Source organism: Toxotes jaculatrix, chromosome 3 (assembly GCF_017976425.1).
Source record: "Toxotes jaculatrix isolate fToxJac2 chromosome 3, fToxJac2.pri, whole genome shotgun sequence".
NCBI lineage: Eukaryota > Metazoa > Chordata > Actinopteri > Toxotidae > Toxotes > Toxotes jaculatrix.
In genome coordinates this window covers 7,370,419-7,496,843 of record NC_054396.1, presented here as the reverse complement: position 1 = coordinate 7,496,843, position 126,425 = coordinate 7,370,419, and the positions used below count along the sequence as shown (strand labels likewise).

The 126,425-nt window shown below is 41.7% G+C and overlaps 5 protein-coding genes across 19 annotated transcripts; 2 read left to right on the top strand and 3 right to left on the bottom strand.

Annotated features, from left to right (window-relative positions):
* Positions 1 to 43,592: 43,592 nt before the first annotated feature.
* Positions 43,593 to 46,448, bottom strand: LOC121179542 (potassium channel subfamily K member 15-like). The gene is made up of 3 exons (XM_041034442.1): positions 46,166 to 46,448; positions 44,076 to 44,569; positions 43,593 to 44,030 (listed from the first exon to the last, which is right to left on the bottom strand). Exons 1-3 carry the CDS (start codon positions 46,446 to 46,448, stop codon positions 43,593 to 43,595), a joined length of 1,215 nt encoding a protein of 404 aa, XP_040890376.1.
* Positions 46,449 to 50,754: 4,306 nt separating this feature from the next.
* Positions 50,755 to 54,348, top strand: LOC121178764 (opioid growth factor receptor-like). Its single transcript, XM_041033085.1, has 8 exons — positions 50,755 to 51,150; positions 51,432 to 51,494; positions 52,050 to 52,091; positions 52,214 to 52,268; positions 52,429 to 52,507; positions 52,596 to 52,662; positions 52,745 to 52,893; positions 53,000 to 54,348. Exons 1-8 carry the CDS (start codon positions 50,785 to 50,787, stop codon positions 53,295 to 53,297), a joined length of 1,119 nt encoding a protein of 372 aa, XP_040889019.1. The 5' UTR covers positions 50,755 to 50,784; the 3' UTR covers positions 53,298 to 54,348.
* Positions 54,349 to 54,593: 245 nt separating this feature from the next.
* Positions 54,594 to 74,581, bottom strand: LOC121178762 (death-inducer obliterator 1-like). 4 transcript variants are annotated; one of them, XM_041033081.1, is made up of 17 exons: positions 74,493 to 74,576; positions 72,867 to 72,960; positions 71,708 to 71,826; positions 70,328 to 71,396; positions 69,680 to 70,064; positions 68,633 to 69,004; positions 66,245 to 66,464; positions 62,863 to 63,424; positions 62,585 to 62,744; positions 62,303 to 62,419; positions 61,996 to 62,154; positions 61,539 to 61,698; positions 60,964 to 61,450; positions 60,614 to 60,761; positions 60,412 to 60,501; positions 60,102 to 60,297; positions 54,594 to 58,788 (listed from the first exon to the last, which is right to left on the bottom strand). In XM_041033081.1, the coding sequence occupies exons 3-17, from the start codon at positions 71,787 to 71,789 to the stop codon at positions 55,178 to 55,180; spliced, it is 7,818 nt and encodes a 2,605-aa protein (XP_040889015.1). In that variant the 5' UTR covers positions 71,790 to 71,826; positions 72,867 to 72,960; positions 74,493 to 74,576; the 3' UTR covers positions 54,594 to 55,177. The 4 variants fall into 4 exon arrangements, with proteins under 4 accessions (XP_040889015.1, XP_040889016.1, XP_040889018.1 ...); XM_041033082.1 differs by having other exon boundaries at positions 62,041 to 62,154; XM_041033084.1 differs by lacking the exon at positions 71,708 to 71,826.
* An 830-nt stretch (positions 74,582 to 75,411) lies between these two features.
* zmynd8 (zinc finger, MYND-type containing 8) lies at positions 75,412 to 89,949 on the bottom strand. Of its 10 annotated transcripts, XM_041034193.1 has the most exons (22): positions 89,858 to 89,949; positions 85,401 to 85,465; positions 85,082 to 85,233; positions 82,277 to 82,498; positions 81,954 to 82,067; positions 81,450 to 81,515; positions 81,149 to 81,241; positions 80,964 to 81,051; positions 80,568 to 80,623; positions 80,395 to 80,472; positions 80,183 to 80,298; positions 79,592 to 80,091; positions 79,368 to 79,502; positions 79,075 to 79,230; positions 78,323 to 78,856; positions 77,645 to 78,175; positions 77,248 to 77,444; positions 76,865 to 76,945; positions 76,675 to 76,753; positions 76,251 to 76,565; positions 75,918 to 76,116; positions 75,412 to 75,811 (listed from the first exon to the last, which is right to left on the bottom strand). In XM_041034193.1, the coding sequence occupies exons 1-21, from the start codon at positions 89,869 to 89,871 to the stop codon at positions 75,941 to 75,943; spliced, it is 3,768 nt and encodes a 1,255-aa protein (XP_040890127.1). In that variant the 5' UTR covers positions 89,872 to 89,949; the 3' UTR covers positions 75,412 to 75,811; positions 75,918 to 75,940. The 10 variants fall into 10 exon arrangements, with proteins under 10 accessions (XP_040890127.1, XP_040890126.1, XP_040890131.1 ...); XM_041034192.1 differs by having other exon boundaries at positions 75,412 to 76,116; XM_041034197.1 differs by having other exon boundaries at positions 75,412 to 76,116; positions 76,326 to 76,565.
* Positions 89,950 to 96,045: 6,096 nt separating this feature from the next.
* Positions 96,046 to 126,224, top strand: ncoa3 (nuclear receptor coactivator 3). Of its 3 annotated transcripts, none has more exons than XM_041033637.1 (23): positions 96,046 to 96,121; positions 111,677 to 111,744; positions 113,923 to 114,027; positions 114,321 to 114,481; positions 115,809 to 115,909; positions 116,069 to 116,243; positions 116,411 to 116,602; positions 116,921 to 117,007; positions 117,404 to 117,547; positions 118,354 to 118,501; positions 118,620 to 119,188; positions 119,324 to 120,294; positions 120,391 to 120,514; positions 120,665 to 120,904; positions 121,129 to 121,341; positions 121,477 to 121,594; positions 121,747 to 121,918; positions 122,492 to 122,860; positions 123,090 to 123,248; positions 123,355 to 123,571; positions 123,680 to 123,872; positions 124,017 to 124,215; positions 124,335 to 126,224. In XM_041033637.1, exons 3-23 carry the CDS (start codon positions 113,942 to 113,944, stop codon positions 124,344 to 124,346), a joined length of 4,650 nt encoding a protein of 1,549 aa, XP_040889571.1. In that variant the 5' UTR covers positions 96,046 to 96,121; positions 111,677 to 111,744; positions 113,923 to 113,941; the 3' UTR covers positions 124,347 to 126,224. The 3 variants fall into 3 exon arrangements, with proteins under 3 accessions (XP_040889571.1, XP_040889569.1, XP_040889570.1); XM_041033635.1 differs by having other exon boundaries at positions 123,355 to 123,580; XM_041033636.1 differs by lacking the exon at positions 111,677 to 111,744 and having other exon boundaries at positions 123,355 to 123,580.
* Positions 126,225 to 126,425: the final 201 nt, after the last annotated feature.

Below are 126,425 nucleotides of genomic sequence, written 5' to 3'. Positions count from 1 at the left end.
TGAGACAGAGGACACAAGTTATATTCATCACCTCCTTGTTTGCAATGCCTATTCAAACAATTGAATAAGCATTCACCCTTAAAGCTGCTGTAATCAATACTTTTTGATTAACAATGGATCAAATGACCACATATAAAATGATAATGACCTTTTAGTGTCTTTCTTATTGTTTTAGTTTTATGGCACACAGCCTCTTTGGTTTGCTCAGCACTCCCATCAACTCCTTTTCCAGATGCAGGCAGCAGTTTTTAATAAAAAAAACAAAACACCAAAATAAGACAGAATGGTGACTAGCTGTTGAAAGCAGAGGAGCATTTAGCCAGATATTTCCCTCAAATCAGGTGACCAAGAACAAAACTGATTGGTAATGTTGCTCTGTATTTGCTGAGTGTGTTCAACATGAGCTTTATAAAGTGATAATATGTAAGTTTACTAGTTTACTAGTCTCTACAGCCTACAAGTGGTTAACACGTCATTAATGCAGGTTTAAATAAGTAGAGGTTGGATATTTCAGTAGTTCATGAGACGTCTGACTATTATTATAACTTATATGTTGTAATCAGAGTGTAATTACCCCATCATGACAAAGATCCAGAATAGTCTTCCCTAAATTCACCCTGTCACGCTGTGCTTCATGCCACCTCCACACGTTAGTGAAGGCAGCAGCTGCCTAACCATATGCCTTTGCCTTTCCTCCCAAATGGAAATGAAGCAGAATTACTCTCCAGTCGACTGTGATGTAGTGTGTACTTAGGGGGCTTTTGTAATCTGAAAGTGAAGCTGTTTCAGCCTCTTCTCCACTCTGTCCTCTTCTACATCACCTGTCTAAAGTGCACATTCCTCCTCATGCTCCTCGTATTCCATCCATTTAAAGCTGTTCTTAAGGTTGTCTACCTTTGAAGGTTTTTTTTTTCCATTCCAACCTGAGCAAAGCTTGATAGTGTTTTTTTATGTGCTATTTCTGAATGTTTTATTTCTCCATTTGAGGTGCACTCATTCTACGATAGGCCGCATAGTATTGAACTTCCAACATGCAACAAAATGCATGTGTATGTAGCCTACTGAGGAGTATGTTTTGATCTCAGGTTTTCAAAGTGGGAGCATCAGTATCCCTGCTTCCTCCCCTTCCTTCCAAAACCACAAGGTCCCTCTACACTGCTGCAACTTACACTTTCCTCAGGATCAAGTGACAGTGATAAAAGCTTTCACAAAAGTCGTGGGGATGTGTGGTCTGAGAGACCTGAGTACAGATGGAGAGCATGAGTTGATGCACTGATAATGTATATTCAGATGTTTGAACGCACTACGAGGAAGAACATTCCTAAGTCGGCCCTCAAGGTTATCATATCTTAAAAACAAGCTCCTAGTGTGCACTGAGATATGACACCTATAAAAAAAAAAACTTCTGTACATACATTATTTCAGTTGTTGGTCGATATGTGACTATATGACTAGAGCTAATCTTGAAAACTAAAATGAGTAATGAGAGAGAGTTATTATGAGAGTTATGTCATGTCATCATCTGCCGCTAATCTGTGTCCAGGCCCGAGTCCTACAGCACCTCCCACGGGTGGTGCTCTACCAACTGAGCTAACCGAGTTATTAACATCATTATTATAACTGATAAAACACAACGAACATTTGTTTGATTTTTTTAGGGAGGGGATTAACCTTCAAACTGTAACGACCTGTTTGAATTAAAATGAAATTTACAGTCTATAAAGCACAACAGACAAAATGGAGGCTGTTTCGGGTTCTACACAGTAGACGGCGAGGTAACTGACAAAGGTAAGGTTGCTTGTCGACTTTGAGCAAAGCACTTGTCTTACACTACAACAACAACAAATCTGAGGACTCACCTGTAGCTCATTCAAATGAATTCGAACTAATTGTGCATCATTTCAAAATCGTTCAAACTGGATTTGGGGAAAAAGTGACAGCCCTAGTCTGAAGTGTGTTGAGGTGAAATGATTCATGTAGTGTATTTTTCAGCTTTTGTGAGCTGGTTTGCTCCTTCACACCCTGCTTCACTGTGATCATCTCCCATCGCAAGATACTTTCATACTCCATAATACTCATTACTAATTTATCCCAATTAATTCCCAATGACCTCGACAACCTGTGCAGTAGAGCAGGGTGACTTGCCGTGTTAAGCACAGTAATGTAATTACATTTTATGTGTTTTTCATGTTTTAGCCACAAGGGACCTTTTAATAGCAGCAGCTCCCTTCATTGATTTTTCATTTTTTCTTCTTTTACACAGTATAATCTAACATTATAGGGTAAGATAGTGCTGGAAGTAGACAGCAGACATTTCTGTGTGTGTGTGCGTGTGTGTGTGTGTGTGTGTGTGTGTGTGTGTGTGTGTGTGTGTGTGTGTGTGTGTGTGTGTGCATTTGTGAGTGCATGTGTGAAGCCAAGTGTAATTATCAGAGGCTTCTCATGTATCAGTTGCTTACCTCAGTTAATTGATGATACAAAATACAATCAAACAGAAAGCCCTTGATACATAAGGGTATCCTGTATCCAGCCAAAAAAAAAATATGACCACAAGCAGCAGTAGAATCTTTTTTTTTTTTAAACTCTCTATTTTTCTTCTTCCTCTGTGTCTTCCTCTCTTGGTTCCTAATAAGGGTGATCAGAGCTGAATGGCCTAACAGCCTGACCCCTCATTATAACCAAAAGTAATAAGGATAAGACACCAGTGAACCAGGCCTCATTAGGCCTATAGCTGGAATATTGGTTGGGGGTCATCACCCTGGATGTCTTGCACTGCTGACGACTCTTCTGCTTTCACACTGTCTCACAGCTACCCAGAAACCTTTGTTCTCCAGCCAACAGCATCTAAATTAAATGAACTGCATTACTAGGACCTCTTCCATTTGTGTTACTCGTTGTTCTTCACTGCTGTTAATATGCTATTTTTCTTCTAATCTACCTGAGCAGGAAAGAGACTGTGGACCACGTAAGGTGTTAAAAATATGTCATGCACTGCTGATGTTTTGCAACTATTTTCTGTCATGCATTGTTTACTAGGCAGGTGTGAATCCATTGATTTTAATTGTACTGTCCATGAGCGATGACAAGCAGACATGCCTGTCTGTTCGTCAGGTGATGTTCTCTGCTTCACTGTCACACATTCAATAAGACGTACCATTCTGCTGCGCTGTCAAATCACTATCAATCACTTTCAGTTCTGACCATGTGTATATATTTCTATTGTCCTATTGATCCCATTTAAATAAAGACTGAAAGCCTTGTTTCTGTTTTGCAGGTCAGAGACAAGGAGAGCACCACTATAAAAACTCTATTTATGCACACGCAGCAGCTGCAGAACTGATAGAAGAAATTTAGCTTTTCTTTATTTATGATTTTCCAAATGAAATAATTTTCCTCAAGCACTCACTACTCAAGCAAATAGCTGCCATTCAGATATTGTGTTTTGCAGCAAAAGCCAATTCATTTAATTGGTGTAACATAATTCGACAACAAAATGACCTTGAATACTGAAAAAACAAGAAAATGTCCCATGAATCTAATTACAGAGTTCTCTGTAGACACATTTGTCTGACTGAGAGCAGAAAGGTATTTTAATAAACAAGGCTGTACAGGGAGTGTGAGCCAGCATTATCCTGAGCAGAGTAGCTCTTAACTTGAGCATAATGATGTTGAATGTTACCACAAGACTATATCCTTGAAATAATAACACAGCCTATTAAAGTTCGGGCCGTATGATCACAGGTCAGAGAAGACCCGAGGGGCAGTAGTTGTAAACCCATTACACCACATTATGACAGGACGCACATTGCTCCAGCATCCACATGGCGTCTTAATGTACAGGACAAGAAAATCCCCATAGGTCATTACGATTACACATAATATACGGCTGCAACAAACAATGAAAAACAACAGTGAAAAATCACTCTATCACAGTCTCCTGGACACCATGGTGATCTCATCAAATGTCTCATTTAATCCAACCAACAGTCCGAAACCCAAAGGATATGCCGGTGTAAGACAAGGAAAAGCAGCAAAAGCTTCACTGAAATCATCACTTGATTGTCAAAATAGTTGGCGGTTAATTTTCTGCCTGATGAAACTGATTAATCAACTAATCGTGGCTGATATGATATAATACTATTTGCATGTACATTTGCTAATACTGGCTTGTATGAGCCAAAACGAACAATGTTTTTACTGAGCAGAGAATGATAGGGAAAAAAAACTGACAGGTCATGAAGATAAAGGTCAGTCAAAGTTTTATTAAATCTGTGGTAATAAAAGGGACATTTTGCTTCCTTTGAATAATTTGTTTTAACAAGAATTGAAAGCTGTTTAATTTTTACCAAAAGGCATTAAGGTAAGGTTATGGTATTTCTGTATTTGTTATAATATTTCTGTAGAGTTATGAATGTCATCAGCCTACAAAAGGCTGAAGCCCAGAGTTCAGGGTCGGCCCATGGTTGTAAAGCCTGAAGACCAGCCTGCAGCATCCTGGTCTTCAGCTGCATCACAGTTCCTTCAGCTTTCTGCTTAGCACAAACTGAGTGAGGCTGTATGGTACTGAAGCTGTTGGCTGGCTGCCTGACGGCAGGTTCACGGGGGTCCCTAATTAAAATCTTGCCATGAAAATTAATAAATGAATAAAACTGTAAAAGTCAAGTGTGTTTTTTTTCACATTTTTACCTGATAAAGGTTTAAGGACAGAAACATTGTTCATAAAGTGGATACAGGTGATTGACAGGGTACAGGATTGTCTGGTGCCTTCGCTGTCATAGAGGCATTCAGCCCACATAAATTCTTCTTGAACCGTCATGTTGGCAAGATGTGCGCTTCGCTGGGTAAGTTAAATAATCGACCAAGTGGATCTCAACAAACTCCCAGAGGACCAAAGTCAATCCTGATGTGACAGAAGTCGATGCAGGTGCTCAGTGTTGACATGCACTGCCCAATCAACAGCATTCTTCCAACAGTATCTTTAAAGACACACACACACACACACAAATGTCACTCTATGATTGTGTGGCCTCTTTATTGATTTCCTTCCCATGCCTAACATGGTTAACCTTAACCCTTACCTTAAACCAATTTCTAACTATAACCCTGGACCAGGCATTAGCCTCAGATTAAAGGACAGGTTCACATTTTTCAAGACACCTGATAGACCTATGAAATTTTATTGGCATGTACAGGCACATTGGTCATAATTATCAATGTTTTGTTTTACAATCAACCCTTAAATTATATCTCTTATGCCTATATGAAAAAAAGCTTTATAGATGGCAGTCTATTCATTCTTATCCCTGCGATCAAAGCCATCAAGCGAATGTCTTGGGGCCTCAGTTGCTCCCCATTATTTTTATATCTTTTTAATTTATTTTCTTTCATTTATCTAATCTAATATCCAAAATGGTATTCATGTCCACTCCAATAATAAGTCCAAAACCAGATAGTGTGACTCGAGTTGCTGAGGGTTAATTACATATGTCCAGGTATATAAACCATGGCCTGTGAACCCAGTGCCTGAACACACATGCAGCACGCTCTCATGCACGCCCCAAACAAGAGGTACACAGAGAGGGTCAGTAAAAATGCGCCAGCCCACAGATGCGGCGGATTTGTCCCATAATGCCCAATGACCAGGGCGCCACTGAGCCACTCTCTTCATCTCTGCCACGATGTGAACTGAGAATACAGAGCTAGGTTTGTGGTGTGTAGTGTAGTGCCATAAAGCGTTGCAGACTGCTTGTTGGGAATCACACCCACTCAACCCAGGTTAAAAAGTACAAGAACAGCCATTCGAGGCACAGAGTTGGAATCAAAGAGGCACCATTCTCCCCTGACAAGTCAGTGTACCATCAAAATGATTTTGAAGCTGTGATTTTAAGGTAAATTAGCTGCATAAAGTTGCCTTAATTGATGTTTGAGAGATTTAAATCACCAGCAAAAAAGGCAAGAAAGCTATTACTGCTACTATTTTTGTTACTAGTTAGATAAACCAGTTAGATAAAGTGTAAAATCAACTTCAATTCTTTTGTAAGGATACGGTATCTGAGCTGCTGTGTATTCAAAGACATGCTTAAAATTTACGGCCACAAAATGCTTGCTGGGATATATATACATTTTGCATCGATATACAGTTCACAGATTTTATGTTACTGTTGCCAGATGGCCCTCTTCTCTATAATAGCCCCCCTCCCATCTGCAAAGCTGCTGTCCCACAAAATTACTCTTGTACCTGCCATTGTTTCCTTGATTGCTTCCTGTACCTCTGAGTTTGGCCTTAAGGATAACATCGATTAGGAAAGGACCACACTCGATTTATTATTATTCAGTTTTTTTCCCCAGCCATTCTCTGTTCCTGGAATTATTCCTGAACCACTGGAGCCAATTAATATCCAAACAGATGTGCAGCGCCACGGGCTGAGCTTTGCTGCAGGGTCAAGCAGCCTGAATCTAATCTCCTCAACAGAATTACATTTCCGCCATCATGGCCTTATACCTGCTGACCTGCCCGGACAGCTTTTGCGTAATCACAGGTTGTCACTGCAGTGGAATAACTCTATACAACCCTAGATGACCACTGTGTGGGTTAGCGGTAACATTGTCACTCGACTGGACTGATGGCTGTGCAGACGAGGCTAGCAAAAAATGGAAAGCCTGCAACATTTTCATGACGAGAAGTGTCTCAGTTCCACTTGATCCCCAATGTGTCATATGATCTTTGATGTGCTATTCTGTGTTTTTCCTCTCTACATTTTATTCTGATTTGTGTTTGCAGAGAATGGAGAGAAAGATACAAACACAGAGAAATGAAATACCTGAGGCAAAAGTGGGACTTTACACTTGAAAGTGGAAAGCATTACTTATGCATTAGGTATGTCTTTGAAGAACCCAAAACATGCATATTTCCCTATTCCTTCCCCCCAAATAATACAGATAAAATCAATTATTCATTTGTAAATGTTTATTTCACTTCAAAAACAAGTATGACATGGGCCTTGATGCTGGAAAAACTGTTCCTGCAGGAACCTCACCATGATAGAACTGTCCTAGAGCAGGAATTAAATAAACACTGATTACCAACAAATGCATACGATCAGTCCATGTTTTTACCAATGTTAATGTTAACAACCAACATTTTATTGTGGGCAAAATGCCTCCTAGAAACAGGAAAAACAGGCGATCTTTTAAAGATGTTTTGTAACAATAGCCCAACCAAATTTAGAATTTTATGGGGAAAATCCTGATGAAAATACAAACTAGATCCTGGACAAACTCAACGCTACAGAATTACTTCAGCATTAAATTCTTTGAACTAATTAAATCCCAAACCTTCTAATTGTTCATTTCAAAAGCCAAACGCAATAATCATCAAGCAAACTTTTGAAATTATGGAATTATTGTGCTAATTTATTTAACAACAACATCATGCAATATGAGCTGCTGATGAGATCCTGCGCAGATAAATGAAAATATCTGTGGTAGAAAATGGGGCTGAAAGCCCTGATGGTGTCTGCAGTTACATTTTCATTACTTTGGATGCTCTTGGCACTGCACAGCCTCCTGATTAGTGAGCTTTTAACTTGTAATTTTCTGCACTAAGGGAAGGGAAGAGAGGGGAATTCTACAGCTGAAGCTCATAATTAAGCCTGATCCCTACCCCTACCACAGTGGATGTATCACACACACGCACAAGATTAAGGTTAGCTTCTTATAAGTTGAATAACCACTACAGCAATACATGTGGCAACCTTTGTGGTAATAATACAAACAGGATTTGCCTCATAACAGACTCTACAGGTTTGCTCACTTCACCCTCCATTTAGTTGCCCAGATAATCATTTTGAGCATAGACTCTTCCACCTATACACAGGTGGCAACACTTGTATACTGTTATGGCCATCTTGACCCAATTCAGCATCCTCCAGTGGCAGTCTTAAAATAATCATCTGTCACCAAAGTCAGCACAGGGACCGTCAGCTGATCACCACTGATCACCCAGGGATCTACCTGATCCAACTGGGTTGCAACCATAATCTCTGCAAACCCTGCCCCTTGTATGTGGGGGGCTTGAACCTGCAGCCCACTTCCATGTGTGAAATACAAGCAAAGGTTACACTTTGTGACCCTAGCTCTATAAACACAAAGGGAACTGTGTGGGGAAAAAATGATCATCACAACTTCCAAAAGAGCCCAAAGTATTCCAATTACAATAATATAAAACAAAAAACGACATCTAATCTACACATTTAAGAAGAAGGATTAATAAATCAAAATTTACGGTAATTAATGTTCTGTTGATTGACTAATCACTTGTTCTGCAAATAGTTACAGCTCTAAATCCATGGATGCTTTGCTGAATCATAAAATCCATTTATATATGCAAACATACAACAGAATTGTGTAGTACAATGTATGTAAATGAAAGTGGACAAAATGTCAAAAACTCTGCTCAATATCATGCAGTTCGATACAACATACTGGAACAATGTAATATTATAAAGGCTCCTCAAAGATAAGATGCATTAAAGCGATGTTGTATTAGACTGAAACACAGGCAGGGACTGGCTCTGCTCACTGCATTTACATTCAGTCACCATAAACATACTTCAGAGTGCTGCCAGGAGCAAAAGGCCACTGTTGTGTTATTTTGAATTAGACACACCAAAAGTATCTTGCGGGTCATTGTAGGGCCAGTACAATAGGAAAATTCTGGGCTCATTCTGGAACTACATGCATAAAACAGCTGTAGAGCCAACTTCAATGTACAATGTTTCTACTTAATTAACTATATTAGTTACATATTGGCATTAGTATTACAGGGCAAGGCACCTGGTCTGGTATTCCACACATCCAGCTCACTTCTTTCATCAGCAACTGTCCTATCTATTATTTATTATTATTTAAATCACAGGCAGGGTGTAAGAGGGAATAGCACCTAAATACCAGTGATGGAAGTTAGCAGATAAAGTGACACAGATGGCCATAACAAGGCTATTTCAGTCGGCAGGACAGTTCATTTTCTCTGTAAATGTTTCATTCCACAATTCATCTCTGACACATAAATTGTATTTGAGCCGGATCTTCCAAGGGCTAAAGTGAAGTCCCTCCTCTGCAATGTTAAATGACCTCTGGAACAATTTGATTATGATGTCTTGCTGACGGACAGATTTATCACGGGAGTGGAGCCGTGTAATGGATATGAGCACAGCTCTGGTGACAGGAGAGAGATGGTGGGAGTGAGGGATGAGGAATAGAGAAGCAGAAGAAGGAGAGAATGGACTCTAAAGGCCAGCTAAGTAATCCATTTACATGTGTGTCATATGATAAATAAATGACAAATGACTCTTCTTTCCGAAGCCCCCAGAAAGCGTGAATTATGGTTTGAAGTACCAGCAGCATGTTAACTTCACTCAGAGAAAATGGATCCTGGAGGAGCAGTTTTACCACAAAACTGCAAACAATGATTACATTTATCATCCCGTTTGAAGCCACAGCGCTAGACATCAGTTGTGGAAAGTTCCTTACTTATATTACCGATTATATTCCCTCTCGGCAGGTCTAATGAAGCTGGATGTGCTCTCTTTAGCTCCTACCTCTAAGCCTGACACATTGTTAACAGTGCTGACATCTCTGCAGACACAGCACAGGGGTCCTAAAGGCAGAGATGAGCCACGACGCAACGCTGTGGGCCAACAACAAAACAAGCATTTTCAAAATGTCACCACTGAGGCTTAACTCCTCTATATTCACTGCATCTTCCTTTCTTCACCAACTGTCTGTCAGCACTTGGCTGAACTCCCTAACACTGTGCACAATGGAAATACGAGGTAGACTGACTCCTGTGACATTTGTTTGGAGACCTGCGTGATGTCTGGAGTCTTTCTGCGATGGATGGAGGACCTGTGTTAACTGTGCCACTGATGGAGACCTCTGCCAGGCAACAAGTGCTGACATTATTCTTCTGCCTGCACTTTTCTATCAATCATGTTTTCTGAGTGTTTCCACCGAGACTGGGGAGGACAGAGGTGAGCTGAGGAGGGGTAGTGTGTAAAGACAGCTTATCTGTCAGAAAGTGCATCAGGACAGGAGAAATAATTTGACTGGCCCTGACAGACCTTTCACTTTGCCTTTCTCTGACATAGGCTGCTGTCAAAATGACAGTGCAGCAGATTTGTTTCCTTGTGGCGGTCCAGGGAAAGTCACTGTCAGACCACTAGCATACATAATGGAAACAGGAACAGATATCAAGACAAAACTGCTATGAATATTTGATGCAAATTCTCTGATGTAAATTCTCTTTTATATGTACAAAGGCCAGTATAAGGTGTAGTTCATTTAAGACAGCAAACACAATTGTGTTGTTTCCATATGAACATAGAGGTACATGTCAAAGACGAGATAAAAACCACCACTGTTTACTCTAAAATCCAGGGTGGTGGCCCAAATGAGACTTTCTTTGCCAAATAAATGAGCAAATTGTCTATTTATTTATTTTCATATTACTGTATTTGCACATGACTCTTTCTCTTCTCATTGGCTGAACGATGTCAGAGTGTATTAGAGGGTCCATGGTGATGTGGTGGTGAGGAAGGCCAGCTCTGTGGTGGGGATGGAGCTGGAGCAGAGCGGAGGATCAGATGGAAACTGAAAGCTATCATGGACAGCCCCTCTCATCCTCTCTACGAGGAGCTGAGGTGGCTCGGGAGCGCGTTCAGACACAGACTCATCCAGCCACATGCCTCAGAGGGAGCGCTTTCATTCCATCAGCCGTCAGACTCCACAACGCCACTGCACCCAGAGCCTCCTAACTCTGCCAGCTGAGACTCACAACCATTCACCACTCACAGCTAAACTGTCACCACCATGGACATTACACAATACCAGAACACTGCACATGTATAGTATACATATCTAATGTGCTGTCCTATTTTATCTTAGTTTTAACTTGGTTCTAATGTACAGGTATTTATTGAAATTTCTTTCTTTGATGTAACTTGTGCTACTGTGTCAAACTGAATTTCCCCTATGGGGGATCAATGAAGGTACATATCATATGTATGAAATAACAGAATTCATCTGAGATAGTTCATCCTGTGTCTATTTAGTCTGGGCTGGCTCCCATCTCTAGCTGAAGCCTGAAAATTCACCTGCAAATTTATATTCAGTAAATGCCTATATTGACAACTGATTTAATTGTCAGTTATGTACTGCAGAACTAGTTTTGGTGTGTGTACTCAGAGTAAGAGAGATGGAGATGGAGAGACACATTTAAATGTGAGCAAGCTCTTGCTGCAGACACACATCATATTTTTATGATCACTATGTTGTCAGATAAAATGAACTAAAATACAGGGAAATGACAGCAGCTGTGCTGTCAAACTGGCTATACTGACATTTAAAATGTGTGATCTCACACATTACACACAAGTCTTATCAAAGATGTCAGTAGAAACACTTGTAAAAGTAAAAAAAAAATCCAAGGCACTTTTAGTTCTGAGTGTGATAAAAAGGCCTAATTTTTTCATTTAAATATATTTTGTCATGTTAAAATTGTAATCCATAAGAGAACACTTATTTAGTTTCAGATTTAAACACTGGATTCAAACTCATTTGCTGGATGATTTGAAGACTGTATAGTTCTGTCCAGTGTCCAAATGTATCAGTTAATCATCATTTTTTGTCAGGACCTAATTTGTCCCATTCAAAATAAATAAAAGCAAGATTCTCTCTTAATTGTTGAAATTCCCATTCACACATTTTTACTGCATTGTGAATAGGCTGAGAACTACTTTGGCTACAGTATTTTGATTAGATGTAAGGCTCAGAGTTTCCGAAACCGGGAAATGTTTTGTATAATCCTCTAGCTTGAATGCACTGTCATGAATGCAGCATCACTGAGTGGGAGTACTTACATATGTTCATAATAACTTGTAAAAGTGAAAGATGTTTTATATAAAATGTCAGATATAATCTGAGGTGACCAACAACAGCAGAACTATTTTTCCCTGATTCTCCAGGATTCATTAAGGTAAGATGTCTTGGTAGCAAGCAAAGTGAAACAAGACAAAACAGCTCTAATTGGAGACCTGCTGAACCCTGTCTGAGCTTTACCAGACCCATGTTTACTGTCAAGAACATTATGACAATTTCAGCACCTTCCTGATGGAGCATTTTACAAAGCACAAGTTGTTAAATTATTTTTGTTCCACACCTTCAGCTGAGGCGCACTCTTCTGGTGCTAACATGAATTATCTTGAAATGGTCAGCTTCTACTGCAGCATATCGTACTAAGGCTGTCAGTTTTTATTCGATATTCGAACATAGGTTCGAACGAGGGGTGAAAAGTTCGTATTCGAACTGTAATTTCCCATTCGACTGTAGGCTGTCATCTCCCTCAACCCGTCAGACCATTTGAAGTAGTTTTCATTGTATTCCAGCAGAGGGCGCTACTATATTATTGACCTATCATTGGGCCCCTCTTGACCTGCAGCCTCTCAGCGGTAAAGGTTAGGAACATTAAGCCAACTTGATATTTGCTAAATGGATCGTAACGAGGAAAGCGTGACGCCAACACACATGAGAAGCGGCGTGTGGAGGTATTTTGGTTTTTACACAATGGATGGTAAAGTCACGGACAAAAATACGGCTGTTTGTCGGCTGTGCAAAAAGAAGCTATCGTACCATTCAGCAACAACAAATTTACGGGCTCACCTGCTAGCTCACCATCCCACCGAGGCAGCGGAGGCAGACACGCCAAAGACAAGCAAAGCAGCGATAAATGTACAGCCTCGATTGACAACATATTATTCTCACGGTGATAGGCAAGGAATAAGTTCATAAAAATGTTTTTGAAAAATACTGATTATATGCATTTAGTTGCCGTGTGAATGTTTTACAGGCTTTGCAAGGAATAAAACACATGAACAAAAGCAATTACTGTTGTAGTGTATTGAGGTGAGGTTTGAGTGTGTATGTGGCGTGGTGTTGGCGGGGGGGAGATTCGATTATGTTCGAACAATGACGGATTTTTTTAGATTCGTTCGAACACAATTTCTTTTTAAAGTGACAGCACTATATCGTACTGGCATAAACTCTGCTACAAATTGAGTGTTGCATAAAAGTAAAACAGAGAAACAAAATACAGTCATCATACAAACTACCACAAGGCTAAGTAGACAAGAGTGGTTAATAAGTCTCCCCTGATACAACCTGTAAGAAGCCACCTTTCAGTCTCTGTGGAGAAGGAAGAAATACTAAGCAACATTTCACTGTCTTTTAGGTCTAGCTAACTTACAGCAACACGCACCCTCATGTTATAGCGTTGGTAATGCTACAAAGTCAGCAGTCCCTCTTAAGACAAAGTTACAGAACTTAGCTGAGCTTGTGTCTGTTTGTGTTTGAGGTTAGAGCCGTTGGGAACAGTGCAGTAACATTTGCCACTGCACTGCACTTTGCCATCATTGTTTTGTCCAATTGCAGCTTGTGGGTCGCAGAGATCGTGCCATGCAGTGACCAGGTTAATTAGCTGCCCGCAGATGCCAACTTCAACACACACATGGGCCCCTCCATCCCTTCTGTATGTAGTTCTATGTTTAGCACTCACACTGTGCCAAACATGAGCAGTCTGATTCCTGCTGCTGCTGTGCAGACCACAAACACCCGCCAACCAGTCTACATGTCCAGGCCATGTCCACTGATGATAACATTTAAAGCAGCTGTGATTAATATTTAATTAACAATGGAAAATGGCAATGTGTACAGTGAACAACATTGGTCATAGTGAGAAATATAAACCAACCCTGCATCTCCCCCCAACTCTATGGGGAGCTGCACACACAGCACAACAACTAAGCTACCTGTAAATAGTTAGCAACTAGCCAGTGAACACAGTGAAGCATTTAGCAGCTGTCGAGCAGTTGGTGGAGACCAAAAAGAGTGCTAAAATGAGATTAAATATTGGAGTTACATGAGCCAGGTTGACAGAAACACAAATCCAAATAAATGCTTAAATTGCACGTCAATACTGTCTTTAGATTGCTTTGCTATCGCAAATGGGTAGCAGCTAGATAAACTTACTGCAGGTTTTCACAAAAAAAAAACCATAACACCAGAGCAATTAACCAACATCAATGACATTTCTAAGAGCTAGTGGTAAGAGCACAAAACAAACATTGATTTTCCTGTACCTAAAAGATAAGCATGAGGAACTACATGAAAGCAATCAAAGATTTTACAGTGTGGCTATTCTTATTTTCCATGTTCATTTGAAAGTTCACTCTATAACTGACTGTTAAGTATGTGTATTTAAACAGCTCACAACAGCATGTGATATCCACTCAGTCAGTCCTGCATCATGGCACTATTCAGCTCTTTCATGTGACCACGCTCAGTACAAACGTGATCATCTTTCCTGATGAGTTTTGACAAATGCCACTGAAGTAAATCAAGAAAATGAGTGGATAAATAAGAAATATAAAGATGAAGATTATATGGACACCATTTTTTCTGAATCAGTGTTATTTCATGTCTGTGATAGCTGATAATCTGAATACTTGAAGTAATCAGCCACATATTCATGTGTTAGTACTTCCTACAGCATGAAGATGGAGGTTTACCCACCCAGCATTCTAGAGAAATGCCTCTAGTTTATGCTCTGCATGTCATTACATTTTAATGTTAATGAAATATTAAATTTTAAGTTGGAAATTTTCTAACATGGGTTCCTGTTGTTACCTTAATAAATCATCATCATTAATCTTCTATTGAGGAAGACTGCAGACTGCTTTTCAGCTAACATCTCCAGAGATGATGGTAATGACTTTAACTGAGAAAAATGTTGCTGTCATCAATACATGCACCCATGGGGAGTAAACACACACACATTTGCAAACACACACAAACGTGACTGATGGATTTTTTTTTTCTTCAAACAACTTTCATATCGTCAGTCTTTTTATGTATATTGAGGATGTATTTCTGCTGTTTATTTACTCTTTGAACCACATCACTCAAACATTAAAACAGCTTCTTATGAACACACAACTCTGCAAAATTAATGACTGGTATGATGCAAGTGTTTTGCCTCTTTTGCACAGAATTTTCACACATTTCTTGCATTGACAGTTTTGTGGGCCTTCAGATAAATTTGATTAAATGCCTTAACCACTCGAGTGAAACTTATAGTTGATATACTGCAGTCACTGTTAATAACTGCAGGTTTGGTAAATGGCTTTAGTGGCATTTCGGCATGTCACAGTGTGCCATGATGTGAGCCTTCACCTGCATCACTCATCAATGACCACACACCTACACTATGCTGACTACTTTCTTTTACAATTACTTGATGAGCGCAGATCAGTTAATCACCTCACAAACCTAATTAATGTACACTCTGAAGTCTACAACCCAGTGATGAAAATGTCCCTTGAAGACGCCACATTTGCACCTCGAGCTATACAAGTAAGTTAAAACAACCATTTAAAGTCAAATTCCCGTTGATGTTTCCCTTATTGTTTCATGGTTGTATTCCCTCTGTGTTTTTCCTTCTAAGAGCCAACAGAGAGACTGCTGACAAGGCAGCTGGCCCAGATTTGGCCTCCACATGCAGCAGTATGATCAATAGATTGAGATTCATGAGGACCAGTGAACAGCAGTGTGAAACTGTACCCACTTCACCCTCCCCGAATTGGCCGTCTTGGGAAAATCAGTCAATTAAGTTCAAAAGAAAATGTACAAGAGATTGATTAAGCAGGCAGAAACAGGCCTTTCAGCACTAACGCAGGTCACACCACCGGACTCCAAACACTGGAGTCAATGCAGCAGAGTGGGGGCCACAACACTCAATATTCTTAGAGGCAGGCTACTTCTTAGAGGAAATGTGTAACCAACAGCATGGTCCACGCAAAATATGTGGCGTGTCCACAAAAGGAAGAACTGCTGTTGACTAAAGGGCTGAGAGCAAATTCCAGCACGCTGACTGTAATTCAGTCAATGAAGCTTGTGAGATGCTGTGTTCACTGACCAGTTTGTACTTCCTCTTCTGACTAACTGGACTTCATGTTGTCAGGTTCATCTTCTGATATTTCCATTCAGAGTTCACTCAGCGTTTCTCTCAAGAACTGCATGCAGAGTAAGGACATTATATTGCTGTCCACAGGCTTGAGAAACTGCCTACATCAGCACTCAGGTTATCTATCTATTTCACTGATTACTGGTTATCATATGTTCATCCCAGGCCCACACAATAATATACTGTCCCCTTCAGCCATACATGTTCTCATCAACAATAAACATAAACAGTGAGCTGGGGCAATTATTTCTGGTTCACGGGGCACTATACTGCAATGTAGGAGTGTATCTTTAACGTGCCTTTCTGTGTAAGACGCTTCGGAAGCTCAATTTGTCTCCAGCATCAACACAAAATAGAAACTAAAACACAGTCACAGTTTTAGATGCAACTGCTGCTCATTATTGCATTTTTAGCCTTAACTATTGCACTACTACCACTGCTTCAGTCAAAACAAAAAGCTACATCCGAGGTGATGCAAAAAAAAAAATTAGAATAGAGCTTGCAACTTCGAGTGCAGTTTGTTTCTGCCCAGGCGGCGGAACAAGATTCTGGTAGTCAGTTCACTGTGATGACTACTGTCATCACTGAAGAAAATTTTGCAGTGAAACCAGATATCAGACATAATCTGCCCAGGTCCTGAGTCTGTGTCTTGTCCAGCTTAGCTTTACCTCTGCGAGTGTGTGCTTCAGCCGCTGCTTAGGCAGATGGCAAAGTGGGAGTAGTGGCTATATCTAATTAAGAGACTGTATCATTAATAGGCAGTCTCTTTGGCAGTACCCTCCTGATTTATGTGCCTAATGCAAACAGAGCCTTATGCCAATGATATGTGACTGTAACAAAGCAGCTGCAAAGCAAGATAATACCAGAGGAAGAAAATGTTATAAATATGAACAGTTAATTATGTATGTGTTGTGCTGTTCTTAGTTACACTGGTGGCATGGCTCCAATGATGGCAATATGAGTCAGTCAGTCCACCACTTTGTTTCAGACTGAAATATCCCAACAACTGGACACACTGTCATGACATTCATGATCCCCAGAGGACAAATCCCACTTTGATGACCCTCTGACTTTTCATCTGGTGCCATCATCAAGTCAAAATATTGTCTGGTGCTTTGTTTTTTTGACTCAGTACCTGTAAAATTATTGATATAGCCATTTTTCCTCTGTTTTCTTTTGTGTTTAGTGCTAATTAATAAAAACAAGAATGGTGAATATAATAAACATTAATTCCTACTTTAGCATTTAGCTAAAAGTGCTGCTGTGTCTAAGTGCACTAGCATGACTGTGGAACAGTGGTAGAGCCGTGGGCCCTTTTATAGCTCATATCAAAACTGTTACAGGATTTTAAACTAAGCTAATAAAGATAGTGATACAAATACGGTTCGCAAGTAAAACCCAATAAACATGAGCATGTAACATCTGCCACTTCCCCCAAATGAAGAGATGCATGCAAACTACTGTGAACTGGCTGTTTGAATAGCACACGGGCCTGGAATGAAACTTGCAAAGTTATGTTCATGCTGTTGTTTGACAAATGAAGCACTACAACAGTTTTTGTGTGTATTGTTTGTTTGTTTGCTTTGTTGGTGTCTTGAAAGCCTTAATGAACTAAGGCCTCAATAAATTACATCAAGTCGCCTGCTCATACACATGACTATTACCAGACAGCAACCTGTCCTGTCCAATGACATCTACTCTGTAAACTTCACTGAAGTTTTGCTAAAGCAAGTAAAGGATGTTGTCTCAGGTACTGGTAAGACATTGAAATAGGATCTAGGAATATTTATCCGATTCCAAAATACTGCACAATGGACAATACTAGACAGTATTTTACAGCTCTGCTAAGATATCACAGCAAAAAAAAAAAAAAAACATTTACCCTCCATCTTGATGACTGCATGGTAAACAGTAGCATTATGGCATTCATGTTACAGAGTAAGGTGCCAAGTGGAAATATATGCTTGCGCATATTTGACTGGCAAACAAAGAGAACTGCCCGATGATGTTGCATTCCAGCAAAAGTTGAGTCAGGTTCAGCGGTTAGAGGAACTGCCTCCCAACCAAAAGTTTAGTGTTCTAATTCTGCATTTTCAACCTGCAAGCGCCTCAGGCGTCTCTGACAAGCCTCAGACACAATGGCTGACGCAGGCAGCTCAGAGGGATTCACTCTCTTATCTCTGCTTTAAGGAAATGATGCAGGGTAGGTGATGCCTTTCGGGTTGTTTTTGCTGGCATGTTGGGAGAATTCATAGAATTATTCAGAGGCTTCAAATTCACATTATCTGACATACGGTACATAAATATGTCCCATATATCATTAAAGCATGATGTACATAACAAAAACTATTTGTAATGTACTCTAAGACACAGCTCCAGAAACAACACATGGAAAAGCCACTGTCATGTGCCTTGATTTCATAACAAAACTCAAAACCATGTCTGCGCAAGCATGTGTCCTCCCCACCCCAAAGCCCGGCTCAGACACCGGCTCAAAGGGAGCTCACTCGGGGACTTGTAGTGTGTAAAGCCCCTTGTGAGCCAGAACTCGGGGGTTTGAGATGAAAGGTCAGCAGATTGCAGGAGGTTGCAACATGAAAGGAAGCGTTCAAGACAGTTCAGTCCCATCATAACACCCACAAATAAACTTCCACCATCCACCACAGACCAGTGCACTGGGATAGACAATCTAGACTATGCTATGAACTTTTGCCTGATGATGCTGTCAAAAACAATTTCTAAATCCACTTATTTTTAGTGTCTGCAGACACAACACAGCTGAAGTCAACAATGACATCTTCAGTGAGTCACGCTTCTTCCTCAAGATAGTACTTCACCTTTTTTATAATGGCCTCACGGCAGCAGATCATATTGGATATTGTCCTGTGTGCCCAGGCAGGCCACAGGCAAAGATTCTATTTTCTGTTTGTTATGAATGTGAAGTGATATTAAACAGAAAGAAAACACGCACACTCTTAAATATCTTATGTTGGTTAAGTTTGGACTAAAATAAACTTTGCTTTTGCCTTTTCCCAGGAATACAAGTCAGTGCCACAGGCTTGTTATATAATCAGTAGAAACAGAGATAGTAAAACAAATCACAGATTTTCATGATAGCTGCTGAGCAGAGGTTTGCAGCGCAAAATGTATAAATTATATATTTGTAAAACTTGGTTTATAAATTAAATAATGGAACTAATGTATTAATATACTAATCAGTTAAAAACTATTTGAATTCTTTGATAATAGAATAAAAACTTAAATTATTTCCACATGAATTTTCTCTGAATGTCTATATTTTGAAGAATGGCCATGTACTTGACTCTCAGTATGTCTGTTTAAGAACTGCTGTCAATCAAGGACATTTTAGTCATTTTACATATTTGGTAGATAGACTAAAATAAAGTAAATATCATCAAGGGCATAATCATGATACAGACATGGGGGGGGGGGTCCAAACGAGAGCTCTCCCCCAAGATGTTATTTGAGTATCTTTCCCACAATTCTATGATATTTCATATATTGTAGTTGAACAAATTACAGATTATCCCTTTAACAAAAAATGTGCTATGGACAAAGTAAATCCAACTTCATTTGTATTTTGTTGATTTGTTTCAAAACAAAAGTCTGAAAATTCAGACATACAAAACTTTGATTATAAACCACTGCTCTCTCTGTCTAGTTCTGCTTCTATATGATTGTTAGTCTCCTGAAATAAACTTAACATGTAGTATTGTAATAATTGCATCTTTTCACCAAAGTACACAATACTCTGACCTTAATCAGATAAGCACACAGGGGCGGACAACATCTGTTTTTCTCTAAACATAAAACTGAAAACAAGCTAAATGTTGACACATTCTCTCCTTAACCTGGTTTTGAATGGAGTATTGCTCTTCGTGTAATCACAGTCATTCATACACAAGATGCAGTTACCTGTAACCCATTACTAAGATACTTGCACCTACTGTCTATGTCTATGTGCTCTGCTAAATTCTATTATTGTTCACATTCCACTCTCTTACCTGATCATCTCTGTCTCTGGAGCATGTCCTTCTTTGGCCACTGCTTTCAGCATCTCTCTCCCTCTTCCTGTCTCTCTGTGTTGCCTGCATTGTGACCAGATATGATTATTTTACCAGAGAAACAATGGCTGACCTTGATGATCATTTTGATTTGATTGTTCTGCTTGTACTACTAGTTTTATTTACTGTTGACATCATGCTGTTTAGCTAGCTATACAGTAAGGGTATGAATAATTACTGCATTACAAGTAAAATTACTGCATGAAAAATCACATAAGTATTAGCAGCTAAATGCAGTTGAAGTATTAAAGTAAATGTATTGGTTTGGTCCCCTCTGACTAAATTATATATGACATGATTAGATAATAAACACTAAAGCATCAGCATGTTACTGTTGTAGCTGCTGGAGATGGAGCTATTTTGAACAACTTTATTTCCAGTTTTATTAACAGTGACCCTAGATAAATCTGATAAATAGGAGAGGAAGAAAGGGAAGAAAAAATAAAATTTTGATTCACTTATCTGGTTTCACCTTTTGGACTTTTCCTCTTTGGTGATATGCTAGACAATTTGAACAATTATTGACATTAAGACGTGTGAGAGGTCTGGAGGGAAAAATCACTGTTTGGTGGGGCTGATAGTCTCATAGACATATAAAATTTGACCCCAACTACATACTGCTGTTTGTAAGAAGACAAAAAGGGTGGAAAACGCGTATTTAATGATAAACAATGTGTTGCATTTTAAAAGCTTGTTATATTATCCATTGTATAAAATATTTTCGTCTTACAGGTAGCTAGTAACTAAAGCTATTAAATAAATGTAGTGGAGTAGAAGTATAAAGAAGCATAAAATGGAAATACTCAAGTAAAGTGCAAGTACTTCAAATTTTTTACTTAAGTACAGTACTTGACTAAAGGTACTTGGTTACTTTCCACCACTGACAGCAGCAGCAACGGTTACCTGAGACGTTAGCTAGACGTTAACTGCCTTATTTACAAAGCTAATGTTACCTGTTCATGTATCTAGCCACATACTGCCTGCCGGTTCTTCATTCTCTGTTATTCAGCCGTTACTTTCTCCTTTTGTTTACTTCCGCTGACTGGACGAAGTTAAAGACGCCTCAAATTAACACCACAGAACACAACTGTGGTTGTGAGAAACAGCAACTGTTGTAAGAATGTGCTAGCTAACCACGCTAGCTAAGCACGGGCGCAACCACGTGTACAATGGGGCGGGGGGCGGGGGGGGGGGGGGGGGGGTGACGCAAACGTAAACCAGCTGAAAATTGAGAAAGACTAATTGACTGGGTGCATAAAAGCAGGACATACTTAATATAGATTCTACTGTATATTGTGGAGGACAGATTGCCATTTTCTCAGTATGAAATTAATTGTATAGCATTCACTTGGCAAAGGTACCTACATTTTTTTTCAAACCCACATTACACCCACACCTTTTCATTTATTGTGCCTGGTTAGACGTCTTCAGGTGGGTATGTACAGACTGAGCAAAGACATTTTGACATTTCACAGTAGGAAAATCGCAAGAGTAAAAATTATGGCTGAACTCCATTTAGCCTCTTCAGTTTCAGGGTTGTGCTATTGTGCCTGCAGGCTCACTGTCACACTGTCATGAATTACTAGGGCCACTTGAATAGAACAGAGCCATCTTTAATGTTATTACTTAAACCTGAAATTTCTTTACAATCACAAGTCAAAATGTCTGCTGTGAAAAAGGCCTATGACCTCAGTCTCCTCTTGAACCATTAAAGCTTTACGCCTTTGTCATTGGTAAACTGAATCAGTTGACCTCATATAACTCCCAGAATAACTCTATTATCAAACTTTTTTTTAACCATGACCATTAACCATAACTAAACCTTTAGTTTATATGAAAACAAAAAAAAAACCTTTTTTTTGTTTGTTAGCTTTGGAAGACAGTGACATGGTTTCATCCTGCCAAGAGGGAAGATCAGGAAATGCTTATATTTGTTCATTTAATTATGTAAAAGTAAATATTGTTTGGTGTGTAGATATACTCGTTATTGGCCACTTGCAGTCCTGCCTCCACAGTCATGGCTGTTACAGTGTTGTTGTGTGCTGACTTCATATCTCACTGATGACCAGTTAGCATGTGGGACCATTTTGTGTGTCTCTGGTGATCAGAAGGTTGTGGCAGTATGTTAAAGAACTCAGTTTAAGATATGTAACTTTATTTTGTGTCTTAGAATAGATAGTACAGCTGTAAGTGTGCCAAGACTGTGTGCTTGCTGTTTGATTTGTGTCTGTTTTCATTTGCAATGTAAAGTTTTGACTGTGCAAAGAACGAATACATTTTTGTCCACTTTTGTGCCTTGAACGTTATCATTTGTTTGTTCTATTTTCTCTAGTAAATATTATTTGGGTTATAGGGATGTCTTTTGTCTAAAGTGGGAAAAACAATAGATTCATACAAATCAATATACATACAGGATAGTCGCTGCCGTGTGTTTCCCTTCTGCATCGTCTCTACGCCGAATCACAGGCCCTCAGAGAGTTCAACTGCTTTCAATTCCTACAAAGCCTCCAGTCAGGCTTTTGCTTTCCATTTTCTGTCAGTTCTCCCTTGCGCTCTCAGTTGCCTCATCTTTCTGTGTGAGTAAATGAATTCCCCCCTGATGGTAGGGGATGTGATGTGAGAGCAGCGATCGGGGCACTTTAATCTCAGAGATCCATCCTAGAGGTTTGTGCCCTGCCTCGGCACTCTCTGTTCAAACACTGAACTTCCCTACCAAGACGACAAGGATTACAGCACAACCATTCACCCCCCTTCTTCTCGTCTCACTCCATCTCCCACCCTTTCATGCTCTCGCTCCGTCTCTCCCCCTCTCCATCTCCTTCATATCACTACATTTTTTTAAAGGCAAGCACACAAGAGCATGAAATTTTATGTGAATGTCTCACTCAGACACAAAGACCAGTAATGTAAGTCTTCACACAGAAAGGCCTCTTTCCTGATCTGATGATGAACAATATGCTGCTCTCTCTCTCTCTCACACACACACACGCACACACACACATCCACACACACACCCAAAACTAACAATGATGATTTGCACATTTCCCTGTCTGAGAAAAAAAAAAAAAAAAAAAAACCAACTGGAGATCTGATTATTAGTTAGGAGCACAAAATGCTGTTTTGATGTCATTTTGAAAAATGAAATCAGTGAGAACCATGACAAACGAGGTTACACAAGAGCAGCACTCAAATAAAACCCCATGAGCTGTGAAATTATGTTTTCAGACATCTGCACCTTCTAAATGAGACAGACAGAGAAAACTGTTTATGAAAAAGTTCCCACAATTCATGTAAAAACTCCTGCTTGGATTTGCGTGTCCTTGCATCAGTGTGTTGAACTTATGGTATGTTAAGCATGAATATGAATATTCACAGATGATTTGAGATGTGTACACTGAGATATACAGATAAAAATTCAAATTCATACTGGTGAAACCATGTATAAACATTGTTTAAACAAACCCTTTCTTATGAATGTTAGTAAGCACGCTGCAGTTTAATATTTCTAGTGTTAGACTGCTCCTTTTCTCCCCCACACAATCTCATAGAAGTGGTGAAAATATACTGCTGATTTTCATCTGTGAGATGTGAAACATAACATCAACCCAAATGAACTCACTACACTCAGATTTGATATTTAATGGCATTTTATGATAATAACTAATGGGATTTTAGAGTCATTATCAGTAGGTATCAGTAGTTTATAATAAATTTTTATAATAAAATTAAGCAAGTTAATATTTTTGTGCCAGGATTAAATTCCTGGAAGGATTTAAAATCAGAAAATCAGAAAACATACTGCTGGATTTAAACTACTCACATTTAAAACAAACATAAAAATATATGTAAATTACAAAATTATACTGTTATACAAAAACATATACACATTTAATAAGTGTATTTACAGACTGTTTTCTCCCCACAACTGGGGTGAGCTGTGCTGGGGGTGAATACAGACACTTGAAATTACATTAAAACAGCTCTTCAGGTGCTGAGGGGTAGTGGGAGTGAGCAGATAGTGTGATTAATGCTGTGGTGAGAGGAGACAGGAAGGGGAAATTTCTATTTTCAAAACAGTTTCAATAACTCATTGACAAGCGGTGAAATCAGTCGTGAGTTGTGCATCATCCGGCTCATGCGGAGCTTCAAATCTCTTTGTCCTCCCCTCATCCTCCTCTTAGTCACGTAGTGGTGTCCTCGCTGTGACAGCAACACCTGATTAATGTGTGGCTGAAATTAACAGCTCTCTTAGTCACAAGGCTAATAATATGAATCATCAAACCTACATGTGAAGATATTATATTTTTTGCTTGAGGGCAAGTATGTTATTAATGCAGAACCCATCAATATACTGTCCGTGTATACTGGGGGACAACATTTAATGCTTGACATAATGTAGTTTCAATTACTGAGCACATGTAATTTATTTCATTCTTTACTGTGCAACATATTTACACTAACTCAAACTCTACATTCAATTAGATAAATCAGCCACTATGAAAGCAAGTGAACAACATTTCGGCACCTTTCAGAGGTAGAGAGAGAAGCATTAATTAAGATACACTTAATTATGTTGGTCATATCCGCGCTTTAACTGCTGCCATGAGTAATGCACAGAGATAATGAATAAACCCCTAAAAGCACTTCAGCCCTCAGAGCACCTATTATCAGAAAATGAGGCCCAGATCTGTGCATGGCAACCTGTTGACATGGTCTTGTCATGGCAGATGATGGAGTCATTTGGTTTCACCTTGTATGCGCCATTAGAGGGTGAAACCTGTGTGAAATCCAACTGTGTGAAATAGGGGAAATAGCAGGAGACAGACCTCTTCCCTTCAAAAGGCACAGGGTTAAACCTGGCACCTAGCAAAATTCGCTCAGGTGCCAGTGGTGCTGTGGCTGCCTGTGATAAATCTGAAGAGCAGTGCTGCAGAAAGAAGAGGCAATGTCAGAACATAGGACCTTTTGGCTGCACAAACATCTGTTGTTTAAGTGGTAATCAGTGGAGACCACTAGCTATAATCAGTCCCAGTGCAAGATTTTTTTTATGGCAGGACATAAGATTGCAAACAAGCACAGGTGCACTTGCTACAAGCCTCAGTCACGAGTTGCCTGTGAACAGAGGACGCGTCCTGTTTTATACAGCACAAAGCAGACGTGAGATGTTTAGTTGTTCCCAGTTTTTATTAAATGGATTCATCTCATCTTCTCTTTCATTTGAACCTCCATTTTCTATGCCCACAATAATCTGTCTTGTGACAAATTTGACAATTCACGCATGAGGGCTTCACATATTAAACTGAAGAGATAGTTCATAACTTACAGCTTCTGGAAATACAAATCTGTTTTTCAGTTTAACAGTATTAGCTAACTTACCAAATATTGCTTTAAGTGTTCATGTCTCTTACAACTCACATGCAGTTAATGCTGCTTTAAGCAACTCCTAAAAGTTACTATTTCAGTAGTTTTAATACTATTATTAAGCCTGTGTTAATGTCCATGTTAACCCATCTACTTATCTCTGGGTACATAAACACATTCACAAAATATTAACAATAGCACATACATTATATAAGCAACCTTTGTCCATTTGAACTCACAAAACTGTCACCACAACCCATTTTAAAGTGTTATAGTGCACTGACCTGAATGAGCAAGCATGAATATCAAAATAACTTCACACTAATCATGAAAGTCACTCACTCAGGCACACTTTTCCTGGTTTTATTTCACACAAACCTTTGCAAAAAAGCTAGGATTCAGCACAGATATCATGGAGCAAGCCACAGACACTTAAGACCATCATTTTGTCTCACATCAGAACTAGCAAGGCTTCAAGTTTCCAACCTGCCCAAATATGCATTTCCTACCTCAAACATCATCAAATAAACATAAGGGACGCTTTTAAAGTATTCTGGAATAACTTGTGATGAGATAACACACACTACTAACTTGTTTCATGAAGGAAAAGTAGAGACAGGAGAGTAACTGAGTTTGCACACTGCTACTACACACCCCTGCTTTGGTGGGACTGAGGAGCTACACCAGCTTAAATCCACAGAAGAAATACTTAAATATATTACTAAAATATATATTTTTTAAAACAGAAAATACATAAGATAACAATTCCAGCTTAGCAATACTGACTATACATTTATAGGTGTCACATATTTAAAGCCTTCCTCAGCGTGAGTGGTGATCCACCATGCTAATTCTTGAGAACATGCTTCAGGGTTGGGTTTATTGCTCCTATCGTTCTTCGGAGGAAAGCTGTTACTCTCATACTCCTGGTCCCCAAGACATTATCAAAGAGTTGATGGTAAAGTACTTTTTCTGTTTTACATGGGCAAAATGCTCTCGAATGAGAGCCTAAGAACTAAAGTACTGCCTGGAGGACTGAACGTTTCTTCGTCTCATCATCAGAGCAGGAGATATCCCCTGGTTGTCCATCACACTGTGATTACTGAAGAAATAGAGAGAATTTAGCCCTGATATAGAGCACAATGGGCTCAAGCTGATTAAACAGCATATACGGTAGATGCAAATTTTCAGCGGAGATAAGTGAAGCCTAAAGAGCCCCATTAGAGGGGAATCTCAGTGTGAAATAGAACAGTAAAGTGTCTTATTATCCCAATACATATGAAGTATTGAACATCTTTATCATTTACACATTAATTCCAGGCTAAATCTCCTCCACACGCAGCATGGCTGAGTTACATTATAGCAGTCATGACAGCTATATGCAATGATCACCAGGCCCACAACTCATTTAAAAATGAAATCTATACCATAGTTCAATGGGAAAAAATAGTGTTACATCATCTGCATGGTGGAGCTTTGTTAGGTGTTAAACAATTTTGGAAATTCATTTATCCAAGTACCATCACCTCTATATCTCACGCATTAACATGAGTGTGTTTAATCCACACAAAAACTGATGTGGAAAAACAAGATGTTATGGGTTTAAGGGTTGTTATGTGCTGAACTGTTTGTTGGCAGATAAATTCTGTTGCCTTTGGACAGAACCAGACTAGATGTTTTTCTCTATTGTTGGTCTTTGTGTTACACTAAGCCAACTGGCTACTGCTGGTTGATTGTGCTGCCTCATATCTACCATATAGACATGTGCATAGTATCAACATCAAACTCTCTGCAAGAAAATTAATCAATATATTTCCAAAAATATGAATCTATTCCTTTAAGATTGGCACATTTACCATGACTGAACTTGCTGTCATTTCATTAATCAGTGTAGCAGCTCACTATTTTTCTGGCTGACAGTGCCAATAAAGTTGTTTTAAATTACAGTTGTCTGCAGGTAGTGGACGAAGTAGTACAACTTTTTGTTGAAATTTGTTAAGAAGTCCCTGCACAGTGGAAACAACCAACACTTATAGTATACTTAGTACTTGGTTATTATGCCACCCCAATATTAAATGTTCAAACTGATAAACTTTATTGTTGTTTTTTTTATAAATATACACTATTCTGAATTTGATGTTTGCAACAGGTTCCATGGAAGTTGGGACATGGGCATGTTAGCGCTGTGTTACACTGGTAAACAAGGTGTTAACCTTCAGTTTTAACAACACTCAGTAAGTGTTTGAAATTTTTTGCCACTCTTACTTAACATACAACTGCAGTTGCACAACAGTCCAGGGTCTCCATTGTTGTGTCTTCAATTTCATAGTGCGCCACATCGGAGACACATCTGGACTGCAGACTGGCCAGTCTAGTACCCACGCTACTAAGAAGTCATTCTGTTGTAACACTTGCAGAATGAGGGTTGCCATTGTTTGCTGGAATAAGCAGGGACATCTGGATGGCAGTATATGTTGCTCCAAAACCTGTATGTGCCTTTCAGCATCAGTGGTTCTTTCACAGATGTGCAACTTACCCATGCCATGGGCACTAACACATCCCCATACCATCACAGATGCTGGCTTTTCAGCTTTGCGCTGGTAACAATCTGGATGGTCCCTTTCCAATTTAGCCCGGAGGACATGACGTCCATGATTTCCAGAACCAATTTGAAATGTGTACTCGTCAGGCCAAAGCACACTTTGCAACAATCCATCTCAAATGAACTTGGGCACAGAGAGGTCTGCAACATTTCTGGATGTTTTGATATATGACTTTTGTTTTGCATGAGAGTCTTAACTTGCATTTGTAGATGCAACAACTATGTTTACCGATAACGGTTTTCAGAAGGGTTCCTGAGTCCATGTATTAATATCCTTTAAACAATCAGGGTGGTTCTCAATGAAACGTCACCTGAGGAACCCAAGGTCACCAGCATTCAGTGTTGGTCCAGATTTCTCTGGATTCTCTGAATCTTGATGTATTACAGATTATAGATGGTGATTTTTTTCTCACTAAAATGTCATTTGTTTATTAATGTTGGTCATTTGTTTTGTATTTGGGTGGTTTGTTTCGTAGTTTGCTGTGTAATTACTGCAAAATGTTGATTTATTTTATGGTTTGGTAATTTGATTTACATTATTTTTTATTTGTTTCATGAACTACAAGGCACATCCACGGAGGCTGTAATGCTGTGTCAACAACTCTCAACCAAAATTTGAAGCAGAAGAAATATACTTTACAAGGCCTCTACCGATATGAAGCAGGGGGCAAAAAAAAGGAAATTTTCTGTTTCCACAGAACATCTTTTCATCCAAACTCAATTCTTCTCAATAATGACCAAGTTCATATTATCATGACAGCGGTATCATATTCATCAAATGAGCATCACTCAGCCAGTTCATCGTTGTGGTGAGATGAACAGAGGAGGGGGAGAAAAACAATAATGTTCCTGAGCTCTAAATTGTGTTTGCTGATAGTGCTACTGCTTGGCTGGCTGTTGATGGATATTACTTTCCATGCCGTTCCCCAGGCCGTTGTGCGAAGCAGTGCCTTTTGAAATGAGCGATTGTGTGATGCTCCTCTTAAACTAGTTCAGCATGGCGTCATTCATCATCTGCAGCACTGCCAGCGGGGAGCAGCAGCGTCCCCATGTCTGCCAGTCACAATGGGGTTAGAGGGAGAATCGCTGTCTGCAACCTCACAATGCTGCGCTTTGCACTGGGCCACAGAGATAGCACTACCTTCACATTTTACATGCATCTAAAACAGCCGAGCCACAGTGGTTGCTATTTCAGAAGCTATTTTAAGAGTAATGCCACCCTGCATCTATCCCGTATTAACACCAAAACACTTGCCAGAGAAGTTTCTCCTGAGGGCGGAGAACAGTGCAACAGCAATGTATCATCCACACAAAAACTGGGACTATAGAACATCTTTAACAGCATCTCCCTGTTTTTAAATATACTTACTGTTATTTCACAGTTACACGAATACACTGTATAGCCTACTGAAGGTTATCCAAGTCTATACAATCAAATGTCAGCTTAGCAAACTGGCTTAATAAAGGTTTTCCTCATTAAAACCTGCTGTGTTTGTGTTTGTGTGTGTGTGTGTGTGTGTGTGTGTGTGTGTGTGTGTGTGTGTGTAGGAGCTTGTTTGCATAGGGAGAAAACATATTGTTAGCAGTTCATTTAAGGCTGACTTTGGATCAGCTACCATTTGAATGCATTACCGACAGTGTAAAAGGGCAAAGCTGACCTCAGCGTTTCCCCCCGCTCATCTGAATTCCGATTTCCAAAAACATTTTCAAGTGACTTTTCAGCACAACATTATTGCCACTGAATTTAATGGACTCAACTTGAAGTGCCTCCAAAGTGCAGCTGCCGCACTCACCAAAGTCTCTACCTGCTGTATACATGGAGCTGCAGCTTTGTTGGTGGCTGGAAGGCTGTTGTTGGCCACGAGAGACTGGCAAAAAGCTAAATAAAACCGTGCTGCCCCTTAAATGTACTGCAGTTTCAAAGTGGTGAAAAGGAACATGCACCACTCTTTTGTAATATTACAAAAGAGTTAAGGCTTGGCCACACCAGCAGTGAAATTTCACTTCAGTGGAACTGCCATGGCCAGTAAACTGACTTCACAGAGCTGACCTTTGTGGGAACAGCCTGACAGTGCAGGAGAAGCTATTGTATCTCATTGGCTCCACAAAAGAGAAATGGTTTACAGACTGTTATGAGACAGGGGTCACTGGTACAAATACTGCTCTTGAATTAAATGTGTTATTGTCCTGTTAGCATCTGAGTTAATAGCTTGCTTGCTGAGAGTTAGCAAGCTATCTAGCTATCTGGTTTGCACATTAGTGATTAGCTTGCCAGCCTCAGGAGTCACCACATCACTAGACCTTTATAACCACATACTTCACAAAGATGCATTTCGCTGTAACGATATCTGGTGCAACCGAGCTTTTTTCAAGCCTAAATTTTTAACTGAGTTGAAAAAGAAATTTGGTTTTGTTCTGTACTCGCGCACATACATTTGAACATTATCATTTAAATTGTCCTCTGCCAGCAACTAAAGTGCTGTTGTTCCCAAAGGTGAAAAACAACTGAGACCTGGGTAATTTCCTGTTTAAAATAACTGGTATTTCATTTATGATTGTGTCTGTTCTGAACCACTGGCAAATAATCTTGTATTAAAAAAAAAAAAGGAAGGAAAAAAATGTTTGATTGCAGTTGCAGTTTTATTTCATTCTTTTTGTTTGTTCCAAGAAAAAAGACAAGTGTTTGGCACAGTCTTGTCAAAGCTTGATTATGTTGTCTTCAGCTCAGTGTCTTTAGTCATTAGACACAGTTTATCACAATGTTTTAAGGTTAAATTGTAATTAATTTCTGAATCACCCCTGTGCCTTGTGTGAGATGAATCTCCATCACTGGCTGGTAAAATGAGATGAAGGAAGGAGAAAAATATCTGTATGATACTTATATTTTTCTTACAAATATTAATCATAATGTTCCGTTAAACTCTATAAGGAAACTGTCTCCTTTTGTCAGATGTGAAGTAAAAACTATATTTGTCTGATGAAAAATGGAGCAATGGCATCAGAACCTGCCAGTAGAAGCGGTGAGACCTGTCTAATTTTCAGAATGTGATTAATTCTGGATAGACTACAATACTCTGGTTCTTTTACCACATCCGAAATAAATGTACTCTGCATTTTTACTTGCTGTAGATGTAGTGTGTGTTTTGTCCAAGACACCACAAAACAAGCATTATGATTCTTGTGAGCAGAGGCACTATCATATAGCTCCAGTCCTCAAAGGTCATTTACAGCTGTTCTGTATAATTTGCCAGCTATTGTGTGAGAGTAAAATGTAATTGAAATTACTGTTCTTTTCTCCTTTACTCTGGGAACATTGCCCCTTAAAAATGTGTACGCAAACACGAGTTATTAGGGGTTGTGTGTTTTAACAGTTTTTGTGTCTGACAAACCATATTGCAGATGCAGATAAAACTTTTATAACATATTTAAAGTGGTTTTATTTCATATTCCATTTCACTTTACTGAAACTCCAAATTTGATTACATCAAGTCTTAAGTTCAATTACTTGGAAGTGCAACCAATTCACAGCTGTCTGATCTGACTGTGCCTCTCAAACAACAAATAGAAGAAGTTCTAGGAAAAAAAAAACAAATCTCTTGATAGTGTGATTATGGGAAAGACTGGTGACCAAAAACTCATTACTTTAATCACTGTCAACACCTCTTTGAAACATCAGACCCAAGGAAGTGAGCATAGATTAGTTTGATAGCACCTTTCAAGAGTAGATGTCACAAAGCGATATAAAGTGCATATTAAGTAGTAGGACAATGAGATGTCAAGATAGCACACCGCTGAACTGATTTCTGAATTTGATGGAGAGGCAGTGAGAGAACATCAGTTGTGGGATTGCAAATCTATCTGTCACATGATGTGACACATGACACTGTCACCATTTGTGAGCTGCATTTAAGAGGTGCTAGTACCAGGCCTTGCAGTAGCCCTACCACAAACAATGAAGAGATGACTTGCTGAGTCAAGTTAAGTGAGCCGCAAAAGCTTAAGCAGGATGAAATACAAAGATCTTCCTCTCCACTGGAGGAATAATGAGCTTAGTGATCTCAGGTGGTCAAAACAGAAGCAAATGCCCTATAGTTGTTCTGTGCTGCTGGTGATAAACATGATGTTTAAATGTAGACTGGGAGCCACTATGCAGGACGTGTGGCTGATATTAAACAGTGCAGCGACATACGTATTCTGCAGGACTCCAACAGAGAGAGAGACCTCTGGCTCTCAACTCTTTGTTTAATCACCTCTCCAAGGGACACACAGCTTCACTGAGCCAGGTTAGCTGCAGGCACATCCACACACACACACACGCGCGCGCGCTTTCACCTGTTTTAGTTAATGGCAAGTGTGTAGGATTTAGGTTTCACAGTGAATATTTTGCATCATGATCCAGTTTATCAGGTATTTGTGTCTCCTGTTGTTGTTGTGAGAATGTGTCTTTTCTCTACCCATTTCAGGCTGCAGTAAGATGTGCCAAACATCTGTTGATGTCACATTACTTCACTGCCAGATGTTGATGAAAGTCAGAAATGAAATGCCTGTTATGCTCATAATGTGCCCTGCATTCCTCTTCTACATGATATGAACCACAGTAGCATATTGCTTGCATGAGCACTACAGATCCTGCAGCAGTAAGCAGGATTAATTGTACAGCAAAAGAAATCTGGTACGTTAGTGCTGCTGATTGCTGTTGCTACCCGAGTGTTCAGCTGCTGTCAAGACTGCTGCCTTGACAAATAATGAAACGTGAACCAAGTGAGACTATGGAGAACATAAATGAAGCAAAGCAAAGCAAGGTAGTTCAGGCAATCAGCTTGAATCCAGTGCTGTACTCACATGATACAGTCTTTTCAATATACTGCATATACCAACACATAATTTTCATCAGGGCCGTGTAGTTAAGACATTCTCTCTCGCTCTTCTCTTTTGTTGCCATGCCTCCTGCCACAATGCTCACCTATTGGCTGTATTGTCGTTTGCTCCTGTCACTTCTGCTTCTGTTCATATTGCATTTCAAAAAAACCCCACTTCCATCCCAGCATCCACCTGTAGGCTCTGACTGTTCCTTCCCCGCTCCCCGCTGTGCTGAACTTGGTGTTTCCTTGTGGGAAATGATGAGGTTAGAGCCTAGATGCCAGATATCAACCCTGTATTCTACATTCCCATAATAGCATATTCCATGTGAGCTGGCTGACTGTGGCTGTTGTAAACTTTACTCTGTCAGCTTTCTTTTTTTTTTTCGTGCTGTAAACACACAGACATGGGTGTTGGGGGGAGACCCACACACTGTCTCAGCTGTCCTGTGATTGTCTGTAACTAAACTGGAGAAACAAACGTAACAGCTACAAGCAGCCCAGTTCTTGCATCCTCTCAGTATGTGAAAACTGGCAACTTCATCTGATCATCTGTGTGAAATTGTAACAGATTAACACAAGGGATTGAATGTGACATGTCAGTATTTCAGGGGATATTCTGTTAATTATACATCCAGCCATGTTCACTGTGGGATTTTGGTATAAAATAACATAGTTCTGTAGATTATTGGGTGTTTATTGTTGAATAGGTGTGGGCTACCATGTCAAATATTTCCCACAGGAAATGTGACAGCACGACGACAAGGCAACAGGACCACTACTGATGCACAGAAGTGTCTGGCCATCTTGTGTTCGGTAATATTCATTCATGTTTCCATATTTTGGTTTTATCCCTATAATTCAGGAAATAAATCAGCAGTGGTGTCTTGGTTTAGATGATGTTAATCGCTCTTTTACGCAGCACAGTAAACCAGACAGCTTCTAAACAAAGAGACAAAACCAAAAACCAAGGTCTGCTCGAACCTGAAACCTTGAAATCTTGCACCTGGTGGACAACCATGCCTGTGTTTGAATAGCAATTATGCAGAATGTCAAAGGAGTTGTTATATAATAGGGATTTTCCCATTACAATCAAGGTCTTGCTATTGTTTTCACCTGACACGTTCACACATTCATTCACACTTGTTACAATAGCTACGCACTGGCCTCAGTGTCGAAGCGTTAAATTCAAGTACCATTATGCAAAACATAAGAAAATTCTATCACCTTCCCACACAATTAAAAACACAAAGTCAGCACCCTCAGCCTAAACTACCAGAAACTCGGCTTCCTTGTGCGTCTCGTGTGCTCATCAGTATTCTTGTTAGAAAGGGAGGGAGAGTGAGCTAGAGAATCTCTGCAGGTGGCAAAGCTGTTTGGGGACGATGAGCGATGGTATGTCTTAAACCCATCTTTAATTCAGATGTCTCATGCTTCTGTGGTGCAGAGAAAACAAGAGACTTAAGATACAAGATTGATGCTGAAGTGGGAGGCATGCACAGCCTGCGTCACACAGCTGGGGCATCATGCAACAAAAACAAGCGGTAGATTTGCAGTTCATATGTCATGCCACATCTATCGACTGGGCTGTCTGGTTTTGTTGGTTTATTCATAAATCACATCAGATGTTGTCTTTACATGTGTTCTGCTGCACTGAATTATTGCTGAAATTATTACTGAAAATGCAGCTGACATGAATATTTGAGAATTTGTGTGAAAGTCGCTTTCAGTATCAAAACATAACTGGATAAACCCACAAGAGGCCCCCGGGGGCAAAAAAGAGCTGATGGGCCCCGGTCGACGCCCCCCCCTCCATGCACTGTGTCACCTTCAAGGACCCATCAAGTAAACTACACTCAAACACAAAGCAGCTTAATCTGGAGCCCCAGACACTAACACATGCTCCTGCACTGCGGCAGTATGATGGATTTGCTGTTGTACTTTGTTTTGACTTAGGACGAAATGATTTAGGAACGCGAGCAAAATGTGAAAAAAAATAAGCACATAAATAAAAAATGATAATGGTAATGATAATGGGTGATAATACAACAACCCACCACCCCCCACCAATGTCTTTATCCTTTCATTTATAATGAGCTGTAGTGCTACACATTCAAACATAATTAGACAAGACTAAAGACATGAACATTAAGAACATAAACATAAAGTTTCATTATCACCTACTAAAGGTTGCAGAGTCATTTACACACCACATTTGAAGGTGTTGGACAAAACAAACAAGCTACTGACAGCTGTTCAAAGCCTGATGATGAAAGATGAAAAAATAATAATAATAACTGATATTTTTGAATTCATAAATTAGTAACCTCTGCTCTTCAATTACTAAATTCATGCTTATTTATTAACAATTTTGTACAAGATTTAACATAACATCATGTTGAATAATACTGTTGAAATGTTATATTTACGTCAAAGATTACACGTTTTTTTTATACAGAGTATCTCTGTATCTGTGTCGAAAACAAAACTGTGTTAAATCCAGGCAGCTCATTTTTAATAGATTCATAGACTGTCCACAGCCTTTCACCATTTATTTTGCATTTCATTAAAATTCTGGTAAATTTGCAGGTACATATTAGAATACATTTATTTGTCATGTTCACCTTAATGATGGCAGCTAAAACTGTCCAAAACTGCTGAAACAACTACAACTGAGGCATTAACACTGTATTAAAACGAGAGTAATGAGTGCTCTAATCTAAGAACATTCATATTAAGGGATTAATTAAATATTTGTCAATAACCCAGTACCAAAATACAGATGTTAGCCTGCTGATCCAGATATCGTTCAAAACATCCACAAGAAGTGGTAACACCATTTCTTGCCTTTACAGTAATTTAAAAGCACCAAGTCTAATTCTTGCATTTAAAAACCACTGATACCTGCCTGGTTCTGTATGATTACCAGTAGCAGGGTTATAAAACTGAAATGTATCCTGGGGGTGGTGCATGGAGAAAGGTCAAGGAGTAATTTAAATCAAAAGATTTTTCATCCCTCAGAAAGACAAATGCGCTCGTTAAATTTAATGGCAATCTGCTCGTTTGACTGGGGGGTCAACAAAACCAACCAGGAATCATCCTTTGGGGACTTTGAACATTCATGTACAATTATCATTCTTAGACGGATAAATAAACAAATCTGAAAGATAAGATTTTTTAAATTAAATTTTCATGCCAAAAGCAAAACTTCTGGAGTTTATAGACATTTAGTGTCTTGCTCAAGGACAGATTGTGGACACTTACCAACAATATGTCATGGTGTCTGACATTCAGGTGTTGTGGCTGGAGGTGTGGCCATCATCCAGCACCCTGTGACCTCAAACAACATCCCTCGGAGGATGGAGGGAATTTGTAAGAAGTCGTATAAATGGAGAGAGACTACAGGTGCTTGTATTAATTGTACGCACGGCAGTTCCCCGTGTTCCTCCAGAGACAGCACAGCTCAAACAATCAAAGGCAAAGGAAGCACCTAAGAAACACACATCAGAACAAAAGGATGTGTCTTATCCTAAACTGATGTCTGCCATAGTGTCAGATGTGGAAATCACACATACTCATATTTCTGTCTTATATGCTATTTAAATTCAGTTTTTTTTTCCAAGTGCACTTTCAAAAATATTGTAAAAATGGATTGAAGCAATGCTAAAAGAAGGAGTCTACTTATTTTTAATCCTGAAAAACCTCTGAAGTCACCATAAAGTTGTATTTCTTTTACTGGTGTATCACAGTACCAGGTAATGCCTTTTGCCTTTATTTTGATAAAGTTAAAGATTTTCTTTTCTCTTTTTTTGTGCTTGTTTTTTCTTTGTTCCATGTCTGTGCTGATACTAATGACTCAGTTCTTCTCTTTCGTTTGACGTAAACCACAGTTACCTCTGTTGTTCAGTCAAGGATCAGAGAGTTCATAAACTGGATACACGCCGCATATCAAGCTGTGATATTTTTATGGAAACATATATTATTTTTTTTTATTTTATAAAAGACAGTTATATGTGTTATTGTGTATCTGTATGAGTTTTAGACCTTTAATGAAGACACTGTGCATACCTGATGGTTACAGGTACGGTTAGAGAACAACCATAAAGTGAAGTGTCTTCCAAATTAAAGAAATACCTTGTGTTGTGCTGTGTTGTGTTGTGTTGTGTTGTGTTGTGTTGTGTTGTGCTGTGTTGTGCTGTGTTGTGTTGTGCTGTGTTGTGTTGTGTTGTGTATATGTCTGCGTGTGTGTATCCACCTGTTTTGCTAAGTTAAACTCTCACTTCTCAGTTCGCTCCCCAATCACATCCCATACATTCGGATCGGATGTAAAGGACAACAGTTCTTGCTCCTTATTTGGCTCTTGTCATCACAATCCAACTTTCACTGCCAAGCTAATTTACTCCTGCCGCCAGCACTTTTCATAGTTGCCTTGGAAACAAAACTTGTGGTAGCTTTTCTGTTTAGTGAAAGTGAAGTAATTGATGCATTATATGCTAATCAGAAATAACAGTGTGGGTAGGATGATGTGGATGTTCACCCAGTTGGCATACCAAGCAGATGCAGATGAGTGTAAAGCTGTCTGTTTCCTGGGCAGACCTTTGATGATGAATGCCAGGCGCAGCTCTGCTGATGGAAACGTCTGCTTCCTGCTCAGCAGACCAGCAAAGACACAGTCAATGGAATATTAAAACTATTATATCTGAGAGAGAGAGAGAGAAAAAAAAAGAGAGCTGGAGGCAGGAAATGGTCCTGCGATAAACAGCTGCGATTGTTCAAAAGAAAACCATTTCGCCAGGTTGGAAATTCTCAGATGCTGCTGTGGTCATCACTGAAATTCCCAGGGGCAGATAAAATGTCTCCATTTACGGTGGACAATGAAACGTTCCACAGGACAAGATGATTACTTTAATTGGCTGTGAGACTCAATAAGGTCATAATAGAGGAACATATGCACATACTGGAAGTGCTATCACAGTAAAAATGTGTCACTTTTATGTCACCATGTGGATGATGGCTTAAATGGCTAAATAAATGTTCCCATTTTTTTGTTGCTTCTACTTGCTGTTATTACCTATTCCCAAAAGGCCTTTCCTAACGAGCATGGCTCTGTATGAGAAAAATACAGCAGCGCCTGTTGATAGGCCTACAGTAGAAATGATTTGAGCTCCTGACAGTTGAAAGGGGGAAAAAAAAGATTAAAATGGAATAAAACTGAAGTGCGGTGTACTGAATTATTCAGTGCAGCGGCCGTAGCAAAGATCTGACTACTTGCTCATTTAGGAAGATTAACAGATGTGGCAAATCACTCCGTTGTCAATCTTTCACAGTTCTGGGTCCCCCATAAATCGGGTTTCATATCTCCAGTGGGAACTGTTCTTTATGAGGGTCCTCTTTTCTTCTCTTCCCTGCACAGTACATCTAAAAATAGATTTTAAAAAAGGGATGCATTTGTTATCCAGAGGCCATTGTGTTGCATTTTTCTCTGTGGCCTTATCTCACTCATTCAAATTCTGCCCCGACAGCAACTTCTGAATCAGTCTTACTTACAGGAGGAAACACATTTGTACAAGTTCTATGTAGAGCTGCACATAATAAGAAAAATACGCCGCTGCCGGACAGGAGATAAGTGTGACCTGTGCTACACTGAGAGGCTACCAGCCATAGATTTTGTAGACGAGACAAATATCCTCATCTCACAATGATGTATCTTTTTAAAACTCTGCTTCGATTTGGTCCTACATTGCTGAGACTTTCGTATGTCAGTACTTTCATGATAAGCTTTTGACTTCACTTCTTACCGTTCACTCTTTTACAACTTGTCCTCCAACAGAGGAGCATTCAGACCCAATGAAGACACTTTCACACAGACATTAATCTGCCACTGGCCACAGCCTTGCTTAGGATATATTGTCCATGGAGGATAAGAACTTCCCCGCTGATCCTCTCCCCCCTCTCTTTTTCTCCTATCTCCTCCATCTCTGAGCCACTGTTTAGACAGGAAGCTGTGTTCTCAGAGAAGCTGTTGTCTTGTTAAATGGTACAACTGAGGAGGAAATGGATAACGGCCAACCTTGATAATTTTACATCCTCTGCCTCAGACAATAGATGAAATCACTGGGAATGATTTGCTTCAAAGGCGAGTCTGCTTTTATGCTGCTTTATTAGTCAGTGCTGCCATGTCTTAAATAGTTTTACTGTTGATGTCAGAAACAAGACTAAGACTTTACAGCCACGTTAGCATCTGTGGGAGGCTTTACTTTCTAAATACAGGCATCAGAGTTCTATCATGTTCACAGTGACAATACTAACATGCTGATGTTGAGCAGGTATAAATTCACCATGTTCACTATGTCAGTTTAGCCTGACATGTAGCATGTAACATTTACTAATTAGCTCTAAACACAGTTGAGGCTGAGGGAAACTATATGTGGAAAGGTCATTAGTTCTGCATGTATTTTGATCATAAACTAAAGTACTGGACAAATTAAAACTGACAATGGTACTGCATGTGCATGAAAAGTTAAGGGATCAGTAAAGTTATTAGAATTTGAATATGTGTAGTGTAGTTCACGGCAATCCATCCAGTAGTTGTCAAGTTCACTCTGAACCAAAGCGGCCGACTGACCACAGACATTGCTATCTCTGTAGCCAAGCAGCAAGCGTGCGCATTTTAAAATTAAAAAAAAAAAGAGACAATGTTGAAAGCCAATAAAGGTCAAACACACAAAGCACATTAACATAGACACACTTGAAGGTTGAGGTGACACAGGCCTTAGGAGCAAACACAGAGAAGGGTATTATTCACTTCACTTGATTGCCAGTTTGTGATTTCTGTCGTCAAATTTGGGTGTCATTATGGCAGACTTGTTGGCCCGTTGATTATGGGGTGATTCACATTCTCCTTTAAGACTTAATCTAAACTGCAATTAATCAAGCAGGGTGATCTCTTTGACACAAAATGTCAAAGAGGCACAGTGTGTCAAACGCGGCATCTGATTGGAGAAGACAACCACCGAGTAAAAACATTCTTTTCACACTGTTCGACACAAGCAGCAAATTGGCTGGAAATTAAAACTAATGAGCAATTACACCACCAATGAACTTCTATTAATGTCTGTTTTCTCAGTGCTCTCTAACTGAATCCTCATTTCTTCTTATTTAATCAATCTGAATAAATATGACACTTGTTTTTAGTTCCTTAATCTTTCATTGTGTTCACTGTGAGCCACAGAGAATGTGCTTTTACATTCTGACTCGCATCCAAGAAAATAACTCATAATCTCCCAGCTCCTCCTGAAAGACTGTAGTGTACACAGACAAACACATTTCTCCATAGCCAAAACATGGCAACCGTTATTGGTTCAGTTTATTTGTACATTCATAAATTCTTTATTTGCATGCGACTCGTGTTGCGAACCCCCCGACCATATTTCTGCCATATTAAAGCTATTTACCCTTTAGAAAAAGTGGTGTTGCACTCTGCTTGAACCGGCGGCTTGTTTCCGATTTAATCTCGCACACCCTGCCATGTGACTGCACATGAAAGACCCTTCAGCGGGGCACAGTAATGACTTAACAGGGTGTGTCCACAAAGAGAAATATCAACAATATAATCAATTATTCACCAAACTCTCTCAGCCCCAAACAACTACAGTACAGCAGAGGAAAAACGTGTGCATTCCTTTGATAATAGATTTCAACACTGTCATCACTGAACTCTGAGGTAGATGGAAGGTTTCTATTTTATAATGAACCATGATGTTTGTTGTGTGGATATTAACATTGTGAATTATAAGTTTATAGATCTACAACACCACCCTTAATCCTAAAATGAGTGGACTTCCCATAGGACTGCGTTCTCCTAAATGTGAACAGATGTGAATGTGAGTGAGCGTGAGCTTGGGTTTGTGCATGGACACTGGACTCACCTGGAGTGTTCTGCATTCAGAAAAACGAATGTTTTTAAAAAAGACCGCTACCACCACCTGCAGCTCACTACCTGCAACATAACACACATTCATGAATACAACTCCACCTTTCTCAGCATCTTCACAGGAAACAGCTAAACAGATTGTCACTCACTGAGCCACACAAGACGCTTGAAAACACGCGGAACGTGGGTGCTGCTGTTGGCCACAGCCGTGCATGAGGTAACTTAACAGCAGAAAATCATCAGACAAAGGTCCCAGTGAAGTGACTGAGTACAGCTACTCATTCTGCATGTCTAATTCATTTCATGCCATCGTTTGCCTTTTTTGTGCAGTAGTATTTGATCAGTGGTCTGCTTCGATAGTTTTCAACACTTTTAGGCTCAGAGTGTTGGAGCGGTGACAGTCACAGATATGAGGACGCATCACAAAAGAATAAAGTGAAGCACCATCAGCAATATTAATGGGGTAATTATGCAAATTAGATAGCAGCTTTCATCACTCACAATATAGTGATCTTTATGCCACACAGACATGAGGCTCATTGTTAAGACATCTCCTTTCTGCTGGTTCACAAATATCATCCTAAATCAGAGCTGATAATGCTGGAGGCTGATCCATGTCTGCACGCTCGGCTGAAAAGCTTGTGCTCACTTATCAACTCCCCGAACATCTATTCCCACAGAGGTAATCTGTGTCATAGTTCATGCTGTCAGAGGAAAACTAATTCCCACTGTCATGCTTTAATTCCACATTCAACACTGACGGCACGCAGGAGTACAGCCCTGGAAGTGTTGTTTCCTGTGCTGTGAGTGGTTTAACACACACAAACACACACACAATATGAGTCTATAAGCCATCTTTACATTAATCAGCCATTGTTGAAGTTCCAGAAATAAAAAAAAAAAAACCAAAACTTTACCATGCTAACTAACTGCTCGTGTTGCAGACCTTGTAGAAGCTCAGTGTGTTTTATGTGGACCAATGCTGCTCCCTAGTGTGAGAAATGAGAACAAGGAGGAATTAAATTTAAAGTCAGTGCTTGTCACCACAGGAGGTTTCTGTTAATAATATAATGCAATGCAAAACTTGAGCAATCTGCATGTTGACCCTCCACAGGGAGGTCAGAGTGCAGGTCGACAATAGATTACTGAAATATTAAGAGGAGGGGATAAAAAATTAAATTCAAATAAAGTCATCTTGGGAAACTGGCAGTGGAGGACTCCTGGAGCCTCAGTGTTTTTTCTCAGCGGTGTTTGGCAGGGCAGACAGAGTCTCTAAACCCCTGATCTTCTTCCAGTTTTTCAAGTACACCATCAAGTGTAAGGTATAAATTGTCCCTGATTTGCGTACTGGAATAAAAAATTAGCTGGGTTCTTTTAATTGAGGTCAAGAATTTGAAAACTCTCAAACCTACCACTCACCCTGCTGAGTACAAGAAGAAACAGAAGAAGAAGAAGGAGAAGAAAAACGTGTGAGGCTGCACATGAAGATGGCTGGACAACAAGGAGCATAAGAGACAAATATGTTTGCAACATCACAGAGTCCAAACTATGAGTGAACTAAAAGTATCAAGTATATTTACTCCCTAAATAATTAGTACTGAATTTCCATAAATTTGGGGGTTACTTACTAAGGTCAAAAGTGAAGCAACATAGTTTTAGTCACTAGCATGGGTCAAACTCCAAAATGACTGGATCCTGCATTTTCCATAATGCAGCCAGATAGCATAATTCAGTCTGACGCTCCCTTTTCAACCTCCACATCCTCAGTTTGTAATGCAGGTTGTTTGTTATAGAAATTCTAATCTCAAACCCAGGCCGAGGCAGCCAGCGTCATCTGGGTTATTTTTACAGACTTTAGAAAGCCTCCTGCTGCTCAGGTAATATTATTATTATTATTAAATATGTATGTTTATATAATTGTTGGACTACCACTTAAAGTTATTTTTTTCACTATATCGCACATGTTCTATTTGAAACAAACACATTTTTATTTTAAATATTTAAAAAATGGGATAAAAGGCATTTTTTTCTTGCCTCAGTGGTTTGCATTAAAAATCTAATTTGAATAAGAGAAATGTGTGAGTCAAGCACACATCTAAGAAGGCAATTAAACACTCATTTGGAAGCATTTCTAATTTACCACCATTTTAGTGCAACTGCTCATATTCCATTCTTTGTTGACACACTCATTAATCATAGGGGACGCAGTCTGGAATTCACAGTTTTAACTGGATGCTGCCTTCACTGCATGTGGCTGTCTCCAGTTTTCCACTGCGCTAAGCAATGGGGATGGAAACGTTACCTAGGGAACCAGCCAGAGCGACAGAGTGTATGTTCATATTGGAGGACAGCTATGATTACTGACTGGAAATAAGTGAAGGTCACAGGTGACAACACTGAAGAAAGTCTGACACCTGAAATATTCACACATCTTCCAGTAGCTGATCACACACTTCCCACAGATAACTTTTACATAACACACCCTGGGACAGTAAGAATGAAAAACATGGATTAATATATATATATATATATATATATATATACATCATTTACTTTAATTTGTTTGTTTTGTTTTTACACATTTCAGTTTAGCAGTAATCTTTGATAAAAATACATTACAAAAAAAAAAAAATCCAAAACAAAGGCCGCTGAGACTTTAACTCCAGAGTTCACAGTGTCAGAGTGACTTCCTCCTGCTGTGAGGATTGTTCTTGCCCAGGCAGAGTGCTATGCTGGTGGGGGAGTCCTGTGACGACACGGTGCAGGAGCTGCATGAGGCCTGGTCCACCCTGTAGGAGATGGAGTTGTAGAAGACGGGGTTGCTGTGGCCGCGCTCCTGCTCATGGTGAGATGGAGGGTGGCTGTCGTAAATGTCCAGGCCACAGCAGATGCAGGAGAACAAGGCTCTGAGTCTGCTGGGTTCAGGGAGCTTAGAGTGCTCTCTCTGTTCGGATATAATAAGCCTGCGATCCTCTGCAGGTGAAGGGAGGAGGTTCGTACAGCTAGTGCCCCCCTCCATGGGCAGGCTCAGGTTGCACTGGCTGCTGTGTCCATCTTCTCTGTCTTTATATGCCACTTCAGCAGCTTCTGCTTCAGCGTGTGACACCTCCCCATCCTCCTGTGTGTCTTTAGGCTGTGGTCTCTGCCCCTCACTCCCTGCCTCAAGCCTCACGTCGGGCTCATCTGAGCTTACAGTGAGGAACCTCAGGACCACCAGGTTAAGAAAAGCCCCAATCACTGTCAGCCCGACCAAAATGTACATAAAGCTGAAGGCCACATAGGGGGGTCGCTTCTGGAGAGCATCTTTCTTCTGCAGGGCTACAAAATCCCCAAAGCCGATGGTGGTGAGTGTGATGAAGCAGTAGTAGTAGGCGTTGAAGAAGGTCCAGTCCTCAAAATGGGAGAAGGCTGCAGCTCCGATGCACAGAGTGCTCATGCAAGACAGCAGACCCACCAGGACCATATTCCCCATGGACACCTCCGTCTTCTGAAAGCCCAGGCCCTGCTTGGCTCTTCGCAGCAGGTAGCGGACAGAAGTGTTGATCCTCTCGCCCAGGCTCTGGAACATGACCAGCGTCAAAGGAATCCCCAAGACTGCGTAAAACATACAGAAGGCCTTGCCAGCATCAGTTCGAGGAGCAACGTGGCCATAACCTATGAAGTCACAGGCATATTGCAGGTCACATAATGTGAAGTACTACTGTTTAATGCATATGAACAACAACTGCATGGGTTACTTAGCTGTTTATATGGTTAAATGTGCATGAATCGATATTGTGATTCATGCAGGTTTGATGTGAAACTGCTCATTGTGACAAAATCACAAAGAATTATCACCAAACTCTGCAGCTCTACAGAGCTGTTTAACTCAAAATACAAAAATACATTAATGCAGCTTAAAAGGAAATGATAAGGTGAGCAGAATGAATGAAAGGTGTCACCTCTCACACCCTAAAGCCACGGTCACATTACACTACAGTCCTGCGATTATTTGCTTGTTTGCTTGATTCGTCCACCATGGAGGAGGGAAAAAAGGTAAACATAGACTTTTCCTTTTAAGCTTCCAGTTTAATTTTCTGTTCTGGTTCACAGGTAAAAGTTGTCCTGTAGTCCTGATTCTGTCATTCTCCCTTGGCTCTCCGTAAATATCTAAATACTGTCAGCAATAACCTACAGTAGGTGACCTATCTGGAAGAACATGACTGCACATGTATTTATGTAACTGAGATATTTAGAAGTTTTGATCTGTTGTCGACAGTTTCCATTTAAGTGTTTTGTTGGGTCCATTTTTAGCAACTCAGCTGCTGTTGTGTCATGATGCTGCTGTTTGAGGTTGAATTTACAGGTAGATGCATTGTACAAAACCTGAATATGAACATCTAAAGTGATACCACGTTTGGGTTTCAAACACTTGCCTCTTGTAGAGTTGAAAGAAGACTGTACAAAGATTGTAGTTGGAGAACAGAGACTGTCGTCAGCTTGAATTACACTTAGCCACTGTAAGTGTAATAATATTAGAGGCCAGTTTTCACAGTGGAAAAATATCTAAAAGGTCATAAAAATGTCTACGTCTGCCTGCACCACTGCAGTGTGACACTCTGCTCTCCATCCCTGTGCCCAAAATGTTCCCATGATATTTTACCAAAATATCACTAAAAAAAGAAATACTGCTTCCATCTTTATTCTCACACCAGGCCCACAAGCTCCTAGAGTTATATATCAACAATGTGACATGTCTGCTCATGAGTTTGGATCAAGTTGTAAATGAGGATTAACATGGCAGTTTATTTTGCTATATTTTAGAAAATGAATAAATCTGATATGCATATAGGTTTAAATGTAGAGCAAAGATGTGGTTTGTACTGGATGAGAAGTTTTAGGAAGGTTGGAGAAGTTTCCTTTGTTCTGTTTTTTTTTTTTATGTCACTGTTTGGATCCTTTTTATCTTCTGTGAATCCGTGGTGACCCCAGGCTTTGTTTTCTGTTTTTTTGGTTTATTGCCCACATGTTGTCATTCAGTGATAAATCATGATCACAAACTTAAGTCCACATCCTGCAAACACACTCGCAATGTTGTGTACTCACAACACACTCTGTGTAAAGTTTTTCCTGATTCTCTTCAATGTGGCCCCACTAACTTGGGGCCCCATGCCAGCCCCCCCACACACACACACATAAAACGCAGTACTGTGTTTGTCTTGTTTTATGAAAACCAGCACGCATGTGAAGATACTGTAGTGTTGTACTTGCCAATCGTGGTGATCACAGTGATGGCAAAATAAAACGAGCCGGTGAACTTCCACTGCCTGCCGGCTCGGTGCGGCTCCGACAGAAGGACCACTCTCTCAATCTCCCTGTAGTCATCCTCGGTGAAGCCGTACTTTTTCTTCAGCTCGTTCAGCCTCTGCTCCAGCGTCTTTTTCCTCGAAGTTTCACTTTCGGACTCCAGTGCGTCGAAGACGGCGGCTCCTATGAGCAGGTAGAAAATAATGGAGAGGATGAGAGACAGGGTCCTGATGTTCTGCGTCTTCATCCTCAACTCCGGAGTGCGCGCGGAGTGGAGGGAGGGAGGGAGGGAGGGGAGGCTGCTGCTGCTGCTGCTGCTCAGAGGACACAGGAGCGTCCTCCGCGGACTCGATTCATGTTCTTTGGCCTGCTAGGATTACCGCAGAAAACAGGATGCGTGATGAAACCGTAGCCTGCTCTCTCAGCGTGTGATCAGGTGAAATGGCTCCAAACCCCGCATGTCTCCACAAGTCACCTGAGCTCAGCAGCTGGAAGCACCTTGACCTTCCACGGGACGTTAGTGCAGCCTACTTAAAGGTGCTCACGTGCCCTTATTTACTGTACCATATAAGCACCTGTAAAGGTTTTCTCAGGTGTACTCACTCACACCTGCACTCACTCTTTATACTGAAGACGACTCTATATAGCCCTCCCCTCTCAAAGTGAGTTTTTCTTGTTGTTACCTGATCTGGATGTTTGACCTTCACTGTGCAGCTATGTTTGTGCAGGGTTTGAGATTTGAAGGCTGATTTTCCTGACATGTTCATACAACATCATCAAACCTTCAGTGCATGTACTCTGAAAATCCACTTTTCCCTGAAGCAGACATCTTGTGTCCCACACTTTTGGGATGAAAGCGATTTGCATATTTAGAATAGGGAGAAGGACTAGGTGAAATTTTAAGACTTTAAGTTTGTAATGTAACTTTTTTTTGTAGAAAGACAACGGACAGTAAGACATAAATTATTATTCAAAGCAAGATCTTTAAACTGTATCACCATGAATGCTGAATAAGGAGTAGGGCACTTTATAGATGCATATACACAGAGTTTATCTTTATGAAAATAAGAAATGCAGAGAACTGTAAATGAATTTCAGTAAGGGAAACTTAAAAAAAAAAATCAAAAGGCTGCCAAGCAATAAAAAAGTTTGTTCTCTCATCTCTCTCTGTCCCTCTTTTTAAAAAAAAAAAACAAAAAACAAACTTTTGCCATTTTCTGAAGTATTTATGCTGCAAACTTTCTCAGAGTGACCATCTCAGCTGCTGATCACTGATCCTGTGTTCGGAGAGCTTTGGGATACACAAGTGTCAGAGTGTGTGTTGTGTCTGCGGCTGCCACAGAGGAGCACAGCAGAAACAGCTGGCCTTTCCAGACTCTACTCTCTTGATTATTTTGCCCCGTGAAGCGTTCATGTGTGGAGCATTCACAATACGCTCGGCTAAAGTATTACTCTGAGCGATGAAGCATTAGCTGGTGACAGGACTGACCTTTATCAAGCACACTTAGTCGCTGAGTGATCCGCCGAGCCGTCGTCATTAACTAAGTCCAGCACAGGGACTGAGTGAGGGAGACAGCAGAGATGATTTGCGGGTATGTTTCAGTTCAGCTACACAAGGGCCCGGTTCGAGGAGCTGCATTGAGGTTTTCAGGGACGCCTGCTGGGTTTGGTTTGGTTTGTTTTTTTTTTTTTTTTGTGTGTGTGTTTTTTGCTCAGTGTCATGCTAATTGGGTTCGAAGCAGAGCAACCAGAAAATAGTCTGACTGCTGTAGCTCCACGCTCCAAGTTATTTCAGTTTCATATCCTGCGTGAAGTTCCCATCTATTTCTAATTTGTGGGGCCTATTCATGCACTAAACCAGGCCATAAAGAGCCTGAGATCTGTCATTAAAATCCACATTTATTGCCTCCGCTCCCCCCCTGCAGAACATATGGCTATCTCCACGCTGTGTTTTTATCTTCCGGAGACAGTACAGGACCTTATCCCGCTTTAGTAAGCACAAATGAATCTATTGCCGAGCAGATGTTAACAGTGCAGCATGCAGACAAGTCTTGATTTTTCTCCACTGGCGGTAAGAGCAATTATCTCCTTTTGAAAGGAGTCCCTGAGAGATAATAACCCCGCCAGGGTCCACTCAATAAGAGCACACGGCGCTTACATCGGTATTATTCAAGATCAATCCCTTATGCAAATTTCCCATTGTGTGTAGGAAACAAATAATGAACAAAAGGGTGTTACGGTCCTGAAGAGAAACACCAGTTCAGCAGTATACTGCGTTAGCACTGCGGAGGACAAGTGACTTTTTTTTTTTTTTTTTTTTTAATAACAGCTCCGTGGTTTAAAAACTCTCTCTCTCTCTTTCTCCGTGAAGTAACGATGCTGGATTATCAGATGTGCTCATCTCGTTTCTCCCTGCTCTACAGGACGGTTCATACGTTCCCTTTATCTCCCACAGGAAGACATTAAGAGCAGGATGTCCACTGACTGGAGTCAAGACTCTCATCTGTCCAAGTGCCGTCCCCATAGAAAACGAGGCGGGGAAAATATACTGCAAACACGATGCTGTCTCTGCACTGATAACAGCAGGTGACGGCAGATAAAGACAGTCGTTAAGATGATGGTATAGTACAGAGACGCAATGTTTTTTTTTGTTTGTTATAAAAATACCTTTTTAAAAAGAACATTTAATAAAATAAATATATAAATAAAAACTTTACTTCCAGACAAATGTCTCTGGTGTCACAGAGAGAAAGAGGCTTGAACTTTACAGCTAGTGTGAACAGTCCTTTGAGTCTTATTAGTCAAAAGGGCAGAGACGTGGTCTTTAATTCCTCTGCCTCACCTTCAGGGACAGGTGTGCTGCTGCGAGCAACAGGAAATGTACTGGTTTTGTTTGTTTGTTTGTTTGTTATATAACTTTGGTATTTGCCATGGTAAGCTAAAATGTATTATTTTGATGTCATTAATGATCTTGGATTGATGGGGTCCTGTGTGACATGGAAACCTGCGGATGGAAAAATGGATGAATGGATAATGTAACAGGACAGTTTCACACTGAAACATTAGCCCAAATGGAAAGGACGTCATGTTCTTCTGAGGCCTTGTACTTTTTTTCTGTTCATGTTTAAATGACTGATAAGAACTAACAAAAGTGGAGAAGGGCCAGTTATAAAAAGTGTTTAGACTATAATGGCACTCAGATACAATTAGAGTCATTTAGGTCATAAACACCCAGAGGAGAATGGTTGCATGCTCACAAAACATCAATGAGAATAGTTAAAAGTCTGTATTTGAATAACATTCAATTAGCTCAGATGAGATTTTCCTGACAATGAGTCGCATGTAGTCATGAGCTTGGTCTGTGATACAAATTGAAACAACAATGCTCTTAGTTTATCCCTGAAAACACAATGAACACCTTTATCTAGATGCTGTCTGCCAGAGATCCCTTAATATATCAATTTGAAAAGGTGGGAAAAGAAAAATAGTTTAAAGGCTAATGAACAAAGTTTTGGAGGTCTGGACTTTGGTCACTGACGGTCTGAGATGATTTCAGTATTCAGGTATTTAAAAGGTTAAATCCATATTTGGGCAGGGGGGCGGGGGATTTGGGGATAATTACATTATAATATTATAGATAGATATATAATTTAGCCTATGAAGGTATTTTCAATAGATTCTCTGCACAGTTTAAGGGGTTAAAGCCCCTCCCTGATCCTTCATTTGAAAAATTAACTCCTTTTTCAGTTCCAGTTGAAGGAAGGGTTTTGGTCAGAGCCTTAAATCGTGCAGATAATTCATTAAAATATCTTAATATATAACAACCCGTTAATTGTCCATCAATTAACCACGGTCTCCATAAGAGCATTAATATTACACGATGATTCATGTGTGAACTAATGGGTTTTTAAGGTAAGTTTCATAAGGACAGAGAGAAAAGGTCTGAGCTGCTCTTGTTTCTCAGTCCCTTACTGATGTCATCTCTAGTTTAGACCGAGTGACGAAGGGTGAAAGTGGAACCATTATTACTTGATGTAATCTTAGTTACATAAATGAACACAACATGAAACAACAGCTGGTAAATAAGATGGTAGGACAATAATTAACCGACCAGGAACGTCAATCAAACCAGCCACGCCCCCAAACACACCGTTCTTTGAGGCCTAATGTTTAATTAATTAGGGAATTATTTTCACGACGGTGTACAGCTAGCTATTGATCCCATAGTGACGGGGGGTTTACTGAAATCAGTGATTTTTGAATTGGAGTCTATGGAGCCAGAGTTTTTCTCTGTTTTTTTTTTTTTTTTTTTTATCTGGCCCTGGTCCCATGTAGTCTAGATTTGGAAATAAAAAGCCGTGAAATCTCTCCAACTTTCCCCTTAACTCCTTAATCCAAAGATAAACCGAGGCCCTCAGAGACCTGTTTCTGTTTGAGTCACCTCAGGCTCAGCAGCAGCTGTTCACACCGCTCTGCTCTATGGGCGTTGACATGAGAGCGGTCAACTAAGTTTCTCTGTAAGAAGAAACCGAAGTAAAAGTGAAAGTGAAAGAGCAAACTAAGACACAGCGCGTTACCCAGACATGAATCGGCTGTCGGGGCTGTGTCGCCTCTGTAGACAGGTTGTGTTTGCGATGGCCTGGTCTGGCTATAACCGACTTTATGCTGTCATTGAGTGGCTGTGGAGCAGACGGGGTTTCTTAATACGCTGTGTGACCAGAGTTTTCGCTCCGGTGTCGAAACGTGTGCGGCATTTCCTCGGTTGGAAGGAGGATAACGGAAGCCAAGACGAGCCTGAAAACCAAATTCCAGCAGCAGCAGCAGCAGCAGATTACCCCGAGAAGGCCGAGGAGGATGACCTGCACTGTGCCTACGATTCAACGTGGGAGACTGAGGGGGGTCAGGAGATCACGGTCATGAGGGCCAGGCGTCCAGCACAGTCCAGGAATGTGAGTAAACCAAACGTATTAGTTAGGTTCTGCTGTGCAGCGCTGAGAGAGATGGTTTCATGAAGGCCTGCACTGGAATCAGAGCCTGTATTTACCCTTTAGGTGTCTTTTGGTGACCTTGGCGATCTTATTATAACATATCAGTGTAATATCATGTGAGGAAGTGAGGGGATGTGATTGTAAGACAGTACTGCAGTGTTATTATTATTATTGTTAGCCCTCATGTGATCCCTGAGTGTAGTGAATTATAAACTAATCCTCAGTTTTTGTCCGTGTGGCAGTACAAGTTCAGCAGATTTGAACATGCCGCAAGGGACATGCAGAACTACAGACATGACTACCCTGTAAGTCTCACACACACACACGCACACACACACACACACACACACACACACACACACACACACACACATATATATATATATATATATATATATATATATATATATATATATATATATATATAAATATCCAGTCAAAAGAGAACGGACAGATGCATGTACAGTTTGGGGTGAACTGATGGACAGTAGTATCTCAGTGTACATTCAGGACTTCACCCCACATTTGTGGTTAATTACATTATAACAGAATAGACTGTAATTTAGCCTATTAAGGTGTGTTCAATAGATTCTCTGCACAGTGTAAGGGGTTAAAGCCCCTCCCTGATCCTTCATTTGAAAAATTAACTCCTTTTTCAGTTCCAGTTGAAGGGTTTTGCAGCCGTAAACCTTAAATTTAAAACTTAAATTACTCAGTCCCTTACTGATGTCAACTCTATTTTAGACCAAGTGACCAAGGCGCACACACACACACACACACACACACACACACACATACATATATACATATATATAAAATAAGTCATGCCCCCATATTTTTTATTTTATATTTCCCCACAGAACCAGATCAGGCTGCATCGCTGGAACCAGAACAGGCCCTCTGTCAGTACACCTCACACACGTCGACTGTTTTCCTGTTTGACTTATTACTTCATTTGAAATCAAAGTAAAATATCTATGTGCCGTTGTAATATTCATTTCGTTTTCGTCTCTTTGTTGAGCAGGATGACATGCCTAATTTGTTATTCTACCTCGGAACAAGGCCCTCTGTACCTGACGGTAGGCCTACAACTACTGGTGCAGTGCAGTGATACATTATGCATGGCAATTTGTTTTGAAGTATAAACCTGCATCTGTCGAGTAATAGGATTATGTGTAACAAGCTTGATATACAGTATATTCAAATTCATATACTTATCTCTGCATTTCTACCCATCAGGTGCCTTCATACATGATTTCCACCATACATGGAAGGGTGATTATGACAGACTGGAGATTGTACACAGCTATATTCAGTGGTAAGTTACTCTGTAACCACAGGTGTGATCTAACAGATTCAGTTTGTGTTTCTAAAATGTATGATCAATTTTTTTTTTCCTCTCAAAGGTTGTTCCCACTGCAAGAACCTGGGATGAACCCTGAGGCCAGCACGCTGACAAAAGAAGAAATAGAGGTAAAATTACTAAAAGCTGCCAAGTTCAAGTTTCTAAAGATAGATATCTCATATCCTGACAGAAGTTCTGCCTTTCCCGTAGGCTTTTCGTAACAACATCACTGCAAAGGAAAATCTGCTGAAGTCATACCAGCTCATGTTGGACTTCTACGGTATCATGTTGTGTGATGAGGAGACAGGAGAAGTCAACAGAGCCCCAAACTGGAGGGGCAGATTCCACAACCTGAACAAGTGATTTATTTATCTCTGACCTTTAATAAAACATATAGTTCTCTGGAAGTTAAAAAAAAAACTCTCTAACCCTTCATTTGCCTTTTTCACTGTTTGTCATTTTCAGTCACACTCACAACAACCTGCGCATCACCCGCATCCTGAAGTGCCTGGGAACCCTGGGGTATCCCCACTTCCAAGCCCCTCTGGTCCAGTTCTTCCTGATGGAGACACTGGTCAACGGACATCTTCCAAATATCAAAGACAGCGTCCTCAACTACTTTGTGTTTGCTGTCCTCGATAAGAAGCAACGCAGGAACCTCATTAAGTTTGCTTATTTGAACTATGAACCAAAAGATGCGTTTGTGTGGTGCCCAAGAAAAATACAGAGGATGTGGTCAGAGCAGTCAGCGTCCGAGACATAGAAGGGAACACAAGGTAAAAAAAGATGTTTGTAAGCTTGACCTGAGTCCTGGGAATCTGAGTCTGGACAACAAAGAAGAAGTAAATGATGCAGTCAGAGTAGAACGTGTTTTAAATCTAATAACAGTGTTGACAACCTTTCACTAGACTCTGAAAATGTGATGAGTTTATGGCAACACCTGTAGAGCAGCAGTTACAACAGAGTCGCCTTCACAGCAGCTGGTGGACAAGGTGGCCACGAAACAGGAAGGACTTATGCAAGTCAAATTAATGAGGATGAAATGTCCAGCTTCAGGGTCAAAGCAGGAAGAGACAGGGTCAGTTACGATCACCCATTGATGCACATGCACATGATCCTGATATTATTAAAATCTTCTCAGTAGTTCACACACTGGTTTATCGTGCTTTTCATAACAAACCAAACAGTGTAGTTACTTATGGAAATTTGTTTAATATTCAGTTTGATTTCTGGAGTTTTACTCATATTTTTCTTTCACTTTCACAAACAAAAATGTGCAGGGCTGTTCAGTGGATGAATGTTTTATACAAAAGGTGCAACAGTAATAGAAATGCTTGTGTCATGTTGAGAAGAAGTGGGACAAATTAAGAATTTAAAGAGTGATTAATAACACTGAAATGACTGCTCCCAAATTCTAATTCTCTAAAACCTTTGTTCAGTTTTTCTTGTTCACTATGTTCACATTGTTATCTTATGTCTAACTGTCTTATGTGATCACAGATTTTTCCCTGTTGCTTTTTTTCCTAATCATAACGTCTAAGCAAAGATTAAAGCCAAAAATGTGAAACAGTGGGTCTGTACTGGTAGTGCTGCATTTAAGTCTATTGTTAAGTTCTGTGCTTGAGTTGTGGTGCTGCCTAACTGCCTGAGTGACCTAATGGTGAAGGAGCAGGGAGATAAAGTGTTTTTTGAGGTTGTGAAACATGAATGTTGATCATGTTATAAAAGGTTCAGATGTTTGTTTTTTTCTGACACAGAACTTTTATCATGCAGATAGTTTTTGATTATTTTGAGAAAATAAAAATACACCACTACATACCTCTACTGGGGTTTCATTTAAGACTTAGTACGTAGCATAATTAGGTCTGTTAAGTGACTCCACTTAAGTATGAGCTGTAACTCTTTAAAGCAGTTAAATATTTTGGTAATCAAGAACTACACAACAGCCTAAGACACAGGTATGTCTGTCTTCCTACTGTACAACTGAACCACAAATACATTTCACAGTTTTTTGGAACCGAGCCTTAATTCATAACATTTTAACACGAGACGAGACAAATGTTGTCAAACTGGTTTAATTGGTTGAGCTGAAACAAACTGGGGACATTTCATTGACAGCCACTGATGGGGTGTATACTGTAGATAGTTGAAGCCTTTTAGTTCCAAGCTGCTCGACATATAAACACACATTTGTGTATCAACAGTGTTGCCTTTACTTTCACATTATCCTTCTCAGATATATGGCTTTTATTTTCTCTACTTAGAAAAGTATGATTAAAAACATCAGTATATACACAGATATTTTCATATTTACAGATTTCAAATGGTGTGTTAATCAGATGCATTATTTTCTTAAAAAAAATGCTTTGACAGGAGGATGGTACGAGTGATAGGACTCCTACTTAATACGTCTTGTACATAACCCACTCAGATGGCCTTCAGTTCTTTTTTGTTTTTCAAATGTGGTAAAACAAACTTAGAAACTTTTACGCAACAAAGAGAATACAAACATTGTCCAACATTTTCTCATAGTAGGAACACAAGTCTGGAAATTTAACGAAATACTGCATTTACAGTGATGATTTCTACTGGTGAAAGATTTAAGAGTCTCAAAACTGTAATGTAATGTCCACGAAACGGAGACTAGGACGTGTTTTTCTCACTTTCTGCAGTTTTATCACCCTCCTTGGGTGTATCATGTTTACTGTCCTTTCTCTCCTCTCTCTTTTCTCGGCTTCTGCTCCTGTCCCGACGATCTCTGTCTTTGTCCCGGTCTTTGTCCCGGTCTCTGTCCCGGTCTCTGTCCCTTTCTCTGTCCCTGTCCTTGTCCCTGTCCCTGTCCTTCTCCCTGTCCCTGTCCTTCTCCCTGTCCTTCTCCCTGTCCTTGTCCCTGTCCTTGTCCTTGTCCCTGTCCCTGTCCCTATCCCTGTCTCTGTCCCTGCCCCGGTCTTTTCCACGGTCGCGGTCTCGGTCACGGTCTCTGCTTCTGGATCTGTCCCGTCTCCTGTCTCGCTCTCGATCACGGTCACGCTCTCGGTCACGGTTTCTCGCTCTGTCGCGGTCATAGTCCCTCCTGTCAGAATCTCTGTCCCTGGTCCTGTCCCTTTCCCTGTCTCTCTCCCTGTCTCTCCTCTTGTCTGTCTCTTGATCCCTGTGTCGCTCTCCCTCTGTCTCCCTGTGCCTCTCACCCTCCCTCCCTCTGCTGCGGTCTCTTTCTCGGCTTCGCTCTCCATCCCGGTCCCTCTCTCTGCCTCTGTCCCACTCTCGCTCTCGGCTCCACCGCTTTCCCTGCCCCCTGTCCCACGAGGGCCTGCCGACGTGGGGGATCTCCCGCTCTCTTTCCCTCCTGCGATCCTCGGACATCTCCCTCTGTCTCTCTTCAGACAGTTGTGAGGGACCAGGGGCAGTTTCTCTGTGCACTCCTTCGAAGCGACTGAAGCGATCTCCACTGCGAGGTTCTGAGTCCTCTTGGGTGGTGCTGCTCCTCCTCCTTATTTCAGGAGAGTGGCGGCGCCAGTGGTCGTCCCTGTGCAGGTCTGGACTGTGGGCTCCTATGCGACTCGGAGGACCTAATGGAGCCTCCGGGGGAGTTGGCAGTAGTGGCCCACTGTGGCGAACAGGTCTAGCCTCGTCTGAGAGCCTATCAAAACGGTACCGCTCTGATCCACCAAAGGGCTGAGAAGGATGGGGTCTGTTCTCTGGAGGTGGAGGACCTCTGAGCTCGTCAAAAGATCCTCGGTGTGGTGGTGAGGAGTGTGGTCTGGAGCTTCCATACTGGTTATGATGATTGAAATGTCCACTCATTTCCCCACTGGGAGGTGGCCCTCTTCTATCCTCATACTGGTTAGGTGGAGGACCTCGGTATGCTGGACCTGGCAGGGGGCCCCGACTGTCTTTAAAAATATGCAGAGAGCTTGGATTCTGATCCACATTTAGCTTGAAAGAGTTAGTGTCTTTGTTATACTGTTCCACAGGCCCTCGAGGTTGGTCCACCATTGGGGGTTGGGCCCCGAAGTCACCGTACTGAGATGGTGGGGGTCCTCTAGGTCCTGGGAAATGGGACGGAGGAGGAAGCCTGTTATCAAAATGACTAGGAGGTGGACCCGTGAAAGGTGGAGGGGGACCTCTGTTTGCAGAGAAATTGAAAGGTGGCGGTGGACCTGTGAATCTTGGAGGAGGTAAGCTGTTCTGTCCATCAAATGTAGGCGGCAGGGGGAGGCCTGGAAGGGGGCCTTGCTGTCCAATGTGTTGAGGGGGAATGGAGGGATCAAATATTTGAGGAGGAGGACCTCTCTGGGCCACTGGAGGGAATGGTGGTGGTGGTCCTCTGGGTGGCATGATATTCTGCGGAGGTGGTCCAGGAAGAGGCTGCTGCTGCTGCTGTGGCTGCTGCTGTGGCTGCTGCTGTGGCGGCTGCGTGCCTGGCCACTGGTTCTGATAGGGAGGGTATGCAGCTGGAGGCGGGCCATACTGCTGAGTGCTGTCACCTTGCATGGGAGGAGGGGGACGCACGGGGGGAGGAACATGGATGGGCAGCGGGGGCCCCTGCATAGGAGGGGGCCCTGAAATCGGAGGAAGTCCTTGCATGGGTGGTGGAACAGACATTGGTGGAGGCCTCATCACCACGTTTTGCCCTTGCATCAGATGGGGTGGGGGGAAGTTCGACGGTGGGGGAATGTCAGCTGGAGGTCTGTACTCGCTGTCGAAGCCCGGCACTGACATGTGATGGGACTGAGTCTCAACCATTGTTGTGTTCTGGGTGAGAACTGGGATTGTCGAAGTTACTGTGGACATGTTTTCAGGCTCCTTGTAATAGCTTGTGGTTGGTGTGTCCTGGCTATTCTCCTCATACTCTTCGCCAGCCTTTAAAACACTGGCAGCGTTTGGCCAAATACTGTACTTGTCCATCTCCGTTTCAGTCTTGACAGGTTCAGCTTCCTCAGTTGTCCCTTCTTTCTCATCCATGTAGTTGACGTCCATATCAGGTTCCACTTCCTCTCCTAATAAAGGAATTGACACCTCCATCTTGTCTGACTCCATGAAGGGCAGCGTCTCATCGTTCACTTCTTCTTGATGCGGTGATGTCTCTACACCTTGTGAGGACTCTTGGAGTTCAGGAGCACTGGGCAGCTGTGGCTCCGAAGGAAGTGTAGAATCTGCCAACAAGGATGTCTCTTCTATGTCTTCGGGTTCATCAGACGGTTTCCTGCCGGTTGAAGCCTGGCGAGGATCCCTGCTTTGTCGGGGATCTCTTTTCTGGTTGATCAGGGGAGGAACCGATGAGGACTTTACTAGTTCCTCTACCTTTTTGCCAAGCTGCAGTAGCTGACTATTGGCCAAGAGGGATTTGGTCGGCTGAGTTATGAGTGTGTCTGGCAGTGTCAGTGAGGCAGCAGGTGTCCCTGCGGATGGCGTTTGCTGATCTCCCTGTGTCTGATCCCCAATCTGTTTAAGGCTCTCCAGGATGGTTTGTGGATCAGTTATACATTCACTTGCAGCCTTAGCTTGACCTGGGACTAAAGTGACCTCTTCAAAAATGGAGTCATCCTCTGGGTCATATGCCACATCATCAGCATCACTCACATCCACCTCAGGCTGCTTGGACACTTCAGGTTTGCTTACTATTTCAACAGTCTTCTTAGGCAAACTGTAGCCCCTACCTGGGTCATACTCTTCTTCTGGGTCATACGGTCGGTCATCTTCATCCTCCTCTACCGCTTGCTCTTTAGAAATCTGTGCAAACTGCTGCACAATGGGGTCTAGCATTGTAGATGGGGGGACGGAGAGTTCTCCACCCTGATCAGATGGAGAGTTAGAAACTTCTGAGTCATGCTTTTTCTTCCCAAAGAGAGTGTTGAGGATGGTCTGAAGAGGAGTGGCAGTCGCTGCAGAGGAAGCTACAGAGCTGGAAGAGGATGGGGAGTCCTTGCCAGTGGTAGTGGATGTAGCTGGAGCTTTGACAGAGGACAAGAAGGAAAGGACTGAGGAAGCTGCCGCAGCGCTGCTTGAAGTTTCAGAGGAACTGGAAGGAGGTGATCCAGGAGGAGTTGTGCTGAAGGGGATTTCTAGACTCTGCCGTGAGCTTCTTTCTGCTCTGACCGAGGAAGAAAGCTTTGGAAGGCTGGTGTCGTCAGCGTCTTTGGTTTGAGTCTTGGACCGTTTCTCCTCACTTTCCAACAGAACACCAGCGCGCTTCCTGTCCTTCTGGCAGATCAACAGCCCCAGGAGGAGGTTCGGACGGGCTGGTTCAAGGCCTGCAAGATGGACAACACAAGAAATCTTCTTGAAAATACAGATACAATTTCACAAAAACTGCTACAACAAAAGGTGTGATTGAAGTGCGAGTATTTCTGACTCATGCAACAAAAACACATAGAAACCAGGTAAAATGAGAGCTTCTAAATATTTCCTACATCACATACAGAAAGAACACGTAGCACATTAGGTTTTATTAAACAGAAAACCAAAGTTCTTACAACTCCAAAGACCCTACTTGTATACAACAAATAACAATGGTAGTAAGTGTGTTTACACTTTAGCGATAAGTCAGCAGCTGTTAGACCTGTCTGTGAATTGAATTCATTTTTTTTCCCAAATTCTAAAAGTAAAAAACATGCTGACATTAGTAAATGAGCACCAGCTGCAGAGAAACATTTGTTGACAGTAGGTCTGTGCTGGTTACTGAAGTGATTTGTAGATATAACCACAATACAACACAATTCATCCTCTGGCTGCTCCCATAAATTGACTGCAACAGCCACTGGAACAGATGGTAAATTATAATACTGTTCAGGTTGATCCAGAGTCAGGTACATAAATGAATTCCTATTGAAATTTGATTTGGGATCATTACCAGCCTGTTCAAATGAACAAATGGCAAATTCCGAGATGTGTAATTTCATTTTTCTGAAGTCTCTCAATCAATTAAAAAGGAAAACCCTACAGCATCTAATGTGATGAGGCTACTGATGTTTGAGCCCCTCTGAGAGACAACGTTTTGCTTACTACAGCTGTAACTGCCATGTGGTGCTGTCGAGAGTGTCGTACTATCTGGCTGCAAAGTTCAGATCAAGCGTTGATTCTTCATTTTGGAGGACACTTAAAAAACACTGGTTTATTCCAGCAGTGCAGCTTGTTACCACATGAACAGCAGCATCGTATTTGCATGTGACTGAACTCATAGCAATTTACTGATTACACATGTATTTGATTTGATTTATATCGAGCCAAGTCTTAAGAAACAACAGGCTGAGACTGGACTCAAATGACACCAACCTGCGATGCAAACTTCCTTTATTGCATATGTGTGTGATACAAAGTCAGATACACAGCAGCTGTTTATATGCACAGAGGTGTTTTCCAGCGGAGACTCAACAAAGAGTGTGAGTGCCCCCTACAGTACAAACCTGTGAATCAAACAAGCTCTCATTTCAACCAGAGTCGAAAACAAAGATGACACTAAATATACTCACCACATGTTACGAAGACAAAGAAACAACACAAATGAACATTTAAACAAATACAGCCACATACAGAGGTATATCTGTGTGTCCCTGTAACTGCTTACCTGGCCCATCAAACGGTAATAGTTTGGTGGGTAAAGGATCCTTTGAGCCCAATGGGATGAGATAGAGGTCTTTGATGCGCCGGTTGTTGTTAGCCACCACACCAAATCGTTTTCTGCTGCTAAAATAAGAGAAGAGAGAAACATACGCCACCTCCTCTTCCTCTGTTGCTGGGTGGAAACGGATCAGACACAGCTCCTGTGAGCACAGGTTTAAAAGAAAGAAGAAAAAAAACAGTATGTGAGTAACGTAAAGTCTTAAAAACTAAAATACTGAACACTTTTCTACAAGCCAACCTTTGCACAAACAAACCTTGGAGAGTGAGGTTTTCAGCTTCCCAACATAGTCCCACACCGTGTTTGGAGATATTCGTCCTCCAATGTGAATGGTGTCTGGCAAATCCTGCACAAAGTTGACAAAACTGTGAATAGTGCTTTTGCTTTTAGTGTATGCCCGAGAGTTTTGTATTCATGAATGAATAATGTCTGATATGATGAATGCAGACATAACTAACCTCCTTCAGGTGTTCAAAGGATCCAGAGACCAGGTAAGCCTTGGTCACAAACTTAGCCACTGACTGCATGTTGATAAATCCTTTCCAAATCTTCTCTTGGCCATGGAGGAAAATAGCTGTCTCGCCCTCGGGAGGAGGCTCAGATGTACTGTAAAACCAAAACCATGTTCCTTTTAGAGAAAGGTCAAAGGCCAGATCTCAAGTCTGTGCACATTATCATTTACAGGACCTTTCCCCATCTTACTCTACTGTAGCATCACTAATCATATTTAAAAATAGAATTTCACATACATATTCACAATTTTATCACAGTATACAAAATATCTTGCCAATACATAAATATTAAGCACCTTATTTTAGCTGACTTAGAGACAGCCACTGAAGATGGTGACGCCGGAGGCATCGGCAGTGGCGCCTTGGGTCCAACCTCCACTGGAGCGCTAACCGGAGCAGGGACTGGTTCTGCTGAGTTGTTTGTGGGCTTTTCCGGAGCACTGTAGGTGACAGTCACACCAGAGCTGTGCCTGGCCATGCGTGGGTCTCTGCGAGTGATGCTGACAGAGGAAACAGTGGGGGCAACAGGTGCAGGGGCCTGGGCTGGAGGTACCAGTATACTGTGGTCTTCCTGGTACAGCTGCTGCTGTGATTCAGGGACATCTACATTGGACTGGTACGATGGAGGGACCAGGTGCTGGTAGGCTGTGGGGACCTGTGGCTGGCCCACAGAAGAGACATCCTCTGGCCTGGACGAATGCTGGTCTTGTCTCAGCGGTTTAGTTTCAGGCTTCTTGCTCAGTTTGGGTTTCTTAGCTGATGGCTCATCTTCTGATCTCTGACCTAGAGGGCAGGATAAAAAAAACAGTTATGTTTTATATTTAAAAAAAGATGTTTAATTCACTGATGAACATGTCCACCTGTCACTTACCTGTGCATATTTTACAGTTGAGGTCAAACAGATGAGTCCTGTGTTCTGAAGTGGTGTCTTTGAGCATGCTACTGAAAACGTCCGGCATGCTGCTGCCACTGCTCCCGTCAGCAGAGGACTGAGCTGGAGCTGAAGGAGTGGGGCCATACTCGTCCTGGTCCTGAGGACACAGAAAAGAGGAGCTTGGTCAAATATTAGATGAAGTGAAACAGATGATAACTATTAACATAACACCTGTAATTCTTGATTACTATGCTGTTCATTATTGTATTTTGTACAAGGTAGATGCAGGTAGGTTTAGTGCCAACCGGTGATTCAGACAGATAAAGCTTCAGAAAGAGAGAAAGGAGCTGAGTTGAAGAATGAAACCAACCTGTGGTATGTATTATGTAGATTCGCATGCAAAGGAGAAAAGACAAGTGTTAAAGCAAGAGAAGAACAGTGCGCCGCCACTTACTGCAGCAGAAGCCATGCGAGTTGAAGAGGTGGCAGAGATACATACATCTGCATCGGATGTTGGTGGAGCGTCCTCCATATCCATGCTATGAGAGCTAGAGTCATGCCTGTTGCCCTGTCTGGACTGCCCTGAATGGGCTCTTGAGCTAGGAGACTGTACCTACAGGAGACAACCACACAACATGTTCCAATTTTATTCACTCAGACTTTTTTAGTCCCCAAATGGCCAACATGGAGCTCTTTGAACCTCATGACTCCACGTGTTGCTGAATTGTGCCTGGTATTTAATTTAAGGAAGTAAAGTTTACCTCAGGAAAGTCAGGCTTCCTCCATTCAGATATTTCTTTGGAAAGCAACTCTTCAGCACTCAGTCTCACCAATCTGAAGGGACTCACGTCACCACCCACCACCCTGTAGAACAGACCCTGAGACAAACAAACCAGAGTTCCTTAACATGTCAACATGATGGAAAACAAGTAAAATCTGAAAAACTGCAGACATCTCCTCCGCATACACAAAACTCTAAAAACAACACTGAAATGTACACTTTTATGTGAATATACACCCCATGCATGTGTATGTTGACTCACTTTGTTTTTAGGATCTTTCAGGTTGAACATGAGGGACCTGTATTTGTTCTTGTACTTGCTGTCAGTGCTATGACAGAGGTTGAACATTTCCTTCTCAATGGCAACTGACAGCCTTGCCACCTCAACCTCAGTCATTTTCAGATCGTCACTGTCGCTCACCCTGGTGATAAGGAAAACAACAAAAAATGGTGCTTGAATGTGTTTAGCCAAGGATTTGTAGTATTTCAGAAGTATTTCAGGAACAGCAAAGGTATCCTAAACAGTGGTGGGACACTCACCTCTTGTACAGGATGTCTGTGAGCGAGCGGCGGATGTTCTTTCTCATCTGGTTGTTGGGTGGAGGCCGCATGTGGGACACAGGAGGCCCTGAAGCAGCTGAATGTGAGAATCTGGAGGACGACGAGCGGCTGGAAGGAGCTGAAGACACTGGAGATGACGGGACTTTAGAGGATGAAGAGGACTGACTGTGGGATAGAGAGTCCTTTTGTTGCGGCTGCTTTTTAGGAATGGTGAAGTTAGACTTGGTGACTCTCAGGGCTCCTGTGACGTGGATGGGCCCTTGAGGGAAGGGAGACGGGGCGTGGGCGGGTGGTGCGCCTGGTTTCTTGGACTTCGCTGAAGTTTTACTTGGGGGTGTTGCATGTTTCTTGGAGGACTTTGAGCTGGTAGCTTGAAGGGAAGGCTTCTTACCCTTCGGGGAAACCTTGGCTGCTTTAGTAGACAGGGACTTCTTGTTTCCTTTGACTGGTGTTGCAGACGCTGGGGAAGGTTTCTCTGGAGCCGGAGCCAGTTCCTTGTCTTTCTGTTCCTTCTCACTCTGTTTTTCTTCTTTGGGAGGAGCTGAAAATTAAGAACAAGATCCCACGTTTTAAAATATGCCATAATTCACGATATCAGCAGATACGATGTAGCGTGCCAGTAGTTTACCAACACCGAAGAGAATCACTTTGCATGTATAATTCAGAAACTACAACTGCTATGACTCAAAAAGCTTCAGATTATTTTCAGGTGGCAATCATCAGTTTTACATCAGATAAAACTCAAATCACAAAACTTGAAACAATAACATTTATAACCAAACCCTGCCTCAGCAAAACTAACTGACAGTCACATAGTAAGTTGCATGTGCACACACTGGGCAATCAGCATTCTGAAATAAACACCAAGTTGACAAATGAGCACATGAATAGTCCCTCTTTATTTTGTAGCAGTAACAGCAGATACTCTGTGCTGTTTATGCAGGTCCATTTGAGGGGGAAAAAAAAAAAAAAGCTTTCTTCCCAAAAATCATTTGATGGCCATGAACTTCAAGAAGTGTACTTGAGTGCCGCCTCAGAAGCCAGCTTCAGTTCTCGGTTCTCGTGGATCCATACAGGAAAGAGGAAACTACTGCACTGGAGTCTCGTGAAAACTCTTACTGTAAAGATTCTATCAGAAGTTACCGAGAAAGGACGACAAGGTCCTCACTTGAATGTGAGACGGGCAGCATCAACCGCTAAACTGTAGTTTTCCCCTCCGGCGTCACTGTCTACTAAAGCAGAAAGGGTCTATAACACGACTCGCACAGACTGAATCAGAATAAAAAAAAAATCAAAATATAATTTGGAAATAATTAAGCTGATGATCAACAACTCACCCTAAAACTATAAATCTAAAATTGTATCACAAGCTCAGCTACAACCACTTCCACCAGCTGATAAAGGGATGAACTCCGACCCCAAAAGCAAGTCTTGTTAATGGTCCAGTATATGAAGGACACATTTAACCATCAATAATTTCACATAAAATATATCATGGAAAGTAATAGGTCAACCAGTTTGAACCATCACTAATATAGCAATATATTCACTACTTGTCAATGCTATAATTCTTCATCTGTTGTGTCCCAGATGTCCATGTTAAAGCTGCAATGGTTTAGGCATTAAACGCCACTCTCACACACAAAGCTCTATACACACTAAAATCTGTAAACCACAATGAGTTTGTCCAGAGCATCAGTAGCCAAAGCAACCACAGTCAACCATTTCCTGAGGATCAGAGGTTGTCACATCAATCACATCAGCAGTCACCAAAATATGGGCTAAGAATGAGGAAACCAGAGGGCCATCATTTCCTCAACCACAATCACTGGTCATACTGCCTCCTGACCTGACAGCATACATATACATTAGCAATCAGCTTCCTTACACTGCCTTCAGTGAGCCCTTATAAAGAGAGGCGAAAGAAACTGGAAATGTCCACATTTCATTGCAATAAACGTCCCCACCAATATATATCAAATCTCATCAGGTGCAAACTGTGTGTGAAAAACACTGTTGATGGGTCTGCGTCTTCTGAATCTGTGTGCTCGGCCTGGGTCTTCAGGGTCCTTTTTCCTGCTGTGGCCTTCCTGAACTACACTGCATTATCTCCAGGTGGTCTGGTCTGTCACTGCATCGTGGATATACAGGCCTGGCAGAGGATCTTTCTTTTTCAGCTGTTCACCATCTGGGGGCTCTTGAGGGCCACGTCTCCGTAGTGTGTGCGGGTTAATCAGTCGTACATGCTTGTTTGAGCTCAACTGGTCAGGATATCCTACAGCAAGCCAACACTGCTCACATAATCAATTGAGGCATCCAAAAATCTGTTATATCACCTTTTATTTTAAAGCCAGTTTCGCACGAGAAGGGATGCATCATATTCAATATGAATCAAAAACTTTGAAAAAAGTCAGTTACCCACAAAATTATGGGTATGAAAAAAACACAAGGTCGTGCTTAACCGCTGATATTATCAGCTCAATATGAGCTACGTTAGCCTCGTTGGTCCACATTAACATTGGGGGAATTCTTAATCACCTACCTGCTGGAGAAAGGGAAGGACCTTTGGGTTTTTTTGGGACCAACAGCTGAGGTGATGAACCAGGAAGTGGAGAGACTTGTACGGGCAAGTAAAGCAGGTAATTTGAATTCACGGTCCAAACATAGAAACACACACACAAGCATCAATCCATTCATCACATCCATACACAAGGCATCAGTCTGCTGAGAGCTCAGATTATTTCCCTGCTTTTATCTCTACCACATGCAGCTTTTCATCTACAGTCCTGCCTTTAACTATGAGGTGTTCAAAAGGCAACAATGTAGTACTGCACTTCCAAAAAGTTGAGGGACTCACAGGAATCCTACTAAAGCAGCAGAGGCCATGGTCAGGGTCAAGATCCAAAAAGGCTGGATCCTACAAATTCCCACAATACATACCTGGTAAATGCCCATATCTTTCAAACTAATGCTTCTAGTTGGTAACGCAGGCTATTTAACATCTCCCAGCCAAAGCTGAGATGACCCTGATGACATGATTTTGATGTGTGAGATATATCAAGCACCCCTTTCAAAAATAAAATGAGTTTTGGATTATTGAATACTTACCCAAAGCTACGAATGACACTTACCTTTTCCACAGCTGCCAACATTTCATTGAGTAACAAAACCTTTACATTGATTAAACTCACAAAACCTTGGCAAAGCAGTCGAAAGTCTAGTGTACAGATGAGTTCATGTTCTCCCCCAAATGTACGGATTTCATTTCTAAATTATGTTAGCACGACAGGAACCACATTTATGATGGAAAAACAACAATGTGGTTTCACCAACAGCTCAAGACCTTCAAAGAGATACATACACTTTTTGTTTAACACTGTTGGTGATATGGGTGTAGTCTTTTCTGGTGTTACTGCAATGTAATTATGGTCGCTGGACCAGGATGCAGTGGCCGGCGGGGGTGGGTGTTCCTCAGCATGCTCATCTTCGTCATCCTCGTCTGGATCAGGACTGCTGTCTTCCTCACTGTCTGACTCCTCCCGGGCCTTCTTCTGCGTCTTCTTCCCCCCAGCGGCACTCCTCTGGGTGGACGGAAGAAAAACACATTCAGGTCTTTTAGTATCAGCACTCCGTGAGAATTACAGTCAAAACACAGAAATGTTTGGATTGAGCTATGCTGGCTTCTAAAAACTGTCAAGCTCCAGGGTTTTGTCGGTAAACTAAATCACTAACTCCTACAGTCCTTGCACTGCCTGCTCTCTGTGTTGTCCTTTCTAATCACTGAGCACAGTGTGCTTGGTACAACTAATGGCAGCTAAATTAAAGGCTCCAGGCCCCGGACTGGCAGCCTCTTACACTGCTCTGCATGTAGCATCTGAACTTCCGTAAAGCTGGACATGTTTCTATGAAATATATACACCGTGTACTAAATTATTCTTGGCTGGTACATTTTACTGGTCTGGGCTGGTGAGTCAAAAAGTTAACTTCAGACACCGTCTACAGGACCGTGCATTATAAAGCACAGTCAACACTGTCAGTCTGTCTTCACTTAGTAGTTTTTTTTTTAAGTTTAAACCCTATGAAGACTGTTTCACTGACCATTCATGCCTCTCCATATGATGAAAGATCTCAATTCATTTAGGATAAAATGTTTCTTCTGTGCACATCCTTGTTTACTTACTCCCCCAGCCCTTCAAAGTTCAAGTTCACAGTCCGCTAGAGTTTTCAGAGTAATGAGACAACCAGATTTTTTTAGTCCAGCTATAAATGCACACTGAAGAAGATAGGTTTACAACAAATCGCCAATAATGTCTGAATGAAATAAACAAAGATTACAGTATTTAGACTAGGACTACTGACTCATAGGCAATCTCCACTGGAAGCAAAAATAAAAGATACACAACCTGAGTAGAAACTGTAACGGCTGGAATACTGTGCAGGTGTCATACATGTCACTATATACTGTTTATATTTTCAAGCCTATAGTTAGGAGTCTTTACCCACTGTAGATTAAAATGCATAATGACAGTCTATAACCAAACTGTTATGCAGCTTTAGTAGTAAAAGTCACTCAAAAGACATTTCTGGAGAAATTATTCACTTGCAAAAGCCGTGGCACTGACAATCCTCCCTTCATCACATCGTCATCACATTCACTATCAGTAGCCTTACTGGACTAAACAGACTGTTTTTTGTCATTGATATAATAAATTAGCTTGCAAAGCTCAGTAATTCTCCACACTTTTAAATACTCGTAGGTTTAATCTGCGTGCAGTGCTTTTGTCCACATCATGATCCAGTGGGAATGATGACTCCATTCTTCCAGTGAGCTGACTGGTCAACAGCTGAGCCATTTACTAAATTCTGATCCAAAGCCCTGAAATGTGAAATGAATGGCCTTCCAGTGTGGTTAACAATGGAGCATGGGTTACTTGGATTTCATGGGTTAAATGTGAGTCAGTTTGGTTTTACAAAACAAGCCAAATTTAGGTTGCTAAGCTACTAAATTTGCTTCTCCAGACACTTACAAACAGCTTTTCTTTTTTTTTTTAAAGAGTAGGAGCGTTTACTCTACTCCAAACCATTTTAATGTGGTCAAAAGTTGACTTCTTGTGACATTATTAAAATGCAGAGAGGGAGCCACAGCAAGGAAACCTGACACTGCCAATACCAATCTTTAAATGGGATTTTTAAATAAGCCCAAATATGACTGTAATATCACTTGCACAAGTTCATTTTAGGTAATTACTCTTGCACACAAATGCTAATGCTAACTAACAATGAAACAAAATTCTCATCCAAGTCACACAGGTGCATCTATTTGTGCATGTACAGAGGGTTTCAAAAGACTGAGACCACTTTGCCATTCACTTGAATGAATGACAAAGTGGTCTCAGTCTTTCGTGCCACACTGTTTATATAAAAAACCTGTAAATTATTATATGATAAGATTCAATGATTCAAGTCACCCAGAGGCAGGATAGCACAGAACTCATCTTCATGAGTCACACCACACTGAAGTATTTGATGTGAATAGTGCTAAGCCTCACCAATAACAAACCAAACACTGAGGAAACAATAAAAAGCACTTCAGGAAATTACTTCTCAAATGTGGCCAAGACACGAGTTCACAAGTCTAGTATCTACAGGACTACAAGACAGACTGTCAGGCAGTCACACACAACATCTAAGAAAGAGATTTCTGCTTTAAGGACAGGGAAAGGACATCATCTCAGGTGGTCCAAGTTACCTTTGATGTAGACTTGATTTTCTGAGGCTTGGCCTTGTCCTTCTGCTTGGGCTCTTTGACATCAGTGATGGACTTCATGGCGGCAGCCGCGTGTCTCAGGATGCAGTCATTTCCACAGTACACAGAGTCTGGTTGGGCGTTGTTCTCACAGCCAGGCCCGATACATTTAGGAAGGGAAGACTCCTCCTCCGCCGTCTGTCCGGTCTTCTCCTCTGGCCCCTCTGCTGATGGTGTTGTTTTCACCTCCACGTTTGATGCCACTTTCTGCTCTGTGTCTGCTACTGCTTTCTGCTCTGCTGTGGGTGCTGCCCTCTTCTCCGCCACTGGTGTCGCCTTCTGGTCTGCTTTTGGTTCGGCTGTCTGCTGTATTGCCTGCTCCAGTTCAGTACACAATAAAATAAACAGCTAATGACGAGTAATGTCATTTTGCATTGGGTTGTCACAATACCAGAATTCTGAATTTAATGCTCATTTTATTGATAGCAACAGTGAGTTGTGAAAATGTGTACACCATTTTTAAGTGATGTTTTCAGTTTTGTGTTAAGCTGCTGTGTGCTAAGACCATGCCTTCAACCATGTGTTTGCTTACACAGAAATGTTTGTGATTATGTCAACAACAGAGCAGATCTGGAGCTGGTGGCCTCTGCTTTTTTGGGTCCTAATCTGCATTCTCACAAAATAAGAACCCCACCCATGCAGACTCAAAACACAGTAACGGTTGGAGTAATGGGGCAATGTACTCTAATCACAAGCTGGAGGGGGTAAATTAATACAGATCACATTTCACCCACACATTTAAGCCCTCTGACAGTGGTGAAATGGAAGTCAACTTGGTTCAAGTATGAACTGTTTATAGCATAAAATATGGAATTAAATCGTTCGCCATGGCATCACAGTAATTTAAAATAAAATTTTGGTAATCAGCATAACACTTGACATTCACAATGAAGTACTGTATGACAGAACAACATGTCCACCAACTCAGACAACAATTTAATGACACCAGTATTTAGCGTGCCTATGTTGAGATCAGTTGCAAGGACCTACCGGCTGAAAGATCTTTATCTTCTTTTTCCCAGTTGGATTAGTAGCTTTCTCTATCCTGCCTTTGATGCCCAGGTCCTCTGCTGCCTTCTCTTCAGTTCCAGGGAACGAAGGTGTTGCCACAGCCTGGACACCTGCCAGACTGGTGTCTGCTCCACTCGTGTTAGCTTTCACAGCAGAAGCTGGAGGTGCAGCTTTGGACTTCCCGACCTCTGTACTTGCAGACAGGGCAGATGTGGCAGGCCTGACCACCTGGTTTTTCTTCGCAGTGCAGTTGGGGCAGATGTAGTCCTCCCCATTTCTCTCCATCAGGCGCCCACGGGCCTCAGTGATGCCCACACAGTCGCCATGGAACCACTCCTCGCAGCGGTCACAGCAGATCATGAACCTGGTGAGCACAAGAAGTTTGTAGTACCACTGTGCCAAAGCATAATCCTCAACACAAACTTACCTCTCTCACAACTTCAGATTTAAGAATAAAAGAGAAAAACTAAATTGAAGCAGTGTTTGTAAACAGTGGTTGTAGCAACTAGCTGACAAAAAGGAGAAATTACACTTAAGATCTCTCATGCTTACACATTATCATCAACAACTTTTAAGTGGTCATTATTAAAAATACCTAACTACATTAGCAAAAAAATTAAAAAATACCTTTTGTTGTGTCTCTGGCGACAGATGCAGTAAAGCGCATTGGGATCATAGCCTCCATCGTCAGACTCAATGGAAGATGAAGACGAAGATGTCGAAGAGTCATTCTCATCATCATTTTCCTCTTGCGCCTGGGGCTTGCGAATCTTGTTGGCAGCTTGGGTCGCTTTAGGCTTCGTGTCCCTCTTGACAGGAGTGGTGCCCTTGCTGGCAGGAGGAGGGGCTTTAACAGGGGTAGTGTTCTTATTGGCTGCCCTCTTTTTATTGACGTAAGTTCTCAATGGTCCACGTTTTACCACCATTCCTGCAGACTTGCCTGTGCTGTCCTCGTCAGTCTCTTTCTCCATTTCCGCCTTGTCATTTTTATCTCCTTGTTCGTCTTTCTCTTCAGCAACCTCTTTCTTCTCAGAGACCAGCTCTAGCTGGGGCTGTGCTGTATTGGTACTCCCTACATCTTCTGGACCAGGATCACTCATGTCATCTTTTTTCTCCTCACTATTTTCCTGTAACTGGTCTTTTTTGGTATCATCTCCGATGTCCTCCTCATTCTCAGAGCTGCCTTCATCATTGACCGACGCACCACCACCTCCTCTGGTCTGCCTGCCACTTCTGGTTTTCCGTTGAGTCTGCTTCCTCGCACCACTTCTCGTCCTCCTCTCTGGGGACTCCACCTTGTCCTCTACAGCCTTAGTGTCTGCATTACCATCAAAGCTGGCCTCTGAGGCAGTCTCTGCATCAGTCGGTGTTTGGGAAGGAGGATCTCCGCTTTCCACACTGGGAGGGGCGCTCTTTCTTGACCCTCTTTTGGCAGTCAAGAGGAATTCCTCCAGTTTGTCCGTACGCTTCGACTGCCTACCACTACGGCGTACAGGACCGCGGTTTTCAGAGCTGTTGGTTGCTGCCTCCACTGGCATTTCTCTCTTTGCGACAGTGGACCGACGGAAACCCCAAGTCTTCTTTACCTCACTGTTGGCCTTGGAAGATTTATCTGGCTCCTCTAGTGTCTCTTTAGCCACATTCTCGCTTTCAGTTTGAAACAGTTCCTTCTGCTCGCTATGCCCTTCTGCAACACCTGCAGAAAGACAATCAAAGACAACTGTGAGCAAACCATCATAGCATGCAATCACCACACCAACACTGTCAAGAAACTACTGATTGCTTTGTGATCAAGCATATATATATAGATATCTATATCTATATAGATAGATAATAAAACAAATTATAAAATGATTGCTTGACTTGGATCTTTCCCGTACTTACTCATTTTCACCTAAATTTAGAAATCACTGAAAGACTATGGAATCTGACACCACTATTGTCCCCAGCATTACCACAACATTCCCACACCTTACTCATGAAGGAAAAGAAGCTCATCCAAGGTACCTTGAGAGCAGCTTTCCATACGGTCCTGGCTCTGCTCTGGCTCAGGAGCTAGAGAGAGCTCAGGGCTCGCATTCTCCTCCATAGATGATGGAGTCAATCACTACTTTGAAACTGAATGTCTACAGTTAAGAGAAGAGCACAAGACACCAGCTATGAATCACTCTTTTCAGTACACAATATGACAAATACTGAGGGCTGCCATGTTTTTATTCATTAGCCAGTGCTGGGATTGCTCCATGTGCTTCTATTACATTCTCGCTCCAAAACCGTGTTTCAAATATAGCACTAAAAGTTTATTTGCACTCTACAGTACTAGTTTAACAATTTTTTTTTTGTAGCAGCCCCATTGAGGGTATGCAGTGAAGTCACTTTTTCACACAACACCAAACACCATCACTGAGTAACTCAACAACTGTGTTTTAGCAGATATGAATAGAGAGAAGCAACACTGAGGAACACAAACAACTATCTTGAAAATGTGAAAGGCCATCAGTGCTGTCCACAACAGCACGTACAATGTCCTCTCCAGTCTGTGAAGTTAGAAATTTCAGCTTTATTACATTTCTGAATGAAAATGTAATAAAGCTGTGTAAATGGTCTTTAAACATTGGACACTCCCTAAGAGAGCGTCACATCATCTTGCTTCCCTTCAGCTTATCTTCTTGTAAAACCTGCCCCTGGATTTTGTTCTCTCTGAATGTGGGTAGTAGACTGCACAACAGCACTTTGTTATTGTAGCAGTAGTTTCCATGCAGAAGCATGATGGCATGATGGTAGCATGATTCTCACTCAGAGAACCTGTGTGTATAGTCACATCATGTGCATACCCTCTGTTGTCTAATGTTGCAATTTTGAGTTGTATAATATTGAAAAGAAAAAAAACACAGCTGCAAAATAATGTATACAGAATTTTCATAACATAAGGAAGGATTAACTCCATTACTACCATGGTTAACAATCAAGCAATGTCAGGCATTCACATGTCTAAATGCAAAACTACTGGGGCCTAACACAATTCAGAAATTGTTCACATTGCTCATGATTGGTGAGTCTTTCTTACTCTTACTGCACATGAGAATTAACTTTATTTAGGGCTCCAGGGCCAAACTCGCTATTCTTTCATTCAAGAGCACATTATGAAAATTGCCCATGTCAGTACCTGCAGTTCAGCAGTGATGGAAAGAAGAGAGCTTCTTCAAACTAAACAAACTCTTTGCAGCAGTAATCATCAGTCTTGGTAAAGGTTAAAAGATCTGCCAGAAAGAGGAAAGTCCAAGTTAAGAACAAAGTACACCATGCTTCACGGAAAGACTAAGATGCAACAGTATAGATTTGGTTAAGATAATCATAATATATATTTTATTTTAAATGTTATTTTATGTTTTATTTTATGCTTGATTTGTAAAGGTGTTTACTAATTGGGACATTGACCAATTCCCCAAGAACTCAATTAAAGTGTGAACATTACATAAAATTAAAAAAAATACATAAGTGAATTTTAACTCAATGACTTTGAAATGCTATTAGTAATATAATTAGTTATATTAAGCGCAACTGGATAAAAGAAACAGATATGGCGTTCTACTGTGCAAAGCTTTTTTTTTTTTTTAACAATTTAAGGTAAGTTATCTAATACGTGTAATCATGTGTATACAATTATGTCCATAACAATCATATATGATTTTATAATCTATTGAATCGATGTATTGATAAGCCTTGCACACTGCACCGTCAACACTGGGGGGGGGGAGAATCCACCCTAAGACTGAAGGTGATTAACCAAGATTCCTCGTATGGTGTACCAGTGGTCACGACACCATGCCACGTGAACGGGAGCAAAACTGCTGCCAAGATTGGATAGGAGGGGCCGGAGACGAAAATCGCATTCAATACTAACGTGTGTTAACACATTTAACCGAAGCGATATAATAAAGTTTCTGACATGTACGGACCCAGCGGTATAGCATGTTAACAGTGGCTCTGTGTTTCTTACAGACGTATTGAGATTTAATGGTTGACGCTCGACGCCGAGAGAGAGACGCTACACACGGCCGTGGGGTGCATGATAAAACTATTAATTCCTCATCACAACCACGAGTCAATATCAAATGTATATTGTCAAAAGTAACCATCACAAGCCAGACTGTATTAGAAGGATGGAACAATAAATTACGACAACAGACTATTCACCCCGCACATACACCATCGCCAATGATGGCCGCAAAGCCTTCACTCACCAAACAACTAGCTTATCTACTGTTAGCTAACATAGACCACACGCATAAATTGTGCTGAGTTATTCGCCTGAGCACATTTAACAACTCTTTGTATAACGTTAAGCACACATTTCTGCTCTTCCTCGTTTATCCTTTCCTTTCAAAACGAGGCACCGAGCGTTGCAAAACGTGCTCGCGATATAAGCCGCCACGAGCATGGGCATGCTAACGGCACGGTATACCTGTAGCTATTAGCCTTTTAAATAATCACAGACAATAAAACGAGAACAACTCGAAACACAACCATAAGAGAAGTTCAGTCAGTTGCAAGAACCACATATACCTAACCAATATCTAACTAACCAATGTGATTAGTTAGAGTCACAAGGAACAGAGTAGTTTGTACACAGGCTAAGGCTAAAGCTAACTTCAGACGCATCATGTTCGACCTCGCCTCGGATACCTGGAGCAGGGCACTCCGAGCAGGAGGACAAAAACAGAGACACGAATAAATCCCACAAAAAACACCGTGATACCTCTAAAATATTAAACTGTTGCTTTCTACCCACCTACACGCTAGAAATACCGATGATATGACCTCGCTTTTTCTCCAGTCAGTCCTCCATTTTCCATTCCCGCTGGAGCTAACTGACTGCAGCAGATGGCTGACGGTTTACAGAACACGCTCAGCGCTTCTACAGCGCCCCCACTGCCCGGGAGGAAAACTGAGCGGGCGCAGGAAACAATGTTTGGTTTGTTTGGCTCAGTATTGGCTCAAAGGGCGAGACATATCGCATCAGGTTTATAAAAACGTTTTTCATTTAAAATCAAGCTACAGAGACACTTTAGATATATACATATCACGATTTACAAATTGAAAAGAGAGCTTCTTCATACATTTAGCTTACTTCTTTTTTTTTTTTTTTTTGCCTTTTTAATACTTTTCATTATACTGTGGGTGGGGTGACTATTTTAAAAATGTGTCTGCCAGATAAGCTTTCACTCTTATGAGTAAGAGCTTGCAGTTGTAGGCAAAATATAGAATTCTTGACTTTTATTTGTGAAATGTTCTGACATTTGATACAGAAGTGCAGAATTCTGTACAAAAGTCTGTATTTAGCCTAATTCCCTGATAAACCTCTTCTTCAGAACTTGACATGCAGAGTCCATACACATTACAATGTGCTATAGTGTTGTGGCTGCAGACATTGCCAAGTACACAAAGTTGTAAGTGCAACACTGTGTGTTGCAGTTTACGTATTTACATATACCAAAACCAATGCACTGCATAGAAGAGTTTCTCTGAGACAACTATAAAACTTAAGATGATACTGTCTGTGAGCAATACAGTTTTACAAGACTGTATTATCTGAAGTTAAGTTTCATAAGTTAGGTTCTTTGAGTAAACCCTACAGCTGAACCTATGTTAAATGATTGCAGACTGCTTCATAACTAATTTGACCACAGTATATCCATAGAAACAGCTCATTTAAAATGTTTGTATTTGTTATTTTCTTTGCAGTATACAGCAGGCAACATTAGAATAACAAATAAATTAACATAGAATACAAAATAAGTAATTTACAGACATTTCTGTCAACAGTTCTCTAATCTAAAACTGAGGTGGTCCATTAACTGGGTTACATTTTTGCAGTTTTAAACTGTTATTCTGTTGTTGTTTACACTATGTGTATGGTTTGTGACACTCATGCATGCTCTTAAGATCTTTAGACTGACAGCTCTCTATAGACTGCAAGGAAGTGCATGAAATGCAGTATTCATTTTTTAAACTGCACCCTCTAGTGGTTACTAACTATCTGCTGGCAGTCTTGTTTGTACATTTAAAACATTTCAAAGACCACTGTACTCTGGAGGCAGTATGTGAGCCCTGAAAGGCAAACAAAAATATAAAAAAAAAATTGGAATTCTCCCTTGAACAGAACAACATACATGTACATATTCTTGTAGTAAAAAAAAAATGTATATACATTTACATGTTCAAGTATGGTAACTTGGGTTATGACAAAGTGACAGCAACACTGTCAGCACTCTTCTCCATGTCAGAGTCTTTGTCTGATGGTGCAGAGACTGGGGTATCTCTGAGAGAGTTTGGGCCACTGTTAGTCTGCCCTAACCCTTTGTTTGGGGGGTCTGCTGTCGACTCAGCCTCAGGTTCTTGCTGTGGGGCTGTGGCTACAAATAGAACGTAAGAGAAAAGTGAAAAAATGCATTACATCTATGAAAATGTCTGTATTAATGTCACTAGTAATATGGATGGTGATTATGCAGGCAAGCAAAAGAGACATCCAGACAGAGTTATGACCTACCATAAGAAAAAACACAATAGTCCTTGTTTGTGTGAATGTCATCAAGAGCATTTTGAAGCTGGCACATGATGTTACCTGACTGAGTGCAGGACTTCATGTGTTCCGGCCAGTGGGCTTGCTGACAGGGGTAATCACAATAGCTGGTGTTCCAGCAGCAGTAGAAGATTGCCTCTTTCCTGCAGTTAGCACACCACTGTTTCTTCTTTGTCTCATCCACTGCTTGTTGCTTCTCCAGCTCCATCTGTTTCTTCACCTCAGTCACCAACCTCTCCCTCTCCTGCTCCAGACTTTGCCTCATCTCTGCCATTGTCAGCTCTAAAGTGAAATACAGAAACGTGATCAAACAAAAGCAGAACTCATTACACTGTTTTGGGAAAATAGGTCTAGATGCAAAGCCTTTTTCAAATTCCCAAGATTGTCTCACCAAGATTGTGCTTCATTTCTGACAACTCTTGTTGATGTAACCACTGTAATTTTTCTATTTCAATTCTCAGTCGTCTTATCTTTAGGAAAAATCACATGGGCATGTTAGGGTAAGTAAAGGGTCATATGCAAAGCCACTGTTATGATCTGAATTGCAGTCAGTGTCTGAAGGAGCCAGAGTAAACTCCTACCTCTGCTATTGTATTCCCTGAAGTGCTCTTAGAAAGGTCATTGTAGAGTTCAGTCATTGTACCTTTAATTGCATCCATTATCTGAAAAAAAGAAGACCATGATATTATATGAATGGCCAAAATTAATATATGAACCAACAGTTTCTTACCTTGTTTTCCTTAAATTCATTCAATGTAGCAGTCAAAAAGATAAAGAAAGGGTTTCTAACTTAATAATTAATCTGAATGGACGTAGATAACTATGTATATTTTACACAGCACAATATAGTATTATTATATTAATATATTTTGGAGTTAATCAGACCCTACAACATCAAAAGGCAACACAACCCAGCAGGTGACCACTGGGGATGGCACCTTACTGGGCAAAAACTTGTACTAACTTTATTTGTGTACTTGGCAATGTCTGCAGCCACATCCGCTGAGGCAGTGGGGATATACTGGTCTGTTGCCACTGGTGAAGATGAAGCTGCTGTGCCTAAACTTGATGCTGCCATCATGGCAACAGAAGCTGGACTACTAGATACCAGCGTGACAGCAGATGTGGATGTGCTGAGTGGAGTGTCTTTTTGTTGAACAGCTAGAAAAAAAAACCCAAAAAACAATTTATCAACAAAATCATTATGGACAAACTGATGAAACATTTAACATGCACTGATGATTTATTTAACATACAAATACAGTGTCTCTCAAACATTTGTACACCTCCCACATTACTGACCCCTACTTCAAGTCGTACTTGAATTCTGTTAAACTTGAGTCTGAAACCATGTTATCTACCTTTGACAGCCTGTCTGGTCTGATAGCGTGTGCTTTGTGAAGACTGCTGTGGTGAAGATGAGGTCACTGCTGTTGAGATGTTCCCAGCCTGAGTCTGGGTCAGCGCTTGAGCCTGGCCTTGCCTTGGTGACGACGTCTGAATTTGGGTGGTTGCCACAGGTTGCTGGTTCTGTTGCTGACGCTGCACCTTCTGCATGTGCCACTTTTGCGAGGAAGTCTGAAACTTGGCAGTGGGATTCCACACCACAGCTCTCTGCACCACTGGCACCGTCTCTCTGGGCAGCAGAGGGCGCTGTTTCTTCAAAGCTGGAGTGGAGGAGGCTGAGGTGGAGGAGGAGGAGGACGACGAAGAAGAAGGGGGTGTTGCTGTGGCACTGGACACGGTGGCAAGGTTTATGGTTGCAGGAGAGGGAGTAGTGAAGGAAACCATGGTGACAGGAATGGCCATTGGGGACTGTGTGGAAACACTGGCGGGTGTGGAAAGAGCTGCACTGTTTTGTGACGGGACAGTTGATGGGGTCAGCGCTTTACCTACAAGAAAAAGCACATGATTTATTTATTAGTTCTGTCTGTACAAAGGCACTGTAATGTTTCTACTTTACAAATTCTAAAAACTGACCTTACATTCAGTGTTTGATTATTTCTCCTGGGATCAGCAGAGAAAATTACAACTCTCACCTTCTGGTTTACCAGCAGGTGACTCTTTAACGGTGGTGGCGTCCTTCCTGCTCCTCTTCCTGTCTTTGCCTCCCTGTTCCTCTCCAAGATCAATAACCAGCTCCCTCTCTGAGTCAGAGTCCTCCACTGGCACAGGCTGCTTTGCCTCCTCCTTTACCGGAGCCTTCTCTCTGGGACCAGGTGATGGTGAAGGTGCTTTGGTCTTCTCTGGGCTCTCTTTTTCTGCATCAGTGCTTATTTTCTCTTTAGTTGGAGCATTTGATGCTGCTGCAGTGGCGTCGCCTGCTGCAGACTCAGGTGCCTCATGTGTATCTGCTTTACCCTCCTTGTCTTGGCTTGGGGAAGACTGGTCTTTGAATTTACTTTTGGTAGGGTCCTTCTGGGCTTCATCACTGGGTGCTGAGTCCTGGCCATCTTTGGTTTTTTGCTCGTCATCACTCGCATACTCACTGTCACTCGAGTCAGATTTATCAGAGTCTTCTGAGTCACTGTGTTCAACACCTTTATACACATCCACAGAGATCTCATCGATACCTGCGAAGCAAAGCAAGAGAGAGGCTATTACACTGCAATTCAACGTGTTTTAGAATTAGAGGTATGCTCAAAATAATATAATAGAAAATATCATATTAAATGCCAAAATGTGTTTCATTAGGCTGCCTTTTAATGAAGACATTGTTATTGCTGAATATCAAAAACTAAGAAAGCAATACATAAAAAAAAGTCTATTTTTTAATTTCTTCTGTACTGACCCAGCTGTGCCTTGCAGCTCTCAATAGTTTTGTCCAGGTTCAGCTGGAAACGGCTCTTAATCTGTCTTTTTGGAGACGTGAGGACTGGTGCGGTTCCTTGCTTCTGCTGAACTGTTTCGCTAAGCTCTTTTAGGTCCATTTCCGCTTTGCTCCGATCTGGAATAATGCAACACCAAATAATTCCAAACAGCTATATGTGTTTGTTATATTTATAATTTCTACGAGAATCACATCCAGTGGTGACCTGTATTTGACCTTTCAGGCATATTACATATTTGGCATAAAAGATTCACCTAGATTGAGGTTCAGAATGCTTCCTGTCTGTGGTGTCTTCTCCTGCTTAGGGACGCCAAGAGCCTGAGAGTGGAATGGTTTAGGGCTGTCCAATGAACTGCCTGCAGGACCAGGTCGAGGATGGGCAGGTGATGCTGTTCAGACATACTTACTGTTAAATGAAGTCTCCTCCCATTACAGACAACATACTTGTTACTATACTAAAATGTATCTGGTTGAATACCTGTGCAGTCCATGGACTCTTCTCCTGCACTGTACTGGCTGTTTGGGGCTTTTGCCTGCGACTTGTCTGCTGTCTCCTGTTCCCCGTCTGAACCAGTATGAGCAGAGGAGTTGGTGCTCATGGGTGAGCGAGGCATGTCACTGAGAGGAAGCCGCCGTCCAACTGCGCCCCCTCCCACCCCAGGCCCAGACAGCATGGGCCTGGCCAAAGGGATCTTGGGTGATGCTGTCATATCAAAGCTCAACTTGATCTTCTCCTGTTTCTCAGATTTGACTGGAGTGGACGAAGGGTTGGAGGGATCCAGCAGCATCTGGAAGTTGTTGTCAGGGGTGTAGGGTGTCCTGAAGGGGGCATAGTTAAACACTCCAAACTTCTTCTTCATGTTCTCCACATAGACCTCCATCTCTTGCATGGCACTGTTGAAGATGCTTTTGGTCTTCTTCACAGAGAATGGAATTTCTTTGGACATGAGGTAGCAGTTGTTTAAAGGAACCCATGCCCTGAAGGATAAAAATTTACACAATTCTGTGTTACAATAAAAACTGAAATGTGCCTCTGAGCCCAAGTAACTGAAGCACAAAGGGCTGATACCTGTCATGCTGACCAAAGAAACGAGCGTCCACTTGTCCATCTTTGTCCCGCAGAGCTTTAGCAGGCCAGAATGGAAATCCTTTCAGTTTGGCCCACACTAGAGGGTGTGGATTACTCTGCAGACATACAGTAAAACACTGGAACTAAGTGGATATATTCCAGTGATCTGTGTTTGAATGGGTAAGAAACTTGATGTTACTCTACTAGCTTACACAAGGCTCACAAAACCAGTTGTCTCTCTTTTGGCAAGCAGACAGATAACACTCAGGACAAACTTCAATCTCGTTCATCTGCAAAAAAACAAAAAAAAAGATCAAAAAGGTATCTGAAATAAGTTTCAGTTCTCATATATCGCATGTCTAATGTCTTAAAACAAAATACTCACCTCATGTTCACAGATTTTTACAATCACTTTAGCTGTAGCTGTGAGTTTGTGATTGCCTGAAACGAGGAAAAACAATTGTGTTGAATTATTTATATACAGACTAGGCAGGGTGATGATTCAACATTATTGCTAATTGTCTTTCAGTGGAATTGTACTGTGACAATCACATCATGTCATTCAAATGAATGAATCAGAGAAAAATAAGTTATTGACATCAATGTATAGTAGTAAACTGCATTGAACATAAAGTTGTATTATCTTATTTGATTTTGAATATACCTATTTGACATTTCATGATATATACAAACAAATGTTCTTATTAATATTCATATATTCATTCATATCACCCGCCCTCACAAGATTATTTTCATATAGTGCCCAGATTATGCAAAATACCTCCATTGTATATAATACAGTTGTGCAAAATCCATTTTGCATCTGCCAAGAAGGCCTCAGTGCAGCCATACATTTTCTTTTTGATATTCTGCAGTGCAAAAAGAAAAGATAGCGCTCATCTGTCATACTGTTCATTTTCTCTACATTTATGGTTTCAAATAAATGTGTGACAGTTTGTGTTTTACCTTCTCAAGAGTGCAAAGATCCATAGGATGAAAAATGTACTCTGCATAATCTGGATGCTGTTCAAGAGAGACAGGTTTCTGGAAGGGTTCAGTCTATAAAATTAAGAAGAGAGATAAAAAAAGAATAAAGGTAAACAAACTCTCGGGGTAAAACTAAGTACACAACCTTCCCCTCTACCGCACATCAACATGCTACCACTATGCTACTACTTAAAACTCTAAAAGCCGCTTCAAACAAAAGGAGGAAAACCAGTGGAGGAGAAAATCATGACGGGGTCTTGTTAGTGGTGTAATTGATTACCCAATTAAAAGTCTTTCTCTGCGTGGAAGCTGCATGGGGGGAGCGAGATGACAAGCGGGGATGATCCTGAAAGAGAGTGAGAGGGGCAGCTGTATCCTCACCACCAGCTAGTATGTTTACCTTCATGGTTTCCAGCCATGACAGGGCCATTATAGCACAATGACTGTGACTGTTAGTTCTGTTATTAGACATCGTTTGCACATGCAAATCAATAATATATCATGCTGGAGAGATACGTGGAAAGGTTATAGTTCAGGGTGCAGATCTTAACATCTAGCACAACCGATGGGAATTCAATGATCAGTAAAAAAGCGTGTTTTTTGGTTGCTGGCCAGAAAAGAACACATGCCAGTATCCAAGCCATATTAGAATTAAGAAATTTAAATGAGAATAAGCACGGTAACCCATCTGTGATAAAGATTCATGCCCCAATACTCTATAATCAGTCTGGCAATTTCATAATTTCATAATTTCATATAAAGACAGAGGGCCCAGAATACTTACACCTGGTTGTTTCATCTTCTGAAGGGCAAACTTTAGTAGGTAAGAGAGCTGGTCTATAGTTAGCATCATCATGGCTTTGCTCTGAGTCTCTATGCACTCGGCAACTGTTATTTTCTAAAAGACATCAAAAGGAAAAGAGTTGAAAACTTTATTTATATCCCATTATTGCAAAGAATGTATGTAGTCTCAGCATGTGTTGTGACTTAGGTCCGGGCTTAATGAGAGGTCCTCCATGATTAAACAAATCTAACACACGGTTTTTGCTACGGGCTTTGAAATATGCGTCCAGCACCCACACACTATGCACATTCCTGGGTGAGTACCTCACACTCCGGACAGAACCAGTCGCCCTCGGGCTCGGCTGGTAGTTTGAGGCACTTGGCATGGTACACCCTGGGGCAGAGCTCACAGCAGAGCACCTGGCCCTCGCGGTGGCACAGCCAGCAGTAGAAGTCATTCCTGCCGTCCTGCGGTACAACATCAATAGGGTCTGTGGTGAGTGCTGGCTGCTTCACATAGTAAAAGGGACCATGTCTTAGTTCTGACTGGAATGCAGGCAAAAGAAACACAAAGTTGGGGAAGGTCAAAATCAGGCCAGAGATTAGAAAAGCCAAGCAGACATGCACAACATCAACAAAAGGTATGCTAAAGTCAGAAAGTCCACAACACAGACTGTTGTGAACCCTGATAGGTGTTACACACTAACTGCTGGTTCATGAGTGTGCCATAACCAGTGAGATTTAAGAGTAATCACATTTTTAAAAGTTTCAAATTTGCAATGGAAATTACATCGAAAGACAACAGGTCTGGATTTTCATTTTAAACCATGTGACATGCTCCGTTCTGTGCTTTCAGTTTGTGTTTCAGTACAAAGCCATCACCATTGTGTAGGAGGGTAAACAGTGTGGGCAGCCTTGATTAAACTGGCAAAAGCTCAGATAGTTACAGTGTTTACTAATTATTTACAAAGGTCAACTTAATGTGCCAAGTGTACAACTAGCAATCATTTACCTACTGTGCATTTGGGAACTGCTTTAGCAGCCAGATAAAGCCAGCAGGCATGCACATCAAAAACACAAGCTAAAAGACAAGGCACAGGTCACCACCTGATGTTCTCACACTGCTCAAAATTTCACTCCAATAGTGACAACTAAAAAGCGTTTGTTTAAATTAGAGGTGTACTCAGTACATCAACAATATTTATATGGCACACACCTAAACATAACACTGTAAAACAGTACAAATACAAGACATGAATAGGCTACAGTGCAAAATGGTGAATCACAGGTAAACTGTAAAGTGCTTTGGATCCAGCCAATTACCATTTTACCATTAACAACATACTGTGCCTCAAAAACCTCTCAAAAATTAGATCTAAATGGAGCACAACGGGTGGAAATTGCAAAGCAACTGTAATTCTATGAAAGTATTTAGTCACCGATGTAATCAGGAAAAACAATTATTATAACAGACAGCTGGAATTAAACAATATGATTCAGAGCCCAAAGAGTTTCAGGTACATGGGGACATGTGCCTATTCAAATGTCAATCAGCCACAAAGCAAAGGTCAGAACTACTGATACTACTATATAACAGCAACAAGGAAACAACACCTCTGTCTCAGTATCACAAGAGAATGTATGGTGCTGCTGATCCCAGTATAGAAACAATATACAGCAGGATACAGTGTCACTGTAGAGTACTGGTGGAAATCAAGGGCTGAAAGGGGTCATTTAAGAAGGATATAAACATCTACACACACAGCATCTCACTTTGTACAGTAAATGAAAGAACTTCACCCCTATATGTTCCAGTGGAGCTGCTCAGTGAACAACAGTTGGTTGTACTTGGCAACTTCCATGTCCCGATGTGTGTAACTATATGTAATGAGTGTTGATGCATAGCAGGGCAAAACAGCATTTATACTCAGTGAACCTACCCTGAATAAATGCAAGCCTTAAAATATTGACAGAACATGAATTACTGATCATAACCAAACATTTCTCCCCCACAGCAAAAGATGTTCATTATGATTGTTTCAGCAAAAGTATCAGTCATATGAGCTCGACACCTCCACCCATGCAACAGATCATATCAGTGCTCCTACAATCATAATTTCCTGAATCTGAAGGTGTGAAAGTGGCAGCTGGTGATATTTTGCAGTTATATGTATAACAGTATAAAAGCAGATTGATATAATGCGACATTGTGGCCTCACGCATCCAAAAGTCCTGATCTGACAACTACACTCAGAAAGTGTAGACAAAAATCAAGGTAAACGAGAACTAGCTGCAGATTATGCAAAAACAACAGTTAAGATTCAAGCTGAAGAGGTTTTATTCAGTAAGATTTTCACACAAATACTGAATTAATGATAAAAAAAAAATATTTGTAAAATGTGGAAATTAATGTTCGATACGTGAAATATTCATCTGGTGTTAAATTTACAAACCCGTGATTGAAAGTTTACTGATTTATTTATTTTTATTTTTAAGGTACCAAGTGCAATGTTAAACATAAATGTTACCATTTGATGTGTGGTACCAGCTTAAAGCCAGTCAAAGATAATCATTAACTATGTAAAAGTACTTATAATTAATCCAGTTGTAATCTCTGAAAATAACAATAAAATCCTCACCCAAGTTTGAACAAGTAATATAAATATTTCACTTGAATTTTCTTTTTTTTTTATGCTTTTCCATGTTTGAGGGTGGCAGCACAGGACCCAGTTGCAAACCTCAAACCTTTGACAAGTTAAATCAAATATATCCATATTGATAGTGCCATAGCAGTGTGGATATATTCAGAGCCAAAATATATCCAAACCAAAAATTATGGTTTTAGTGAATTGGGTCAACTGATCCTTTAATTAGGATGATTTCAAAGTCCACAGTGTATTTTTTTTTAACCGTGTTTAATTTATTAGAATCTTTCACCAAAGCACTCAACTGTTTGATGATATAAAAAATTCCCAAAAGTTTTACTATCAAAAATATTATTAACTGGTGTGAGTCTAGATATAAATCAGTTTGTGAGTGATAGCAGGTTTAAATCCTGTTTTGTTGGTGGTGGGTACAGTACGACCCTATTGTTTACATTTGGAACAGGGGTTGTGCTTTGATTGTTACCTGGTCTTTGCTGCTGCTAACAGCACCTGGTTTCTTCTTCTTTTTCACTGGGCAGGGGGAGGTTTCAGCAGAGGAGTGACCATTGGATGAGTGAGAGGGACTCGGCATCTTTCGTTTTTGGGCCGTCCGCTCTGTTGACCCTGTGTCTGAAACTGCAGACAAAAGTCGGAGATTACACAAACCAGTCACCAAACACATCAGGGTTTTACTGAAGCCAGTAAACATGGTGGCATACTATTTAATATAAAACCACTGTATTTCATGAGCATAGAAACAGAACTTTGCGTGCCAATTTAAAACAAACTTGTAAGGTAGTTACCTTTGGATCGTGTTGAGATCTCCATTCCTTCTGTTGAAGTCTCTTTTCCCTCTTCCTCTGCCACACTGGTGCAGAAAAGATCAGTGTCAAGGGTTTTGCCTGGCAAACAGACCCTATAGCTGAAGCTTTCTCATATCTGCTGTTTATCATTACCATATATTATCATTTAAAAAAGTTATTTTAAATTTAGAACAACGGCTTCTTTAGAAGTACATCATAGTTGTGAGGGGTTTAAAATGTCAGCCCCTCACCGCTGTCAGCTTTCTATGGTACAGTGTCTGATAAAGGCAGAAAACAGCCACCTGTAATACATTCAGGCGGGAGAGACTGTAACACATTTCTGCAGAAGTTTGATATTAAACAGTCTCACCTATGTATTAACACTTAATACTATTACAATGGAGTTATTCAAGACAAGAAAGGTCAGTTTTGCCAACAGGCTCTCTTTTCAACACTAATATAATTCTGGCCAGATCTGGAGTGCCCAGCTGGGAAAAGAGGAATCAAAACTCTTATGTAAAAAATGTGTATTAAGACACATCTTCAGATCACTATTTCTATGAAAGAACTGTACAAAAACAAGAGTCTTAAAGGCTTAAAATTACATGAATGATGAAGTCAGGAAATTAAGTTATCCACAGTCATAATTGTGTCTGTAAATGGTTACATTTTTCACCAGCCATGTCATTTCAATAAATATCCTTTTGTCTAGGATGGTGAAAAATGCCTTGTAAATTCCCCCAGTACTGTGTGCAGTTAACAAAAACTTCTTTTTTAATCTGTTGTAATTCTCGTGTTTTCAATAAAAACATCAAAACAATTATTCCAAACTACGTGAATGTCGGACTACACCACATGAAGACAAACAGGCCCCTGGAAACAGTCTGCAAAATGCCTAATACCAGACAAACTGTCTAAGATGCAGGTACTGTGTATAGTTTAGAACAAAAATGAACTGGTTTGCAACTTTCAAGACCCATCATGGCTGAAAATGCTAAAACAGCAATCACATCGAACAAACCAGAAAATCAACAGTCAAGACAGCACACGCACGTCTTCTAAATGTTAAAAATATCTTAAAGTCAATTGAAGCAAAAGTTAACCAATACTGCAGCAAAGGCAGCTCAATGTGCAGTGGCATTTTCAAACTATAAGTGACGCCTTTCTTCACAGGCCACAGGTCTATAGATAGTAAACATGAAAACACAGAACTGTGCAATCTCCTGTGTCTGAACCTTCTGACATCCAACAATATGACATCCAGCATCCAAGTAATCCATTGATGAAGTAAACTAAAAACAGACAGCATATCATGGATTGCTCAAGGACAGCCCCAGTCCTACTGTTTCCTTGAAATGCAAGCCACGGTGTGCTGTGAACTACCTTCTATTCAAAATCTGCCCAACAGGTTTTTCCCAGTATCAGTTGTGCGTGATTCACCTTGGTCTGCAGGCGCCCTGTTGCCAGTCCTATCATTGTTGCCATTTTCTCTGACGCCACAACAAATGAGCTGGCCTCACTCTTCAGATGGCTTCAATTTTGCCATTTTTTTATTCCACTTACTCCTGAACAAAGCATCTTTTGAATGTCTTGTGAGAAAAATAGACAGTCATTCAATGAAAACAAAAACACTGCTTCCATTTCAATTATCTTCTCTATCTTCACCAACCCCCACACTCCTCCTCCGCCATCACTGAATCAGGATGAAATGACAGAGAGAAACATAACACATCTGCAGACTCAGGCAGGAGAGCAGTGAAATGGCTTTACTGGCCTCCTCATCTAGCCTGTCTGGACAGCCTCAGACAATCTACCCCAGCAACATCCTGTCCTGTGCAGACCATGAAATACAGCAACAAGAGGCAAAGAGAAAGAACATGACAAGGACGAGGAGAAAAATCAATGCTGCCCATCCTAATAAAAACATTTTTAAGTCCATAGAGCACACAATACAGCCTATTGTAACCTACCAAAACATCCCTTTCCACACCCACCCCTGCCATTACATTCATGCTTCAATGTAGGAAATCAGCAGCATACCTTTTTCCTTTCTCACACACAGATTCTTCAGCCTATTCTTTAATCTTTTTCAATTATTGAGGGCGTTGGGGGATGAGGGAAAAGATGGGTCCAGGTTTCCCAGAAGGCCTTCTCTCCCTTCTGCTCTCTCCTGCAATTGTCAATCTTTAACCTCGGCTGCAGACTGCCGATTGGCTCGAGCACCACACGGAGGTGCCTGATTGGGTGCTCAGCCTCAGTGTGGCACACGGGCTCTCTTCTCCCCGCTCTCCTCAGCCACAGTGCTGCAATGCAGAGAGGACTGCTCCTTGTTGTTGCTAAAAAACCTCCTGTAAACCAAGTCCCTCACTCCCTAAAAACCCCATACAGACATATACTGGCTGTGCCTTTTATCAGACGTAGAAGATGCAGCTGTAAAGGCTTGACAGAGACAGGATCAGATTCCCTCCCTCGCTATGCTCTCAGCCAGTGTATGTGTATGGCGTCCATTTTGAAGACTCTCTCTCTCTCTCGCTCTCTCTCACTCCCCCTCTCTCTCTCTCCCTCTGTTGAAATGCAGCATGGGCCCTAACAGTGGACACAAAGACAGGACTGAAAATGTGACAGGCCTCCCAGACAGTGTAGAAGGCATAACCTTCTCTCTCCCAATTCTTCTTCAGCATTTACTGTCTCATAATCAATATCTGCCTGGAGATTTGAATGTGAGCGACACTCAGCTGAAAAAACACAAACAAGCAGCTGAGAGCAAAACTATCCATTTTACCATCTTTCTGTAGTCATTTCTCTTTGACCAACTATGTCCATTGCATTAATCAATATAGAACTGTAGAGCACGAATACAAACCATGACCGCAATCAAAACACATTGGTGCAGATACATTACAACTCTAGTATAACCCACCCTTCAAAGCAGAAACTAATCCAGGCCAAAATGTCAAGGCCAACTACACAATCTAGACAAGTCCAAAAAGGTCAGCTGGTGGATATTTTAAAGACAGACACCATGCAAAATAGGCTGTGTGTCGGTGTAATGCAGATTTAAGTGTGCCTACACCATTCCTCACACCATAGTGGAATAAGGGGATTAAACGCATTACCAAGCACCATTCACAAAACACTGAGGGGGGTATTTGCTGTTTCAGTCACTGCAGACAGCTCCTGAACCCTGGTCAAGCTAAATTATGTGCGCCATTATTTCCAGGCCATAGTTCCCCTGGCTATATTTAAAACACAGCCTTTATCAGACATTATCCACTAACAGTGACAAAAACACATATCACATATTCCACCTGAAATACAGCAAATGTTCAAGAATAAAATAACACTGCTGAGAAACTGTCAGAAATAAATACAGCCACTGACTGAATAAACTGAATGATTTTTATCTGATGATTCATGCACACAGAAAACCAACACCAACATCACTACATATAAACAGAATTCAATCAAACCTTGTCGACTTCAAACAGGTTTTCTAGCCTCTCTGATGAGATGAGGTTTCTGTGCAGAGCCTTTTGAGAGGAAGTCCTTCCCTTCTTCTTTCCTTCTCTCTTACATACAAATACCCAGTGTGCTTGGAGCAGAGGGACAGAAAGGGGAAGCTCTCTAAAATGGCTGACACTCGACAGCAGAGAACAACACTGGGAGGCAGTGCACACCATTAGGCTCAGGCAATTCCTCCAACCCTGTGATAAATAGGCTGCTCTGGCATATTTAGTCTGTAGATAATTGGTATTTTAGAAAACTGGTGAGCAGCTTACAGGATTAGAGATGTAAAAAGCATGTATTTATTCACCATGTAAAAGGGGCATTTTGGTGAGGTGAATTAGATTTTGGGTGAACTGTATAAAAATAAGACAACCAGACAGACAGACAGACAACTAGTCTGCTCTTCATTGCTGTGTTAGCCTGGCAAACAATTAACATCAGTGTCCTGCTGCCTTGCTTTCATGCCAGTTTGAGGCCTAAATTAAACTTGCTGTGCTGTCAGTTTACCATCTGTTAATTCCTCTGGGGACTCCCCTCTGCTCTGCTCCCTGTCTCTCCCATCCCGCCTAGATCCCTCACCAGGCCTATCGTCTTGTCAGCAGAGGCCAGGGAAAGCCACAAAAGCTCCTACGTCCAATTTTAATCTTGACAAAAGAAAGCATGTTTTCTCTGTGAGCATTCAATGAATATACAGTGACCTTGTACTTGACCTGTAGCCCCCTACTGTACGTGTCCAGACAGCCACCCAGTTAGCAGAGGCAGTCTGTTCTACTGTACCAGGCTATGCTCTCTTTCCAAGCTCCACTTCTATGCTGTGGGGTGACAAATACTCATCCCCCTCCCTCTGGTTGTTAGTCAAACATGTATTATTACTCAGGCACAGATCACGCACAATGGCTAGTGCCTTATCAACAGAGTAGCATATGTGAAAGAATGAAAATAAGGCTTACCTCTGTGGATGCATGGCTAAAAACTCTGTGTGAAATGTCAATGCTTATTAAAACATGGTGGACAGCCCTGTCAGCCCTCACCCTGCTCAGAGCATAGCCACGGCTCTCCAAGCTGTGTGACTGCTCTGATATAAGGCACGCTGAGACTGGCCATGCGTGCTGACAAAATGTAAGGCGGCTGCTGATTGGCTGTTGCATTTCCTGGCTGCTTGTCTTTTGTTTAGCACAGGCAAGCTGAAAAGCAGTACTCAGAGCAAGACGAGCTAGGCCCAGATAAAAATGATCAGCCACTGCACACCTATCAGCTACCAAGAGGACTGCATCCAGATGTTTTAGTTTTATATATGTGCTGTAGAGGAAGCCTTTACTGTAGCTCTGAAGGGTAGCTGGCAGATGTGCAAATAAAGAACAGGCTTGAGGCGGTATGCTTACAGAGGAATTTGTCTCACCAGTTCCCACCCTCAAGTTAAACTAAGTGTTGTGGGAAAGAAAGTGCTATATGAATACAAGGAATGAGTAAACAGGCACTAAACAAAATGCAGGCTCTGTGACCTTTAAGGGTTTAAGAACAATGCTTAAAAAAGCAGACTAAATAACTGTCATGTGATTTGCCTGACTCTGGCCTTTGAACTGGTGTGATCACATGTTAACAATGTGGTTCTGGATAGGCTGAGATTATACTGTTAAAGAAACAATGACTTTCAGTTTCTGTTGTATCATTTCACCATGGAGCAAGACTGAATGATTCAAAGAGTCAGTGTTATACCTCACATTACCTTGCAAGCACAGTTCTTTATTTTGCCTAATGACTATCTTTAGACATAACTTTAATATTTTCAATTCTTTTAGCTAAATGTCATTTTTATTTTCACTTGCAACATTTTGGTAAAAAAAAAAAATAGCTATTAGACAAAAAAAAATCTCATTTTGACAGACAGAAGTTATTTTTTCTCACTAATTTCTGTGTCATAAATAATTTAGTTACCCACTTCACATTTGCACATATACACACCAAGCACTTCATTAGGAACAGCATACCCATAAATACAGGGTAGTTCCTCACTTTGCTCTCAAAGCGACCTCAGTTCTTTGTGTAATGGACTGTAATGGACAAGATGTTGGAAACTTTACTCTGAGATTCTGGTCCATATTGACTGCATCAAATCATTTCTGCAGGTCTGTCAGCTGCTCATTCAAGCTGCCAGTCTCCTGTTCTACCACATACCAAAGGTGTTCCACTGGATTCAGATCCTGTGACAGGGGAGGCCACTGAAGCACAGTGGGCCCATTATCATGGTGTGAAACCAGTTTGAGACGACTTTTGCTTTGTGATAAGGTGCGTTATCATGCTGGAAGTAGAGGCAGAATAAGGTCAGCAACAGTAGCCAAGATGGGCTGTGTCTCCAAACAATGAATGACTGTTTAATAAGGGACCCAAAATGAGCAAATAAAACATTACCCACACCACCACCAGCCTGGACTGTTGACACAAGGCAGGTTGGGTCCATGGATTCATACTGTTGATGTCACATTCTGACTCTACCATCTGCAGCCTCAGCAAAAATCCTGATTCATCAAACCAGGCTACGTTTTTCCAGTCTTCACTCGTCCAATGTTGGTGAGCCTGTGTCCACTGCAGCATTTCTGTTCTTGGTTGACAGGACTGGAACCTGACATGGTCCTCTGCTGTTGTAGCTCATCCACCTCGAGGTGGGACATGTTGTTCACAGCCTTTCTGTCAGCCCCAACCAGTCTGTCCAGCTTCCCCTTCTCTTATCAACAAGGTGTTTCCGTCTGCAGAACTGCTGCTTATTGGATGTTTTCTGTTTTTGGCTCCAGTCTAAGTAAACTCTAGAGACTGTTGTGTGTGAAAATACCAGGAGATCAGTAGTTTCAAAAATACTCAAACCAACCCGTCTGGCACCAACAATTATGCCAAGGTTAGAGTCACCGAGAAAGTCATTTTCCTCCTCTAATGTTTCATGTGAACAGTAACTGAGGCTACTGACTTGTATCTGCATGTCTTTACGCACTGCTGCCATATAATTGGCTGATTGGGTAACTGCATAAATAAGCAGGTGCACGGGTGTTCCTAATAAAGTGCTTGGTGAGTGTATGTAATAAACATGCAGTTCCCTTCACATATTGCTTGAACCAGAACACAGAGACAATTTACAGCAAGGAGGGATTAGTGTCTTGCTAAAAAGACAGGTCTGTTTTCATAAAACTTGAAAACTGTCTAATTTGTGCAATATCAAATGCAGATGTTTATAACTGACTATAAACTTTGTGAAAAACTAACAAAGCAAATTACATGATTTAACATATATTGGATTAGATTGTTTTAGAGGGGAACCAGATTGTTTCTCTATAGTTAAAATTTTATTTGTCAGAATTCATTGTTTATTACAATTGGAGGTAGCTGGTAATAAGACTAATTGTAATCTGCTGTGTCTGATTTTTAAACTTTAGCTGCCCAGAAGCACCTTTCAGCTGGCCTCTTCTTTAACAGGAAGAAAGACAGCAGTGACCTCTTGTGGGAAGACTTTATAACAGCACACAACAGACTGACCCAGAGGTTCTCTGAAAATTTCTATACATATGCAATAAACCAAGAAAGACTATTTCGCTATTTGATAATCTTGACTTTTTAGCATGATAAAGCAGGAAATATGTGTATATACTGTAGGATGGACAATAATGTAGTCATTATGTACATCATAATTATGTACAGCAATGTCTGTGTGTGTGCATAAAGTGAAATGTTATTGAATGACTCCTCATTTGGCTATGGACTCCTGAGTGAGGTAAGATTTACCTACGGGGGGGTAGTTTTGGTGCAGGTGAGACACACTGAAATATGAGAGCTCAATACAAATGGTGCATTGAGGTTAAGAGAAATGTAAACTAGCAGCACTGAGTTTTGAATTTGTAGGAAATGGCCTTGGAAATAGTTGTCTGTCTTAATCTTTCTAGACAATAAAGCTAGCTAGCCTCACTTGGATTAGCTAGTCTCATTCCACAGCCAGTGTTAGCAAAGATGCAGAGACATGCACAGTTAACAGTGTGTGTGTGTGTGTGTGTGCAGTTAAGTTACTGAGACTGGGAATAAAGTTGCATTTCCTAATTACAACTACATTTATTTTATGGAATTGGCAAGGTTTCCATTTTCACATCTCTCGCCAGTTAATATTTGCCCAAGCAACTTAGGTAGTTAACGTTAATTAGCAAGTAAGTAAAGTTAATATTAATTAACAACTAGCTGTGAGCTATCAAAGACTTAACAGATAAAGTCATGACAACACATGATCAGTTTCCGAGTTGTATTAACTTTATCATACTGTTTTATGCCATTATTACTCTGCTCACACCTCACATTACAACTTATCTATATTCTGTTACCTTTGTAAGTGTCCACTACACCGTCTTGTGTCCAATCAACGACGGTGACCGATGAGCTTCACAGGAAACCGACTAGTAACGAGCGCTGCAGTCCCCAAGATGGCGCCCTAGTCAGACTTCACTGCTTAGGCCATCTCCTTGAAAGGCCTTCCAGTCCTTGGATTCAAGGCATTCGGTAAAACAGACGTAAGTGTGTTTTAGTCTTGTTTAGTTTTGCTTTTTTCCCTCTTAGTGCATGCATTCTGGTGGCAAAATAAGTCTTCCCGGAGCTGTGTTATATCAGTTTTTGTTTTTTAATTTTTCACTAAGGGCCTTGACATTTATCTGAAATGTTATTGAAAAGGGGTTGACGCCTTTAACTTGCAGACAGTTAGATAGTAATAAATAAGATGTCTATTGACCCCACTGTTTGAGACTTATACAGGTTTTTTGGGGGGTGGGTCAGTCCAAGAGACTGCTGAGACTTTGGTGTGACAAGACATGGGCTTTACTGACATGTGGTGTCTGAGGCAAAAATGGTTAAAAACAGTGAAAGACACTTTATATTAATGTAGCTACTCAGGATATTTTAAGAGGGAAATGTCAATGGTTTTCCATTGTACATAGTCAACCTATATGTCACTCTATATGTTGAGGATCAGAAACACATTTTTTCTGTAAAGAACACGTAGCTGCGATTTAAACATGTAGGTCTAACTTGCAGTGTCTTCACTGTGTTTTAGAGATTAATTCTATAGTTGAGTAGAAAATACACATGCCAGAAAAATGATATCTGTATTTTTTACTATTTTTTATGCTGCTTTCCTGCACTTTATAAAAAATATTTGAATAACACCAGCCACTAATGAGCCCATCAAAATGCTTTTACTGGAATTTAAGCTTGTAAACATTATGGACGCACAGTTTCATGGAATGTACACCTTTTGTTAGCCTACCAATAATTAAGTATATTTGTGATTTTATAAGATGCTTGGAAATTGAATCTCAAAAATTGTTCCTCTTTACTGTCACCTTGTTTAGTTCCAACTCGTGTTATAGCCGATGATGGACCTGAAAGATCTTGTTTTGTTGTGCTTTATTGCATTTGCATAGTGTTGAGAAGATGGGGGATGGGAATGTGCTTGAAACAAAGAAAGGCATGCTGTTAGCTGTTTGCAGGTAAACCCATCTGAATACATTAATGATTATGGGGCTATCCCCTGTCCTTTCAAACTGTTATCTCCTGTCCTTTCAAAGTAGAGAGGGCAAGTGGGGATGGGATAAAGTGCCTCACACTTACTGAGGGGGGAGGTCAGTTTGCCATGTTCTGTGGGGGAAGGGGCACAAACAGAGGGCCACGGGGCCCCTCATTGGGACTCCATGGAATGGAATTGAGGCTCTCTCACACAGGCAGACATACAAGCAGACTGAAAACATACACAACAAAAATGTGCAAGTCCTTTTAGATTTGGTCATTTTATCATATAATGACATTAGCTAACAGTTTGCATAAATCAAGATTCATCTACATGAAATCATGGTTTGCATCAATATTGTTATTAATTGTATGAATTGCTTACTATCCATATTTACTAATTGTATAACACTCATAAACTATGTCTCACCAACAATTGTCAAGTCTGAGTAAATGTTGTGAATTGGTTTCATAAGATAAAATGCTGCATCAGTGGTAATGAACTTCACTGCCTTATCAGCAGCTATGCTTCAACTAAATAAACTGCAAGGATATTTCTGTCCTGTATACACAATCTTTCATTTTTTTCATGTCAAAGTTTCTTATACTGATTTCAGAGAGAATTATGTTCAGACAGGAAAGAGCAAGAAAGGAGCTAATTTCCTGGTATTTAACACTGCCTCTTTTTCATTCCCCTCACCCCCATCCTTCTGTTCTCCCTCCATCTTTGGACCTGACTCCCTCCACAGTAGTCAAAGTTCAAAATCAGTGTGCCTGAGAGTTCACCATGGAGACAGTTTCTTCCATCCTCAGTGGCTGCTCAGCGCCCATAGTGGCTCCACAGTCACTCCACAGTCACTCCAGTTAATATAACTGTCAGTAGGTGTAGAATCTGTGAGGTATCAGGCTGCACATGTTGACTTTATAACTGGACATAATTGCAAGGTACTAAAAGGCCAAATGTGATGTAGTGGATGGGGCGTTCTGTTTAATAACATAGCAAACATAAATTGTGAGTGCAAATTACTATTTTGCACTACATTTATTCCTGTTTGGCTCAGGTCACATTATAGGCCTACATCATACTTGATCCTGTCAAACAGCCTGGGCATTTGTAATGTCCCAGAGAAACCATATTGGAAAAACGTTTCACTTTATTTGGAGCTGCAGCAAAAAGCAGTCAGGCCATATACAGTGTGTACTTGCTGCCCTTAAACAAATACCAAATGATATTACACAAAACTTTTGTTCTGTTGAATATTTTAAAACAACCTTCAATTCTTTAGTTTTTGTGAAAAATACTTTAATTAAATACAGTTAATTATATGTATACTGAAGGACACAGTACTGTGGTTCACCATGGGTATGATAAGTCATTTGCATAAAGCTGCTTTTCTGCCAGCCTATAAATAAATTTTTAAATCCCTCCTCTAATAATATCAGTGACTGCTCTTCCATATCAACTATGGGTATTGGTGTACGTGTAGTTCATTTGCAGAACGTGTCTACTATGTGGCTTGCCAAGGAAAGCAACTACATTACCCAGAAGTCCATTCGCTGTGCTACAAGCTGGCTCCCTCCGCTCTGGGAGTGTTTCCCATTTAAACAAACACCGTCCTGCCGAAGATGGCGGAGAGTTTTTAGAGGCGTAAAAGAAACTGGTCCACTCAATGAAAGCGTCGAGGCCGGTGAGTTTTCTGCAAACAGTTTGTAATTCGGTTACAACCAAGTTTTGAACACTGATGCTATTGTGTGTTTGAAGGCGCAAATTCGCCTCAGAGGCAGTTGGTGTTGCTCCGCTTCCGAGCAGGCTGTGGTTTGTAAGCTACCGTGATACAACGAACCACCTTACTACAGTCTGTTTGTTGTGGAATGTTTGTTATGATATTTCTTTTGGCTCCTAAACTGTGAACGTGGTAATAATTAACGATAAGCATGGCTTAATAATGTGGCACCTTCATCGGTTACGGGGTTTGTTGCTGTGTCCGTTATCCGCTAGCTGCAAAGTTTACGAGACCCAGGCTCTCTGATTCGCTCTGAGGTGCAGTGGTCTAGTTGTTAACACTGCTTAGGAGTGAATTCGTTTGAGTTTCGGGACGTCAATGTTAACTTTTTTAGCGCCACTAGGTTGTGTTCATTGTCCACAGCAGCTGAATGGTTCTCGGCACTACATTACTACATCTTTTTTTTTACATTCATACGGTCTGACTTGCTTCACAGTTTCGGTACAACCGAGGCTGCAGGAGTCGTTCACAGCTAACGTTAGTTGCACCGCAGTTGTTGTCGCATGGAGGTAAAATCTAAATAAAATTGTGTTCTTTTTTCCTCCTTTACTACTGTTGTCTGGCTTCGATCATACATACAAAGGGAGGTGACCACATTTAAACACAATGTAAATGTTATATTTTGTTTGTTGAACAGTTTTCTTACCTATAATTTGACACGCAAAATGCAAACTAGTCTAGCTGACCTTAAGGCATATAGAGGTGGGAAAAAATTATTGTATTTCCCGATGAGTCGCAGGTCACGATAAACCACCTTGTATTTGCCACTGAATCACTGTCCCCCAGTGCTGACAATCAAACTTGAAGTGACTGGCTCAGCGTGGCTGCTCTGGAAAATCCACAGCATCTGTTATTTATTTGCGTAGCTGTAGTGAGATTACGTATCCATGATTGTAATGGTTGGTATAATGGCCCATCACACCATGATAAATGTTGGTTTTCGCTGCTGATAAATCATATTTAGGTGCGTGTCTATGAGAGAGAGAGAGAGAGGGGCAGACTGGCAGCAGGAGATGGATGTGTTTCAGTGCAGCGGAGGTCGAACACTGGCAGGGTTCAGGTAGAGTCCAGGTTTGCTTTCTTTCTCTCTGCTCCACAAGGTGTATGCTGAGCGCTCACATTTTGAGTTGGTAAAAAAGGACATTCTTGGAGAGCATGCTCATGTGTAGGCAGACAATGAGGAAGTAGGTTAGTCATTCCACTGAAACCGTTGAGGTCTAGGTGTGCTGTCGCTCTCTTCGCCCGGGGCCATCCTTGCCAATACTTGCAGGCATTTACAGCTCAGTGCTCATTCCCACGTGAGAGTCTCTGAAATCATCTAGGTATTTTTGTCTTATTGCTGCACAGGCTGGCTACTGAGTAGTTGTTTACTGACAAATATTCCCGCTTATACAATTTCAGGTGGGGCACAAATGGGCCGTGATGTCTCAATAATTTGGGCATTTAAATGGCGTGAAGCTGGGAATGAACAAGTGAGAATGGTGCTGCTGGCAGTCTTCAGCCCTCAGATGAGCTAACTTGCCTTTATTTTGGGTCTGATGGAATGCCATTACTCAAGCCCGCGTATGTGGTATTTTTGTAAGTGGCAGAATGACCACTGTGGGAACCTGTCCGATGAAATGCTTCTGCTCATATTCTTGGCAAATGGAGCCTCTTGTCCCCCCATTCTCTGTCCCTTTATCTACCACTTTCTTTTTCCCTCACACAGGGTGTCAGGCGGTGTTAACAATGAATCAATCTTTGGGGGGATTCTTTGACTGCAGATGGGGTGAAGAAGTGACTGGGATGCGTGGCTTTCGCTCTTTGTCTGCCGGCCCCTGTGCTCTCAATAATTCATTAACTTATCACTTTTTCTCATGCGACCCGCAGAAGTTTCTCTGTGGCGATAGATTCCGTGGTTACATGAGATTGCCTGATCGATAATCATATGACCATAGATTTGGTGGCATTACTGACATCTAGCTAATACTCATACAGCTTACTTTTGATGTTGAATATGTTAACATCTTGTCAATCATACAGTTAAAATGCACAATATATTTTTTTTTGTGACATAGTTACCAAACTAATAAATCTAAGGAGCAGGCATGCCAAATAATTAATTTACGAAATAATACACTCTATGTGGCTGTTCAAATTTATTCACTGGTATCTGCGCTCAATAAAGTTGGACATATTTTTACGTGCTGTCACCACCCCGTTATGTTGTAAACACTGTGCATATGCTTTATTGTAGATGAACTGTACATGGAAGGACAGTAGGTCTAAACTGCACTTTCTGGAGTTTGTACACTGACTTTTAAAAACCATGCTCCTGAATGAAGTTCTCTGTGTTCAGGACTTCTTCAATTTTGCTGCATGATCTCTGTTTTTAATGGTATCTGGTAAATGTTTCTGCTGTATAGCTGCATTTACTTCTTCATACGGACTGGTATCAGACAGAAAGGGGAAAAATGAGTAGAGAGCTTGCCACTTTTGATGACTGTCTGTCTTTGTCAAGCAACATTTTGGCGTCACTGATATCTGAATAGATGGCATTCTTTTAGTGTTTCGTCAGTGTGCGTGCCTTAAGTGAGGCTGAGATAATAAGTTTCGTTTCAAGTAATTGCCAATCTGTCAAATGGCATGTGTTCAGTGTAAGACGAATAGGTGTGTGGATGAGCTGTAGCTCTGAGAGGACCTTTGATGACACATAGAGCTGAAAGGGCAACCTGATTGTTTTGCCTAATTGAAATATGACTCCTTGGTCTTAGTACCTTTTTGCTAGGCAGCAGTACAAGGAGTGCAGCCTTAGTCAAGAAAAACACCAGAGTTGTTGCATCTAGCTGATAACTTACAACAAGTGCTTGTCATTCAGGGAACATGTACATCTTTAGATTTTCAGTGATCATTTTTTCATCATTGTTCAGGGGATTTACCTTGGCTGGTTTCCAAGTCACTTTAGAGTATTCAGCAGTTTACAGGGTTGTCTGAAGCTTTACTCTGTGCAAGTTAGACTTGACTCTGACTTGTCTTTGGAGGCTGTTTTACAACCTGGTTTAAGAATACAAAAGTTTCCCCGTGGTCATCTCAAGCTGTGTAGAACATCCTGTTTAGCCCTCACATCTCAAGGTCACTCACAGGAGTGACAGGGATCTTCTCTATTTGTGTTTGTTAAAGTATGTATAACCACATGCTGGCATGTTGGTGTGGTAGTACTCAACAGGTAGGTTGGCTTTTTTCTGCCTAACTCTCTGGAGCTAAATATAGAAAACTCTGCTGAACAAGACAGTCGTGTTTCCACTGCTGAAATATTTACAGCTACTTTGCCCAAACAAGCAAGAGTGAGAGTATGAGATGAGAGCTGCTGAAACCAGATTGTTATTCACTATTCAGAGGAAGCCACAGCCAGTCTGCTGGGTCCCAAGTCAAACGGTGCAGTTTGCACTCAGACTATATTTGAAGTCACATCTCATTCATCCCCCTCGGTCCCCTCTTCTTCAACTCTGAGGTAATACCCAAGTGTTAGGCTAGCTGAGCCATATGTGAGCCATGCACACTTCTAAAAGCCAAACGGGCAGCCTGAAGCAATCATTGCACCCAATTCCACTTTATAACCAGCAAGGATTTGGAACAGTTCACTCTCTGTAGTCCTCCTTGATTGGACGAAGGCAAGGGTTTATTAGGGCAGGGGGTGCCAAGAGCTTTGTCCCCCCTCCCCTCTTTGCCCTTCCTCTTTAACTTCAACTCCCCCTTTAACTTTCGCTCCCCCAGCTGAAGAATGCTCGTAAAAACGGGTTCACCTGAACAAGCCAGTGGGAGGGTAGCTCCCTGGCCTAGTTTTGTTACCATTGTAAAATGTTAGCAAGACCTTGTTTGTGTTTTGTTTAGGGCCCCCTTTTATAAAAAAAAAAAAAAAAAAAAAAAAGTGCTTTGGAGGAGAGACAGCTAGGGTGAAAAAAAATTTGGTTTGTGAGATAACTGCTACCAGATGCTCTCTCTCTCTGTCTGTTATTCAGTGTAAAGAGAAGGAGAAGTTAGCGAAGAGGGAAAGAGAGAATTGACACTATCATTTCTGGGTGATCTTCTCATCTGCTACATGGACACTCCATCTTCTCTTTCTTGTCTCATCTATGCTCTGCCTCTATCAAATACACAAGAATTGAAAAAGGTGTGTTCCTTCCGGCAAGATAGTTAGTTTGAAACCAAAATAACAAGAGACTTCGACCTCGACCACTGCAGCGAACCTCAGTTCTCTGTCTCAAATCTCCATAAAGCTCACCTTTACTTCCCCAATACTCCACCATCTAATTCAGCAGTGTCAAATAGTCGGCTGCCTTTATTCCCTTTGTTTACATTGTTTTCCTCTTTCTGTCTGTACATCTCCAAGATGAAACTGTTTGATGTTGGACTTGTGTGGCAGCAGGGTGTGGTTTCTGGGTCTGTCTGGATTGAGAGGCAGCTGTGGCTGGCATGGCGCAGCAGCAAGTTGTAAGAGGATATGAGACCATGCAAGCAGGGACTGTAAGGGCACTGAGTGCGTATCTTACATTTCACCTGCAACTTGAAATTTCCTTTCATTAAAAGAAATTAGCCCCAGTCGCAGTGAGTATGCAGACACTTGCTCACAGCACTGTGCTAGACAGAATTTTAGTTTTCCACAAGTGCGAAAGTTTCTACTTTATTGCAGCCTGGGGTTCAAGGAAAAGTCAAGTTGTGAATGACAGACTTCCACGCCATCATTAAAGGCTCCAGTCTTACTACAGCATGTCAACACTGGCAAGGCATGTGTCAGATAATTTATTATTACCCCCCTTTTTTTTTTTTACAAAATGTATTTCTTAATTGGGCTGATTTTTTCCCCCTGGCTTTCTGGATAAAGTGGAAAATGTTCCTTTCACCATTACTGCTCTTCACTCTGCCTGGTGACGTCAACCCTGTTTATGTGGCTTGTCGTTAAGGCAACACTCCAATCAAAAGGTTGCTGCTCTGGAGCTTACCGTTGTCCCCAGAATAGCCGAGCTATCACTTGCCTCCTGACATTGCCACATCACATCAAGCTTTGAACCAATGCTGAAGTTCATAAACCAAGCAACACTTGAAAAAGTTGGCCATTAGTCCAATCCAGTACTCTGTGGAGGTGGCTCTACTTTTGGCACATGAGCTCCATGTTTCCATTCGGCTGGCTCCCTGTGGTGCTCATATATGCTGATCTGATTGCTGTGGCCATCCTGAAACAAGTGATTCTATATGAGTGTGGTATGACTAGAAGAAGTAAAGGTCCCCGTTCAATTAGCACCACAGTAACAGTCTGTACTACCCCGATACTACCCTGTTCCACACGGTCGCCCTTGGAATTGAATTAAAGCTAAAGATTATTTAAGGCAATTTAAATAGAGTTTGGTTTTAAGTAGCGATGGTAGAGTTCTGACAGTCAGTGTGGCAGATCAGAATGAGTGTGTGAGGTTTGGTTTCATAAGCTTCAGTAAGTTTACTTGGGCAGACAGGCAGACAATGGATGGTAATCACGAGTAGTGTAAGAAGACAGTCGATACAGGATACAAGGTTCACACTTTAATATTATGTTCAACAAAAAAGAAACAGGCTGTAACTGGAAGATTTACAGTGACACTGATTTACAGTATTACATTTGGAAGACTAGTTATTGGTACTAATTGAGCAGTGCAGCCTGCATACTGTATTATTTAGCCTTATAGGTAAATAGGACATAACTCTTGGGGGGGATAAACAATAAATCAGTGTTTTGTATCTTTTTTCATCTTTTATTTACAGTAAAAACAGCTGTTCTAATGAATGAAATTGATGGTGGCCATATTGACTCTATCTCTGCCGATCACAAGCTGTGTTATTGGACCATGCTTAAAGAGCTGAGCCAATGAGAGTCACAACATGGTGGATCACTGATTCACAAGCATGTTCTGAGCAGACGTTTTAAGCACTTACCTGCAGGTTTTGTGTGATTTCAGCGTTTGAGTTGTGAAGACTTGTGAAATCCTGTAAAATGTAAAGAGGAAGCTGCATTTTCCTTGTCCTACAGATATGATTGTCTAAATATTTTTGATCTGTTTAGAGTTCAGTGAAATTATGTGGTGTAATTTTACTTCACACACTCTAGGAAAAATATGTTCATAGTTTCACAGCAATTGTACAAACAACATGTGCTGACATGTTTCTGTTAAGCTTTTATACTTGGCAGTGGATGTGTCTGACAGAGACCAGTTCTGAGTTCTTCTAAGGGATACAGGTAAATAAACTGCAGTCTAATCTTTATGAAGGCTTCACAGTTACTTTACCTGTATACAGGTGCAGTATTGATGCTTTGTGTTGTTAAACTGGTTTTTAACCCAAACTGGAGGAATAATGGTTTAATTTTTTTTACTCAAAAATATCAGCAACATACCATGATCTGCCATAAAGCTGCACAGTAAAGCTGTATTATCAAAAGCCCAAAAACCGTGAGGCAGGACTTTTTCACTCAGTCTTTGGTAGGAATCTGTGTCATTACCAGTGAAGCTTATCATTGTTAATACCTACTGGCACTGTTACCGCAATTCCACAATAATTTATTTTAAAAAATAAGAGGGACATTTTCTGAAAGTAGTAACATATTTTCCCTATGCTTGACTACAAATGAACCGAATTTAAATAAGACTGTAGAAGAGCTACAGTAAATATAGTCACTAAGATTCTAACAGCGAGGAATATATTTAAACACATAAATGGCTCCAGGCTGGAGCCACTGAGGTGCATTGCAACTGTGTGGGGTCCCAACACCAGTTTGACAAAACTCTCACTCTAACTCAACTTAGCAAAATTGTTGGCGTGTGGACTACTGCAGAATCTTTGATTTGACAAAAGTTAAGTCCAATCTAGGGCACCTTACAGGCTCTTGTATGAAGGCGTCACAAAATGACTGCAGTGCATATATAGTTTTTGTTCATACTTTTGGCCACATGAAAAAAACCTTTCTGTACCAAATCAAATTTGATTTAATTTGGAGCAGTATGTGGTTCTGCAGGAACACTGAGCGTAAACTGGTGTGCGTCAGCTCGAGCGGTGTGTGTCGTCCTTTTCCCTCTCCCTTACAGTGTGAGGGACTTGATTAGCAGTGCAGGCTTAATCACTCAGCAGATGGGAACAGAGTGCAGTGTCACCAAGACAAAAACAAACGCACAGTTGGATTATGGTTCAGCCTGTGTGTATGTGTGTGCCTGTGTCTAGTCACACTGAGCGACTCTGACTTGACTCAGAAACAGATTCTCGAGTGTTACTAGTCCAGCAGAGTTCTTTGTTTCTTTTTGCTCCATTTGCCTTCTCTGTCTGCCTTTCAGCACTTGGTCCCTGTGACCCCTGTATCCAGCCTGTCCTCATAAGTCATTTAAACACACTTTTAATAGTGTTAACCTGGAACTGAGCGGCATGTGCTGGGCAGAATGTGTGGCAGGCTATTTAAAGCATTCTTGGGGAAGAAACATAAAGGAGGAAAACCAAAGAGTTTGGTAGTAGACTTATCAAATGCACAAAGATTAGGTTTATTTTTTTAATGATATAAAATTCATTGGGTTTTTACCATTGGATTGAAACAAACCAAAATAGTCTGTGTCAGACTGTAAAATGATCTTCTCAGATTTTTGGCTAACAGCTCACCACCCTGGGAAATGCAAGACAGCAGGTATAGTTTTCTAAAAATGCATCGCAGTGAGGATTTAAAAAACTCAATCCCTGCTCCTGCTCTCCGTTACCCCTCATACCTCATTTCTGAAATCTTTTTTTTTTTTTTTTACCTAGGCTCTGTCAACACATGAAACTGGCCAGTTGAAAGAAAGGAAAAGGAATAGTAAGGGGGAAAATGGGAGACGGGAGGGGGTGCAGTTGTGAAACTGGCGTCAGACCATCTTTTGAGTGGAATTCTTTGCGGGGGTCAGAGTTCAGGCACTGCAGTGTGGCGCTGTGATTGGCTGAGGAAAGGTGAAATGAAAACCACAGTAAACTTTTGACCCCGGCGCAGGAGCTCTGCAGGAACGCCCAGCCCCAGCTCTGGTGTGGTGGAACAGAGCCCGCTCTCTTCCTGTGTTTACTCCGCCAATCCAAGAGGGACGGTGGGGAGAGGAGGAAGGGGGGGAGTGAGCGCAGAGAGGGAGGAGAGAAAGACACAAGAGCAAGAGGGAGGGAGGAAGGGAAGAGAGCAAATCGTCAGAGCTGTGCTGCGGTCTGAAAATGAATATATGCCTTTTTACTAAGAGGCACAGTTGAAACGTGTACACAAACACACAAACTGCTTCTGAGAAGCAAAGTTAAATCCAAGCACCGTCTTTGTATCTACACGAGATCCTTTAAAAATATTGGCAAAAGTAATTACGATGGTTGACATATCTTCACACTGAATTATCTGCGTCTTGCTGAGATTTCTCCTCACACTGCATCAGTATCAGTTGCTGGTGAAGATGTGTGTGTTATCAGAGTGGGCAGCATGGAGGCTGATCAGGCCCTGGAGCTCTGGCTCCCCAGATAAAAGGCTGTTTAGCCATTGATTAATGAACTAATTTCCATAATATTAGCCCCATGTGATCGCAGCCGCCTGCATTTTGTTTGGTCACTGTGGTCTCCTCTGGACGATGCCATGTCCTCACTCTTATCGCCTCACTGTTGACCCAATATGTCAAGCTCATGGAAAATGAAGGGATTGTTAGGGATGCAGTGGTGCTGTGCTATGAGATAGCTGGTTTAATCTGTGCCCATGTGGGTCTTTTCCTGTTCCTTTCTGTTCTTTGTCTGTATTAATGATGGATAGTTGTGGGAGATGCTTGTGTGACACACACACACACACACAGTGGAATCTGCCATCTCTTTGTTTCCTCTTCATTTATTTTCCCTGGTTTTTCTACACGTTGCAGTTTGTGTGAGAAAAATGGGGAGATGCGCACACAGCTTGTCTGAGCTCTGTGCGTCGGGCGAGGGTGGGGGATGTTTTTTCTAGGGGAAAAAGCAATCCTATGAAGGCAGTTTTCCCTCTTCTTTGAACTACCTACTCTCCCTCGCCACATTCATCTATAGATGTTTTGCGCACTGCAAGTTTGGGGGAAAAAGCTGCCAGAACAAATGGATGTTTTGTGTTTTGTTTTTTTTACACAGTGCCTGCTTTTTATGCGCCCTTGTGAATTTCGTAAAAGAGGAAATTTCTAATGTAATTTATGTCAACAGTATGTTGTTTTGCAGTCACTGTAAATGAGTCGCAGATGGATTAAGCACTGTTTAATTTATTGATCATCTTCCCCACATTTATTTTTCATTGGCAAAATTTGTGTCTGACTTAGATTATCAGGTCTGGAAACTGCTCACATGAATAGAACATAGCTGACCCTTTTCACATCTGTGTTCTTCCCATATCTTGGGCTTTGATTGGTCAATTAAAGTGAACCTTCGGGCTGGATTCTTGAAAGACTGAGGCCTCATGTTCTTGTTGATGCTTTTCTGAAATGCTTCAGTAAGCTTCTCTGAGGGTGTGTTTCTGTCTACTCAACAAACTCCACCTCTCTGTCCTCTTCCCTCATATTTGCGTCACCACCATGGTTTTGAAAGGTGTGCTTTATTCCACTGTGAACTGCTCCTTGTGTGACTTTAATATTAACTCTAAATCATTCACGCTTGTTGCGTCTGGTTATTTGAATGACTTATCTAAGTGAATGAATTTGGTAAAATGGACGTGAAACAAATTTGGCTTTGTATTTGTTTAATTTTTGGCGGTGTCATTACACAGCTCAGACACGGTTTGAATGGAACTTCACATTAAAAGTACGCAGAGGAATAAAGTGACACAAACATCTTGCTTTCCACCAGACTGACTGCAGACAAATGAGGGGATGTGTGTTTTCAGTCTGGGTTTTAAGCTGGAATTTCACAGCTGCCTCGGCACCTAAATGGAGGCTTTCTCTGAACAATTTACAGCTTCACTTTTTCAAAATCCACATTTGTACACACATGCTCGACATATGTCGTCCTCATCCCAATCTTTGAATCTCATTGTGTGGCAGGACTCTCCATCTCACCATTAAACTCTCTGGCTCCAGTTTAGTCCCAGTCGCCCATGTTTCATTAAAATCATGTGTAAAGTTGCCGGGAAAACGGCTAATAAGCAATATTCACCCACAACAGGGGGCCATTCGACTCTATGAAAAATATTTGCTTCTGGAAGTTATGTTCCCTCAAAATTAAGGGGGAATCCCCAAAATGTTAGGATGATAGATGGCTGCTAAACAAAGTGGAATCTGGTTCTAAATTATATGAAGGAAGAGCAGTAAATGTCATCCATGACTCCCTTGTTTTTCCTTCCATCTAGGCTTCACGGTAATGAGTTTTCACTTCAGCGTTTTATGGCAAGCGTCCTTTCCTCAGTTAACTTTTACATTTGAAATGTAAAGTGAGCTTAGTAAATCTGATTTCAGTGTCTGTTCGTCTGCAGTGAGATTATCCATCTCAAACAACTTGGAGCAGAATAGTGCAAAGGGGCTACAGTGTCTTTCTGTCTCTCTTTCTATCACTTGTGGTGAAGTTGATTCTTTGTCCTTTCTTGTTTGCTGCAGGCCAGAAAGACGAAGTACGCTTGGATATGGACATTCCTACCTATCTGTCACATATCTCACCATTAGGGGGATCACTTACTGAAGAGAAGACATTAAGAAGGATAATTTGATAATGACCCTTTGCTAAACCCCTCCCCTGTCCCATCACAGCCCCCCCCCCTCTGAAAGCATAAGAGCAGAAGTGCATGGATTAAACAGCGTTTGCCCGGTTTAAACTAAGCTACTAACATTAGCACGCTTAGCTGTCTAGCTTGTGAATATTTGATTTCTCTGTGTTTCCTTTTCTTTGTCACAGCCTTAGAGATGAGTTGTGACAATTAGCTACCTACAGTACTAACCTACTTCCAAGGCCAAACATAACAGTCTCTCTTGCACATTATGCAGTATACCGCTGACAGACTCAGATCCATCGTGAAAAGGTTGTGCTTTATTTAGACACGTTAAGTTGCACCAAGTTAGCTGCAGAACATGAATCTGTTTTGTGTCATTAGCAAGCTCTACAAGATGCTCCTCCTCAAGTATTCATCGTTGTTGGACATTATTTTATTTACTGCAGCTTAGAAACCGGTTGGATGTAAAAGACAACACATTCCTGTAATACATCAAACCAGTTATAAAGACAGCCCGTCCCACATCATGGACCGAGCTCACATTACAACAGTCTGTTTAGCTCGCGGGGTCTGGATTTTCAAATGGCTTTTTTTTTTCTTTGTACATGCAGGCTTCCAGTCAGGACTTTGTGTTTACGTGAATGAGTTCCTTCGTTCAGTTTAACCAAATAACCTTTTCAGTTTTGTGAAAACACCCAACAATTTAAAAACAGGAATACTCACAGATCAAAGTTTATCTTTGGTGGGGAGGGACAATCACATGTGATCCAAATATATAGTATACTTTAAACTATTTTATAAAACATTTGTTTTAATTAATATTAGTTTTATTAGTGACTGAGGACCCAGTCATGAAGAAAATAGGGTCAATATTTGGATATTTTGTTATTAAATAAAGACACTGAAACTGTGATTGGGTGTGAGCTCCAACTGCACCGAGTGTATGGCTGGTTGTACGCTCAGCAGGAGGTGGAGAGCTTCTTTGAAGAAAAACAGGAAGTCATTCTGTCCTTTTGTTTCCTTTTTGCACTTGATGTCCTAAACTCTAGTGGACACCTTTTGTTACTTTATTACCTTACGTCTGTGATGTGTGAGTCTGTCTGTGTTTGCGTGTGTGTGTGTGTCTGTGCCTGGTGGGTGTGTGTGTTAGTGGGGTAATGGTACTAAATGTTTCTAGTAGCCCATGTCTGCCATGATTTTGAAAAGAAAGAAATTCATTGTTGTATTTTTTCAGTATTTGACGGTGTTTTTGCTTTTTCAAAATGCTCAAACTTTGAGCTATTTAACCCCTCTCTCTCTCTCTCTCTCTTTCTCTCTCTCTCTCTCTCTCTCTCTCTCTCTCTCACACACACACACACACACACACTCGCACATATACACACACACACACACACACGCACACACACACACATATACAGTTAAAAAAAGAACAGTTTGCATACATGTGTTTTGGGTGTGCTTTTTGGGGGTCTGTAATTGCGTGTATGAAGGCCCAGTGTGTCTGGTCTTTGTTTTGGGTGGGCCGGTGTTTATTGTTGGGCCTGCCACTCTTTGTCTCAGGGAGCTCAGATTGCAGGCTTTATTTCAGGCTGAGCAGGAATGTCCTCCTCACTATTCTGGTCCTGACTGACTGACACTGCTGCTGTGCTGGCCTCGAGCCAAACGCCTTTATATCGAAATAATGTAGTTTTACAACACTAACTGAAACATTTAATAGTGCAGTGAAATGCAGCGCTTTTCAGTACCAAGTTCACGTTAGTAATGGCATCTGTAAGAGAATATGCATGTTTGTTTAGAGATCCACAAGGGTGACTGGCTCTTTAGCTTATATCTGCTAGGCATGCAGGAAGAACAACGCAGGTCTGTATTCTGTAACTGGTAGTGAAAATAGTTCCCTTCAGACTCATTTAATTGAATGAAGTATGTTAGCATTTTTCACTTATATCCTTGTAAGATCGTCGTGCCACTGATGATGTTTAAATACTTGTTTTGTAACACACCAGTGGTGCGGGAGTGGCTGCAATGTTGGCAGGTAGTTTAGAAGATATGAGGAAGTGGAGCCCCTCACAAATCACAGGGGTTAGTAATACAAGAGTTTGTGTCTGTCCCTATGCTGTCCGTCACGGCTGAACAAGTACATTTACTGTCAAAGCTCATTTACTGGCAAGTTAAAAGAAGAAAAGTCAAGTTGAAGCACCGAAATATTGTCCATAAAAAAGTGTAGCCACATGTAATTATACACGAACAGTACCAGTGAATTAAGCTACATCAGATGTTGTTTTGAGTATCTCACGAGCCTCATAAGTCGGCTCTTAAATGAGCACTGCCGACCTCAAAACCTTCTGTGAGCTGTGTGACAATGTTCACCACTTTACCTCAGAGACACTGACCTTAGCTGAAAACCAGAACCAGTATTTCAATGTAATAATTTACAGAACATGACTGGCCAGTCTACTGCACCTCTGACTTAATCTGCTGTGGACTTCCCTGATATAAGCTCGTCTGAGCAGCAGGTTACGCTTGTGAATATTTTTCAGCAAATCTCCCTGGAAGATCTGTATGCTTTAAGAAAGCTTTGTTTGCCCATCACTGATCAACACACAGAATACTGAAAGAAACCTGTTTACTCTGGGTGCTCCCCCAAAACAGTCCTGACTAACAACAGCAGTCTACACCTTCACTTCCTGCTGCTTTAGTGGCTTAGCAACACTAGTTAGTATTAGACACATGTAACTGTTTGAGTTTCGCTTTAATATTTTGTTTTGTTTTGCCATACAAAATATTTTCACGTTGCAAATTGTTATTTCTTATTTACGTTAAAGCAGCATGTGACATTCAGCTGAGGCTGACTAAGACTTTCTGTATTAAAAGAAAAAGCCATCAAACAAGTTTAGTCAATAAACTGTATCCTAGTCAAATAACTAACATTGTTACCAGGGTCTAAATTTTTCTGAATGATAGCCAACAATACTAAGCTCTGTGTACTGTGTCGCCTCTCTCCTCCCCTCCCCCTCCCTCTTCCTCTTCCTCCTCCCACTCTTTATTCTAGTCATTCTGCTTTGACTCCTCCTCCACCTCCTGTGGTCTGCATTTATACGATTCATGCGTACATCTCTTGGTCTGAATCACATTTTACTTCCAGAAGTCAACCCGTGTATTTGTGGTGTGTGTTTTTACCCATCTGTGTCAGTAAACAAGGACAGAAAGGACAGGAATAAACAAAAGTTGAACAGTAAACTCAAAATTGAGAGTGTAGGGCTGAAAAATAACTTAAACATTAGAAAAAAGGATGTTCAGAAACATTCACGTTTCTTTCTCACTGGGGTTTCTGTGAATTCTTGGTGTCTTGTTTTGGCTTTAGAAAGAGTCGACTTCGAATTATTAAACTGTGTTTGGACAGTTGACAGAAAGGGAACTCTTTTCTCTCTGTCTCTGTGTTAAATTATTCATCTGCAGCATTAGCTCAGTAGCAGCCCTGCGTTTAGGCCTGATGTGATCAGTGGTCTGTGGTAGAGGATCTCTCTCATACACAAACACACACACCAACTGTGAGCAGAGTAGGTAGCAGGCTTGTAACTACTGCCTTTATTCGGCTGTTATGACTGTGAGATAGAAATAATAGAAATAGAGAGTAGAAAGTTTGTCCTTTCTGTTTAGCACGTCCTTAGAGAACAGCAGCAGTTCAAAAGCAAATCTTAAAAGTTACACATTAGTGTAGACACATTATGAAAGATTTGTGTTCAGAGCTGTGTGATTATTATGCGATTTAATAAAGGAAAGAACATCTGACAGGCTTATCTGTGGCAGTAGGATGATGGTGCTAAAGGTCAGTGGTTTTGGTTTGTACCCAAACGCTGAAGGCCCTCCCAGTGTGTGGGTTAGGACCCGATGACAGTTACCGTCATGTTAAAATGTGGCTAGAAAAATCCAGAGCTCACAAAAAGTCATTATACTGGACTGTAATATTGTAACTGCTTTTTTTTTTTTTTTTTTTTTAATGGGAAAAAACTAAACACTGGCAGCTTCAAGAAAGATTCATTTCTGTTGCTATGATGAAAAGCTAATCCAGTTGCTAAAATGAGAAGACAGAACGGTAGAGGGCCTTCTTTACTGTGAGTATGGATGTGATGGTAAAGTACTGAAGCTTATGAACACACGTGTAGTGTCTGACTAATCTTTCTCAAAGTATTAATAAACACTGGATATTAAAAAGAAATATTGGCAGAGGAAGGTGACATGCTCAGTTGCTTCACGATTGCTATAAATAGTGACAGAGCAACAAATGAAGTGCTGCTGAGTTGTGTGCACTGTGAAGACACTGATTAGTTTTTGCAGGAATTTTCTGACCTTTGTGAGAATGGTGTCATTTGCACACTGCCTTGCTCTCTCAGTGCTGAGTTAGCTAAGCTTCTGAAAGCATCTGATGGCCCGCAGCAATCGCACAAGGTGTGAGTAGGGGGCCAGGATGACAGGGAACCAGCCTGATAAACAGAATATGTAAATAGGTGGGGATGAGTGGCCACATTTCCAGGAAAGGGAAGTGATGACGCAGGGGAACGGGCTGAGGGGAGGACGCAAACAGGATGCTCTGTGCTGTGGCTTCCTGTGCAATTTTAGAAATCAGTTTTTTCCCATGAATTTCTGTGAAAGCAAAACATTTAAGATAACAGTCCATCTTATTTTCAGGAGTGCCAGCACTCAGAGTCATGTTGAGGCATTCAGAGAGTACAACAGTTCACCAACTTTTTATTTTCTCTTTTTGTTTTCAGGACATGTTAAGACATTAAAGCGACATTAGACCCTGAATGGAGCTTGACTGGGGCTTGTACTGGCCAAGGTGAGCATGTGGTATATGTAGAAAAACACTCAAACACATACACTCCAGGTGAGCAGTCCATACCAGCCAACCCGAGGTTCAGACCGTTTTATTTTTAACCTTGAGATGTTACATTTCTCACATTGGCAGCTGCTGTTTGTGAACCTGATGGTTCGTGCAGCGCCTCGTCTTGTCTCTGAGCAAGTTTCACATTGTCAAATGAAGCTGATTCAGGTCAATGGCAGACTGCCAGGCCTGTTGAGACTCATCTGTGGTTTTGGTGGGCTGCTGCTCACATTTTCTCATTCTGCTCCAGAGGTGTTGTCTTCCTGGGTTGGCAGTTTTCAGGTCTTAGTCATATCAAACTTTTAGAAATGTTAACACGAGTGAAGTAGTGAAATATACTATTGTGAACATGCACCGAAAATTGTGTTATGCAGCAGTATAAATTCCATGAGAGCATAGTTGCTTTGCTGCAGTTGTCTGTAACAAAGAGACTGAGAGGCTTTTTAAGAAATCTTTGTTTCAGTGGTGAAACCTCTTTTCTCTGGTTTCCAGCGTTGCCTCCCCATAACCATAGCAGAAATCATACTACTCTGCTGTGCATTCCCTGTTCTCAGAAAGGCTCCCAGCAGCCCCCAGCTCTGCTGTTTGTCTGTTTCAGGATGTAAGGCTGACTGAGGGCTGATGTCATCTTTCTCCACTGCTGCAGAGGTGAGCCTTAGGACAGAAACCAGGAAGGAAGGAAGAAAGAGAGAAGGGGGGTGGGAGGGGGGGCAGCGAGAGTCACAGCCGGAGCAGGACAGGCAGATTTAGAGAGGGGTGCTGAAAGGTAGACAGACAAGAAGCATGCGATGCAGATTTATGGCACAGTGTGTGTGTGTCGGAGACCTGGTGCTCTTCAAGTAGTAGTAGTGGCGGCGGTGGGTGCCTGGACTGCATGTCCTAGCCTGCTGTTGTGGAGCAGGCTAGTTGCATAATGGTTCTCATCCGTTCTACAGTTTTCCACTCAGGAATGAGCTCACTCTGTGTTTAAGAGTGCTGGCGTGTGCACATACAGACATGCAGACACAAAGTCCAGGACAGACTTGTAGTAGAACAATCTGGTTGAACAGCCGCACGCTCCAGCTTTGTGTGTGTGTGTGTGTGTGTTTCTGGGTGGGAATTGGAAAGAGTTGTGACCTTAGAGGCTGGCTACAGAGGTTTCCTCTAACGTGAACTCTGAGGGGGTCAGGCACAGGGCAATGCCAGAGCAAGAAAACAAGGGCAGGGTCCCCAGCCCAGTGCTGCTACACCCAGGGAGGGAGGGAGAGAAGGGAGGGGTTGTCTGAGGATGGTATGGGGTGGGGGGGGCGAACAGCAGTTAAAACCTATTGGAAGAAAGAACGGATGTAGGCTAGTATGGAGAATGCAGAGTAAAGAGAATGCGGAAGAGGGATCATTCTTACTAGTCCCTGGAATACGCTGTGGAGCCTCGCCTGGATTGTTTCTAGGCTACACAAGCCTGAGCAGTGTGTATTTTTTGCTCATGCAGTCCCAGCTAGTTAGACAAAGAGGCAGGCTGGTGAATATGTGCCTTCCTGGGACAGTAGCTGCTTGCACTCATCTCTTTTACAGCCTGTGCCAAGACATGCCTGAGCATGTAAGTGTACTGGAAACAGTTTGTATACGCAGTGTGTACGTGTGTTGCTGCTGCTAGCAGAGTGGTATCACTCTAGCGGGCAGGCTGGCTGAACGCAGGATGACCCATCTCCCCCGAGGCTCCAAATCACTACATCATCATCAGTCGCTCCTCACAGTGGAACAGATGAGATTTCACTCCCATCAAGCACTAAGAAGAAACCAAGGCTGCTTTACTAACTGAATAGTCTACACTCATAAATCTGTAGGAATCTACAATCTGCTCCTCTCCTGGAAGTCATTTCATTTATAACCTCAATAGCTTGGGGATTTTGTTGATGTTGTTTTTTTTTCCATCACTTGACACTAAGCTTTCAAGGTTTGCCTGAATTTAGAGTAATTTCAGAGTGGACTGACAGCTGAGGGCACTTTCCAATCCACACTTATCCTTTCATTAGATTGTACCACAGACATAGGACCATATAAAACCACACTCTCCGTTCATTCCCTCTGATCATATCGTACCGCCTGTATGTGTGTGTGTGTGTGTGTGTGTGTATGTATGATGTGTGCTTTCAGGTGCTGATATGTGCTGAAGATGAGTGGCGTAGGAGACAACTCGTTGGAGCCGCTGTGCCCCGACCGCAAACGTAAACTGTCCACCTGTGACACTCCAGGCTTAGGGTGAGTGCTGTAAATTCTGTTAAACCTTGTTCATATATCGGTCCACTTTGGCCGCTGCTTCTTCTTCTTCTTCTTTTTTTTTTTTTTTGATGTGAACGACAGCAAGTGCATGAGGTCACTTCCTTCCTCATGGCCTCACGTAAACACCCCTTTCTCCGTGGTGCAAACGTGTGTCTGCTGCTAGCAAAATAACTGAAGCCCTGCAGCCCCAGCCGTATGGCCTGCATACGGACGGGGCATAGGGAGGTGAGGTTGCCATGGCAACATGTCTAATCCCCTTGGCACCCCGGCAGGTGTGACAAGCGTCGGAGGGAACAGGAGAGCAAGTACATCGAGGAGCTGGCTGAGCTCATCTCTGCCAACCTCTCCAACATCGACAGCTTCAACGTCAAGCCTGACAAATGTGCCATCCTCAAGGAGACCGTGAGACAGATCCGACAAATCAAAGAGCAAGGTACCACCACCACTGCCCAAATTACACCCATACACTCCTGGTCATAAGCAGAGCAGCAGATGAAAAGATATAATAAAAGATAGAATTTGACCATAACCTGATTATAATTTGATTAAAATTTTACTGCCAAAAAATGTTTTCTTTATTTGTGTCTTTGGAGTAAACAGTGAATAAACTTAAGCTGGATCATGTCAAGTACCCTGCTGCAGGACAGATGATGCCAGTGATGAAGTGGTGTGTTTGGTTCATGGCCAGGCTGCTTCAGACCGACAGCCAGTTTGGCTGTTAGTTTCACTGGGGGTAAATGAACACCAGTAATTGAGACCAATCCTTGGTGGTCATGGCTCAAGGCTGTAAGTGACAGTGTGTATCTGTTAGTGCCAAACCCTGCCTCTCTCTGGGAGACTAATGACACTGGTGACTCAGGAATCAGACCTTATAGAGAGTCACTCCTATCCCTAGGCCATTTTCCAATCATTTTGCAGATATGACATGATTAGATACGCAAAGGACGATATTTTCTTCCAGCTCATTTGAGGTTAGATCCGTAAGGTTAAATGGGTACGGGAGAGAGAAAGAGCAATCATACTGGAATCTACCCAGAGGGTCACAGCTGGCTACTGCTGGCCCCGGAGTTGTACTGCCAGGTTGCCATAGTTACAGGGTGGGAATGATGGAGGGCCTCTATGTTGTTGTTTTTTTTTCCTTTTTCTCTTTTCCGTCTGTTGTCCATTTAACACACCTGTCCTTGCCCCCATTTGCGCCTTTGCTCTTTTGCTTCAGGTGTCTGTTATCTTTTATGTCAGTCGCTGCTTTCTCTGTTATTTGCTCGTGCAGCGAGTTCGGTTTGAGATGCAATGAAATCCATCCAGTGACATATTATTTGTCGTCTTGCTTAGTGTCTCGCGCCACAGATGACCCTGCTATGTAGAGTGAGTGGTATCTAACAAAGCCTCAGACACATGCTGATTTTAAAAATAGAAAGGCATGCTAACCATGCATCCATGACTTGTGCTGCCCCCTGGTGGCCAGAAGAAATGCTTTATTATACTGTGTAAGTGAAGCAGCCAGCTGTAAATTGTAGAATAGTTGCCTTGAAAATGTGACAAACAATGTAATATATAAAAACTGAACATGTATTATACCAAGTCATGTGCGCTTCTCAAAATTCTGGCTCCAAAGTGTTTTGAGAATAATGGCTCTTCATGTTGGGTCACACAGTTTGGGATATGTAAAGTAACAAGTTAAAAAAATCATATGCATAGAAGATTGTTGTAAAAGGATCATTCCTTCATCAGTAGTTCGATGTGTGTGTGTGTGTCCTTAGGAAAAAGCTCTTGCAGTGATGACGATGTCCAGAAGGCGGATGTGTCCTCCACTGGTCAAGGGGTCATTGACAAGGACCATCTGGGACCGCTGCTCCTGCAGGTCAGTTTGGGGACAATCCCTGTGGGGCAAAAAAAAAAACAACACCAATTAGTTGCCCTTCCATATGCTGGACCAGTGCTTTTCTATTGTTTCTCACTTGAAGTTGATAAAAAACATCTCACCTGGTTTCTTCAATTTTGTTGGCCTTCTGTTTTTTAGGCCTTGGATGGCTTTCTGTTTGTGGTGAACCGAGAGGGCAGCATAGTGTTTGTGTCGGACAATGTGACCCAGTACCTGCAGTACAAGCAGGAGGAGCTGATCAACACCAGTGTGTACAACATCATCCACGATGAGGACAGGGAGGAGTTTCACAAGAATCTGCCCAAGTCCAGTGGTGAGACATGGGTTTAAACATGTATTGGTGCAAACATATTCAAGATCATACGTACAAACCTAAATGCATATTCTAACAGTCACCTACTCACACACACACATAAAGACGAACATCCTGCTCGTATGTTTGCTAATAATTTTTTTTTTTCTTTTTTTTTTTTTTTGTAGCATCAAATGGGGCACCATGGGGTGGAGATGCACCCCGGCAGAAGAGTCACACTTTTAACTGTCGTATGCTGGTGAACTTTGTTCATGGTCAGAGTCATGGGTTGTCAGAAGAGAGGCCTGGAAGCCAGCGCTATGAGACCATGCAGTGTTTTGCCCTCACTCAGCCCCGGGCTATGATGGAGGAGGGAGAAGGTAAAAGTCATTAGTAACAGCTTTGAATGTTTTTATGTTTTGGTTTGGGCTTTTTTTCCAGTTTAAAAAAAAATAGAAAATTGTTATATAATAGTTAAATATGTGACAACAGTCTACATTTACAGTTATAGATAAAGAGGATATGATTTAAGCAGCCTTTCTACTACAATGCAGGACTTTTTCATGTTACATGGCTTAAACTTAGCGTACAGTTTGATGCTATCGGTTTATTGCATATAATGCTAAATCCACATGTAAAATGCTGAATGTCCATTGTAGTCAAATGGGGGCTTCACACTGCGTTGTCTCTTTCCTCAGATTTGCAGTCATGTATGATCTGTGTGGCACGACGCATCACTGCAGTAGAGAGAACAGAGAGGTTTAGCACTCGCCATGAACTGTCTGGTAAGTTTCCACAATTTCACGATCTTACAGATCTAAGTGCTTTTCTAGGAGGTATTCATTTTGTGAACATTTGACATGAAAAATGTTTGGAAATGTTTGTGTTAGCCAAACCACCTTACTCTGACTTTTTGTAGGCCTACCAAACTAACTTTGTCCCTTTAAAAATAATAAATAAATAAACATTAGCAAGAAAATTCCCGACATGTACCATCTCTACTTCTGCTGATATCAGAATGTGATCTTCAAGCCATGTTATTGTGGATATTTAGAGATGTATGATGCATAGAATCCATAAAATTAAGAATATGTACTGTACTCTAAAGTTATTCCTTTCTTCCTTTGCCACCACAAGTCATGATCCATTGTCTAATCCCATCTGTGCATCTGCTGTTGCAGGTAAACTGATTGAAATTGAACAGCAGAGCTCTCTTCACACCACAATGCGCCCAGGCTGGGAGGACCTGGTGAGGCGCTGCATGCAGATGTTCCTGAATCGCAGTGAGGGACAACCCTGGTCCTACAAACGTCACTATCAAGATGGTGTGTAGTGATGTACTTCCCTGCCATTTAACCTCCTTCACTGTTACTTAGTCATTACTAAATCTTCATTTCCTGACTTGTTTTGGATTTGAGTGGATTACCTCGAATGAGAGTATAGTCACAGACATTTGCACAGACATAATCCATTATTATGGGCCAAGACAGCTCTCCAGATAGACTTTGTTTACTTAACACGGGTCATGTGGCAATTACAAAGTCTTTCTTTTTCATTATTTACTACTTTAAGGCTCCAGCACTTATTTTTCTCAGTATTATTGTGAGTTCAGCATGTTGTGTCATTTTTATCACAATTATTATGGGCAGCAGGAGGGCAGGTTTGAGCATTGTCAAGAAGGCAGCAATCACAAGAGCATACAAAGAATGTACCAGCACACAGATCACCTCATTAAGATGTTTGGCATGTGGGACACGGTGTTTAATTAAAAGCCAACACTTGTATGTCACCAGATCAGTTTTTAAAAAGGCGAGAATAATATAAGAAGCTAGATTATACAAGAAACTAGAAGGGAAAGAGTAGACAAAGAGGTGCATGTGATCCCTGCTTATTGCAGTTATGACTTATAACATGTCAGCAAGTTGAGCTTTTGCTGTGCTCTTGTGTTGCATAAGAAAAAACAGCTGCGTTGTAACCACATCACAGAACAGCATGCAGAAATGAACATAAGTCTGTGCCACAACCTGTAGCAGCTTCATTAGTGTTAGCTTTTGATGTTGTTAGTGTACATGCTTTGTCCCATTGTTAGCTATGTAGGACTTGAATTATCTGGGTTTTTTTTCCCATCCAGCTTTCCATAATGGCCATGCGGAGACCCCGCTCTACCGCTTCTCGCTCTCTGATGGCACACCAGTCACAGCCCAGACCAGAAGTGACCTCTGCAGGAACCCCAACACCAATGAACCACACTCTTTCTTGTCCACACACTTGCTGCAAAGGTGCAAATGCTCTATCAAGAATATGATTTCATCAAACGTAGATGGATGTCTGACTGCACTGAACAGCCTAACCTTTGTTCTGTATTTAATGATTGTTATTTTTCATATTTTCCTGTAGGGAGCAGAATGGTTATCGTGGAAACCAAGGAGGAGGCTTGAGGCCTCAAAACATGGGTGTGAACAACCCCAACCAGCAGATGAACATGGGCCCCGGAGGGGGAATGGGCATGAACAGGGGCTACGGCATGGCTGAACAGGGCAACATGCCACAAAGAGGAATGCCTCCGTACGCTGGGGGCAACCGCATGAATCCCATGAATCAGATGAATCCCATGCATCAGATGAACAACATGGGCCAAATGAATCAGATGAATCAAATGAATTCCATGCATCCAATGAACTCCCCCATGAACTCAATGAACCAGATGGGGCCCATGAACCAGATGAATCAGATGGGCCACCATGGCATGCATCAGCAGCAGCACCAGCACCAGCATCAGCATCAGCATCAGCAGATGGGTCAGTTCCATGGAGGAGGAGGTGGACCTGGAGGTGGAGGGTACGGGATGGGAATGACCAGTCCTCCCCAGGCCAGTCCAGGGATTAATGGCCCCCCACACAACGTCATGGGTTCGCCCAGAGTCCGAGGAAGCCCTAAGATGGGTGCTAGCCCCTTCTCTCCTGGTGGTACGAAACAAACTGCTTTTTTTTTTTTTTTTTTTTTTTTAGAACTCTCAAGATCTATCAGTACCTTTACAGGCTAATTAGATGCTGACGTTTGTTTCATGAATTGTTCATATTTCTTTGTTTGTCCTCTTGTAGGTATGAACTCGCCCATGAGCTCCAGTCACCCTGGTAACTCTGGAGGTGGAGGAGGAGGCACCACCTTCTCCAGCAGCTCCTTGAACGCTCTCCAGGCAATTAGCGAGGGAGTGGGCAATCCAATGCCCTCCCCACTCACTTCTCCTCCCCCTCACAAGCCTGACAGCTCCCCAAGCATCAACTCCACCAACCAGTCAGCAGGGGGACCGTGTAAACCAGGCCTCCCAGCCTACTCTGACTCCAAGAGCCCAGGGAGCTCTCTTGGGGCTGGAGGAGAGCAGCAGTCTCAGCAGCACCCACACACCCCCACCAGCGAAGGCCCCCCCGACAAGCCAGACAGTCAGGCCAGCAGAGAGACAGGTCCAGCAGGGGGGGAATCCAATCGACGGGTCCCTGACAGCAAATGCCACAAAAAGCTTCTGCAGCTCCTCACCTCCCCTACAGATGAGCTGGTGCCACCTAGTCACGCATCAGGTTCCGGACCCAGCTCCACGCCTGAGGCTAAAGACGGAACAGCAGGCGTCACCAGCCCCTCGTCCTCAACAGGAGTATCCTCCTCTACCGGCGGAAATCACAGCGCCGTGTCCTCCACTGGTGGCACGGGACATTTATCAAGTCAGTCACTGCAGGAGAAGCACAAGATCCTCCACAAGCTCCTCCAGAATGGGAACACTCCCGATGAGGTGGCGCGCATCACAGCTGAGGCCACTGGGAAGAGCAGCTTGGATTCAGAGCCTGGGCCTGCAGCCCCCGGAGGAGTTAGGGAATCAAAACAGGAGCAGCACAGCCCTAAGAAGGAGAAGCCTCATGCCCTCCTTCACTACCTCCTCAATAAGGATGACTCTAAAGAAGGTGGTGATATCAAGCCAAAGCTCGAGGAGCTAGAGGGGAGAGGAGCTCAAGGAGCAGGGGTCACCAGCTCCGACCCGCACTGCATGGATGGAAAGGTCAAATTGGAGCCATCTGATGAGGTAGGTTTTCCCCCCAATGTAATAAGTCCTTAGATTTAGTTTCAAATACCTAGTAGAAAATTGTTTTCCAACCATTCTTGTGTCTCGCTGGTCCAGACGGAGACCCTGGAGACCATTCTTGGTGTTCCAAGGAACAACTCTGGCTTCTACCCTGAACCAGACTCCAGAGCAGGGAAGGAAGTGGGACACAAACAAGGAAATATGCCTGACAGTTTACACGGTGAGTCATTCTAAAACATAAAAAAAAAAAAAACACAAGGCAGTAATTCTACTCAAGTCTCACATGAAGTATCACACCAGTGCACGCTCTGGAACCACCTATTGTTTTTAATCTTAGAACCTCACCTATGGTATTGTGTGTGTGTTTCAGATGGGGATAAATGCCCCATGCCTCCAGCTCAGCGTGGTGCCTATCAGAGAGCCTTGTCCATGGATTCCAAGCCCATGGGTGGAGAGGGAGCAGTAGGAGGTGGGCTGGCTGTGAGAAGGAATGTCCCCTGTCCTACATTGGCCAAACAGGAGAGCATGGAAGTTCCGATCCGACCTGGGGCCGTGCCCAATGGCTTTCCCGGGGGCATGGGTGTGTGTCCACCGAGGGGCAATCCAACAAGTAAATTAAATACTTATTACTCAGCATGCCATAAAGAGCTTGGTTTTCTATATAGACCTGAGTCCCACAGAATAGACAGCATAGGGATATCTCTTTTCTCAGTGCGACTCGTGTTTGGATTTTTGATTAAACCCACAATCTTTGATCGTACAAAAGCTCAGGGTCCAGTTTTCTCTATGTTCACTGATAAAACACTCTCTGTGAATGGTCTTTGTGTTGTTCAGGAGGCATGGGCAGAGGTGTGGGAATGTCCCATCGCCCTCCCATGGGAGGGCCAGGAGAGTGGGGGATGCCGAGGCCCAGTGGCAGCCCTGCGGCTGGACCAGGACACCCAGGCATGGGTCGCTCTGTCCCAATGGGAGGACCCATGATCAGCCGCTCCAACAGTGTACCTGGCAACACCAGGTCTATGCTGCAGCAGCAGCTCATGGATATGGGTATGTCACATGTCTCTGTTGTAATGTCTGAAGCTGTAGTTACTGAATGTTTGACACTTTTACTAAATTGGTGCAGATGTGGTGAAGCAGAGTAAATATCTGATCTGGAGTCACTTTCTGTGAATCCATCTGCAGGTTCCAATGAAGCCAGTATGAGTATGAGCCCGTTTGGTGGACATGGACCGCCACCTCAATCCCCCTCCTGGTCAGACTCTGGCATGGGAATGGACAGACCTCAGAGTAACACAAACAGGTAAACCACTAGTCCCAATCCTGTCCCTGTTCATTTTTTCAACTTAGTAGACCTCAAGCTGAATACAGAAGTTGTCATCAGTAGTGTCTGTGAATTCAGTCTCTCAGTCTTTTGTTGAAGTGACTTAACATCTGGGTCATTTGTTGGGTTAGGGACCAGTTTGTGCACCCCCTGGAAGATCTGCTGGGGACCCTGGCCAACAGTGAGGGCCCAAGTGATGAACGAGCTCTTCTGGACCAGCTGGACTCTCTGCTCAACACCGCTGACGTCATTGCTCTGCAGGAGATAGACCGAGCCTTAGGCATACCTGAAATAGTAGGCCAGGTACAGGACTCACTACAGTCTAAATTATGTATTGTGCTCATTTTGTTAACAGGAGATGATTAGACACTAACAGTGCTGGCACCAAAGGCCCAAATGAGCTTTGCCTAAAAGTAATTTTAAATTATACAGTGATTATTGAACAGAGGAAAAGTCTATACTTATATAATAATATCAAATCAGAATATTATGACATAAAGAGGTTGTTGGTCTGTAGTGTGTGAGCATTAAGAAAAGCAGAACATGTTGAGAAGCTCAGAGAGAGGTCTAAAATCACTGAATAAATTTGTATTAGCATTTCTGCTATTATAAGTAGATGTGATTTAAATACAGGTTCTTCGAATGTTAACTTGCATTAATGTTACCAAGTTTTGTTTTGTTTTGTTTTGTTTTTTTGTTTGTTTTTCTGCTGATGTAGTACATGCGATTCTCATGCAGTAGTTTAATGTATATGTGTTTTACGTCTGTGCTCTGGCCTTCGAAAAATCACTTACCCTTAGCTAGCTGTGTGTTAATATTGCATTAATGTTTATTCTGTCCAAACTAGCATTACATTGCAACTTCTCTGTGCCGCAGACCCAGGGACCTGAAGGTCACCAGCAGGGCCAGGATCAAGGTCAGGGTCAGGGCCCACCATCAGAACCTTTCCCAGGGCCAGACTCCTCCATAGGCATGGACCAAAAACCCATGTATGGCCAGGGCTACCCTGGACCCCCAGGACCCCCCTCCATGGGCATGCAGCCCAATTACGGCGGCAACACCATGCAAGTCCAGTCTCCTGGAGGCTTCAACCCCATGATGAATCAGATGGCCCAAACGGGGGGCTTCCCTGGCATGACCGCCATGGGGGGTATGGGCAACCCCCGTGCAAACATGATAAGACCTCGCATGATGGCCACCAAGCCCCTCCGACTGCAGCTGCAGCAGAGACTGCAAGGGCAGCAGGTGATCACACGGACAAATACAGATATTATATTATATATAATATATAATATAATATAAGATATAATATTCAGCCTGATGGTGGGACCTTCCATGTTGTTACTTAGAAAATACATTAATGTAGCTTGTTTCCTAGGGGGAGTGTGTGGATTATTGGGTATGATGTTAATAAAAAACATCAAAATAGGAAAACTGGCATAATGAACTGTCTTTATCCTTTCTGATCCGGTAGTTTATCAACCAGACCCGACAAGGCATGAAGATGGAAAATGCCCCCGGAGGAAACCCTGCTATGCGTCCAGGCATGCAGCCTGGCATGCAGCCTGGCATGCAGCCTGGCATGCAACCTGGCATGCAACCTGGGATGCAGCCTACAGGCATGGGTGGTCAGGTGTGTGTCTTCCTCACATCTAATCCAGTGTGCATTCACTCTTAATGAAGCCAGCCAGGTCGCCCTTTGCAGAACTAGGTATAGATATGTCTGTATTTTTCTGCAGTCTTTCCTAAACGCTCAGATGATGGCTCAGCGCAGCAGGGAGATGCAGATGAGGAGGCAGCGGATGATTATGATGATGCAACAGCAACAGCAGCAGGGGCAGGGGGCAGCGGGAGGCTTCAGCCCTCCTCCAAATGTCACTGCACCAGGAGGCATGGACAACCCCATGGGAGGCCCGCCCATGAACCAACCTGGACAGCAAGGCTTCAATTATGGAGGTAACTATGGTGAGTTGACTGAAACAGAGCTGGCTGTCTGTATCATTTCCGCCTGGATGTTCGAGTCTCACACTCATAACCGTTCTTTTGTTGTTGATGTACTTGCAGGGATGAACCAGCAGGGGGACCCATCATTCATGGCTCCAGGCAGTAGCCCACCAGGAAACATGATGCAGGGACGAATGGGTGGCCCTCCTCAGAACGCCATGATGCCAGGGATGCAGGGAAACCCACAGGGAGGGCCCATGTACCCATCTGGTGACATGAAGGGCTGGCCACAGGGGGGCATGCCACGCAACAAGTGTGTAACATCAGGCTTCTTTGAGCAATAACTTATCACCACTTTAGCAAAACACTCAAAAGAGTTGGATCCCTGTGTAATATTTCTAAGAGTAAAAGAGGTAAAGGACTTGTTTCAATGTTTTTTCTTTTTCTGGTCTTCCAGCCCATACCCCCAGCAACAGTTCCCCCAGCAGGGCAACCAGGGCCAGTTTGGACCCATGATGATGAACAACTCCATGGGTGGACCCGGGTCTGTGAGCGTGGCCGGCGCCGGGCAGATGGGCCAAATGCCAGGACAGATGCAGGGCCAAATGGGCATGAACCCCATGGGGATGGGTAGAATGCCAGTGGGATCTGATCAGGTTGATAATTAGTGGCCTGAGCTGATGTTTTTAAATCTCTGTAGAAAGTCAGAGACATTTAATGGAACATGCTGAGTTTTTACAACTCATCTCACTGTGTGGTTTTTCTGTCTCTGCAGAAGTATTGTTGAGGACCTGTAGCTGACAGCAGAATCTGGAGCCTTTCAGCTGTGGCAGAGCAGCCTGGGCCAGGAGAAGAGCTGGGCCTACACATCACACACACAGTGGGAGTTCCCCAGCATAAGATGTGACGCAGGAGTCTCAACACAACGCACTGCTCATCGTGGAGGAAGTGGGCTACAAGGACAAGCATGCCTCAGGTTTCACCTCCAACTGAGGCCTCGCACGCTGTAGCCCAACCCTGTTTAGGTTATGCACAAACACAAAATATCTGTGTGCGTACGCGCGTGTGTGTGTGCATGTGTGCGTGTATGTGTGCGTGCATGTTTGTGTGCGTGTGTGTTCACGTGAATGACCTGGAATTGTCGGGCAGTATTCGGCGTCACAGTCAGGCTGCAGAACGGGACTACGGTACAACTGGCTGTGGCTGCACTTTACCTGGAGGCTTCTGTGTGGAATAAAGACTGATGCAATATTTCTTCATCATTACAGCCTTACTAGAGATTCAATGCCTTCTCAACCATGGGTTTCTTCTGTTTCTTTCTTATCCCTTGGATGCGCCTCATTCTTAAAGTCATTGGAAGCTATAAGCACAGTTTAACTATGTTATGCAGATTGGAGCAATAACTCTTGCCTCTATGCTTTAGACTGTAACTGAGCATCATTACCCCTGTTATGAGCAAACAAATGGTACTGCAGTATTAGATGTCTCAAATGTCCTCTGTGAATATGAATTGTAAATACTCTACAAAATATATCAAACATGCTTTTTAAAGGCCCATTATTGCACAAAGTATGAGACCTGGCTGTATTTTTGTGTCCCATAGGTCAATACTGATTTGGATGATTTGCTTTTTTTTTTTTTTTTTTTTTTTTTTTTTTTTTTTTTTTTTCAAATGCCTTTGCAAATATTGCAGGCATGTTTGGGTTTTCCTCCCCTGTTTGTCATTTTCTTAATGCTGTATTTTTTTTTTTTTCCCTGAAAAGTCATGTATTTCATGTTTTAGTGAGGCACTTTTTACTTGTGACGAGGATCTGATGAGTTGAAGGTTTGGGATTTCACAGTGTCAGGTTTTATTGGAAGGTGGTGGAAGTGAATTCTGTCAGGACAGTCGATTACTTAAAACTGTCATGTTGTTGGACTGTGTGTGTTTGTGTGTGTATGCGTCTGCAGTACAGTGAAGACAGGAAGGCACTCTTCAGTTCACCAACAGGCCCGGTCCTCGCAGAGTTCTCCCTCTTCCCACCAGCTTTGTCTGTCGAGTGTATTTTAGTCGCAGCATCTTCTTTTGACTGTTATTCTCAACTCGCTGAATCTACCTTTTCAACATGCGCAATCCAAAGATATTTTTCCACATCTCTGTATAGTTTCCGAGGTTTCTGGTGTACATTTTTTTATGATAAGCGTTATATTATTCTGATGGTAAATGGGTACATATCATGGATCTGTAATAGCATATGATGGTTATGAACTGAAAGCACGTCAGCTGTCAGTGCAGTGCAGAGAGGACTGGAAGGGCTGAACCCCACAGCAGAAACTTTTTACATCAAGAAAAAACAAACAAAAAAACCCAAAAAACAAAGCATGTTTTGCTGTGAAAGAGAAATACCAATGGAATGAAATCCACTTTAAGACATATCAATATCTCTTCTATTTTTCAGGAAACAACTTCATTTTATGTCCAGATTTTGTTACTTCAGGAGAAAGGAATTTTGTTGAACTTTGTGGAGTTTGAGTGAAGCGCAGAAAGAGGCAAGAGATCATTTGGACTGGTTTTGTTTTTCTTTGTGTGGAGGTAAGATAAGCTGTCGTTTTACAGGATGTACATTACAGATTTTTTTTTCCTTTGATGTTGATATTGATGTAAATACAAATTTCTATTTAAACACTCTTGACTTTGGTTCTCTAATTACATACTGACTGATTATTAGCACTGATATATGCATGCAGTTTATTCAGTTCTCAGGCTGGTAACAGAATCTCAGCCAGTATATTGCACTGACATAATAATCAGTTTGATCAAACTAAACAGATGAGAGCTGCAGCTCGTCAGGTCTTTGGAAGGAACGAATGAAGGAATAATCGCTTT

Excerpts from the sequence above, each read along its gene's own strand:
- LOC121179542 (XM_041034442.1), bottom strand. The coding sequence starts at position 46,448 with ATGAAGACGCAGAACATCAGGACCCTGTCTCTCATCCTCTCCATTATT. Across the intron at positions 44,570-46,165 it reads CACTGTGATCACCACGATTG|GTTATGGCCACGTTGCTCCT; the intron begins GCAAGTACAACA and ends GTGACTTCATAG. Across the intron at positions 44,031-44,075 it reads AGCCCGACGTGAGGCTTGAG|GATGGGGAGGTGTCACACGC; the intron begins GCAGGGAGTGAG and ends GACACACAGGAG.
- LOC121178764 (XM_041033085.1), top strand. The coding sequence starts at position 50,785 with ATGAATCGGCTGTCGGGGCTGTGTCGCCTCTGTAGACAGGTTGTGTTT. Across the intron at positions 51,495-52,049 it reads ACTACAGACATGACTACCCT|AACCAGATCAGGCTGCATCG; the intron begins GTAAGTCTCACA and ends ATTTCCCCACAG. Across the intron at positions 52,894-52,999 it reads AGATTCCACAACCTGAACAA|TCACACTCACAACAACCTGC; the intron begins GTGATTTATTTA and ends TGTCATTTTCAG.
- LOC121178762 (XM_041033081.1), bottom strand. The coding sequence starts at position 71,789 with ATGGAGGAGAATGCGAGCCCTGAGCTCTCTCTAGCTCCTGAGCCAGAG. Across the intron at positions 61,451-61,538 it reads CAACTGTAAAATATGCACAG|GTCAGAGATCAGAAGATGAG; the intron begins GTAAGTGACAGG and ends CCTGCCCTCTAG. Across the intron at positions 58,789-60,101 it reads ATTACCGTTTGATGGGCCAG|GCCTTGAACCAGCCCGTCCG; the intron begins GTAAGCAGTTAC and ends TCCATCTTGCAG.
- zmynd8 (XM_041034192.1), bottom strand. Across the intron at positions 78,176-78,322 it reads ACCTGCTGGTAAACCAGAAG|GTAAAGCGCTGACCCCATCA; the intron begins GTGAGAGTTGTA and ends TTTTTCTTGTAG. Across the intron at positions 76,946-77,247 it reads TTGCCAAGTACACAAATAAA|ATAATGGATGCAATTAAAGG; the intron begins GTTAGTACAAGT and ends TCTTTTTTTCAG.
- ncoa3 (XM_041033636.1), top strand. The coding sequence starts at position 113,942 with ATGAGTGGCGTAGGAGACAACTCGTTGGAGCCGCTGTGCCCCGACCGC. Across the intron at positions 117,548-118,353 it reads CAAACGTCACTATCAAGATG|CTTTCCATAATGGCCATGCG; the intron begins GTGTGTAGTGAT and ends TTTCCCATCCAG. Across the intron at positions 121,919-122,491 it reads TACCTGAAATAGTAGGCCAG|ACCCAGGGACCTGAAGGTCA; the intron begins GTACAGGACTCA and ends TCTGTGCCGCAG.